Source organism: Leptonotus elevatus, chromosome 14 (assembly GCF_054856555.1).
Source record: "Leptonotus elevatus isolate MCC_2025b chromosome 14, RoL_Lele_1.0, whole genome shotgun sequence".
NCBI classification, from domain to species: Eukaryota; Metazoa; Chordata; class Actinopteri; order Syngnathiformes; family Syngnathidae; genus Leptonotus; species Leptonotus elevatus.
In genome coordinates, this window is record NC_141252.1 from 20,448,229 (window position 1) to 20,592,407 (window position 144,179).

The 144,179-nt window shown below is 38.8% G+C and overlaps 5 protein-coding genes across 15 annotated transcripts; 3 read left to right on the forward strand and 2 right to left on the reverse strand.

Moving 5' to 3' along the window:
• Positions 1–6,262: 6,262 nt before the first annotated feature.
• jkamp (jnk1/mapk8 associated membrane protein) lies at positions 6,263–67,134 on the reverse strand. Of its 4 annotated transcripts, none has more exons than XM_086094488.1 (8): positions 66,996–67,127; positions 66,321–66,403; positions 64,225–64,379; positions 24,184–24,390; positions 21,902–22,083; positions 21,719–21,795; positions 18,234–18,460; positions 6,263–6,279 (listed from the first exon to the last, which is right to left on the reverse strand). In XM_086094488.1, the coding sequence occupies exons 1-7, from the start codon at positions 67,000–67,002 to the stop codon at positions 18,242–18,244; spliced, it is 930 nt and encodes a 309-aa protein (XP_085950614.1). In that variant the 5' UTR covers positions 67,003–67,127; the 3' UTR covers positions 6,263–6,279; positions 18,234–18,241. The 4 variants fall into 4 exon arrangements, with proteins under 4 accessions (XP_085950614.1, XP_085950613.1, XP_085950615.1 ...); XM_086094487.1 differs by lacking the exon at positions 6,263–6,279 and adding an exon at positions 11,677–16,276; XM_086094489.1 differs by lacking the exon at positions 6,263–6,279 and having other exon boundaries at positions 17,895–18,460; positions 66,321–66,400; positions 66,996–67,134.
• fam241a (family with sequence similarity 241 member A) lies at positions 7,937–11,351 on the forward strand. The gene is made up of 2 exons (XM_086094490.1): positions 7,937–8,014; positions 9,316–11,351. The coding sequence occupies exons 1-2, from the start codon at positions 8,006–8,008 to the stop codon at positions 9,607–9,609; spliced, it is 303 nt and encodes a 100-aa protein (XP_085950616.1). The 5' UTR covers positions 7,937–8,005; the 3' UTR covers positions 9,610–11,351.
• A 21,368-nt stretch (positions 67,135–88,502) lies between the features above and the next one.
• Positions 88,503–108,681, reverse strand: rrh (retinal pigment epithelium-derived rhodopsin homolog). 5 transcript variants are annotated; one of them, XM_086093926.1, is made up of 8 exons: positions 108,432–108,681; positions 100,512–100,702; positions 93,318–93,417; positions 93,047–93,200; positions 91,098–91,266; positions 90,663–90,824; positions 90,403–90,549; positions 88,503–88,779 (listed from the first exon to the last, which is right to left on the reverse strand). In XM_086093926.1, exons 1-7 carry the CDS (start codon positions 108,541–108,543, stop codon positions 90,439–90,441), a joined length of 999 nt encoding a protein of 332 aa, XP_085950052.1. In that variant the 5' UTR covers positions 108,544–108,681; the 3' UTR covers positions 88,503–88,779; positions 90,403–90,438. The 5 variants fall into 5 exon arrangements, with proteins under 5 accessions (XP_085950052.1, XP_085950049.1, XP_085950054.1 ...); XM_086093923.1 differs by having other exon boundaries at positions 90,646–90,824; XM_086093928.1 differs by having other exon boundaries at positions 88,503–90,549; positions 90,771–90,824.
• A 3,259-nt stretch (positions 108,682–111,940) lies between these two features.
• cox8a (cytochrome c oxidase subunit 8A) lies at positions 111,941–115,131 on the forward strand. The gene is made up of 2 exons (XM_086095799.1): positions 111,941–112,169; positions 114,590–115,131. The coding sequence occupies exons 1-2, from the start codon at positions 112,053–112,055 to the stop codon at positions 114,683–114,685; spliced, it is 213 nt and encodes a 70-aa protein (XP_085951925.1). The 5' UTR covers positions 111,941–112,052; the 3' UTR covers positions 114,686–115,131.
• Positions 115,132–117,453: 2,322 nt separating this feature from the next.
• Positions 117,454–140,743, forward strand: LOC147163285 (glucosamine-6-phosphate deaminase 2). 4 transcript variants are annotated; one of them, XM_086094598.1, is made up of 6 exons: positions 117,454–117,898; positions 121,682–121,783; positions 125,865–126,047; positions 126,146–126,330; positions 129,800–129,974; positions 131,650–140,743. In XM_086094598.1, the coding sequence occupies exons 2-6, from the start codon at positions 121,768–121,770 to the stop codon at positions 131,706–131,708; spliced, it is 618 nt and encodes a 205-aa protein (XP_085950724.1). In that variant the 5' UTR covers positions 117,454–117,898; positions 121,682–121,767; the 3' UTR covers positions 131,709–140,743. The 4 variants fall into 4 exon arrangements, 3 of the variants coding, with proteins under 3 accessions (XP_085950724.1, XP_085950723.1, XP_085950725.1); XR_015097066.1 differs by lacking the exon at positions 131,650–140,743 and adding an exon at positions 127,722–127,871 and having other exon boundaries at positions 117,454–121,783; positions 129,800–129,945; XM_086094597.1 differs by having other exon boundaries at positions 117,454–121,783.
• The last annotated feature ends 3,436 nt before the right edge of the window (positions 140,744–144,179 follow it).

Sequence of the window (144,179 nt, forward strand, 5' to 3'; positions counted from 1 at the left end):
AGATGGCGCACTTTATCGCCCTGCCCAGATTGCCCACCTCGTTGCAAACGGCGGATATCCTGATAAGGGACATATTCAGGATCCACGGGATCCCATCCGACCTCGTCTCCGATAGGGGGCCTCAGTTTGTGTCCCGGGTGTGGAAGGCTTTCTGCAAGTCTTTGGGAGCTACGGCTAGCCTGTCTTCGGGCTATCACCCCCAATCAAATGGGCAGACGGAGAGAGCTAACCAGGACTTGGAGGCGGCGCTCCGATGTGTGTGCCATCAGCATCCTTCCTCGTGGGCATCCCACCTTCCATGGATCGAATATGCCCACAACACCCTCGTGTGCTCTGCCACAGGTTTGTCCCCGTTCAACGCTGCCTACGGCTATCAACCCCCTGTGTTCCCTTCCCAGGAGGGCGAGGTTGCCATTCCCTCGGTCCATATCCACCTCCGCCGGGCTCGCAGGGTTTGGCGGGACGCCAGGAAGGCCCTGTGCCGCACAAGGGCCCGCAACAGGCGACTCGCGGACAGGCACCGGATCCCAGCACCATCCTACCGACCGGGACAGAAGGTATGGCTCTCCACTTGGGACCTGCAGTTAGCGGGGAGTTCCAAGAAGCTGGGGCCTCGGTTTGTCGGCCCATTTGAAGTCGACTCCGTGATCAACCCGGTGGCAGTTCGGCTCAACCTGCCACCCACACTCAAGGTGCACCCAGTCTTCCACACGTCCTTGCTCAAGCCTGTCTCTGCCAGCCCATTGTGCCCGCCGGCCGCGCCCCCACCGCCTCCCCGGGTCGTCAGCGGGCAGCCTGTCTACACGGTTAGGGCCATACTGGACTCTCGAAAGCGTGGCAGGGGGATGCAGTATCTGGTCGACGGAGGGGTACGGTCCTGAGGACCGCCAGTGGATCCCCCGCTCCTGGATTCTGGACCAGTCACTTGTCCGTGACTTCCATTCGTCGCACCCTTCTCTGCCAGGTGGTCCGCCTGGGGGCGTTCGTTAGTGGGGGGGTACTGTCATGATTGGGGTCAGCTGTTTCTGTTTTCCCTTGCAGTTGCTGGGGAAACAGCTGGAGGGCGGATCCCGCCAAACACACCTGCTGCCCATTAGCTCGTCAGGCCAAGATAAAAGCCTGACAGAAGCAGCAAGGAGTGTCGGGTTATTACTCCGTGATGCTACTCTGTATCCCACACTACTCGCTGTTCTATCCGCCCTCGGGCGTGATTTTGTGTTTCCTTGTTTTTGATTAAAACTAAGTTATCAGCATCACTGCCGTGGCTCTCCTACCTTCCTGCATTTGGGTCCTCCACTCCGTTTTTGACAGCCAACTTCAACCGTGACAGATCGTGACACTAGCCTATACTATAGAGTGACAAGTAGTCACTGTGGTGTTTGGTGACATGGTGTGTAAACACACTAAACATGGACCAGAGGAAGTGAGGGAGAGAGTTGTCTCAGGAGATTAGAAAGAAAATTATAGACAAGCACATTAAAGGTAAAGGTTGCAAGACCACCTCCAAGCAGCTTGATTTTTCTGTGACTGCAGTGCATATATTACACTGGTCAACACACATTTTGGTGCCAAGAATGTTTCAGTGGTTTTTACAGTGCTTTGCAAAAGTATTCATAGCCATTGAGTTGTTGCATTTTTGCACCGTACAACCACAAACATATATTCATTGAAATGTTATGTGAAAGTTAAACACAAAATAACAAATGGATAACTAATTTCAAACTTGTCTTACAACTAAAAAACTGAAAATTAGGTTTTTGCTAATTAATAATTTATTGATATTGACAAGTGTAAGATCCATGGGACAGTAGCCAACCTCCCCAGACATGGCCGCAAGAGGAACATTTATAACAAATTGAAGAGACTGGTAACAAGAGTGCAGAGCAAACTCCAAAAAAAATTAATGGAACTCGAAGGACTTCCGGTTGTGGCGGCCAGTCTAAGGGAGTAACGTATTTAGAATACCAAAAAAAAAACGGTATTCCGTTACAGTACAGGAAAACAACAACAACATGTAATCAAATTACAGGTAAATTTATTAAAAATAGGTATTATTTCGAGGGATTACAATTTCCTCGATGAGAAAGAGAGAGAGTGAGAGAGATCTGTTGATGTCGTGTCCTCCAGACGAGGCCAGTTTCACGCTTCACGGACAAAAGGATGAAGTGGCGACCGGTATTCACTGTTTGGAACATACTTGGCTTGATTTACCGATTTATCTTCAACACAGAAAAAGTTTGAGCGTCCTGCGGCATGCTATGATGAGCTTCTTGCTAGCTGCCGCTATACCATAATTGTGAGTTACACACCATCTGAACACCATAGACACTAACATAAACATAACACACATCAAATTCACACATGAGAAGAGACAAATTGGATCAAATCCTTCTTAGACTTAAACATAAATCACCATTTCTAGGAAGCCCACACGCACCGACCAATACCTCCTCTGGACATCAGAACACCCCACCGCCAGGCCTGGACTGACCATCGGGCATAACCGGGACGATGCCCAGTGGGCCGACGGTCTTGTGGCCGGTCGGCACCGGACCGACCGATTGACTGGCCCAGCCAGCCGTTTGACCGGCCCTGCGCCTGGCAGGCAAAGATGAGGACTATTTTTCCCCTCAACCAAGATACCACCGCCTGTCAGTTTGAGGGGGGAGCCTATTGGTCCATCTCTAAAGCCAATCAGAATGTAGTACGAGAGTGGCGCCACCCCTCCAGGAAACTCGCTAGTTTAAGTGAAAAGAACGAGCTAGACCGGCATGGAAATGGAGAGACCAAAACGTATTGGGGATGGGGGGTCTGAGAAGCTTCGTGCAAAAAAAATGAATAGCCTCAGTGTTGATGCAGCCAAATGTGCTACAATATATGAAATGTTTGTTGCTGGGGCCTCCACTTTGCTCCCACCAAAGCAAGTGGATGCCTGCGAGCAGCAAGAGATGACGGCTCAAGCAGAAGCCGCGGGGCAGGTTTCAGAGGGACAGAATGATCAACAGACTGCTGAAAAAGTACACCCACCTCAACTGCCAGTAAGCAGATTTGGACTATTCATACCAGCGGTGGCGTTTTTCCTGCATCGACCAATCCACTCGACTCGGGGAGTTTCTTCTAACTTGCATGGTGTGAGTCGCACCAGCTTGAAAGTAAAGCGTGCTGAACGCAAAAGCCCCTGCTCAGCCTCAGCGGCCATGGAGGCTTGCTGAGTGAGGTTTTTTATGAACGTGCAAAATAAAAAAATTCAACACAGACATTTATAATATGATGTAGGTACTGTCACATAGCCTACATGTCTTGAGACATGGCGATTGATTTGTGTTACTTAAATTAATTTTATGTCAATAAGCAATCGCCATTGCTCATCATGAGTCATGAATGACATGTTGTAATTGCACCTCCCCAAAAGTGTTTCAGCGTTGTGGTTAAATGTGTAGCTACCCTCTATCAAGTGACAAGTGAAATACATCATAGTCAAATAAATACCTTTTTAATCTAAATATTATTAAAATATGTGTTGGCAGAGTGAACTAGCAGTGCTATAAGGACTGTGTCCAAAACACACAAAAAACTGTATAAAAGGGTTCTTTGCTTTTGCCCTCACTGACTATGAGTAAGTTGTGTGTGTGGGGGTTATCAATTATTACCGGTAATTGAAAATTCATAAGGCGAAGTGGGATTTTTTTTTAATATAATGGTACTATTAAAAATGGAGGGGTGGGGGGGGGGGGTTAACCTTATGATACCTAACCTAAACGACTAAAGATGCAACTAGAACCTAGTGAAATAAGGTGGAACAGCTGCAAGCATTAGTGGGATAGTCTTGTACAGTACAATTAGATTAATATAGTAGACTAATTCTAAAAAATTAAACAACTATAGTACAAGTTGTACTATGACTTAGAATGTTTAACAAATTTTCCATGTACTTCAAAATATTTAGTATTCATTTACTAATTAAGTTGTCAATTTACAATTTATTTTTAAATGGGATTTTTCGCTCTCTTTCTGTCTAGTTAGAAGAGATGGATTACTTTTCCCTTCCTTCATCTGCCACCATGCAAGCATTTTTAAAGTTTCACCCGAAACAAGATGCTACATACCCTATACTACTAAGTGGCTGACATACTGCAACCAAGGCATGCATGTTGATGGCCACCAAAAAGGACATACTCATGGGCTTGGACACAGATACTGTCATTGACAGAGTTGCAGAGAAAAGTGAACTCCTTAAGAGGCTCTTGTAAGGTCAGAGGATATTTTTAGTATTATTACCAGTCATAATATTCAATCAAAAGTATTTAAATTATTTTTTCCCCTCTTAGAAAGCCATTGTTGCTCAGGTTTTGTTGCATATTCATTTTCACAAAGTAAGCAATGTGTGAAAATGTACATCTATTTAGTTGTTTTATTAAAAACTCATTTTTATTACTTATTTTTAATTCCATCAACATTCATTGTATCCTTTTCTTTTCTTTTGTATTCTTAAGGTTGCGCGTTGCCATGAGAAAAGAGGTATTTGATTTTCCGTGTGTTGGATATTTATAAGGTAAGATTTGAATGTTATTCACTTATCAGATATAACAATCACTTCTAACAAGTGATTTATGAATGAATTCTGTTATTAACATATCATACCTCCTCTCTGTCATAGGATTGACAGTCGGGTTCATTTCATTGAGCATTTTTTTTTCCAGTTAAGGGAGCCATCCAACAAGTGAGTAAACCGTATACACCTCACCAAAATAATTAGGATAGGAAAACAGTCAAATAAATTTATTTGGTCAACACATGTTCATAAATTACGAGTCGGTTGTACGACGGTAACAATGCTAGTTATAAGGGCCGGTCTGAGCCAAATGTGCCAGGGCCGATTTTTTTCTCCCAGTCCAGCCCTGCCCACCGCACACAAACTTTCTGTAGTCAGATGCAGAACAATTTACAACCGGTCTAACAACATAAACAATAAGGACAGACAGGACGAGGAAAACCACATACAACATGCGCTCACCCTCTGCCAATATCCCAAATGGGCCATCAATAAAGGAAAGCAACAAGACAGTCAAAATGAACAGAAAAATTAAAGGAAAACAAAGAACAGACTTATACCAAACACAAGGACAATAACACGTCCATACATCAGAGGAATAACAACTTGTGCAAGATACACTTTAACACAGGACAAGAAATACATTATCATTTACAAAATCCCATGCAAATCATGTAATAAAACTAGGGGTGTCAAAATTAGTGCGTTCATTTTGAGTTAATTTAAAGTTCCTTTACTGCCACTACTTTTTTCAACGCACAATTAATGACCGCCTCTTACTTGGAATGCCTTACTGGGGGAATTTCAGTCACAACACAGCAGACAGGTCCACGTCAAAATTTAGCAGTAAAAAATTTAATAATAGTGCATATATTTGTGGAGACTGGGGTCAAGTTGTATTTTACAATTTAAAAAATGTGCAGACATTCACAAAATGTACTTCATGTTAAAGATTAGATAGCTCCTAATGTAGTGCTTAAAAATAAGAAACAACCAGTGCTTAGTAATCTCACTTGATTTCACTACGCCAAAGCACAGGTTTGTTCCAAATATCCAGAACGTGAGGCTCACATAGAAAATACAGGAATCTTTATTACATAAAAAATGTCAAGCAAAGGCAATGGGCAAGAGTGTAAAGCAATGTAGCAGCATCGATAAAAACTCAATAGACCAAGAGCAGTCTTCACGGCAAACAATTCTTAAAAAGATTCACACAGCAAACAATAATAATTCTTCACAGCAACCACTAAACTCTCAGTCAGACTAGATACCGCCCACTACGATATTGCACTTTGTCTGATAAAACCTTTACTAAAAATAAATAAAAGTTATAATTTGCTAAAAAGATTAAATAAATAAAAGGCCCATAAAATAATTCGAGTCAGGGGAAACAACAGTGACACAGAACTCCTGATTGGGCACTCCTTTTGGACAATAATCCCTCACAAATAGGACGTTGCTTCCAAAGTGTTACAAAAGTGCCTATAGGCGTCTTGACGGATTCCCTGCCACTTCGAGTAGCTTACTCAACAAATGTGAAATGCTGCTAAGCCAGTGCACAACAGTCTCGATTCACTTGTGCAAAATATTTGACGTCTTTGTGTCTGTGGCAGTGTGGCCACATGTGCACCTGCAGCAATCAATATGGGATCTCACGAGCACCACTCCTTCCTCACCTTTAATGCCTTTCCCCAGGTCACAGAACCCCTAAAATTTCCCCCCAGGTCCTAAGAAAGAAAGAAAAATGCACTGAGCTGTTACCAATGTCTTACAAATGCAATTATGCCATCTAGTGGCAGAAATATGACCTCAACACAAATCAATATCACACACTACATCTTTTTAATTTTAACTCAATTTTCTGAATTATTATTAAATTACTGTATCAATGACTATAAGATGCAGCCATATTTCTATTAGTTTAACATTTTTTTCCACTTATGTTAACAAGAGTATGAAAACATAGAAAACATATATTGTATTGTACATTTTATTGTACATATAGAGCAGATCTCAAATTTGCGATTAATTGTGAGTTAACTATTGAAGTCATGCGATTGATTACGATTAAACATTTTAATTGCCTGATACTCCTTAACAAAACATACATTGGGGAAACTGGATGTACATTCTTAACCCGTAAAAAAAGACACCCAAACACAGTGTGAAAAGGAAACAACAGGACGATTCACCAGAAACAAAAAGCAGAAGAAAACATGAAATCATCAGCCAAACTAGATCACTGCAGAAAACACAGTGATAACTTCGTCGACAAAAAAATGTCGTCATAATTTTTGTCACATTTTTTTTAAGACGAAAATTTAACAAAAACGAAAATAGAAGCCATTCATTGAGACTATAACAATAACAGAAATTGACTGACAATTTCATCAATGACTAAAACAAAAATGAAAATAACACAGTGACGAAAATTCACACAATCCAATCAGAAAGAATGAAACGTAGGTTGGAGAAAAGAACCACTCAGAAACTGTTCAGTGTTCACTGCACTTTAATTTTCAAACATGTTTACATTCATTGTGCAGCTGTAAAATTAATCTCAAGGAACTTTTTTTTATTAAGGTGAAAACTAAGTTATTTTTTGTCAGTTCAACATGTTTCATTGAAACAATAAAGACACTGTTGTAATAAATGTGTCTTGCGTGTTAAACTACAGTTACAAATAGGTGTGTTAGCCGCCCCTTTGCAGCCCCTTTTCATCAACCGGACTGTGGTATGTATATATATGTATATATATATACATATATATATATATATATATATGTATATATATATACATATATATATATATATATATATATATATACATATATATATATATATATATATATATATATATATACATATATATATATATATATATATATATATACATATATATATATATATATATATATATATATATATACATATATATATATATATATATATATATATATATATACATATATATATATATATATATATATATACATATATATATATATATATATATATATATATACATATATATATATATATATATATATATACATATATATATATATATATATATACATATATATATATATATATATATATATATATATATATACATATATATATATATATATATATATATATATATATATATATACATATATATATATATATATATACATATATATATATATATATATATATATATACATATATATATATATACATATATATATATATATATATATATACATATATATATATATATATATATATATATACACACATATATATATATATACACATATACATACATATATAAATATACATATACATATATACACACACACACACACACACACACAGCTGCAATGACTATTTTGACCTGTAAGTAGCGCAGGCTGACATGATCAGGCTGAGAACGACCGAGTCTGCCTTGGGGATTTCTCAGCCATGGACATGGTAAGCCACGCCAAGCGGTCCCCGGTCGGAACGGAGTTGTAGTCACGTCAGACGAATGTTTTTTGAAGATTACTGCCTGCCTGGGAACATGTCCGCTCCAACGCCACATCGAAATGAGCGTTATTTTGTTCATCGGCGTGACTTTACAGAGACGTCGTTGGAAAACCAAAGAGGGTGGCATTTTCTTCCTCAACCTGTTAATGGCGCAAGGCAGACGGCAGCACAGGAGCAGCCGACCCGGGTAAAGCATTCTGCTAAGAAGCTAGCTTCCGTGTTTACGAGGCGACATGCTATCCTTATAATGCTTTAATAGCCGTTCATTGTGATTATTTTTTTTTAAACCTACGTCACGGCATAAAGTTGGTCTTAGCGCTTTGAAATGCTGGTTTGTGTTAGTTGAACTTACCCGTTTCGGTGGACAGTCCTGTTTTGTTTACCTTCACAAACAGAAAGCCTAACATTTCATTTTCAAATATTTTAATGTGCTGCTACGCTCCAAATGTGATAATAACACGCTCTACAATGTCAAATTCACTTTTCTCACTACCGGTAGTTGGTAAAATGTCGTAAAGTGTCAAGTGTACTCAACGACGACGCAAATTTAATTTAGTTTAATTTTCGTCTTACACGCATTGATGCCATAATAAGCAATAATAATTACTTTAATATGTGTTTCAATTCGGTATTTGTCCTGTGGACAATTAAAAGCTATTTTATTTAGTACATTTTTAATTTCAAATAAACATAAGTGGGCATACCAGGCTGGTGAATGTCAGAAGCCATAAAATCCATTGTCTAGTTTAAATATAAACACAGATACAGACTGTTATGGGGCCATTATTGCTTTCTTTTTTGTCCATGATCTCAACTTGCTCAACATGTATTTCCAGAACCAACTAGCTTGTAGTGGTTGTCATTTCATCTTCTTATAATCTATTTTTTGTTTAATTGTCCTCTACAGCTGGTTAAATTATTTAGGGTTACCAAATTAATACTTAAGTGCAGGGCTGGACTGGCCATCTGTCATGCAGGGCAGATGCCCGGTGGGCCGATGTTTTGGGGCCAAGGCAGTGATTTTTAAGTTATAATTTTCCATTCAATTTTGAATAGACAGCAAACTGAACCAACATCAGTCAATATCAGTGGCAGAACAATGTGTTAGACAGGTATGGTCAGGAGTCAGGCCGGGCCGGTGGACCTAAGTCAAAATGCCAGGTCTGATTTGTTTTTTGTCCCAGTCCAGGACTGCTTAAGTGACATGACATCCAGCACTAATTAATGTATTTGTTTATCATTTTCAGGTTGAGGGCAGCGGGCCCCAACCAGTACCTCTGAGTAATGCCAGAATGAGGTGGCTACCTGAGGACAATCCCACCAGAGAGCCTCCGCTGGATGACTGTGTGCGGATGGGGACACTGTTTGGGATGTTCAATAAGTGTCTGCGAGGGATGGGTTTCAGCCAGATGTATTTCGGGGACAAGATAGTAGAGCCAGTGGTGATTGTCTTCTTCTGGCTACTGCTGTGGTTCCTTGGCATTCAGGCACTGGGGCTTGTGGGGAGTCTGTGCATCATCATCATTTACATCCAGGAGTAATGAGAGTCAGCACTCTCCTGGTAGCTATGGATGCTTCTGGACATTTTGTGTTTGGACGACACTGCACAACTGATAGATGGATGTAAATTATTTTATATGCTGACTATAATGGGGACTTTGTAGGTATTTGGTGGAGGTTCAAATTTTCAGCCCTCAAAAAAAATCACTTTTTGGGGGGTTACACATCAGCATATTGGCAAACACAACTAGGGATGCACCGAAATTAAATTTTTGGCCGAAACCGAAAATGAGAAATGCTTGGCCTAAAACCGAAACGCCGAAAAATATGCCAATTTTTTAATTGGCATTGCATTTATTATAATTAATTACAATTTTAATATTATTATAAAATATTTAGGCCTATTTAGCAGTGCCATTTAAACAAAGCACAATATAAATTGAAATGTGTCCACACCACAGACATCAGAGACATGTTGGCGAATGGTAAACCCCAAACACGGGGTGAGCAACTGAGCATTTTCTGGCGGTGCAATTGCACTTTATAGTCAATGTACAGTACTTCGCACCGGTGGGCACGGATGCCGCATTTATAGACTATTTGGAGTGATACACGGTGCGCCGCACTTAAAATCGGCACATTCACCAACGTTTAAAAATAAATACATTTCTTTGCACCAGCCAATCGGCTTTGGGAACGGACTGCAAAGTCACACACAGTGTCCTGTACAGGTCTGCAGTCACCCGGAGATAGTGATAAGTGTTTACTTGTTTAAAACGATTGATAGCAATAGTGCTAACATTAGCTAAAGTATTTAGCACGGCCACTAGAAGTGGAAGCGCTCGAGGGGCTCTAATCAAAGAAAAAAAAAAGGAAGGCGCTGCAAGAGAAAGAGTGGCTCACCTGTAGTGCAGTGCGACTCGGCAGCGCTCTCATTTTTTACATAGTTTACAAAGCGACCCTCTCCTTCTCCGGTGTACATAAAGCTGCCGGTACTCACAAACGGCAGCTAGCAGCACTCACTCCCGTGTTTGGTGTTTAATTCAAACAGACACTTTCTTGCAGCGTTTTTTTTGTTTGCTTGCGTCACCACAACATCCTCTTTCGGCCATATTCTTTCGGCTTGAATTTTATTTTCGTCCGAATGCCGAAAATTTTTAATTTTTGCCATTTTTGGACAACATTTTCAGTGGCCGAATATTCGGTACATCACTAAACACAACCCATTATAAGATACGTCTACTCTCTGAGTTGATCTATTGTATAATTCAGATATATGGTTGAGAAAAATGTTCCAGTGCTAAAAATTTTTTAGACGGTCTGTGGGATTTGTTTTTGTAATTTCTTACAAAAAGCAAGTGTGAGGTTAAAGTTTCTTGATGTCAAGAAAAGAAGGCTAGGTTATATTTTCTGTTGTAGTTCCTCCAAAATTTAGTTTGATAGGGTTGCAGTCAGGACACACCCTTCCACATCAACGTCTTTTGGACCTTGCTTTGTACACTGGACAGTAAAGTTAACTACTGCTGATTACATTCTCCTGAGAGAAACAATAAACTCCCTCATGGAAAGGTACAGAAAGTTCCCATTGACTTTTGTTGAAATGCAATTTATATGAGATTATTGGTTGGCCCCCATATTTAAGTACTCTGTATTTTTGAAAATTATCAATTTATTGCAAATTACTTCACTTCTATTCCTCCATGTGTGGTTTGCTTCTTTTGTGGAGTACTGTATATATTTTACCTTCCCCGATACATTTCAATTAAAATTATGAAAAAAAAGACACGACAGATTCAAGTGCTATTAAAACATGAATGTTACCTCTAGTGATGGGGAAAAACAAGCTTCATGAACCACTTTTTATATACGTATATTTTTTTACTCCTCTCGACGGGTGCTCTAGGTTTAAATATAAAGGCTAATGCAACCAAATTAATTTACACTGCATCTTTAAACCAAGAGCACCATCTAGAAAAAAACCCCGCAATAAAGTGGTTCATGAAGCTGCATTTTTCCATCACTAGTTACCTCCTATTGAGAATCTCCCAAGGAGTTTACACACTAAAGTATTTCAGTTAGGCTAGAAAAAATCCAAAATGAAAGCACAGTGAGTGTTGTAACATTTTTTTTTAATTATCACAAGACAGTGTAAAATAAACATGCGGGGGGGGGGGGGTAGTGGGGGGTCGGATCTTAGTCAACTTAACAGTACATGTATATAGCACTTTCACAATACTAAAGCAGTACAGAAAACAAAATAATACATTCATATGTACACACAAAATCTCCATTTAAAATACACGATAGCTTCCTTTACATTTGCACTCTGCATACATGAGTTGCAGTTTTATTTCCTCTAGTTGCACATTGTTTGACGCTTTAAATGAAAGAAGTTACCGTCAAGCATTAAGATGTTAAATGAAACGATCCCAAACTTTGTCTTTAGCAAACATTTACAGTCCAATACTTCAGAATTGACATTTCATGATTCTTTGACCTTAAGCCACATGAAGTTTAAACACCTTGGTATATTTCAGACAAAGTTTTCTGATATCTGTGCCAGTGCCCATATAGTCAAGAGCAAGTAAAGACTTTTTACAATATATACACTTAAACTGTACCTCTGGCGCCTGATTTCGAGATATTGATGGGGAAACGGAGCAAGATTGAAAAGTTTGATAAATATATGGTGTTTCCATTTTAGTGATTAGTCTGGTATTTGTCAAAATAATGGTTAATTTTAATGCACGTCGCCATGTTGAGACGGATGTGATGTCACCGCGTTCACTAGGTCATCACTCCCAACCATTAGTTACAATTGAGTGTTACGCCAGATCGCTTCCCTATGAATGTAAATCTGTCATCTATGCTCGGATACTTATTTGTTATTTATTTAAACAGAAAAAATATAACCTGACAGGCTTCTGGCTTGCATGCGTCAACAGATTACGTACATGTGCTGCAGCACCAGTCTCGTCTGTCAGTAAAATGAGTGTCGTCAGAGACGGATTGATGGACCTTTCATCAGTTTAGAATCTGGAGAGTTGTGATAATGACTAAGATTAGCGTTGAATTGGGGAGACGTCTTTCAGCAGGCAAGTACGGCTGCACGTATTAGCTGTCATGCTGCCAAATAGGTTCTGGGAGCTACTCGGGGGGCCCTGAGGTGTTGCGCTTGCTCTGTCCTGGCAGGGGTCGACGGCTCCCCTCTTTGGTGGAGATTTTCATGCATGCCAGATCCACCACACCAGCATCTACCGAAACTCAGACACAATCTGCTTCCTCCTCAGGCCATTGAATCGGTGGAGGCTGGTGTCTGTGGATCTCACTCGGCTTCGTCTGTCCTTCCTTCCTTCCTTCCCTCCCTCAGTCTCTCCTTCGGTCTCCCTGATTTTTTATATTTTTTGGGATTTGTTGGAATTTAGATGTTTCTTGGGTTGGGGAAGAATTCTGGTGGGTGGTGTCTGGTCGGTGCTGGATTTCACCTTCCTTGGTTTTCTTTGGTCCCCTCGGGTCTCCTGACGGCGGTGTTCGGTTTAGGTGAACGGTATGGGATTTTTTTCTAATAGGTTTTTGGTGAGCTAACAAATACACGCACGCACGCACGCACATACACATACAAAAAATGATAATAATAATAATATATATATAAATAATAATAAAAAAATAATAATAATAAAGAGCAATGATGATGACATTTCCGAATGAACACTACTGAGCTCTTTAAGAAAAGAAGAAATAAAAAATAAAAAGGAATACTCTGTCCGTAAGCGCAGCACACGGCCGCCATTACACAACGACACGTCATTTACACAACGACACGTCATTTACACTTTTAGCTTTCTAGTTTCAATAAAAAACAAATTTATGTCACTCACCACGCTAAATAAAGTAGTCGGCTTCCTCTTCGCTCCAAAATTGTGGTTCTTTGCTGCGTCATGTTTGTTTGTGTTTTTAAACCTCTGCTTGAGTATTTCTGGTGGATTGCAAGCCAGATGCAGACTTATATACACCCTATAGACGGTGATTCAAAAAGAATACGCCAAAATCATCAGGTGATATTTCAAAACCAAAAAACAATACAAACTCTAGCTTGAACACATGTGCTCCACATACCTTCAAGTTTTTATTTCATGTTTTGTAAGTGCTCAATGTGACTACCACCGGAGCACGAACAGCATCAAGCCAATGTGAGAATTCAATTGACCTTACTGTGCAGCCATTCCCACACCATGTTAATAATTGGGCAGGCCGCCCAAGAAGTTTTCTAGAAAATTGACTGTGTTTTCAAGACTATAAGGCACACTTAAAAGTCTTAAAATATTCTTATGTGTGCACTGAGTTCTGGAGATGTTTTCCTTCAAGACAACCCTTTGGCAAATTTTGCTGTGCCAACACGCATTTCTGATTGGTGGGCTGGTTCACGCTTTTTGCTAGTTGGCTGCTGGCTTGTATTAAGGTACAGCGGCGAAGGGAGGGGAGAAGGCAGAAGAGAGTTGCAGCTGTATGTACTCGAATGTGGAGATGGAACGAGAAAGTGAATAAAAAGAGAAAATAAAACGCCAAATTGCAGTGTGACCTCCTGTCTGCTTTACTTAATTTAGTCTACCCCATTTGGACCCCACCTTTTTGGCGACATGCAGCCGCCGGGTGCTATCCGCGGAGTCGACCCGAACACCGGCCGAGACAAAGTAGAAACGGATAACAAAATACTGCTGGTTTATGCATTGTGCAAAACAACATTGCTTTGGCTAAGAAACTCCGGAAAATGGCATCCGCTAAGAGACATGCTTATGAGGCACAATTTAAACTGCAAGCTATCAGTTACGCGGTTGTACATGGGAATAGAGCAGTCGCAAGATAATTCCACATCAATGAACTCCAACTGGTCATTGAAATGGGCTTTGAAAGTAGAGTAGAAGGTGAACACACTCCACCAAACCAAACTAGGAGGCAGCGCCTGCTGGACAATGTACACCAGTTATTTTAGAGGCATTCAACTGGTCGTGTGGTCTTCATTTTTCGTAGTTGTTTGAGGGTTTAGGGAAGGGAAAAAACTGGACACTTCCTTCCAGTCGATCGGGATAACGGTTAAAAATGTATCTTACACAAGCCGTGACGATTACAGCGTTTAACCATTTTTATTGATTTTTGGATAACCACGCAATGCACCACCGGGAGCTGGATTGCTTTGTTTGTCTGCAGCAAAACACACGTGCTGTCGCAGACATGACATCTTGCGTCTTGATTGGTTCACTAGGTCATGTGAGTAAGGTAAATTAAACGGTGCCAGAAAGATTACGAAACTGCAGCGGTGAAATTTACACCTAATCAAAAGAACTCCACCCACTATCAAATGGCCAGTGATTCAGTCTATTTAATTATTGATGACATAAAAGATCGAATAATGGCTGCAATCAACACAGTGGACTGCAACATCATGAGGCGCATTTGGGAGGATTTCTCATGTCGGCTTAATGTTTGTCTGTGCTGCCTGTGATAGCCACATTGAGCACTTGTTAAACATGAAATAAAAGCTTGAAAGTATGTACAACACGTGCCAAGCTAGAGTTTTCTATTTTTTAAGTATCACATAATGATTTTGGTGTATTCTTTTTTTAATCAGCCTGTATATAATGTTTTTATAGATACACACTTTGGCATTTTCACTTATAGAGACAGAAAATAGCATGAAAATGCCGCAGAAAAAGAAATGTATTAAAGTGAGGCTCGTTTAGCAAGTAGGACGGTGGCGCACATAAATTGTTTTTGTACTACAAAGAAAGCGGTTAGCTAACAAGTGGGACACAGAGGACTGAAGAAATAAGACCGGAGTGGATGGAAATGCAGCGTAAGGTGAAAGTAGAAGTGGCAAAGGCCAAACAAGGGGCTTACGATGACTTGTATGCTAGGTTGGACAGTAAGAGAGAGAGACTGATCTGTACAGGTTGGCAAGGCAAAGAGACAGAGATGGGAAGGACGTGCAACAGGTTAGGTTGTGAAAATGGAAAGAGTACTTTGAAGAGTTGATGAATGAGGAAAATGAGAGGGAACAAAGAGTAGAAGAGGTGACTTGTGGACCAGGAAGTAGCAAAGATTAGTAAGGATGAAGTGAGAAGGGCATTGAAGAGGATGAAGAGTGGAAAGGCACTCGGTCCTGATGATATACCTGTGGAGGTATGGAACTGTCTAGGAGCGGTAGCAGTAGAATTTCGTCCCGCTGCGTTGGGCCGGGGGCGCGGGCCGTGTTGGGGCGGGGGGCGCTCCTGCTCCTGGGTTTGCTCTCCGGCCGGTGGCCCTGGCGGGGCCCAGGGGTCGTCCTTTGGCGCTGCCGCGGCCTGGGGGGCCCTGAGGTGTTGCGCTTGCTCTGTTCCGGCGGGGGTCGTCGGCTCCCCTCTTTGGTGGAGATTTTCATGCATGCCAGATCCACCACACCAGCATCTACCGAAACTCAGACACAATCTGTTTCCTCCTCAGGTTATTGAATTGGTGGAGGCTGGTGTCTGCGGATCTCACGCGGCTTCGTCTGTCCTTCCTTCCTTCCTTTTCTCTGTCTCTCCTTTGGTCTCTTGAGGCCTCCCTGATTTTATGTTTTTTGGATTTGTTGGGGTCTGGATGTTTCTTGGGCTGGGGAGGAGTTCTGGTGGCGGGTGTCTGGTCGGTGCTGGATTTCGCCTTCCTTGGTTTTCTTCGGTCCCCTCGGGTCTCCTGGTGTTCGGTTTAGGTGAACGGTATGAGATTTTTTCTAATAGGTTTTCTGGTGAGCTAACAAATACACGCACGCACGCACGCACGCACATACACATACTCACCCACACACACACAAAAAAAAAATAAAAAAAAATAAAAAAAAAAAAAATATATATATATATATAAAAAAAAAAAGAGCAATGATGATGACATTTCCGAATGAACAATACTGAGCTCTAAAAAAAAAAAAAACAGTAGAATTTCTGACTGGGTTGTGCAACAGGATCTTAGATAGTGAGAAGATGCCTGATGAGTGGAGAAGTGTGCTGGTGCCCATTTTTAAGAACAATGGAGACGTGCAGAGTTGCGGCAACTACAGAGGAATAAAGCTGATAAGCCACACAATAGCTATTGAAAAGAGTAGTTGAAGCTAGACTGAGGGCAGAGGTGAACATTTGTGAGCAGCAGTATGGTTTCATTAAAAACAAATAAATAAATAAATAAATACCACAGATGCAGTATTTGCTTTGAGGATGTTGATAGAGAAGTACAGAGAAGGTCAGAAGAAGCTGCATTGTGTCTTTGTAGATCTGGAGAAAGTTTATGACAGGGTGCCCAGAGAGGAACTGTGGTTTTGTATGAGGAAGTCTGGAGTGGCAGAGAAGTATGTTCAAGTGGTGCAGGACATGTATGAGGACTGTAAGACAGTGGTGAGGTGTGCTGTAGATGTGAGGAGTTCAAAGTGGAAGTAGAACTACATCAGGGATCAGCTCTGAGCCCCTTCTTGTTCGCTATGGTAAAGGACAGGATGACAGACGACAGTTAGACAGGAATCTGTGAGAGCAGGGAACAGGTGGAGGAGAAGCTAGAGGCATGGAGGTTTGCCCTGGAAAGGAGGGGAATGAAGGTTAGCCGTAGCAAGACGGAGTATCTGTGTGTGAATGGGAGGGAGCCAAGTGGAAGAGTAAGGTTACAGGGAGACGAGATCAAGAAGGTGGAGGAGTTTAAGTATTTAGGGTCAACAGTCCAGAGCAATGGAGAGTGTGAAAGAAGTGAAGAAACGTGTGAAGGCAGGCTGGAACGGGTGGAGAAAAGTGTCAGGTGTGATGTGTGATAGAAGGGTTTCAGCTAAAATGAAAGGAAAGGCTTATAGAACTGTAGTGAGACCAGCGATATTGTTTAGTCTGGAGACAGTGCCACTGAGGAAAATACAGGAGACAGAGCTGGAGGTGGCAGAGATGAAGATGCTGAGGTTCTCTTTGGGAGTGACCAGGATGGATAGAATCAGGAATGAGTACATCAGAGGGACAGCACATGTTAGAGGCTTTGGAGATAAAATCAGAGAGGCCAGACTGAGATGGTTTGGACATGTCCAGAGGAGAGATAGTGAGTATATTGGCAGAAGGATGCCGAGTTTCCAAATGCCAGGCAGGAGGGTCTAGAGGATGACCAAAGAGGAGGTTTATGGATGTAGTTAAAGAGGGCATTAAGGTGGTTGGTGTGAGAGCAGAGAATGCAGAGGACAGGGGTAGATGGAGGCAACTGATTTGCTGTGGCGACCCCGGAAGGGAAAAGAAGAAGACTACAAAGACCGAGATTTCTTGTGACTAGAAATAAATGAAGAAGAAAAATAATAGAGCATGTGCACAAGGCAAACCAATGCCCCGTTTAATTTAGGTACCTCAATATGCATTTTTATGACAAAGAAATCTGGTTAGAAAAAGGGGTACTCAGGTCTTATTCGGGGTTTTGAGCACATTCGGGGTTTTGCGCGTTTATATGGTCTTTCAAAACCCGAATATATTGCCAATATTCAGGTTCTAAAAAAGGTTATTGGCTGCGTGTAAAAGTACACAGTGACTGCTCTGTAAATGACGTTGGCCGAAACATGCGTGACACTGAGAATGGGTTTTGGTCACAGAAATTATCCGTAAAAAAATACTCATGTAGAACAATAATTAGCTATAAATATTACTTGGAGGTTCAGTGTCCATTCCCACCCTCCGACAGAATGCGGCTTGGCTCTGTGAACTTGGCTGTAGCCATGTAGAACAAAGCAGGACCGGGCACCAGGGCCAGCAGTGGCAGGTCCTGCTCCAGCTTGTCCAGGCGTGAGATGGAGATGATGCCGTATGCATGGAGCAACCAGTGACTGAACAGGACCACCAAGCGCTTCTTCTTAGCAGCCAGGTTCTTAAAGGACTGTTTGGAGAGAGGCACAATACAAAGGGAGAAAGGAAACCGGCTGGCATTAGCAACCCTTCCTGTTGTTTGACTTTTGGCTTAGAAAGGCTAAATTATTATGAAAAGCTCACTGATAAATCTCTGGTGCCATGGTATATTTTTATTTTTATTTTTTGTTGCTAATCTGTACCCACAGTTTAGTAATCTGTACCCACTCGAATATATAGATACAAATTTGATTTATTTGAAAACTGGAGTAGTGTTGAGTGTGAAACAGGCGAGAAACTCCATGCCATTTTGATTGTGTGGAAATGAGAGCAGGTTAAAAATAAGTGTTTTTTAAGACTAGGTAACGAGGAAACCAGCGGTTTCACCAACGCAAAACTTTGAAAACACTACTATCTTCAGGCCAGAAAATGCAATTGCGGTTTAGGTTTCATAATACAGGCTGATAGAAGGGAGCGCAACGGTAGAGCCAACTTCAGCGTCGCTGCTCATTTAAGTAATCTATCGTTTGTAGAATACATAACTAATACATCAAATTTACCATTTTACCAGGTTAACTGAATACTGCGTATAGGTTTGCCGATATTTGAGGATCTATGGAGAGAGCCAAAGTGCATCACGGCTTGTGTACACTACACATTACATGGATAAAATAGCTCTGTGCTAAAATTGCCATAAAGTGAATAAAATAAGAAACACAAGTTGATTGTTTGAGTGTACCACACCGATCAAAACCGATTGGTCGGGACAGGAAATCCTGCGGCAGCCAGCACACAGTCAAATTGTATCATTTGTTTTAGCTCACGCAACAAGCTACTAATGCTAACATGTAATGTGTAGTGCACACAACCCTAGAAGCACTTTGGCTCTTGCCATATAGATCCTCCAATGTCGGCAAACCTATACAGTATTCAGTTTAGCTTCCACAAGCGCTTTGTCTGATGGGAAAAATGGGTAAATTTGATGTGAGGATTAGTTATGTATTCTACAAACAATGAATAACTCAAATGAGCAGCAACGTTGAACTTGGCTATACTGTTGCACTCCTATTAGCCTATATTATCAAACCTAAACCGCAATTGCATTTTCTTGCCTAGAGTCTTAAAAAACACTTATTTTAACGTGCTCTCATTTCCACAAAATCAAAATGGCATGGAGTTTCTCGCCTGTTTAACACTCAACACTACTCCAGTTTTCAAATAAATCAAACTTGTATCTATATATTCGAGTGTTCTTCTTTGTTTGTTATTGACGTGCTAAACTGTGGGTACAGATTACTAAACTGTGGGTACAGAATGCTAAACTGTGGGTACAGATTGCTAAACTGTGGGTATAGTAGGGCTGGGTATTGCCAACCACCTCACGATACAATACATACCACGATACAGGGGTCACTATATGATACGTATCGCGATACATATGTATCCCAATACACAATCTTCAAGGCGATACATATCCCAATATTTTACATTAATTTACTTGCATTTTTAGTGTAACAGCCATATGTACAGTATATCTAAATGATATGTACATTATGCTGGATGGCAAAAATGTTTTTGTTAGCAGCTCTTCTGGTTTACCACCAAGCGGCATGCCTGGTCTAAATGTGCACGCACTGCAGAGCTTTCACAGACACACCGGGAAAATTTATGAATAGGCTTGAGCCGATATGAGTAAAAATATCAAAGTATTAAAATGACGGCTCTAAAATGTGTTTATTTGAAATATTTGGGGAAATAATAGCATTTTTTTCCATGTAATACATTCTAGTTTGTTTTTAAACAAAATACAGAAAAATTGGTACATTTAATTTTTAAGTAAATAAATGCATGCTCGCGGCTACCAAAAGAGGAACCAATCCGTAGCCAATGTTGCACTTTGTACATGATGGCCAAATCAGTAGATGCTAACTGTTGATGAAAATGGGGGGGAAATAATCTGTTTCGTTCATTTGTGCTGCTACGGTTTAATAGATATTACAGTTAAATTATTAACTGAGCAACAACATAAAGAAGACTTTTTACAGTATAAATGACGAGGTTGCGGACGAATTAGCAGCTGCTAAGTTGCTAACGTACATAAATGAAGACAACGGCGTATTAGGGCCACGTATAAATGTTTTTTTTAGAGGGTGGGAGCAGAGTTCAGAAAAAAACTCGCAAATTTGCCACTTTAAAAAGTCAAAGATTTGCCACATAAAGTGGCAGATTTACAAGAAAAAAACTCAGAAACTATAGCGGAGCTATAGTCTAATGTGAGGATTCGTTGGTGGTTAATGGGACACTGTTTATAAAATGAAAAGGCAGGATGGAGACTGATTCATTCTTAATTTAAACTTTACTCGTCATACATGGCAGCTAGAGCGACACCTCCTGATCCCCTATCAGCTAACACTAACCAATCAGAAGCTACTATACTTTAGGTAAATACAAGTGAATGACAGAGCAGCAAATTTGACGCATCAACTTAGCTACTTGTACAAAAAAAATACCAAAATGTATGAATGTGTAAATAATAATTCTGGAAACAAATGTACAAGTAAATATTTATTTTAACAAATTAACTTAAATGCTTGATCCTCAGGGTGTGGACTTTTGCAAAGCGAGGCGTCTTTGTCGTACCCAATGCTTCAAAGAGCGAATGCTTAACATTATATGGTTAATCTCTGCTAAAGCAATTACTGTCTCCTTTTTTGAAAACCTGACATAAAAGTATTGGCACAAACATCCGAGTAGTACGCTATGTGTATTTCTCGTAAGTTTCTGAGTTTTTCTCTCACAAATTTGCCACTTTAAAAACTTGCAAATTTGCCACTTTATAAACTTGCAAAATTGCCACTTTATAAACTCACAAAATTGCCACTTTATAAAGTTTATAAAGTCGCAAATCTGCCACTTTATAGTCGCAAATCTGCCACTTTATAGTCGCAAATCTGCCACTTTATAAAGTCGCAAATCTGCCACTTTATAGTCGCAAATCTGCCACTTTATAAAGTCGCAAATTTGAGTTTTTTCTCGCAAATTTGCCACTTCATTAAGTCACAAATCTGCCACAAGTGGCAAATTTCTGAGTTTTTCTCTCACAAATTTGTCACTTTATAAAGTACAAATTTGCAAGTTTTTTTCTTGGAATATTGCTCGCACCCTCTAAAAAAATATTTATACATGGCCATAATACGCCGTCTGAAATGTTTGGAAATGTCTTGAAGTGTGAAAAAAATAATTATACAGTATATCTTCCTTAAATAATACTTAGTAAAATAGTCTTTACCTGTATTTCGGAGGCAGACATGTACACAGCCAGAGTGACGAGAGACAGAACTAGTATTATATAGGGAAAGGCATAATCTGAAACAAAAAAAAAAACGTTCATGTAATATAACTTTAAGTGAAGATGATTTGAGTGATGGTGAAAATGACTAGAGGAAAAGCAGAAGCAGAAAATGATACTCACAGAGCAGTCCTCCCCCAACAGCCTGAAGCACAGTCAGGATGGGGAAGAAGTACAGAGCAGCGTAGATGCTCTTAAATCGATCCGATTTGCCTAAACCGCATGCTATCTTTTTAACCAACAGAGGGCGCAGCAGCATCATCAGCACCAAGCAGAAGGCATAATAGATTAACACAATGGTATAGCTGAGGAAGAGAAGAAACCAAATTAGATCAACGATATTTTCACTCATTTCTGACATGTTTTTGTACATTTGTCTTTTGCCAATTGATGAAGTTCTATCCACTGACACATTTTTGTCTACTACCTCCACAAGAGTATCGAGTTCTTTCTATCACTGCTTACAGCAAGCAGCTGTGCAATTAAAAGTAATTCAATTACAATTTCAATTATTACACTCCACAATGACAAAATCGGCGTAGTCACACCTAGGGACAATTAAGAGTGCCCAATCAACCTGCCATGCATGTCTTTGCCCGGAGAAAACCCACGCAGGCACGGAGAGAACATGCAAACTCCACCCACGAAGGCCGGAGCCTGGAATCGATCCCACTCTGCACTGGGAGGCGGACATGCTAACCAGTTAGCCACAGTGAGTGTATATAGTGTAAAGCTTTTTAAAATATGCACAGATACATGCACAATAAATTATGACAAATACCACAATTTCTTTGCTAAACACTAGGGCTGGGTATTGATTCTAATTTCCTCAATCGATTCAATTTTGATTCACACTTGTTCAGTTCGATCGATTAAGATTTTTTTCGATTCGATTAAACTTCAGTTTGATCCAATATTAAATATGTAATATCAATTCTTCTTAACTATCAAGGACATGATAAAAACTCCACAAACATTAAATTGCAAATAAAAATTTGCGGAGGCAGTTACTGGTTAAAGGATTTAGTTTATTAATGAAAGTAACACGAGTTATAATCACTTACATGTTAGACATACATTGACATCAGCAAGGATGAGATGAAAATATTTGCATAATTCAAATTCACCAAATGTAAATATAAATTAAAAAGATTCTGGATTGTATTTAAGTACAATAAGTCAGGTCTTTTATAAATGTAAGAAAATACTTTTAAATTCATGTGAACAGTAAATTTCAAGAAGACAGTAAGATAAAAAAAAAATCTGCCTTTAAAATTCAATTTTCTTATGAATTTATGAAGAGATAAAAAGATTGAAAAAATAGATGTTAAAATAATCAATTCATGGTTTTATGAATCGAAAAAGGAAAATCAATTCAATATCAAATATTCCATTAAAAAAACAAAACAGCCCTACAAAACACTGTGGTGGATAAAGATACTTTGATTTTAGAAACAAAAGTAGGATCTTTGTGCAGTTTGTCACTTTTTTACTCGCAACTGCTACCGCTGGCCAAAAGCGTAACTGCAGCATCTGTGTCAGGCTCGTTCATGGTGCACGTGTGAGTATGTGCACGATCTCAAAGCGACAGCCACAGTTGACAAACGAAGACATGACTTCAAATGAAGTAAGAAAAACTCCACCTCTCCCCTCCCCAAAGAAACTGTGGAGTGTACGGGTACGCACACTCTACTAAAAAGGGAAGATAAAAGCTGATAGGTGCAGAGTAAACCAGTCCGGGCTCTTCGTACTCATCTGGGCATTGGTGGAGCATGCATGATGTAGAAAAAGCTTTAATATTACATTTTTAAACTGCACAATGCACCTTTAACTTGTTCCTGTTTGTATAATAAAAGTGTTGGGCAAAGTTCTGGATATGAGTGACTTTTATTTGATGAAACCATGACTGTGGATAGTATGTTAAACAATGACTTCTCAGCCATGTTGTTTGCCTCCTCTGCTGTGACAGTAATGGTTTTGATTGACATTAACTGTAAAAATCAAAGGTTCATCACTAAAAACAGGTTCCTTTACAGTTTACATTGAGATCAATTGTAAATTTGTTCTTTAACGTGACATTGTGTAATCATCTAGTGGTGAACTAATAATTCATAAAAAAATTAAAAAACTGATTTCAAAAATATGCAAAAAAAATATGTTCTATCACGTTAACGTACATTTAAAAAATATATATAATTGTAGGTCTAGTAATCACTAATTATATTACATGGCTGGAGGCTCACCTTGGCTGACGTGTTTTGTTGTCAACTTCGTGCTACGGATGCCCAAAGGACAACTTTGTGAAATAATAAAATTTGCTGGGAGTATGCAAGTATTAAAAATCAGGTTTTTCTGATTTAAAAAAAGTGGTGGTGTGAGAAAAAAGATTTGCGGTCTCGACTTACAGTGGATACACGGCCTCCTGGGTGCAGTGTAAAGTGTTGATGTAGTCTGGACTGGGATTATACAGCATGGTGTACCAGTCTGACAGCATCTGGACTCGACAGGACTTGATGCTAAGCATCCCTATTGGCTCTGTGACCAACAGCGTGACCACAGCAGACACACTGCACTCCAACAAGGCTGTGATGTGCTGCAGCAACGCACTGGAACTGATGTCAGAAATGGAACAAGTTAGTAATAATTTGGCATCCCCAATTAAAATACAGTGGAACCTCTAAGATTCAACACAATACAGTATATTTCATGACATTGATCGTTGTGCAATTTATTTAGTATTTCAATGTAATTATTCCCAAAGGAAAGAGAAGCAACTAGCCTGTCAAACAGAGATCGAGCAAAATTGGAATATCAATATGGAGGACCAAAACTGCCACAAAAGAAAAAAAAAAAGAAAAAAGAATGACAAAAGGTGAATATAAAAATAAAAAAAAGATATATATAAAGGGAAATAAAAACTACAAAATATATATATCCATAAATAAATAAAAGTAAAAATAAAGATTCAAAAAATAGAAATAGATAAATGTATAAATAATAATACAATTTATATTAATAATAATAATATAACAATAATAACTAAAAAAATTCCCGCGGAAATTTTGAATGGGCCTGCTAATTCTTTTCAATGAGCTGAACAGTTTAAACTTTCAACCATTGAAATCGGTCAAGAAATGTGCAAGTTAACCATAATCAAGATCAAATAAAGTATGTTTCTGCCCCTTTAACATGCACATTCACGCACACACATTTAATTTTAAGTAACATTTCAATGAGCTGAACAGTTTAAAATTTAAACCATTGAAATCGGTCAAGAAATGTGGAAGTTCACCATAATCAACAGTATGTTACTGCCCCTTTAAGAAACATGCACATTCACGCACACACATTTGATTTTAAGTAACATTTCAATGAGCTGAACAGTTTAAAATTTAAACCATTGAAATCGGTCAAGAAATGTGGAAGTTCACCATAATCAACAGTATGTTACTGCCCCTTTAAGAAACATGCACATTCACGCACACACATTTGATTTTAAGTAACATTTCAATGAGCTGAACAGTTTAAAATTTAAACCATTGAAATCGGTCAAGAAATGTGGAAGTTAACCATAATCAACAGTATGTTACTGCCCCTTTAAGAAACATGCACATTCACGCACACACATTTGATTTTAAGTAACATTTCAATGAGCTGAACAGTTTAAAATTTAAACCATTGAAATCGGTCAAGAAATGTGGAAGTTAACCATAATCAAGATCAAATAAAGTATGTTTCTGCCCCTTTAAGAAACATGCACATTCACGCACACACATTTGATTTTAAGTAACATTTCAATGAGCTGAACAGTTTAAAATTTAAACCATTGAAATCGGTCAAGAAATGTGGAAGTTCACCATAATCAACATCAACTAAAACATGCACATTCACGCACACACATTTGATTTTAAGTTGTGAGGAGACGTCACGCACCAACACTCCATTGATTTGTATAGGATTACGCTCACCTCAAACAAAAGCCTCTCGCGACTTAACGGTTGAAGATGCAGATTCCAGAAATGGCTCGTTAGAACGGCAAGGGTTTGGGGAACGCGAGCATGTTCTCAGTTTTTTAATCGGATGAAAAATGACCAAATGAGAGCAGGTTGAAAACTTATGATTGATCGAAAATGAAGAGGGAAAAACGGCAAAAATTACATTGAAAAGAGATCAAAATAGTGCGACTTCTCCTCGTTTAAAGTGAAAATAAAGGTACTAAATGACACCGTAGCCAAATAAAACTTAGTTCTTCAGAAAGCAGAGGCTTGTGGCTACAAAATGTGCGAATTTGATGTCTAGTGAGCAAAGATTGTGGCCATGGTGACGAGTTGAAGTGAAACTTTTGGAAATATATTTTTTGGTTCCCAGCACTCAGACCTTAATTAGTCACACTCTAACTGATGCAAGAAAGGCGACTTTCACCCCTTTGCTCACTGTCTTTGAACCCGCACAGGGGGGAGAGCTTTCATTCCTTAATTTTTTTTTTGACACTGAGCTAAAGATGACAAAAATTCCAACAAAATGAGCTAATTTTCATATCGGTCGGTTAACGTATGCGCGCGCAGCGTGTCTTTGAAAAAGGTGCTTGATTGGAGTTGATCTCTTTCGGATTCCCATTCATTCCTATGGGACTTTATTTGGGAGTTTTTTGGGAATAGCGTCGCCATGGTAACTGGGAATTCTTATAAAAATAATAGCGCAGCGAGTCAGATCGAGCCGCATCGTTTGATACCTCTTTTGTCCCGGTGCGATCTACGGTTCGGGCCCTATTTTTGCGGAAAAGTCGCTGGAAGATAATATAAAAACTAGAAAAATTCCCGCGGAAATTTTGAATGGGCCTGCTAACTCTTTTCAATGAGCTGAACAGTTTAAACTTTCAACCATTGAAATCGGTCAAGAAATGTGCAAGTTAACCATAATCAAGATCAAATAAAGTATCTTACTGTCCCTTTAAGAAATATGCACATTCACGCACACACATTTGATTTTAACCAACATTTCAATGAGCTGAACAGTTTAAAATTCAAACCATTGAAATCGGTCAAGAAATGTGGAATCTACCATAATTAACAGTATCTCACTGCCCCTTTACAAAACATGCACATTCACGCACACACATTTGATTTTAAGTTGTGAGGAGACGTCACGCACCAACACTCCATTGATTTGTATAGGATTACGCTCACCTCAAACAAAAGCCTCTCGCGACTTAACGGTTGAAGATGCAGATTCCAGAAATGGCTCGTTAGAACGGCAAGGGTTTGGGGAACGCGAGCATGTTCTCAGTTTTTTAATCGGATGAAAAATGACCAAATGAGAGCAGGTTGAAAACTTATGATTGATCGAAAATGAAGAGGCAAACACGGCGAAAATTACATTGAAAAGAGATCAAAAATGTGCGACTTCTCCTCGCTTAAAGTGAAAATAAAGGTACTAAATGACACCTTAGCCAAATAAAACTTAGTTCTTCAGAAAGCAGAGGCTTGTGGCTACAAAATGTGCGAATTTGATGTCTAGTGAGCAAAGATTGTGGCCATGGTGACGAGTTGAAGTGAAACTTGAAATCAATTTTTTTCTCTGTCTTCACTCTGTTTCTTAATTGGTCCGCTCTAGCTCATGCAATACACACACATGGGATAAAGGATATTTCACTCACTGTCTTTGAACCCGCACAGGGGGGAGAGCTTTCATTCCTTAATTTTTTTTTTGACACTGAGCTAAAGATGACAAAAATTCCAACAAAATGAGCTAAAATTCATATCGGTCGGTTAACGTATGCGCGCGCAGCGTGTCTTTGAAAAAGGTGCTTGATTGGAGTTGATCTCTTTCGGATTCCCATTCATTCCTATGGGACTTTATTTGGGAGTTTTTTGGGAATAGCGTCGCCATGGTAACTGGGAATTCTTATAAAAATAATAGCGCAGCGAGTCAGAGCGAGCCGCATCGTTTGATACCTCTTTTGTCCCGGTGCGATCTACGGTTCGGGCCGCATTTTTGCGGAAAAGTCGGTGGAAGAATAAAAAAGAAAAAAAATAATAAACCCTTTTCTAGGGTGGATAGTAATATGTGCCTGCTTGCTCCGCAAGCAGCAGCTTCGCTGCTGCTTGCTCCGCTTAGCAGGCCCATAACTAGAAAAATTCCCGCGGAAATTTTGAATGGGCCTGCTAACTCTTTTCAATGAGCTGAACAGTTTAAACTTTCAACCATTGAAATCGGTCAAGAAATGTGGAAGTTAACCAAAATCAACAGTATGTTACTGCCCCTTTAAGAAACATGCACATTCACGCACACACATTTGATTTTAAGTAACATTTCAATGAGCTGAACAGTTTAAAATTCAAACCATTGAAATCGGTCAAGAAATGTGGAATCTACCATAATTAACAGTATCTCACTGCCCCTTTACAAAACATGCACATTCACGCACACACATTTGATTTTAAGTTGTGAGGAGACGTCACGCACCAACACTCCATTGATTTGTATAGGATTACGCTCACCTCAAACAAAAGCCTCTCGCGACTTAACGGTTGAAGATGCAGATTCCAGAAATGGCTCGTTAGAACGGCAAGGGTTTGGGGAACGCGAGCATGTTCTCAGTTTTTTAATCGGATGAAAAATGACCAAATGAGAGCAGGTTGAAAACTTATGATTGATCGAAAATGAAGAGGGAAAAACGGCGAAATTAACATGGAGGAGATAGGCGTCAAAGTCCGACTTCTCCTCGCTTAATGTGAAAATAAAGGTACTAAATGACACCGTAGCCAAATAAAACTTAGTTTTTCTGAAAGCAGAGGCTTGTGGCTATAAAATGTGCGAATTTGATGTCTAGTGAGCAAAGATTGTGGCCATGGTGACGAGTTGAAGTGAAACTTTTGGAAATAGATTTTTTGGTTCCCGTCACTGAAACCTTAATTGTGAATCAGAGTGGCGATTACACTCACTGTCTTTGAACCCGCACAGGGGGAAGAGCTTTCATTCCTTAATATTTTTTTTGACACTGAGCTAAAGATGGGAAAAATTCCAACAAAATGAGCTAAAATTCATATCAATCGGCTAACGTATGCGCGCGCAGCGTGTCTTGGAAAAAGGTGCTTGTTATGGGCCTGCTAAGCGGAGCAAGCAGCAGCGAAGCTGCTGCTTGCGGAGCAAGCAGGCACATATTACTATCCACCCTAGAAAAGGGTTTATTATTTTTCTTTTTCTTTTTTATTCTTCCACCGACTTTTCCGCAAAAATGCGGCCCGAACCGTAGATCGCACCGGGACAAATGAGGTATCAAACGATGCGGCTCGCTCTGACTCGCTGCGCTATTATTTTTATAAGAATTCCCAGTTACCATGGCGACGCTATTCCCAAAAAACCACCCAAAATTCAAGGAAGGAAAAACCCATAGGAATGAATGGGATATCAACTCCAAACGAGCACCTTTTTCCAAGACACGCTGCGCGCGCATACGTTCACCGATTGATATGAATTTTAGCTCATTTTGTTGGAATTTTTCCCATCTTTAGCTCAGTGTCAAAAAAAATATTAAGGAATGAAAGCTCTTCCCCCTGTGCGGGTTCAAAGACAGTGAGTGTAATCGCCACTCTGATATGCAATTAAGGCTTCAGTGACGGGAACCAAAAAATCTATTTCCAAAAGTTTCACTTCAACTCGTCACCATGGCCACAATCTTTGCTCACTAGACATCAAATTCACACATTTTGTAGCCACAAGCCTCTGCTTTCTGAAAAACTAAGTTTTATTTGGCTAAGGTGTCATTTAGTACCTTTATTTTCACTTTAAGCGAGGAGAAGTCGGACTTTCTCGCCTATCTCCTCCATGTTAATTTCGCCGTTTTTTCCCTCTTCATTTTCGATCAATCATAAGTTTTCAACCTGCTCTCATTTGGTCATTTTTCATCCGATTAAAAATCTGAGAACATGCTCGCGTTCCCCAAACCCTTGCCGTTCTAACAAGCCATTTCTGGAATCTGCATCTTCAACCGTTAAGTCGCGAGAGGCTTTTGTTTGAGGTGAGCGTAATCCTATACAAATCAATGGAGTGTTGGTGCGTGACGTCTCCTCACAACTTAAAATCAAATGTGTGTGCGTGAATGTGCATGTTTTGTAAAGGGGCAGTGAGATACTGTTAATTATGGTAGATTCCACATTTCTTGACCGATTTCAATGGTTTGAATTTTAAACTGTTCAGCTCATTGAAATGTTACTTAAAATCAAATGTGTGTGCGTGAATGTGCATGTTTCTTAAAGGGGCAGTAACATACTGTTGATTTTGGTTAACTTCCACATTTCTTGAGCGATTTCAATGGTTGAAAGTTTAAACTGTTCAGCTCATTGAAATGTTACTTAAAATCAAATGTGTGTGCGTGAATGTGCATGTTTCTTAAAGGGGCAGTAACATACTGTTGATTATGGTTAACTTTTACATTTCTTGAGCGATTTCAATGGTTTAAATTTTAAACTGTTCAGCTCATTGAAATGTTACTTAAAATCAAATGTGTGTGCGTGAATGTGCATGTTTCTTAAAGGGGCAGTAACATACTGTTGATTTTGGTTAACTTCCACATTTCTTGAGCGATTTCAATGGTTGAAAGTTTAAACTGTTCAGCTCATTGAAAAGAGTTAGCAGGCCCATTCAAAATTTCCGCGGGAATTTTTCTAGTTTGGAGTTGATATCCCATTCATTCCTATGGGTTTTTCCTTCCTTGAATTTTGGGTGGTTTTTTGGGAATAGCGTCGCCATGGTAACTGGGAATTCTTATAAAAATAATAGCGCAGCGAGTCAGAGCGAGCCGCATCGTTTGATACCTCATTTGTCCCGGTGCGATCTACGGTTCGGGCCGCATTTTTGCGGAAAAGTCGGTGGAAGAATAAAAAAGAAAAAGAAAAACTAGAAAAATTCCCGCGGAAATTTTGAATGGGCCTGCTAACTCTTTTCAATGAGCTGAACAGTTTAAACTTTCAACCATTGAAATCGCTCAAGAAATGTGGAAGTTAACCATAATCTACTAAAAGTATTACTGCCCCTTTAAGAAACATGCACATTCACGCACACACATTTGATTTTAACTAACATTTCAATGAGCTGAACAGTTTAAAATTTAAACCATTGAAATCAGTCAAGAAATGTGGAAGTTCACCATAATCAACATCAACTAAAAGTATCTTACTGCCCCTTTACAAAACATGCACATTCACGCACACACATTTGATTTTAAGTAACATTTCAATGAGCTGAACAGTTTAAAATTTAAACCATTGAAATCGGTCAAGAAATGTGGAATCTACCATAATCAACAGAATGTTACTGCCCCTTTAAGAAACATGCACATTCACGCACACACATTTGATTTTAAGTAACATTTCAATGAGCTGAACAGTTTAAACTTTCAACCATTGAAATCGGTCAAGAAATGTGCAAGTTAACCAAAATCAACAGTATGTTACTGCCCCTTTAACTCTTTGACTGCCAGACGTTTTCAGAAAAGGGATGCCGCCAGTGCCAGCCGATTTAAGCATTTTGACTGATTTTCAAGGTCCACAGAAAATGTTCTGTTTGGACTATGGAAACACACGTACTACCAAATGAAAGATTGGACTTTCATCTTTCATCAGAAAAAAAGAGTTTGTTTCTACCTTATTCCGTTCTTTAGTAATCAACAATAGAAAATGGTTAGTTTCATCCGATTTCGCTTGTTTTGAACTCAAATACGGAGAAATCAAGCTTTTAGTGAAACGATATTATTTCATGCATTCTAGTGAATTTGACACTTCTTTTTGTCCATGAATGATGCCACAAACACCTAAATAGTGCTTTACTTCTATAAAACACTACCACCAAGAATGAAAAAGTGTTTTTTGATAGCAAAATACGTTTATTTACATTCAACAGTGTAACAATTTGACAACAATTTGGCAAACTATTTACAAATGTGTGCAACTGTGGTGCTATTTACAAATATGTGGATGTTTCAACGACAGTTTTTCTTTTTGTAACACTCTCCTGCGTGCAAAGAGACGTAACAGCATTTGCACAACAGATTGCCTCTTCGCGTGTGCCACTTTCTTGCAGGCCGTTTTTTTCCGGGGAATAGCAAGTATATACTGCAGTGTGTGTCAAGTCTAATATCAGGATCATGCTACGGTTACGTTACGGTGGTGTTACGTCTCGCTTCCCCGTGTCCTTCAGTTGCTATACCGGGTGGTAGGAGATCCATTTTATCCACTCCATTCATGGTGGCATCGTAGTCCAGAAACAGTGTCTTCTCCGTGATCAGACTGTACCCGCTCCTCCGATGAATATGCATTGGACTCGGGGTACTCTTCATTGTCCGATCGAATGTCCGCTTGTGCAGCTCCGCGTTTTCCGGCCTTAGCAGCGCTAGCCGCGCTAGCCGCGCTTTGCCGATGAGGCTTACTACTTGTTCATAACAGTCACGCCAAAGCTTCCAACTTTGGCGTAGAGCTCGTTGTCATCTTCATCATCATTATCAATCTGCATTGGTCGATGCCAACTCTCCATCGCCCGATCGAATGTCCGATTGTGTAGAAGTACCCGGCCGGCTATTGTGCGCGTTTTCCGGCCTTAGCAGCGCTAGCCGCGCTAGCCGCGCTTAGCCGTGAGGCTTACTACGTGTTCATAACGCCAAAGCTTCCAACTTTGGCGTAGAGCTCGTTGTCATCATCATCGTTGACATCAATGCGCTTTTTAGTATTGATTGATGCTTTCCGTCTTTGAAAAAAATGCTCAAGCTGAGCTGCTTGTAACCGGTTGCTTGGTCAAGCCATTGTGGCTTGGATCAGCCATTGTCTCCTCAACACTCTAGCTCCGCCTCACGTCTTCTACTGACGCCCACGGTGGGCGGCCCATCCAACCTTGTGCAAAGAGAGTCATCGCTGCCCTCTAGGGGCCAAAACGAGTCTTTGACTAATCAGATCAGCCTGATTCTTTCAGCACAGCTGCCCAAGGCTTTCCTGCACCCGTTTTTGAAAAAAAAAAAAAAAAACATAGGGGACGTCTTTTAACGTCCTCGGCGCCCTTCCCTAGGTTTATGCTAAACGTTTTATAACGTTTATGGCAGTCAAAGAGTTAAGAAACATGCACATTCACGCACACACATTTGATTTTAAGTAACATTTCAATGAGCTGAACAGTTTAAAATTCAAACCATTGAAATCGGTCAAGAAATGTGGAATCTACCATAATTAACAGTATCTCACTGCCCCTTTACAAAACATGCACATTCACGCACACACATTTGATTTTAAGTTGTGAGGAGACGTCACGCACCAACACTCCATTGATTTGTATAGGATTACGCTCACCTCAAACAAAAGCCTCTCGCGACTTAACGGTTGAAGATGCAGATTCCAGAAATGGCTCGTTAGAACGGCAAGGGTTTGGGGAACGCGAGCATGTTCTCAGTTTTTTAATCGGATGAAAAATGACCAAATGAGAGCAGGTTGAAAACTTATGATTGATCGAAAATGAAGAGGGAAAAAACGGCGAAATTAACATGGAGGAGATAGGCGCCAAAGTCCGACTTCTCCTCGCTTAAAGTGAAAATAAAGGTACTAAATGACACCTTAGCCAAATAAAACTTAGTTTTTCAGAAAGCAGAGGCTTGTGGCTACAAAATGTGCGAATTTGATGTCTAGTGAGCAAAGATTGTGGCCATGGTGACGAGTTGAAGTGAAACTTTTGGAAATAGATTTTTTGGTTCCCGTCACTGAAGCCTTAATTAGTCACACTCTAAATAGGCGACTTTTCCCCTTTGATCACTGTCTTTGAACCCGCACAGGGGGGAGAGCTTTCATTCCTTAATTTTTTTTTTGACACTGAGCTAAAGATGACAAAAATTCCAACAAAATGAGCTAATTTTCATATCGGTCGGTTAACGTATGCGCGCGCAGCGTGTCTTTGAAAAAGGTGCTTGATTGGAGTTGATCTCTTTCGGATTCCCATTCATTCCTATGGGACTTTATTTGGGAGTTTTTTGGGAATAGCGTCGCCATGGTAACTGGGAATTCTTATAAAAATAATAGCGCAGCGAGTCAGATCGAGCCGCATCGTTTGATACCTCTTTTGTCCCGGTGCGATCTACGGTTCGGGCCCTATTTTTGCGGAAAAGTCGCTGGAAGATGATATAACTAGAAAAAATCCCGCGGAAATTTTGAATGGGCCTGCTAACTCTTTTCAATGAGCTGAACAGTTTAAACTTTCAACCATTGAAATCGGTCAAGAAATGTGCAAGTTAACCATAATCAAGATCAAATAAAGTATCTTACTGTCCCTTTAAGAAATATGCACATTCACGCACACACATTTGATTTTAACCAACATTTCAATGAGCTGAACAGTTTAAAATTTAAACCATTGAAATCGCTCAAGAAATGTAAAAGTTAACCATAATCCACAGTATGTTACTGCCCCTTTAAGAAACATGCACATTCACGCACACACATTTGATTTTAAGTAACATTTCAATGAGCTGAACAGTTTAAAATTCAAACCATTGAAATCGGTCAAGAAATGTGGAATCTACCATAATTAACAGTATCTCACTGCCCCTTTACAAAACATGCACATTCACGCACACACATTAGATTTTAAGTTGTGAGGAGACGTCACGCACCAACACTCCATTGATTTGTATAGGATTACGCTCACCTCAAACAAAAGCCTCTCGCGACTTAACGGTTGAAGATGCAGATTCCAGAAAAGGCTCGTTAGAACGGCAAGGGTTTGGGGAACGCGAGCATGTTCTCAGTTTTTTAATCGGATGAAAAATGACCAAATGAGAGCAGGTTGAAAACTTATGATTGATCGAAAATGAAGAGGCAAAAACGGCGAAAATTACATTGAAAAGAGATCAAAAATGTGCGACTTCTCCTCGCTTAAAGTGAAAATAAAGGTACTAAATGACACCTTAGCCAAATAAAACTTAGTTCTTCAGAAAGCAGAGGCTTGTGGCTACAAAATGTGCGAATTTGATGTCTAGTGAGCAAAGATTGTGGCCATGGTGACGAGTTGAAGTGAAACTTTTGGAAATATATTTTTTGGTTCCCAGCACTCAGACCTTAATTGGGTATCAGAGTGGCGATTACACTCACTGTCTTTGAACCCGCACAGGGGGAAGAGCTTTCATTCCTTAATTTTTTTTTTGACACTGAGCTAAAGACGGGAAAAATTCCAACAAAATGAGCTAAAATTCATATCAATCGGTTAACGTATGCGCGCGCAGCGTCTCTTTGAAAAAGGTGCTTGATGTGTGATTTTGTCTTTCCTTTTCCCATTCATTCCTATGGGACTTTTATTTGGGAGTTTTTTGGGAATAGCGTCGCCATGGTAACTGGGAATTCTTATAAAAATAATAGCGCACCGAGTCAGATCGAGCCGCATCGTTTGATACCTCATTTGTCCCGGTGCGATCTACGGTACGGGCCGCATTTTAGCAGAAAAAACGCGGAAGATTAAAAAATAAGAAAAAAAACTAGAAAAATTCCCGCGGAAATTTTGAATGGGCCTGCTAACTCTTGCAACTCTTTTCAATGAGCAGTTTAAAATTTCAACCGTTGAAATCGCTCAAGAAATGTGGAAGTTATAATCAACTAAAAGTATTACTGGCCCTTTAAGAAACATGCACATTCACGCACATACATTTGATTTTAACTAACATTTCAATGAGCTGAACAGTTTAAAATTTCAACCATTGAAATCGCTCAAGAAATGTAAAAGTTAACCATAATCAAGATCAAATAAAGTATCTTACTGTCCCTTTAAGAAATATGCACATTCACGCACACACATTAGATTTTAACTAACATTTCAATGAGCTGAACAGTTTAAAATTTAAACCGTTGAAATCGCTCAAGAAATGTGCAAGTTAACCATAATCAAGATCAAATAAAGTATCTTACTGCCCCTTTAAGAAACATGCACATTCACGCACACACATTTGATTTTAAGTAACATTTCAATGAGCTGAACAGTTTAAAATTCAAACCATTGAAATCGGTCAAGAAATGTGGAATCTACCATAATTAACAGTATCTCACTGCCCCTTTACAAAACATGCACATTCACGCACACACATTTGATTTTAAGTTGTGAGGAGACGTCACGCACCAACACTCCATTGATTTGTATAGGATTACGCTCACCTCAAACAAAAGCCTCTCGCGACTTAACGGTTGAAGATGCAGATTCCAGAAATGGCTCGTTAGAACGGCAAGGGTTTGGGGAACGCGAGCATGTTCTCAGTTTTTTAATCGGATGAAAAATGACCAAATGAGAGCAGGTTGAAAACTTATGATTGATCGAAAATGAAGAGGCAAAAAGGGCGAAAATTACATTGAAAAGAGATCAAAAATGTGCGACTTCTCCTCGCTTAAAGTGAAAATAAAGGTACTAAATGACACCTTAGCCAAATAAAACTTAGTTCTTCAGAAAGCAGAGGCTTGTGGCTACAAAATGTGCGAATTTGATGTCTAGTGAGCAAAGATTGTGGCCATGGTGACGAGTTGAAGTGAAACTTGAAATCTATTTTTTCTCTGTCTACACTCTGATTCTTAATTGGTCCGCTCTAGCTCATGCAATACACACACATGGGATAAAGGATATTTCACTCACTGTCTTTGAACCCGCACAGGGGGGAGAGCTTTCATTCCTTAATTTTTTTTTTGACACAGAGCTAAAGATGACAAAAATTCCAACAAAATGAGCTAAAATTCATATCGGTCGGTTAACGTATGCGCGCGCAGCGTGTCTTGGAAAAAGGTGCTTGATTGGAGTTGATGTCTTCCGGTTTCCCATTCATTCCTATGGGATTTTTTGGGGGAGTTTTTTGGGAATAGCGTCGCCATGGTAACTGGGAATTCTTATAAAAATAATAGCGCAGCGAGTCAGAGCGAGCCGCATCGTTTGATACCTCATTTGTCCCGGTGCGATCTACGGTTCGGGCCGCATTTTTGCGGAAAAGTCGTGGAATAATAAAAAATAACTAGAAAAATTCCCGCGGAAATTTTGAATGGGCCTGCTAACTCTTTTCAATGAGCTGAACAGTTTAAACTTTCAACCATTGAAATCGCTCAAGAAATGTGGAAGTTAACCAAAATCAACAATATGTTACTGCCCCTTTAAGAAACATGCACATTCACGCACACACATTTGATTTTAAGTAACATTTCAATGAGCTGAACAGTTTAAAATTTCAACCATTGAAATCGCTCAAGAAATGTAAAAGTTAACCATAATCAACAGTATGTTACTGCCCCTTTAAGAAACATGCACATTCACGCACACACATTTGATTTGAACCAACATTTCAATGAGCTGAAAAGTTTAAAATTTAAACCATTGAAATCGCTCAAGAAATGTAAAAGTTAACCATAATCAAGATCAAATAAAGTATCTTACTGTCCCTTTAAGAAATATGCACATTCACGCACACACATTTGATTTTAACCAACATTTCAATGAGCTGAACAGTTTAAAATTCAAACCATTGAAATCGGTCAAGAAATGTGGAATCTACCATAATTAACAGTATCTCACTGCCCCTTTACAAAACATGCACATTCACGCACACACATTTGATTTTAAGTTGTGAGGAGACGTCACGCACCAACACTCCATTGATTTGTATAGGATTACGCTCACCTCAAACAAAAGCCTCTCGCGACTTAACGGTTGAAGATGCAGATTCCAGAAATGGCTCGTTAGAACGGCAAGGGTTTGGGGAACGCGAGCATGTTCTCAGTTTTTTAATCGGATGAAAAATGACCAAATGAGAGCAGGTTGAAAACTTATGATTGATCGAAAATGAAGAGGCAAAAACGGCGAAAATTACATTGAAAAGAGATCAAAAATGTGCGACTTCTCCTCGCTTAAAGTGAAAATAAAGGTACTAAATGACACCTTAGCCAAATAAAACTTAGTTCTTCAGAAAGCAGAGGCTTGTGGCTACAAAATGTGCGAATTTGATGTCTAGTGAGCAAAGATTGTGGCCATGGTGACGAGTTGAAGTGAAACTTTTGGAAATATATTTTTTGGTTCCCAGCACTGAAAGCTTAATTGGGTATCAGAGTGGCGATTACACTCACTGTCTTTGAACCCGCACAGGGGGAAGAGCTTTCATTCCTTAATTTGTTTTTTGACACTGAGCTAAAGATGGGAAAAATTCCAACAAAATGAGCTAAAATTCATATCAATCGGTTAACGTATGCGCGCGCAGCGTGTCTTTGAAAAAGGTGCTTGATGTGTGATTTTGTCTTTCCTTTTCCCATTCATTCCTATGGGACTTTTATTTGGGAGTTTTTTGGGAATAGCATCGCCATGGTAAGTGGGAATTCTTAGAAAAATAATGCCGCATCGAGTCAGATCGAGCCGCATCGTTTGATACTTCATTTGTCCCGGTGCGATGTACGGTACGGGCTGCATTCTTGCGGAAAAAACTGTGGAAGATTAAAAAATAAGAAGAATAAGAATAAAAAAAATAAACCCTTTTTCTAGGATAGTAATATGTGCCTGCTTGCTCCGCAAGCAGCAGCTTCGCTGCTGCTTGCTCCGCTTAGCAGGAGCTTCGCTGCTGCTTGCTCCGCTTAGCAGGCCCATAACTAGAAAAATTCCCGCGGAAATTTTGAATGGGCCTGCTAACTCTTTTCAATGAGCTGAACAGTTTAAACTTTCAACCATTGAAATCGCTCAAGAAATGTGCAAGTTAACCATAATCAAGATCAAATAAAGTATCTTACTGTCCCTTTAAGAAATATGCACATTCACGCACACACATTTGATTTTAACCAACATTTCAATGAGCTGAACAGTTTAAAATTTAAACCATTGAAATCGGTCAAGAAATGTGCAAGTTAACCAAAATCAACAGTATGTTACTGCCCCTTTAAGAAACATGCACATTCACGCACACACATTTGATTTTAAGTAACATTTCAATGAGCTGAACAGTTTAAAATTTCAACCATTGAAATCGCTCAAGAAATGTAAAAGTTAACCATAATCAAGATCAAATGAAGTATCTTACTGTCCCTTTAAGAAACATGCACATTCACGCACACACATTTGATTTTAAGTAACATTTCAATGAGCTGAACAGTTTAAAATTCAAACCATTGAAATCGGTCAAGAAATGTGGAATCTACCATAATTAACAGTATCTCACTGCCCCTTTACAAAACATGCACATTCACGCACACACATTTGATTTTAAGTTGTGAGGAGACGTCACGCACCAACACTCCATTGATTTGTATAGGATTACGCTCACCTCAAACAAAAGCCTCTCGCGACTTAACGGTTGAAGATGCAGATTCCAGAAATGGCTCGTTAGAACGGCAAGGGTTTGGGGAACGCGAGCATGTTCTCAGTTTTTTAATCGGATGAAAAATGACCAAATGAGAGCAGGTTGAAAACTTATGATTGATCGAAAATGAAGAGGGAAAAAACGGCGAAATTTACATGGAGGAGATAGGCGCGAAAGTCCGACTTCTCCTCGCTTAAAGTGAAAATAAAGGTACTAAATGACACCTTAGCCAAATAAAACTTAGTTTTTCAGAAAGCAGAGGCTTGTGGCTACAAAATGTGCGAATTTGATGTCTAGTGAGCAAAGATTGTGGCCATGGTGACGAGTTGAAGTGAAACTTTTGGAAATAGATTTTTTGGTTCCCGTCACTGAAGCCTTAATTAGTCACACTCTAAATAGGCGACTTTTCCCCTTTGCTCACTGTCTTTGAACCCTCACAGGGGGGAGAGCTTTCATTCCTTAAATTTTTTTTTGACACTGAGCTAAAGATGACAAAAATTCCAACAAAATGAGCTAAAATTCATATCGGTCGGTCAACGTATGCGCGCGCAGCGTGTCTTTGAAAAAGGTGCTTGATTGGAGTTGATCTCTTTCGGATTCCCATTCATTCCTATGGGACTTTATTTGGGAGTTTTTTGGGAATAGCGTCGCCATGGTAACTGGGAATTCTTATAAAAATAATAGCGCAGCGAGTCAGATCGAGCCGCATCGTTTGATACCTCTTTTGTCCCGGTGCGATCTACGGTTCGGGCCCTATTTTTGCGGAAAAGTCGCTGGAAGATAATATAAAAACTAGAAAAATTCCCGCGGAAATTTTGAATGGGCCTGCTAACTCTTTTCAATGAGCTGAACAGTTTAAACTTTCAACCATTGAAATCGGTCAAGAAATGTGCAAGTTAACCATAATCTACTAAAAGTATTACTGCCCCTTTAAGAAACATGCACATTCACGCACACACATTTGATTTTAACCAACATTTCAATGAGCTGAACAGTTTAAAATTTAAACCATTGAAATCGCTCAAGAAATGTAAAAGTTAACCATAATCAACAATATGTTACTGCCCCTTTAAGAAACATGCACATTCACGCACACACATTTGATTTTAAGTAACATTTCAATGAGCTGAACAGTTTAAAATTCAAACCATTGAAATCGGTCAAGAAATGTGGAATCTACCATAATTAACAGTATCTCACTGCCCCTTTACAAAACATGCACATTCACGCACACACATTTGATTTTAAGTTGTGAGGAGACGTCACGCACCAACACTCCATTGATTTGTATAGGATTACGCTCACCTCAAACAAAAGCCTCTCGCGACTTAACGGTTGAAGATGCAGATTCCAGAAATGGCTCGTTAGAACGGCAAGGGTTTGGGGAACGCGAGCATGTTCTCAGTTTTTTAATCGGATGAAAAATGACCAAATGAGAGCAGGTTCAAAACTTATGATTGATCGAAAATGAAGAGGCAAAAACGGCGAAAATTACATTGAAAAGAGATCAAAAATGTGCGACTTCTCCTCGCTTAAAGTGAAAATAAAGGTACTAAATGACACCGTAGCCAAATAAAACTTAGTTCTTCAGAAAGCAGAGGCTTGTGGCTACAAAATGTGCGAATTTGACGTCTAGTGAGCAAAGATTGTGGCCATGGTGACGAGTTGAAGTGAAACTTTTGGAAATATATTTTTTGGTTCCCACCACTCAGACCTTAATTAGTCACGCTCTAACTGATGCAAGAAAGGCGACTTTCACCCCTTTGCTCACTGTCTTTGAAGCCGCACAGGGGGGAGAGCTTTCATTCCTTAATTTTTTTTTTGACACTGAGCTAAAGATGACAAAAATTCCAACAAAATGAGCTAAAATTCATATCGGTCGGACAACGTATGCGCGCGCAGCGTGTCTTGGAAAAAGGTGCTTGATTGGAGTTGATCTCTTTCGGATTCCCATTCATTCCTATGGGACTTTATTTGGGAGTTTTTTGGGAATAGCGTCGCCATGGTAACTGGGAATTCTTAGAAAAATAATGCCGCACCGAGTCAGATCGAGCCGCATCGTTTGATACCTCTTTTGTCCCGGTGCGATCTACGGTACGGGCCGCATTTTAGCAGAAAAAACGCGGAAGATTAAAGAATAATAAGAAGAAAAAAAATAAACCCCTTTTCTAGGATAGTAATATGTGCCTGCTTGCTCCGCAAGCAGCAGCTTCGCTGCTGCTTGCTCCGCTTAGCAGGCCCATAACTAGAAAAATTCCCGCGGAAATTTTGAATGGGCCTGCTAACTCTTTTCAATGAGCTGAACAGTTTAAACTTTCAACCATTGAAATCGCTCAAGAAATGTGCAAGTTAACAATAATCAACAGTATGTTACTGCCCCTTTAAGAAACATGCACATTCACGCACACACATTTGATTTTAAGTAACATTTCAATGAGCTGAACAGTTTAAAATTCAAACCATTGAAATCGGTCAAGAAATGTGGAATCTACCATAATTAACAGTATCTCACTGCCCCTTTACAAAACATGCACATTCACGCACACACATTTGATTTTAAGTTGTGAGGAGACGTCACGCACCAACACTCCATTGATTTGTATAGGATTACGCTCACCTCAAACAAAAGCCTCTCGCGACTTAACGGTTGAAGATGCAGATTCCAGAAATGGCTTGTTAGAACGGCAAGGGTTTGGGGAACGCGAGCATGTTCTCAGATTTTTAATCGGATGAAAAATGACCAAATGAGAGCAGGTTGAAAACTTATGATTGATCGAAAATGAAGAGGGAAAAAACGGCGAAATTAACATGGAGGAGATAGGCGAGAAAGTCCGACTTCTCCTCGCTTAAAGTGAAAATAAAGGTACTAAATGACACCTTAGCCAAATAAAACTTAGTTTTTCAGAAAGCAGAGGCTTGTGGCTACAAAATGTGCGAATTTGATGTCTAGTGAGCAAAGATTGTGGCCATGGTGACGAGTTGAAGTGAAACTTTTGGAAATATATTTTTTGGTTCCCAGCACTCAGACCTTAATTGGGTATCAGAGTGGCGATTACACTCACTGTCTTTGAACCCGCACAGGGGGAAGAGCTTTCATTCCTTAATTTTTTTTTTGACACTGAGCTAAAGATGGGAAAAATTCCAACAAAATGAGCTAAAATTCATATCAATCGGTTAACGTATGCGCGCGCAGCGTCTCTTTGAAAAAGGTGCTTGATGTGTGATTTTGTCTTTCCTTTTCCCATTCATTCCTATGGGACTTTTATTTGGGAGTTTTTTGGGAATAGCGTCGCCATGGTAACTGGGAATTCTTATAAAAATAATAGCGCAGCGAGTCAGATCGAGCCGCATCGTTTAATACCTTATTTGTCGCGGTGCGATCTACGGTACGGCCCCTATTCTTGCGGAAAAGTCGCTGGAAGATAATATAAAAATAATAACTAGAAAAATTCCCGCGGAAATTTTGAATGGGCCTGCTAACTCTTTTCAATGAGCTGAACAGTTTAAACTTTCAACCATTGAAATCGGTCAAGAAATGTGCAAGTTAACCATAATCTACTAAAAGTATTACTGCCCCTTTAAGAAACATGCACATTCACGCACACACATTTGATTTTAAGTAACATTTCAATGAGCTGAACAGTTTAAAATTCAAACCATTGAAATCGGTCAAGAAATGTGGAATCTACCATAATTAACAGTATCTCACTGCCCCTTTATAAAACATGCACATTCACGCACACACATTTGATTTTAACCAACATTTCAAAGAGCTGAACAGTTTAAAATTTAAACCATTGAAATCGCTCAAGAAATGTAAAAGTTAACCATAATCAACAGTATGTTACTGCCCCTTTAAGAAACATGCACATTCACGCACACACATTTGATTTTAAGTAACATTTCAATGAGCTGAACAGTTTAACATTTAAACCATTGAAATCGCTCAAGAAATGTAAAAGTTAACCATAATCTACTAAAAGTATTACTGCCCCTTTAAGAAACATGCACATTCACGCACACACATTTGATTTTAACTAACATTTCAATGAGCTGAACAGTTTAAAATTTCAACCATTGAAATCGCTCAAGAAATGTAAAAGTTAACCATAATCAAGATCAAATAAAGTATCTTACTGTCCCTTTAAGAAATATGCACATTCACGCACACACATTTGATTTTAACCAACATTTCAATGAGCTGAACAGTTTAAAATTCAAACCATTGAAATCGCTTAAGAAATGTAAAAGTTAACCATAATCAACAGTATGTTACTGCCCCTTTAAGAAACATGCACATTCACGCACACACATTTGATTTTAAGTAACATTTCAATGAGCTGAACAGTTTAAAATTTAAACCATTGAAATCGCTCAAGAAATGTGGAATCTACCATAATCAACAGCATCTTACTGCCCCTTTACAAAACATGCACATTCACGCACACACATTTGATTTTAAGTTGTTAGGAGACGTCACGCACCAACGTTCCATTGATTTGTATAGGATTACGCTCACCTCAAACAAAAGCCACTCGCGACTTAACGGTTGAAGATGCAGATTCCAGAAATGGCTCGTTAGAACGGCAAGGGTTTGGGGAACGCGAGCATGTTCTCAGTTTTTTAATCGGATGAAAAATGACCAAATGAGAGCAGGTTGAAAACTTATGATTGATGGAAAATGAAGAGGGGAAAACGGCGAAAATAACATTGAAAAGAGATCAAAATTGTGCGACTTCTCCTCGCTTAAAGTGAAAATAAAGGTACTAAATGACACCTTAGCCAAATAAAACTTAGTTCTTCAGAAAGCAGAGGCTTGTGGCTACAAAATGTGCGAATTTGATGTCTAGTGAGCAGAGATTGTGGCCATGGTGACGAGTTGAAGTGAAACTTGAAATCAATTTTTTCCCTGTCTACACTCTGTTTCTTAATTGGTCCGCTCTAGCTCATGCAATACACACACATGGGATAAAGGATATTTCACTCACTGTCTTTGAACCCGCACAGGGGGGAGAGCTTTCATTCCTTAAATTTTTTTTTGACACTGAGCTAAAGATGACAAAAATTCCAACAAAATGAGCTAAAATTCATATCGGTCGGTTAACGTATGCGCGCGCAGCGTGTCTTGGAAAAAGGTGCTTGATTGGAGTTGATCTCTTTCGGTTTCCCATTCATTCCTATGGGACTTTTTTTTGGGAGTTTTTTGGGAATAGCGTCGCCATGGTAACTGGGAATTCTTATAAAAATAATAGCGCAGCGAGTCAGATCGAGCCGCATCGTTTGATACCTCATTTGTGCCGGTGCGATCTACGGTACGGGCCGCATTTTTGCGGAAAATAATAAACCCTTTTTCCCTTTTTCTAGGATAGTAATATGTGCCTTCTGCTTCGCAGCAGGCCCATAATAATATTAAACACTTTTCTAGGGTGGATAGTAATATGTGCCTGCTTGCTCCGCAAGCAGCAGCTTCGCTGCTGCTTGCTCCGCTTAGCAGGCCCATAACTAGAAAAATTCCCGCGGAAATTTTGAATGGGCCTGCTAACTCTTTTCAATGAGCTGAACAGTTTAAACTTTCAACCATTGAAATCGGTCAAGAAATGTGCAAGTTAACCATAATCAAGATCAAATAAAGTATCTTACTGTCCCTTTAAGAAATATGCACATTCACGCACACACATTTGATTTTAACCAACATTTCAATGAGCTGAACAGTTTAAAATTCAAACCATTGAAATCGGTCAAGAAATGTGGAATCTACCATAATTAACAGTATCTCACTGCCCCTTTACAAAACATGCACATTCACGCACACACATTTGATTTTAAGTTGTGAGGAGACGTCACGCACCAACACTCCATTGATTTGTATAGGATTACGCTCACCTCAAACAAAAGCCTCTCGCGACTTAACGGTTGAAGATGCAGATTCCAGAAATGGCTCGTTAGAACGGCAAGGGTTTGGGGAACGCGAGCATGTTCTCAGTTTTTTAATCGGATGAAAAATGACCAAATGAGAGCAGGTTGAAAACTTATGATTGATCGAAAATGAAGAGGCAAACACGGCGAAAATTACATTGAAAAGAGATCAAAAATGTGCGACTTCTCCTCGCTTAAAGTGAAAATAAAGGTACTAAATGACACCTTAGCCAAATAAAACTTAGTTCTTCAGAAAGCAGAGGCTTGTGGCTACAAAATGTGCGAATTTGATGTCTAGTGAGCAAAGATTGTGGCCATGGTGACGAGTTGAAGTGAAACTTGAAATCAATTTTTTTCTCTGTCTTCACTCTGTTTCTTAATTGGTCCGCTCTAGCTCATGCAATACACACACATGGGATAAAGGATATTTCACTCACTGTCTTTGAACCCGCACAGGGGGGAGAGCTTTCATTCCTTAATTTTTTTTTTGACACTGAGCTAAAGATGACAAAAATTCCAACAAAATGAGCTAAAATTCATATCGGTCGGTTAACGTATGCGCGCGCAGCGTGTCTTTGAAAAAGGTGCTTGATTGGAGTTGATCTCTTTCGGATTCCCATTCATTCCTATGGGACTTTATTTGGGAGTTTTTTGGGAATAGCGTCGCCATGGTAACTGGGAATTCTTATAAAAATAATAGCGCAGCGAGTCAGAGCGAGCCGCATCGTTTGATACCTCTTTTGTCCCGGTGCGATCTACGGTTCGGGCCGCATTTTTGCGGAAAAGTCGGTGGAAGAATAAAAAAGAAAAAAAATAATAAACCCTTTTCTAGGGTGGATAGTAATATGTGCCTGCTTGCTCCGCAAGCAGCAGCTTCGCTGCTGCTTGCTCCGCTTAGCAGGCCCATAACTAGAAAAATTCCCGCGGAAATTTTGAATGGGCCTGCTAACTCTTTTCAATGAGCTGAACAGTTTAAACTTTCAACCATTGAAATCGGTCAAGAAATGTGCAAGTTAACCAAAATCAACAGTATGTTACTGCCCCTTTAAGAAACATGCACATTCACGCACACACATTTGATTTTAAGTAACATTTCAATGAGCTGAACAGTTTAAAATTTCAACCGTTGAAATCGCTCAAGAAATGTGGAAGTTATAATCAACTAAAAGTATTACTGCCCCTTTAAGAAACATGCACATTCACGCACACACATTTGATTTTAACTAACATTTCAATGAGTTGAACAGTTTAAATTTTAAACCATTGAAATCGCTCAAGAAATGTGCAAGTTAACCATAATCAAGATCAAATAAAGTATCTTACTGTCCCTTTAAGAAATATGCACATTCACGCACACACATTTGATTTTAACTAACATTTCAATGAGCTGAACAGTTTAAAATTTCAACCATTGAAATCGCTCAAGAAATGTAAAAGTTAACCATAATCAACAGTATGTTACTGCCCCTTTAAGAAACATGCACATTCACGCAGACACATTTGATTTTAACCAACATTTCAATGAGCTGAAAAGTTTAAAATTTAAACCATTGAAATCGCTCAAGAAATGTAAAAGTTAACCATAATCAAGATCAAATAAAGTATCTTACTGTCCCTTTAAGAAATATGCACATTCACGCACACACATTTGATTTTAAGTAACATTTCAATGAGCTGAACAGTTTAAAATTCAAACCATTGAAATCGGTCAAGAAATGTGGAATCTACCATAATTAACAGTATCTCACTGCCCCTTTACAAAACATGCACATTCACGCACACACATTTGATTTTAAGTTGTGAGGAGACGTCACGCACCAACACTCCATTGATTTGTATAGGATTACGCTCACCTCAAACAAAAGCCTCTCGCGACTTAACTGTTGAAGATGCAGATTCCAGACATGGCTCGTTAGAACGGCAAGGGTTTGGGGAACGCGAGCATGTTCTCAGTTTTTTAATCGGATGAAAAATGACCAAATGAGAGCAGGTTGAAAACTTATGATTGATCGAAAATGAAGAGGGAAAAAACGGCGAAATTAACATGGAGGAGATAGGCGCCAAAGTCCGACTTCTCCTCGCTTAAAGTGAAAATAAAGGTACTAAATGACACCTTAGCCAAATAAAACTTAGTTTTTCAGAAAGCAGAGGCTTGTGGCTACAAAATGTGCGAATTTGAGGTCTAGTGAGCAAAGATTGTGGCCATGGTGACGAGTTGAAGTGAAACTTTTGGAAATAAGATTTTTTGGTTCCCGTCACTGAAGCCTTAATTGCATATCAGAGTGGCGATTACACTCACTGTCTTTGAACCCGCACAGGGGGAAGAGCTTTCATTCCTTAATATTTTTTTTGACACTGAGCTAAAGATGGGAAAAATTCCAACAAAATGAGCTAAAATTCATATCAATCGGTTAACGTATGCACGCGCAGCGTCTCTTTGAAAAAGGTGCTTGATGTGTGATTTTGTCTTTCCTTTTCCCATTCATTCCTATGGGACTTTTATTTGGGAGTTTTTTGGGAATAGCGTCGCCATGGTAACTGGGAATTCTTATAAAAATAATAGCGCACCGAGTCAGATCGAGCCGCATCGTTTGATACCTCATTTGTCCCGGTGCGATCTACGGTACGGGCCGCATTTTAGCAGAAAAAAACGCGGAAGATTAAAAAATAAGAAAAAAAACTAGAAAAATTCCCGCGGAAATTTTGAATGGGCCTGCTAACTCTTGCAACTCTTTTCAATGAGCTGAACAGTTTAAAATTTCAACCGTTGAAATCGCTCAAGAAATGTGCAAGTTAACCATAATCAAGATCAAATAAAGTATCTTACTGTCCCTTTAAGAAATATGCACATTCACGCACACACATTTGATTTTAACCAACATTTCAATGAGCTGAACAGTTTAAAATTTAAACCATTGAAATCGCTCAAGAAATGTAAAAGTTAACCATAATCTACTAAAAGTATTACTGCCCCTTTAAGAAACATGCACATTCACGCACACACATTTGATTTTAACTAACATTTCAATGAGCTGAACAGTTTAAAATTTAAACCATTGAAATCGCTCAAGAAATGTAAAAGTTAACCATAATCAAGATCAAATAAAGTATCTTACTGCCCCTTTAAGAAACATGCACATTCACGCACACACATTTGATTTTAAGTAACATTTCAATGAGCTGAACAGTTTAAAATTCAAACCATTGAAATCGGTCAAGAAATGTGGAATCTACCATAATTAACAGTATCTCACTGCCCCTTTACAAAACATGCACATTCACGCACACACATTTGATTTTAAGTTGTGAGGAGACGTCACGCACCAACACTCCATTGATTTGTATAGGATTACGCTCACCTCAAACAAAAGCCTCTCGCGACTTAACGGTTGAAGATGCAGATTCCAGACATGGCTCGTTAGAACGGCAAGGGTTTGGGGAACGCGAGCATGTTCTCAGTTTTTTAATCGGATGAAAAATGACCAAATGAGAGCAGGTTGAAAACTTATGATTGATCGAAAATGAAGAGGGAAAAACGGCGAAAATTACATTGAAAAGAGATCAAAAATGTGCGACTTCTCCTCGCTTAAAGTGAAAATAAAGGTACTAAATGACACCTTAGCCAAATAAAACTTAGTTCTTCAGAAAGCAGAGGCTTGTGGCTACAAAATGTGCGAATTTGATGTCTAGTGAGCAAAGATTGTGGCCATGGTGACGAGTTGAAGTGAAACTTGAAATCTATTTTTTCTCTGTCTACACTCTGATTCTTAATTGGTCCGCTCTAGCTCATGCAATACACACACATGGGATAAAGGATATTTCACTCACTGTCTTTGAACCCGCACAGGGGGGAGAGCTTTCATTCCTTAATTTTTTTTTTGACACAGAGCTAAAGATGACAAAAATTCCAACAAAATGAGCTAAAATTCATATCGGTCGGTTAACGTATGCGCGCGCAGCGTGTCTTGGAAAAAGGTGCTTGATTGGAGTTGATGTCTTCCGGTTTCCCATTCATTCCTATGGGATTTTTTGGGGGAGTTTTTTGGGAATAGCGTCGCCATGGTAACTGGGAATTCTTATAAAAATAATAGCGCAGCGAGTCAGAGCGAGCCGCATCGTTTGATACCTCATTTGTCCCGGTGCGATCTACGGTTCAGGCCGCATTTTTGCGGAAAAGTCGTGGAATAATAAAAAATAACTAGAAAAATTCCCGCGGAAATTTTGAATGGGCCTGCTAACTCTTGCAACTCTTTTCAATGAGCTGAACAGTTTAAAATTTCAACCGTTGAAATCGCTCAAGAAATGTGCAAGTTAACCATAATCAAGATCAAATAAAGTATCTTACTGTCCCTTTAAGAAATATGCACATTCACGCACACACATTTGATTTTAAGTAACATTTCAATGAGCTGAACAGTTTAAAATTCAAACCATTGAAATCGGTCAAGAAATGTGGAATCTACCATAATTAACAGTATCTCACTGCCCCTTTAGAAAACATGCACATTCACGCACACACATTTGATTTTATGTTGTGAGGAGACGTCACGCACCAACATTCCATTGATTTGTATAGGATTACGCTCACCTCAAACAAAAGCCTCTCGCGACTTAACGGTTGAAGATGCAGATTCCAGAAATGGCTCGTTAGAACGGCAAGGGTTTGGGGAACGCGAGCATGTTCTCAGTTTTTTAATCGGATGAAAAATGACCAAATGAGAGCAGGTTGAAAACTTATGATTGATCGAAAATGAAGAGGGAAAAACGGCGAAAATTACATTGAAAAGAGATCAAAATAGTGCGACTTCTCCTCGTTTAAAGTGAAAATAAAGGTACTAAATGACACCGTAGCCAAATAAAACTTAGTTCTTCAGAAAGCAGAGGCTTGTGGCTACAAAATGTGCGAATTTGATGTCTAGTGAGCAAAGATTGTGGCTATGGTGACGAGTTGAAGTGAAACTTTTGGAAATATATTTTTTGGTTCCCAGCACTCAGACCTTAATTAGTCACACTCTAACTGATGCAAGAAAGGCGACTTTTACCCCTTTGCTCACTGTCTTTGAACCCGCACAGGGGGGAGAGCTTTCATTCCTTAATTTTTTTTCTGACACTGAGCTAAAGATGACAAAAATTCCAACAAAATGAGCTAATTTTCATATCGGTCGGTTAACGTATGCGCGCGCAGCGTGTCTTTGAAAAAGGTGCTTGATTGGAGTTGATCTCTTTCGGATTCCCATTCATTCCTATGGGACTTTATTTGGGAGTTTTTTGGGAATAGCGTCGCCATGGTAACTGGGAATTCTTAGAAAAATAATGCCGCACCGAGTCAGATCGAGCCGCATCGTTTGGTACCTCATTTGTCCCGGTGCGATCTACGGTTCGGGCCGCATTTTTGCGGAAAAGTCGGTGGAATAAAATATAAAAAAAATAAAAATAAACCCTTTTCTAGGGTGGATAGTAATATGTGCCTGCTTGCTCCGCAAGCAGCAGCTTCGCTGCTGCTTGCTCCGCTTAGCAGGCCCATAATAAACCCTTTTTTCTAGGATAGTAATATGTGCCTGCTTGCTCCGCAAGCAGCAGCTTCGCTGCTGCTTGCTCCGCTTAGCAGGCCCATAATAAACCCTTTTTCTAGGATAGTAATATGTGCCTGCTTGCTCCGCAAGCAGCAGCTTCGCTGCTGCTTGCTCCGCTTAGCAGGCCCATAACTAGAAAAATTCCCGCGGAAATTTTGAATGGGCCTGCTAACTCTTTTCAATGAGCTGAACAGTTTAAACTTTCAACCATTGAAATCGGTCAAGAAATGTGCAAGTTAACCATAATCAAAATCAAATAAAGTATCTTACTGTCCCTTTAAGAAATATGCACATTCACACACACACACATTTGATTTTAACCAACATTTCAATGAGCTGAACAGTTTAAAATTTAAACCATTGAAATCGCTCAAGAAATGTAAAAGTTAACCATAATCAAGATCAAATAAAGTATCTTACTGTCCCTTTAAGAAATATGCACATTCACGCACACACATTTGATTTTAACCAACATTTCAATGAGCTGAACAGTTTAAAATTCAAACCATTGAAATCGCTCAAGAAATGTAAAAGTTAACCATAATCAAGATCAAATAAAGTATCTTACTGTCCCTTTAAGAAATATGCACATTCACGCACACACATTTGATTTTAACCAACATTTCAATGAGCTGAACAGTTTAAAATTCAAACCATTGAAATCGGTCAAGAAATGTGGAATCTACCATAATTAACAGTATCTCACTGCCCCTTTACAAAACATGCACATTCACGCACACACATTTGATTTTAAGTTGTGAGGAGACGTCACGCACCAACACTCCATTGATTTGTATAGGATTACGCTCACCTCAAACAAAAGCCTCTCGCGACTTAACGGTTGAAGATGCAGATTCCAGAAATGGCTCGTTAGAACGGCAAGGGTTTGGGGAACGCGAGCATGTTCTCAGTTTTTTAATCGGATGAAAAATGACCAAATGAGAGCAGGTTGAAAACTTATGATTGATCGAAAATGAAGAGGCAAAAAGGGCGAAAATTACATTGAAAAGAGATCAAAAATGTGCGACTTCTCCTCGCTTAAAGTGAAAATAAAGGTACTAAATGACACCTTAGCCAAATAAAACTTAGTTCTTCAGAAAGCAGAGGCTTGTGGCTACAAAATGTGCGAATTTGATGTCTAGTGAGCAAAGATTGTGGCCATGGTGACGAGTTGAAGTGAAACTTGAAATCTATTTTTTCTCTGTCTACACTCTGATTCTTAATTGGTCCGCTCTAGCTCATGCAATACACACACATGGGATAAAGGATATTTCACTCACTGTCTTTGAACCCGCACAGGGGGGAGAGCTTTCATTCCTTAATTTTTTTTTTGACACAGAGCTAAAGATGACAAAAATTCCAACAAAATGAGCTAAAATTCATATCGGTCGGTTAACGTATGCGCGCGCAGCGTGTCTTGGAAAAAGGTGCTTGATTGGAGTTGATGTCTTCCGGTTTCCCATTCATTCCTATGGGATTTTTTGGGGGAGTTTTTTGGGAATAGCGTCGCCATGGTAACTGGGAATTCTTATAAAAATAATAGCGCAGCGAGTCAGAGCGAGCCGCATCGTTTGATACCTCATTTGTCCCGGTGCGATCTACGGTTCGGGCCGCATTTTTGCGGAAAAGTCGTGGAATAATAAAAAATAATAAACCCTTTTTTCTAGGATAGTAATATGTGCCTGCTTGCTCCGCTTAGCAGGCCCATAACTAGAAAAATTCCCGCGGAAATTTTGAATGGGCCTGCTAACTCTTTTCAATGAGCTGAACAGTTTAAACTTTCAACCGTTGAAATGGCTCAAGAAATGTGAAAGTTATAATCAACTAAAAGTATTACTGCCCCTTTAAGAAACATGCACATTCACGCACTCACATTTGATTTTAACCAACATTTCAATGAGCTGAACAGTTTAAAATTTAAACCATTGAAATCGCTCAAGAAATGTAAAAGTTAACCATAATCAACAATATGTTACTGCCCCTTTAAGAAACATGCACATTCACGCACACACATTTGATTTTAAGTAACATTTCAATGAGCTGAACAGTTTAAAATTCAAACCATTGAAATCGGTCAAGAAATGTGGAATCTACCATAATTAACAGTATCTCACTGCCCCTTTACAAAACATGCACATTCACGCACACACATTTGATTTTAACCAACATTTCAATGAGCTGAACAGTTTAAAATTGAAACCATTGAAATCGCTCAAGAAATGTAAAAGTTAACCATAATCAACAATATGTTACTGCCCCTTTAAGAAACATGCACATTCACGCACACACATTTGATTTTAAGTAATATTTCAATGAGCTGAACAGTTTAAAATTCAAACCATTGAAATCGGTCAAGAAATGTGGAATCCACCATAATTAACAGTATCTCACTGCCCCTTTACAAAACATGCACATTCACGCACACACATTTGATTTTAAGTTGTGAGGAGACGTCACGCACCAACACTCCATTGATTTGTATAGGATTACGCTCACCTCAAACAAAAGCCTCTCGCGACTTAACGGTTGAAGATGCAGATTCCAGAAATGGCTCGTTAGAACGGCAAGGGTTTGGGGAACGCGAGCATGTTCTCAGTTTTTTAATCGGATGAAAAATGACCAAATGAGAGCAGGTTGAAAACTTATGATTGATCGAAAATGAAGAGGCAAAAACGGCGAAAATTACATTGAAAAGAGATCAAAAATGTGCGACTTCTCCTCGCTTAAAGTGAAAATAAAGGTACTAAATGACACCTTAGCCAAATAAAACTTAGTTCTTCAGAAAGCAGAGGCTTGTGGCTACAAAATGTGCGAATTTGATGTCTAGTGAGCAAAGATTGTGGCCATGGTGACGAGTTGAAGTGAAACTTTTGGAAATATATTTTTTGGTTCCCGTCACTGAAGCCTTAATTGCATATCAGAGTGGCGATTACACTCACTGTCTTTGAACCCGCACAGGGGGAAGAGCTTTCATTCCTTAATATTTTTTTTGACACTGAGCTAAAGATGGGAAAAATTCCAACAAAATGAGCTAAAATTCATATCAATCGGTTAACGTATGCACGCGCAGCGTCTCTTTGAAAAAGGTGCTTGATGTGTGATTTTGTCTTTCCTTTTCCCATTCATTCCTATGGGACTTTTATTTGGGAGTTTTTTGGGAATAGCGTCGCCATGGTAACTGGGAATTCTTATAAAAATAATAGCGCAGCGAGTCAGAGCGAGCCGCATCGTTTGATACCTCATTTGTCCCGGTGCGATCTACGGTTCGGGCCGCATTTTAGCGGAAAAGTCGTGGAATAATAAAAAATAACTAGAAAAATTCCCGCGGAAATTTTGAATGGGCCTGCTAACTCTTGCAACTCTTTTCAATGAGCTGAACAGTTTAAAATTTCAACCGTTGAAATCGCTCAAGAAATGTGGAAGTTATAATCAACTAAAAGTATTACTGCCCCTTTAAGAAACATGCACATTCACGCACACACATTTGATTTTAACTAACATTTCAATGAGTTGAACAGTTTAAATTTTAAACCATTGAAATCGCTCAAGAAATGTGCAAGTTAACCATAATCAAGATCAAATAAAGTATCTTACTGTCCCTTTAAGAAATATGCACATTCACGCACACACATTTGATTTTAACCAACATTTCAATGAGCTTAACAGTTTAAAATTTAAACCATTGAAATCGCTCAAGAAATGTAAAAGTTAACCATAATCAAGATCAAATAAAGTATCTTACTGTCCCTTTAAGAAATATGCACATTCACGCACACACATTTGATTTTAACCAACATTTCAATGAGCTGAACAGTTTAAAATTCAAACCATTGAAATCGGTCAAGAAATGTGGAATCTACCATAATTAACAGTATCTCACTGCCCCTTTACAAAACATGCACATTCACGCACACACATTTGATTTTAAGTTGTTAGGAGACGTCACGCACCAACACTCCATTGATTTGTATAGGATTACGCTCACCTCAAACAAAAGCCTCTCGCGACTTAACGGTTGAAGATGCAGATTCCAGAAATGGCTTGTTAGAACGGCAAGGGTTTGGGGAACGCGAGCATGTTCTCAGTTTTTTAATCGGATGAAAAATGACCAAATGAGAGCAGGTTGAAAACTTATGATTGATCGAAAATGAAGAGGCAAAAACGGCGAAAATTACATTGAAAAGAGATCAAAAATGTGCGACTTCTCCTCGCTTAAAGTGAAAATAAAGGTACTAAATGACACCTTAGCCAAATAAAACTTAGTTCTTCAGAAAGCAGAGGCTTGTGGCTACAAAATGTGCGAATTTGATGTCTAGTGAGCAAAGATTGTGGCCATGGTGACGAGTTGAAGTGAAACTTTTGGAAATATATTTTTTGGTTCCCACCACTCAGACCTTAATTGGGTATCAGAGTGGCGATTACACTCACTGTCTTTGAACCCGCACAGGGGGAAGAGCTTTCATTCCTTAATTTTTTTTTTGACACTGAGCTAAAGATGGGAAAAATTCCAACAAAATGAGCTAAAATTCATATCAATCGGTTAACGTATGCGCGCGCAGCGTGTCTTTGAAAAAGGTGCTTGATGTGTGATTTTGTCTTTCCTTTTCCCATTCATTCCTATGGGACTTTTATTTGGGAGTTTTTTGGGAATAGCATCGCCATGGTAAGTGGGAATTCTTAGAAAAATAATGCCGCATCGAGTCAGATCGAGCCGCATCGTTTGATACTTCATTTGTCCCGGTGCGATGTACGGTACGGGCTGCATTCTTGCGGAAAAAACTGTGGAAGATTAAAAAATAAGATTAAGAAGAAAAAAAATAAACCCTTTTTCTAGGATAGTAATATGTGCCTGCTTGCTCCGCAAGCAGCAGCTTCGCTGCTGCTTGCTCCGCTTAGCAGGCCCATAACTAGAAAAATTCCCGCGGAAATTTTGAATGGGCCTGCTAACTCGCGTGGAAACACGCAATAAAAATAACATTTAAACCATTGAAATCGCTCAAGAAATGTGCAAGTTAACCATAATCTACTAAAAGTATTACTGCCCCTTTAAGAAACATGCACATTCACGCACACACATTTGATTTTAACTAACATTTCAATGAGCTGAACAGTTTAAAATTTAAACCATTGAAATCGGTCAAGAAATATTGGAAGTTACCCATAATCAAGATCAAATAAAGTATCTTACTGTCCCTTTAAGAAACATGCACATTCACGCACACACATTTGATTTTAACCAACATTTCAATGAGCTGAACAGTTTAAACTTTCAACCATTGAAATCGCTCAAGAAATGTGCAAGTTAACCATAATGTACAGTATGTTACTGCCCCTTTAAGAAACATGCACATTCACGCACACACATTTGATTTTAAGTAACATTTCAATGAGCTGAACAGTTTAAAATTCAAACCATTGAAATCGGTCAAGAAATGTGGAATCTACCATAATTAACAGCATCTCACTGCCCCTTTACAAAACATGCACATTCACGCACACACATTTGATTTTAAGTTGTGAGGAGACGTCACGCACCAACACTCCATTGATTTGTATAGGATTACGCTCACCTCAAACAAAAGCCTCTCGCGACTTAACGGTTAAAGATGCAGATTCCAGAAATGGCTCGTTAGAACGGCAAGGGTTTGGGGAACGCGAGCATGTTCTCAGTTTTTTAATCGGATGAAAAATGACCAAATGAGAGCAGGTTGAAAACTTATGATTGATCGAAAATGAAGAGGCAAAAACGGCGAAAATTACATTGAAAAGAGATCAAAAATGTGCGACTTCTCCTCGCTTAAAGTGAAAATAAAGGTACTAAATGACACCTTAGCCAAATAAAACTTAGTTCTTCAGAAAGCAGAGGCTTGTGGCTACAAAATGTGCGAATTTGATGTCTAGTGAGCAAAGATTGTGGCCATGGTGACGAGTTGAAGTGAAACTTTTGGAAATATATTTTTTGGTTCCCAGCACTCAGACCTTAATTAGTCACACTCTAAATAGGCGACTTTCACCCTTTGCTCACTGTCTTTGAACCCGCACAGGGGGGAGAGCTTTCATTCCTTAATTTTTTTTTTGACACTGAGCTAAAGATGACAAAAATTCCAACAAAATGAGCTAATTTTCATATCGGTCGGTTAATGTATGCGCGCGCAGCGTGTCTTTGAAAAAGGTGCTTGATTGGAGTTGATCTCTTTCGGATTCCCATTCATTCCTATGGGACTTTATTTGGGAGTTTTTTGGGAATAGCGTCGCCATGGTAACTGGGAATTCTTATAAAAATAATAGCGCAGCGAGTCAGATCGAGCCGCATCGTTTGATACCTCTTTTGTCCCGGTGCGATCTACGGTTCGGGCCCTATTTTTGCGGAAAAGTCGCTGGAAGATGATATAAAAACTAGAAAAATTCCCGCGGAAATTTTGAATGGGCCTGCTAACTCTTGCAACTCTTTTCAATGAGCTGAACAGTTTAAAATTTCAACCGTTGAAATCGCTCAAGAAATGTGCAAGTTAACCATAATCTACTAAAAGTATTACTGCCCCTTTAAGAAACATGCACATTCACGCGCATACATTTGATTTTAACTAACATTTCAATGAGCTGAACAGTTTAAAAATTCAACCATTGAAATCGCTCAAGAAATGTGCAAGTTAACCATAATCAAGATCAAATAAAGTATCTTACTGTCCCTTTAAGAAATATGCACATTCACGCACACACATTTTATTTTAACCAACATTTCAATGAGCTGAACAGTTTAAAATTTAAACCATTGAAATCGCTCAAGAAATGTAAAAGTTAACCATAATCAACAATATGTTACTGCCCCTTTAAGAAACATGCACATTCACGCACACACATTTGATTTTAAGTAACATTTCAATGAGCTGAACAGTTTAAAATTCAAACCATTGAAATCGGTCAAGAAATGTGGAAGTTAACCATAATCTACTAAAAGTATTACTGCCCCTTTAAGAAACATGCACATTCACGCACACACATTTGATTTTAACTAACATTTCAATGAGATGAACAGTTTAAAATTTCAACCATTGAAATCGCTCAAGAAATGTAAAAGTTAACCATAATCAAGATCAAATAAAGTATCTTACTGTCCCTTTAAGAAACATGCACATTCACGCACACACATTTGATTTTAACCAACATTTCAATGAGCTGAACAGTTTAAAATTTAAACCATTGAAATCGGTCAAGAAATGTGGAATCTACCATAATTAACAGTATCTCACTGCCCCTTTACAAAACATGCACATTCACGCACACACATTTGATTTTAAGTTGTGAGGAGACGTCACGCACCAACACTCCATTGATTTGTATAGGATTACGCTCACCTCAAACAAAAGCCTCTCGCGACTTAACGGTTGAAGATGCAGATTCCAGACATGGCTCGTTAGAACGGCAAGGGTTTGGGGAACGCGAGCATGTTCTCAGTTTTTTAATCGGATGAAAAATGACCAAATGAGAGCAGGTTGAAAACTTATGATTGATCGAAAATGAAGAGGGAAAAACGGCGAAAATTACATTGAAAAGAGATCAAAAATGTGCGACTTCTCCTCGCTTAAAGTGAAAATAAAGGTACTAAATGACACCTTAGCCAAATAAAACTTAGTTCTTCAGAAAGCAGAGGCTTGTGGCTACAAAATGTGCGAATTTGATGTCTAGTGAGCAAAGATTGTGGCCATGGTGACGAGTTGAAGTGAAACTTTTGGAAATATATTTTTTGGTTCCCAGCACTCAGACCTTAATTAGTCACGCTCTAACTGATGCAAGAAAGGCGACTTTCACCCCTTTGCTCACTGTCTTTGAACCCGCACAGGGGGGAGAGCTTTCATTCCTTAATTTTTTTTTTGACACTGAGCTAAAGATGACAAAAATTCCAACAAAATGAGCTAATTTTCATATCGGTCGGTTAACGTATGCGCGCGCAGCGTGTCTTTGAAAAAGGTGCTTGATTGGAGTTGATCTCTTTTGGATTCCCATTCATTCCTATGGGACTTTATTTGGGAGTTTTTTGGGAATAGCGTCGCCATGGTAACTGGGAATTCTTAGAAAAATAATGCCGCACCGAGTCAGATCGAGCCGCATCGTTTGATACCTCTTTTGTCCCGGTGCGATCTACGGTACGGGCCGCATTTTAGCAGAAAAAACGCGGAAGATTAAAGAATAATAAGAAGAAAAAAAATAAACCCCTTTTCTAGGATAGTAATATGTGCCTGCTTGCTCCGCAAGCAGCAGCTTCGCTGCTGCTTGCTCCGCTTAGCAGGCCCATAACTAGAAAAATTCCCGCGGAAATTTTGAATGGGCCTGCTAACTCTTTTCAATGAGCTGAACAGTTTAAACTTTCAACCATTGAAATCGGTCAAGAAATGTGGAAGTTATAATCAACTAAAAGTATTACTGGCCCTTTAAGAAACATGCACATTCACGCACATACATTTGATTTTAACTAACATTTCAATGAGCTGAACAGTTTAAAATTTCAACCATTGAAATCGCTCAAGAAATGTAAAAGTTAACCATAATCAAGATCAAATAAAGTATCTTACTGTCTCTTTAAGAAATATGCACATTCACGCACACACATTAGATTTTAACTAACATTTCAATGAGCTGAACAGTTTAAAATTTAAACCGTTGAAATCGCTCAAGAAATGTGCAAGTTAACCATAATCAAGATCAAATAAAGTATCTTACTGCCCCTTTAAGAAACATGCACATTCACGCACACACATTTGATTTTAAGTAACATTTCAATGAGCTGAACAGTTTAAAATTCAAACCATTGAAATCGGTCAAGAAATGTGGAATCTACCATAATTAACAGTATCTCACTGCCCCTTTACAAAACATGCACATTCACGCACACACATTTGATTTTAAGTTGTGAGGAGACGTCACGCACCAACACTCCATTGATTTGTATAGGATTACGCTCACCTCAAACAAAAGCCTCTCGCGACTTAACGGTTGAAGATGCAGATTCCAGAAATGGCTCGTTAGAACGGCAAGGGTTTGGGGAACGCGAGCATGTTCTCAGTTTTTTAATCGGATGAAAAATGACCAAATGAGAGCAGGTTGAAAACTTATGATTGATCGAAAATGAAGAGGCAAAAACGGCGAAAATTACATTGAAAAGAGATCAAAAATGTGCGACTTCTCCTCGCTTAAAGTGAAAATAAAGGTACTAAATGACACCTTAGCCAAATAAAACTTAGTTCTTCAGAAAGCAGAGGCTTGTGGCTACAAAATGTGCGAATTTGATGTCTAGTGAGCAAAGATTGTGGCCATGGTGACGAGTTGAAGTGAAACTTTTGGAAATATATTTTTTGGTTCCCAGCACTCAGACCTTAATTAGTCACGCTCTAACTGATGCAAGAAAGGCGACTTTCACCCCTTTGCTCACTGTCTTTGAACCCGCACAGGGGGGAGAGCTTTCATTCCTTAATTTTTTTTTTGACACTGAGCTAAAGATGACAAAAATTCCAACAAAATGAGCTAATTTTCATATCGGTCGGTTAACGTATGCGCGCGCAGCGTGTCTTTGAAAAAGGTGCTTGATTGGAGTTGATCTCTTTCGGATTCCCATTCATTCCTATGGGACTTTATTTGGGAGTTTTTTGGGAATAGCGTCGCCATGGTAACTGGGAATTCTTATAAAAATAATGCCGCACCGAGTCAGATCGAGCCGCATCGTTTGATACCTCATTTGTCCCGGTGCGATCTACGGTTCGGGCCGCATTTTTGCGGAAAAGTCGGTGGAATAAAATATAAAAAAAATAAAAATAAACCCTTTTCTAGGGTGGATAGTAATATGTGCCTGCTTGCTCCGCAAGCAGCAGCTTCGCTGCTGCTTGCTCCGCTTAGCAGGCCCATAATAATATACACTTTTCTAGGGTGGATAGTAATATGTGCCTGCTTGCTCCGCAAGCAGCAGCTTCGCTGCTGCTTGCTCCGCTTAGCAGGCCCATAACTAGAAAAATTCCCGCGGAAATTTTGAATGGGCCTGCTAACTCTTGCAACTCTTTTCAATGAGCTGAACAGTTTAAAATTTCAACCGTTGAAATCGCTCAAGAAATGTGCAAGTTAACCATAATCTACTAAAAGTATTACTGCCCCTTTAAGAAACATGCACATTCACGCGCATACATTTGATTTTAACTAACATTTCAATGAGCTGAACAGTTTAAAAATTCAACCATTGAAATCGCTCAAGAAATGTGCAAGTTAACCATAATCAAGATCAAATAAAGTATCTTACTGTCCCTTTAAGAAATATGCACATTCACGCACACACATTTTTTTAATCAAATATATATATATAAATATATATATATATATAAATATATATATATATATAAATATATATATATATATATATATAAATATATATATATATATATATATATATATATAAATATATATATATAAATATATATATATATATATATATATATATAAATATATATATATATATAAATATATATATATAAATATATATATATAAATATATATATATATAAATATATATATATATATATAAGTTGCTTCTGCTACTACTTAAATAAGCATTGCGCGAGGCTGATTCATATTTGTGACAATTAACTTTAAAATCGCAGATTTTCTTCAAATCTAAATCTGAATACCTAGATATTTTTGTGCTAAGTGTTAGATTAGATTTCTTTAAGTTGCTGTTCCTATGTTCCCTGAAGCCACTGTCACTGGGGGAGGTTCCAAGCATTTTTGTTCAGCTGTCACTTATGATTCCACACCCTGCTCACTTCATAACCCCCCACCCCCACGTAACATTCGGGTCAAAAAATCTAAAACTCAAAAAACTGATTTGAAACAGAAAAACAAAGATCTGAAAGTGAAAAAAAAAAAGCTCTGAATCTAAAAAGTGTAATGAAGTTCAAATGTATTTAACTATTTATCATTCATTCCTCATATATTTTTGAATTTGAATGATCATTTGGTGGTTTATTTTGTATATTTGTGAATTTAATCTCAATGAGACATGTTTATTTGTCAGTGTTTTGTCACTTTTTGTGTGATCTGCGCACTCTGCTTCTATTCTGCTTTTTAGGCTTTCGTGGCCATTTCCATTTCCCCTCACATTGTTAAGCTGCTTGCTGAGGGTGAGTTGTATGTGAAGGGAACTACTTTGTTTCATTGTTTCTTTTTTTTAAAGGAATTGAGCCATTTGTGTTGTGTTACTGGTGAATGTTGTGCATGGTGACATATTGCTGCGATGTCGAAATTGAATTACAATTTCAATTATTACACTCCACAATTACAAAATCTGCATAATCGTAAAAAAATTAAGAAATAACAATACAAAATTTTTAATTGTTTAAATTATACAATTGCACCTTTTATATATATATATATATATATATATATATATATATATATATATATATATATATTTTTTTTTTTTTAATGACTTATTAAATTTTTAAAAAATAATCAAAAAGAACTTGCGTATTTATAGTGTTTCAAAGAATTTGATCTGTCTTACTATTTTTTATTTGTTTTTTTACATTTCTTTGTTTCTTGTTTTGTACCCAAAAAATTAATGATCGTTCTTTGATTTCAATTATTACCAAAATAATCGTGATAAATATTTTTATTATTATATCCAAAAGGAACTTACATAATTATAGTGTTTCTATTTTTTTTTTTAAATTGGTCTTAATATTTTATAATGTTTAAACTTCTTGTTTTGTACCAAAAAATAAATAATTGTTTGAATAATCGTGATTTCAATTATTACCAAAATAATCGTGATTATTATTTTTTCCATAATTGAGCAGCCCCACGGTTAAGTTTTTGTAGCTGATTTACAGCGTCCCGTTTCAGGCGCAAATTTTAATTTCTTTAACGTGACCAACAGAGGTGGCAAATTCAGGTCCAGAAAGTAAAAATCCTGCCATAGTTTAGCTTTAGCCCCCGATGCTAAAAGGTAAACAAGCACCATGGCAGCTAGCTAGGGAGCTAGCTAAAAAGGTAATCAACCACTATGAGAGCTAACTAAAAGGTAAACAAGCATCATGGGAGCTAGCTAGCTAGCGCTTGGGGCTAAAGCCAAACTGTGGCAAAGTTTTTACTTTCTGGACTTGGATATGCCACCTCTAGTGACCAATGCTGAGCAGGTGTTTGTTTCACTCTGTAAATACGGATGTTTGTATGTTTAGAAAGCAGTTGTGCATATGACAACTGCAAAGACAAACCGTGTCCTGTTTTGACAGGTATGTTTTTTATTTGATTGTCATTAATATTATATTGCTGTTACTTATTGTATACTTCACCCCGTCTCACTTTAGCCAATAGGTGGCACTGTTTCCCCATTTATGGGTTCTTGTTCTTTAGTTTAATAATATAACTTCGTTTTCATCGAGAAAAAAAAAAAAAGTACATACTTTCTTGAGATTAATTTTACAGCTGCACAAAGAATGTAAACATGTTTGAACATTAAATAAAGTGCAGTGAACACTGAACAGTTTCTGAGTGGTTCTTTTCCCTCACCTGTGTTTCATTCCTTCTGATTAGATTGTGTGAATTTTCATCACTGTGTTATTTTCATTTTCATTTTAGTCATTGACGAAATTGTCAGTCAATTTTAGTTATCGTTATAGTCTCAATGAACGGCTTCTATTTTAGTTTTCAATTGATTTTCTTCTGAAAAATAATTTTTGTGATGAGAAATATGACGAATTTTTTTCTGTGACAAAATTATCACTGATCCAACCAAATTTAAAGTACCAAAAACCTTAACTGTTTTCAACTGAACTTTTAATTATTTAAGCTTTTAACTTTTTTTTCTGCTAAACTAAAATGAAACAACACTGAATCACTCCAAAACACAACATATAAATGAAAATATGTCAAATAAAAATGGGAAAAACAGCATCCAGTTAACTTTTGTATAATGAAGTGCCTCTGCTTTGAGGGCATGCACCTGGTTTCTTCTGTTTGAAAATATCTGCCCCGTTCTGGAGAAGATTCTCTCAGGAGAGACTGGCATTGCTACAATGCACAGTCTCCATCCAGCATTAAGCAGCAACACTTGCATTACTGGCACCTTCATTATTATCATAGATTATGGTTTCTGTGGGGTTTTTTTCCTTGTAGACTTTACATCTCCTAGAACTCCTTTTTGTGGTGTTCCTCATGTTGCCTTTCATTGCTTGTTTCTTTCCCTTTTTCTTCTCGGTGCGGCAACTGCCGGGCAGCAATACAGCTCCGTGCAGTCAAGAGTCTAATTGACAATTAGTAATTGACAATACTGTGTGCAGGCTTTCATTCGGTACCGACAGACACATCACTACTTTTTGTCTCAGTGTTTGATTCTTAGTTTTGCAAGTCAATGTGTATTAAGGTGTGAATTACACATTTTGACACGCAAAGTGCAATGTAAACACGCTTATTTCAAGCTTTGCGATGAATAGTGAAATGTCAGTTGCCACGATTTAAGTTTAGCTGATTACCATGACCTGAATGACTGAGAATCTACATAGACATATGACATTCCTGCTGTTAATTTGCTCGTAGTTTGTAGCAACTTTTGCATTTCCGCAATTATGTATTTTAAAAATAATTCTCACCTCTTCTTACCAGAATACCACTCAATGAAGAACCAGTGAAGCACGAGAGGTAGCATGGCCATAAAGCCGAGATAGAGCCAATCATAAAGTTGAGGGCACTCAGTGCACCGTTCACACACTTTCTGGACGTTGGCCCGCTCTCCACGAGGGCAAACCTGCAGTTGATCAAAATAATACATATATGTATAAAAGAAACTCTACAAAAATATTGGGATGAAACTAAATGCAGATATTCCAAAAACGCAACAACAACAAAAAGAACGGACATAAAGTGTTTTTCACAGGACAGCGACGATATATTGAATCCTTGTTGTACACATGGTACGAATGCCTAACAGGTTTGAAATTGCTACCTAAATACAGCTTGTTTCACTATTAATTAGGGCTGAACGATTAATTGCATTTGCGTAAATTTGACAAAACGCGTGATAAACTGCGATTTAAATGCTCATTGAAACGGAGCTGAAGGAGTGAAAGCGGGGGGGAGCAGGATCGTCACCGCTGTAACTAAATCCTGACGGCGCCATAAGTGCACGTAATTTTGGTGAGTTTTTTTGTCTCGTGAGACCTTGACACGAGTGTCTAACATGTTAAATCAGTTTGATCTTGGTTTTAAAACAACACTTCACTGTTGTGAGTCATAACTTTCCGGCTGCCGTAGTGTCACGCGTTTTGTAAAGAGTGTGCGGCAGCGGCTGATAAATTTGAGTTGTCCTATATTTTGAGGCTAAATAGGTCTGTATGTGGCCATATGTTGTGTCGTCCGATTTCATGAATGAAAATTAGGATGGATGAAAAGATTATTGCTCGTCATTACTCACCGTCATTTAGGTGCTGCCGCTGCAGCCTTTTTTAAAAGGAACCCCGACTGTAATGACAAGTTTGCTCTATATTAATTATTTGGTTGTTACTAACATAACGATGAGATTAATTTTTCAAAAATCATTTCCAGTTTAATACATTTTGTAGAAACTTTATTTGAACGTACGCCGCCATTGTTATTTACGTCGCAACGCATTCAGTACGTAGTGATGTAGAATGGTGGCTGGCTCTCTGCCGAGCAATGTGAAACGCCTATAAAGAAAGCAAGGTAAGCCTCATAGCGTTCCTAAAGGGACGATCAAAACTCTTGAATGCGTCTGATGAATGACGAGAGCACAGCGTGAGGGAGGGTGACTCTCTTGTTTCTTTAGGAATGCTACGAGGCTTACCTTGCTTTCTTTATAAGCGTTTCACATTGCTCGGCAGAAGCCAGCCACCATTCTACGTCACTACGCACTAAATCAATTGTCACATAAATAACAATGGCGGCAAATAAAGTTTTTACAAAATGTATTAAACTGAAAATGACAACCAAATAAATAATATAGAGCTTATATAAGGGGTTCCTTTTAATGTACATGTATTGTAGCATTGGTGAACTAATCAGGCCAAGCGGCGAACAAACAACAACTCTTTAATGACAATTTGCAAGTAACTGTCGGCCGTAACCACGCCAGAACACAACAGCTCCGAACGTGTTTAGCTTACCAAAACCAAAGTTTGTTGACTTCATGGCCCGTCCAGACCATGGGAAACTACGCAACCTGTGACACACCCACAAGGATTGCTACAGAATGCTAGTGGTTTTTGAAATCAAATCGGAAAATGTTACGTCATATAAGCAGGTATAATTTTACTTTGCCTACAATTTAGCATATGTGAGTTTACTGACTGGAGATAGCGAAGTTTTTTTTTTTTTTTAAATACACTATGTATAGTGCATTTAATTATTGATAAATGTAGTGTTTAAAAAGTGCAGTGTTGACATGTCATGTTTCATGCAACATGAAAAGTGATGTTGAAGTGGTAAATTGTAACTGTAATTGTGGTAGAAAAAACGGTGATATGAAGGCTTCGTTTGCCTTTATCTTAAAATCATGTAATCTATAAGAGCTGATATTGTAATTAACTTTTTGTTGGGTAAACAAATCATTGAAAAGGACCTTGAAAAAAATCGCATATGATATCGCAATTGCAATTAGATTTTCCATAATCGTTCAGCCCTACTATTAATTACACTTAAAAAGTGTGCTTTCTAGTAGGTTTATACTTACACCACATTCTCTTTCCACTGATCCATTGAACATTATTCTGCCACAGTACAAGCCCGGGCATGTTGCGCTCATGGCCACAGCTTCTTGGGATGGATGGACAGATGGAGATATTTTACTGATTACTAATTCAGAATTCAACAAATTAATCCACAGTTCACACAAAGTACATGGAGTTGAATGTATACTTCATAGACATAAACGTGTTGCAGCATCAAATAAACAAATCGTCCAAATTACAGCAGGGTCTGCTGAGCTAAATAAATACCGTACAGATACTTATGAATACCTACATTATAACTGAAAAATGAAGTATGTCTGCGAAAGACAAAAGCAATATTTTCTATTTAAATTTAAATCCAAATGTTTCATTACGACTACCAATATAACCCGGTGGTGAGGCCAACTGCCAAAGGGATATAAATCAACACTTTGACAAAACCAAGAGCACATATACATCTGGTGTAGTATAGAAGTGCAGTACTTCAACAATAAAGAACATGACATTACCGTAGACTACACTAATTAAATATATCAGGTAGTAGGTACGTAGGCAGTTGTCTTTCAGAGACATCTTAAACAGAATTTCATACGATTTAGCGATCCAGCATAGCGATCAGAATAATTTGATAAACGGCATAAATAAGATCTTGACTGTTGTTGAGAAACAGCACTAACCTATCATTGCAAACAATTCAACGCCTCCGTTGTTGAGGTAGATGTTTTGAGACAGCCACAGCGGAAACTGTTCTTCCTTCGTCTTCTTCTTTTGTTAATTGGCATCTCACGAACAAGGTACGTTACCGCTGCCTATTGCGCTGGAGTGGTTATACATAAGACTGAAATCCGTTGAAGCCATAGATATCATATAAGTCTAGATGTCTCGTCCGTGCTGCTGGCCAATGGAATAGAACGTCCGCACCAGCAGCCATCTTGCCAGAGTCACCTCGCTCCGCCTCTCTTTTATTACTATGTGTTTTTATCGTACATGTTCTTTTAAAGAACTCAAAATAGCGGCTTACCAAAAATCAACTAATTATCGAGCAGTTTAGTTTATAAGCGTAGTTATTATACTACATACTTGTTAATAATTAATAATACATCTTCCCATTTTTAAAACAAGTTTTGGGAAACCTTAAAATGTGTAAAAAAATAAAATACAGTTGAATTATTGTCAACATTTGTCAACAAGGACACACCTAAAAAAAAAAGACGAGGATAGATTAAACTGGACGAGACAAGATTAGAAGAGAATACAATAGAAAATAATAATTATTATTATTATTGTTATTAATATTATTATTATTATTATTATGAAGAAGAACAACAACAATAATAATAATCTTTAATAATACAAACATATTGCTAAATGCACTATATACACAACAGTAGCCCCTTCAAACCCGCATTTTTTCTGCTGGGCGAAATGTATTTATTTTTGCTGATTTTGACTCTTTTCCCACATAAGAACAACATGGAAATGTTTTTTTGGAAGTTATCTCGTGTTCTTAGTTGTTATAGTGGACGCCAGGATAATATGGCCGTAACGTTTTTTAAATCTATAATCTTATATGCAAAAATTTTAACATTAACCTGCAAATCAACTTGTGATTGTGATTGGTTATGTAAGATCCCAGGCGAGAGCAAGGGCGAGGGTCAGAGAGAGAGAGAGAGAGAGAGAGAGAGAGAGAGAGAGAGAGAGAGGGTGTGAGAGAGAGTGTGAGAGAGAGAGAGAGAGAGAGAGAGAGAGAGAGAGAGAGAGAGAGAGGGCGGGAGAGAGCGAGAGAGAGAGAGAGAGAGAGAGAGTGAGTGAGAGAGCGCAAGGGGGACCGTTGCTACTGGAGCTGTACATGGGGAGGTGGGGACGAATTGACTAGTAGGGATGGCAGAAATGGAACATTGAAACGATCAAATAATTTGAAACAATTGATTCACAAAATGAATCGATCTTTTCACAGCGACATCTGGTGGCCATTTGTAAAATATTACAATCAAACAGTAGAGCAGTGTTGCCAGCTCCCCAGTAAGGAAACTATTTGCTCTCTGTCATCACCTAATTTACACAACTGGCAATCGGCCTATACTGTTATTGTAATGGACGCCATTAGAGAGAGAAATAATATCATGGGAAACAAAAACTGAATAATCCCCAAAATAAGTATAGAAGTACAAATTAGCTTTTTGTTGCTGATACAGTGGTACCTCAGAGTTTGAACACAATTGGTTCCTGTGAAGTGTTCAAAGTCCGATTTGTTCAACCTCCGAAACGTTTTTTTCCCATAGGAAATAATGTAAATGCAATTAATTTGTTCCAAAGCTCCTAATTTATTTATTTTAAATCCTATTTTACAGTAATTCCTATTTTTGTAAAAACATGTACACCTTGTGCATTTAAACAATAAATAATAATACGAAAAATAATCAACAAAAAATATGTACCTTACCTTTTTTGTTGCGATGTGATGGTATCAGTGGATGGATGTGGAAGGGAAGTCGCCCTCCATGGTTTGACATGGTAATTTTCCTTCAGGGCTTTTTTTTCTTCTCAGTCTCTTCACTTCCCCCGGATCGCTCTCTAAAGTTGTAGTTTTCCTTCCCTCTTTGAGAAAAACTTGTCCAGCATTGCCTGTTTCTGCCTTCGTTGCAGATTTTTTTCTAAAGTGAACCACGATGTTGTCATTAAAAATGTTCACTGCTCTATTCACCAACACTTTATCTGGGTGGAATTTTTCTACGAATTGTTGAACTTCACCCCACTTAGCGTACACTTCTCTTATGGCAGAACTCTGAACTTCCTCCCTTGGCTCATCCTCTTCAGACGACATTTTCTCCATCAATATCTTTTGCTGCTCATTTTACAAGTGCAGCAGCTCTTCAGCCGTTAAGTCGGCTAAATGGCCCTCCAGCAGCTCCTCGATGTCTCCATTGTCCACCTCGAGTCCAATGGTTTTCCCCAAGGACACAATGTCATCAACTCGATCAGTTGCTCTCTGACTGAAAGACCTGTGGCCAACGTTTTTTCCATGCTGAAATCAAAGTCCGGTGAGTCACTTGAGTCCATGCATTGTCAATGACGCAATTCAAAATGGAAAAGTGATCTTTCCAAAATTCCTTAAGTGTTAACTGTGTGTCATTGGTCACTTCAAAACACTTCTGGAAGAGGGCTTTTGTGTACAGTTTCTTGAAGTTGGAAATGACTTGTTGGTCTATAGGCTGAAATAGCTCGGTGGTATTGGGGAGTAAAAATTTCACTTTGATGAAGCTGAACTCATCCACTAAATCGTTCTCTAAACTAGGAGGGTGAGCAGGAGTGTTGTCCATCAGTAAGAGGCACTTCACTGGGAGGTATTTTTCCTTTACATTACTTTAATATTATGGTCCTTGGATTACGTTACTAACTACTTTTTTTAGCAGGTAACTGTAACGGAATACATTTCAAAAGTAACCCTCCCAACCCTGCGAATATGTCATGTCCACTGGGACCATCTATGTGTCTGAAGGGGTTAAACCAGAGCTGGGCAATCTTGGTCCTCAAGGGCCGGAGTCCTGCAGGTTTTGGAGGTTTCTCACTTCCAACACAAGCTGATTTCAATCAACAGGATCCTTATTAGGCTTATGCAGAGCTTACTGATGAGCTAATCATATATCAGCTGTGTTGGAGAAGGGCAACATGCAAAACCTGCAGGACTCCAGCCCTCGATGCCCACCTCTGGGTTAAACAAACATTTCCAATAATATCTTACAGATGAAATGTCACCCCACAAGCTCTTGTTTGCAAAGAGCGACGTTTGCTGCATCCATGTGCAGCACAAAAGTCTGGCATTTTAACAGCAAACACCTGTAGAAATAAAAAAATTGAGAAATCAGTAAGCAATTCTGCCTCTCAGTATGTAAAATTACTTGTGTAACTTAATATTGTGTCTGCTTCATCGTTTTGTTTTGTTTTTCTTACACGTATACATTGCAAGTACATCTGCTCAAACTCCAGTATTTAAACAAAAAAAGAGTCAAGTTTTAATTTTGGTGGCAGTTGCACAAGTTAATTGGTCGATACTCTTTTTTTTTTTACCACACATTTCTGTTTTTCTCTTTTCAAAGTTTGGAAGATATATTGTGCATCCTACAAAATCAAGTTGACACCACAACTGAGTTCAAATTGTGCATAGATAGAAATGGAGCTTCTTGACGGGTATCATTCAATGGAAAAGAGAGAAAAAAAATCTGCATATCTGTCAGTGCTCTCAAGGTGGTGTATATTCGAGAGTCAGGCGTTGATACAGGAGCACTGAGAAAATAGTTTTTGACAGGTATGTTGGTTCAGGTATTAAAATGTTCTATTTTGATGTGAAAGTCCCAAGTGATTTTACCTAAATGTGTTATCTGCTTTAATGTGTTAGATATGATTTCAGGAATTGAAAACACATTTTTTGAAGGAGATGACAAATGTGGAAAAAGCCCTCTTGGACAGACCTTGATCACAGGTTGGTATCACTCATGGTTTTTAATTCATACTGGGCTATATGATTTAAAAAAAAATTTTTTTTTAAGACTTCAAGACTTTACTTATCTTCCACACAGAACTGTTGGCGATTTAATGGCACACAAGGTGGTCCACCACCTGCTTTCATGAAAGAGTGGTGCTACTACTTTATCTGCACCGGTGAGGTAGACTTCAGTAATCTGTCCACAGTGGATGTGCAGATCTTGTTTCTTGTTTACTTAGCAGCAAGGTGAACAGAATTTGAACCCAACTAAGTATGAATAAAACTTATCTGAATTTGAAGATGTAGGCTTTACTCGTTTTCAGGTCGAAAATGCTGCAGATTCCCAGTCTCTGATGTTGTTATTAGATGATATTGTAGCCTGTGGATACACAAGCCATATCAAACTAGACAACAAAGACAAAATTAATTCTGAAAGAGTTTTTTTTTTTTTTAACAAATGCTTCCTTAATTTATGGAAAAGCCCTTTATTAGAGACCAAATTAATTACTGAATTTTTGATTTGCCTGATTAGAGTAATTTTATGCACACAATTTCATTGTGATTTATTGAATTTTATAGAGTTTAAGAGGCCTAGAACACTCATTTTAAAACTCTAACCTTCCTCTGTCTGATGCAAAAAAACAACGACTTGCATGTCTAGCTCATTTCATTCCGGAGATACTGTCATGTGGGACATTATTGGTTGAGGGAAGGTGGACTCAAATGCAGGGAAGCAAGGCAGTGAGACTGGAATGAAGTGCAATATGTGGAACTTTAATGATACATAAGCCGCGTTTCCACCGCAGGACGTTCGGGTTGTGGCTGTGTCTCCACTGCGGAGTACGACCCATTTCGCCACGTCACGAGTTTTTATGGAGGTAAATATGGTACAAAACTAACTTGTAAAAAATTTTTGTACCTGTAGAAAAAAGTCTAAATTAGTATCTGTAAAAGTCGTGATTTGTACCTGTAAAAAAAATGTGTACCTGTAAAAATAAAATTTGTATCTGTAAAAAAATGTTGTACCTGTAAAAAACAAATTTGTATGTGTAAAAAAAAATTGTATCTGTAAAAACAAATTTGTATCTGTAAAAGTCATGATTTGTACCTGTACAAAATTTTTTTTGTACCTGTACAAAAAGTGTAAATTTGTATCTGTAAAAGTTGTGATTTGTACCTGTAGAAATGACAACTTGTAGTCAAAGAAGTCGCCACTAGGAGTCACAAGTGGTTTTTCTGCTGCTGTCCAGTCACGTGAGTTTTGCACCATATATCTCGCTACAAAAGGTGCAAAACTGATTTGTACTCGTAGAAGAAGAGGGCGGGCTCTGGAGGATTTGGGCGGGCTAAAGCTCAACCTCATTGGTTGAGCGAATGACAGTGGGTTGAACTCAAATGACGCCCATGCACAAGTCCGCAATTCCAAACAAACAGAGTAGCCACACCAGTTCACGCGTCATTTTGGAAGAAGAGGATGTCCCAGGCGTGAAAATTTCAACATGGTTCAATATACAAACACTGTGTGGAACAGCTTAAACGTTGGTTGACATGCAGAGCACTCCAAGTGGGCAGAAAGAAAGAAGTTTTAGTATGAAGGTAAGATTTAATGTACGAACATAGCTCGTAATCCGGTGCTAGCTAGCTAGCTCATCTCATGTTGTTGTTGTCACAAAACTGAACACATTGAAGTCACGATTTTTATTTCAAGATTTGAAGCCTACCAGTGTAAACATACGATCAATAGCTTGTACCTGTAAAAAAAACAAAAAAATCTAAAAAACAAAAACTCATAAACTGCTGCTTAGTGCTTAGATGTGAAAATGACTATAGCGCTACAGAACCCTATTGAATGTTTTACAAGATAACCTAAACCTATAACCAAAAGTGGACAGTACTCAGCTACTTGTATTTGACTAACATTATATTCAAGCATCTGTACTCTTACTATCATAATAAAATGAAAACAAAACGTTTTTACTGCGAGTTGATCTTTAAGCCGCTACAGGTATTTTAACTTCAAACGTTTATCCTCTGTATTTAATCATTTTATTTAAAAAATTACAATTTCTTGATAAATGTCAGTATTTTTGCAATGTATGCTTTGTAAACAGTTAAAATAGAAAAGGCTCTTACACTCTTAGTTTACTCATCACTCACAGTACTCAAATATTTGTGCAAGTATTTTTTCTGCGCTTTTAATTTCTACTTGAGTTAAATTTTCCAATGTAACATTACTCTTATTTAAATATTGGCTATTCTGCTTTTGAAATGCTAGTCAATCTGTATCACTAAGATGTGAGCAGTGTCACTGTCACCTAGCTACTTTAACAAAACTAACTAGGTCAAATGTTAGTTTATTTATTTTTAATTAAATGAGAATCTCATAAGTTTCAAAATTTTGCTCAAAAGGTGGAGACAACTGCTGGAGACACTGCTGAAGCATCAGTGAAAAGGATGACCCACTCCATCGCAAGCAGCCAAGAGACAGGAGATGACACCTGGGGGTATTCCATCAAGCCAGATTATGGAAAATTATTTTGCAGATCTTCTGCTGATGTGAATGTAGCAGGCGGTGGTCCCCTCCCCCACCTGTGGCAGTGGTCTTAGTCTTTTTTTCTGGTGGCTACAATAATGGGCAACATATATTTACAGCTCAACACCTATTTAGTCTTATTTTTTATATATATTGTTATAGGCTACTTGCCGACTTGTTGCCATGGTCGCTTTTGGCTACTGTTGAGATGTAACAGTGAAGAATGAATATGTAGGTCAATTCGAAGTGCTTTACATTAAATCAATAATTAATAACACGATTAATGTGAAATACACATTGAAAACAATCTTCTGTTTAAATTTAATTATAACTGTTTAGATTTAGTCATAACGGTGTGAGCTCAGTAGAGATTGATGAGTGAGGATTCGTCCTTCGACTTATCTGGGAAAAAGGAATGTGTAGGGAGGTTTCCTGTGTATGTTTGAGTGCTGTCAAAGTCGTATTTGCTTTCTCCCGTCTCCCTTCACATTATTCACAGAATTGGGAGAGCAAATGTGTTTTATAGCCGGTTGGGAGGATGAGGGGTTTGGAGCCAGCTCGTCTGAGAGGAGAGGAGGGAGGGACAGCAGAGGAAGCGGAAGGGGAGGGTTTTTTGGCATGAATGAAGTATATTAACGTTTGCAGGGGGAGGAGCGTTACACACGAGGAAGAACAATGGCGGCGTTTGGCCCCTCTCTGTGTCATCAAAAGCTTTTGATAATAAAAACCTTCGAAGAAAACTGTTCACAGATCTCAACTCTGATTCTGAAAACAATTTTACGAACACGCAGAAAACATAAAAGGATCGTTTTCTAACAAAATGGTGACTCCCGACGTGCCGGTTAAAAGGGTTTGTTCGACGGACAGGACTTCTGGCGCCAAAATTAATTGTACGGTAAGAAGACATTTATCTTCGTAGTAGTGAATTCCTGTCTGTTGTGAACTCTGCGACTGGTTTTCGTCGACTGCATTTTGGCTAAATTGTACATGAGATCTGAGTGAACAGGTATTAGTAGTGTTTAAAATACGAGTTTGTTTTGTTCCGTTACGGTAGCTCAGGGACACGGAGTCCTTGATTTTGATTTTTACTACGACATCGAACTATACACGATGGTTTTGGGCCGTGGTGACCTAGGTCTTTGTTTAAGGTGGTGACGTCACGTTGGATCGCGCGCGCAGCTAAGTGAAGTGACTATGTGCAGCTGAGTGAAGAAACAATGAGAGATATTTGTGAGTACAGGTTGAAGCAGTGCTCTTATTAAATTACGGAAAGCACATGGTCGTCTCGTTCTGTTTTGGAATCTTAGAGATCGTAAGTCTGTGCATTTCTGAGGCAATTTCTAGCGTTTTTGAGATAAGAAGTTTAAGCTGCGGCCACTGTGAAGGAATCGAGAGATCCGGATATATTTATTCGTCGAAAACACATGCTTTTCTCGTTCTGTTTTGGAATCTGTAGAGATTGTAAATCCGTGCATTTCGTCGTATTCGTGTTTGTTTGTTATTATTATTATTTTATTATTAATATTTTATTTTTTGAAGGGATAATGAGTGACGTTGTTGACTTAATATAACCTATTGGACTGTGGTACCACGAGTGAGACGTCTCTGAATTAATAATAATAGTTGTTACGAATTGAATATAATAATAAATGAGGGAGTAAGTAAGTAATATAGAGATGGAGGGTGAGTTTGACTGCAGTGCTGTGTGGTTTGACCTACGTATTCTTCCGGACCAACGGTCAGCAGTGTGTGTGTGCGTGCGTGTGTCTGAATTTCTGGTCCCCAAGGGGGAGTGGGAGAGAGAGTGGGAGAGAAGTGTTGCGGAAATGAATATTTTAATTTTATTTTTTCTCCTCATTGTCTTCGACTGTATGTTTGGTGATGTTTATGAGAGAATGGAAAAGGCTTGTGCTCTCGTGTCGTCTGTTAAAATATAAAAAAAAAAAAGGAAAGGAAAATAGTTGAGTTGTCTCTGAGCGGTGAGTGAATGTTGATAGGGAGATGGAAATGTTTTCTTTGTCTTCGAATGAGGGGGAGGGGGAGAGATAAGAATGTTGTGATAGTGGCGCTGAGAACTCGCCTTTCGAATAGGACAGTGGAAAAAAAAAAAAAAAAAGGGAAAAATAGCTGACAGCTCTGCCCTACTATTGAAATGAGTGTGTATACAGAAACTTTTCTCCCATGCAATTGGCTTTAAGCAGTGCAGAAAGCTGTTACAGGACAAATGTTAATAGCAGGTGATATCCGTGTTCTTTTTAAACAATTATGTCTGCTTTTATAGTTTGATATTTTATTATAAAGTTTTGTTTTTGACTATGATTATTATTTTAATTTTTTCTCCCTGATAATTAGGTTCACAGGCGAGAAAATTATTTAACATTTGTTTTTTTTTCTCTGAGTGTATCATTCCAGATCTGATGCTAACTTCCAAAGCAGACGGGGAGCCCGCTGCTTTCTGGCCCTCACTGATTACAATCTGAAAACGGGATACGCCCCTACGGCTTCCACTTTGCATTCGCAAGTATTTCCAGCGGCCATTTTGAAAACTTGCTATGGTACAGTTGAAAATTTTTGAAAAAGCAGGAAGTAAACTCTCTTGCTATGATCTCATCTCCCTCTATTGTTTCCGAGTGCATAATGTATCAAGCAGGTACATTCATTAGTCAAGGTGCTCCCGCTGGGTGGCCAACATGTGTCATCGGGGCCACGACTGCAGACAGCAACCTCCAGCGTCTGGGTAGAGAGGCAGAGGTCAAAGAACTTCACGCCGCAGCAAGGACATTCCCCTGTGCCAAACCGACAGTATCTGCCTCTATCTGATTCACAGTTTCCACAATGATGGTGCCCTGACTCCACATGCTCAGTGACTGTTCACAGCGATTTTGTATTATTTTGTGTTTTGCATTATTTTGGTTGCACATAACTGTCCAGTCAATCTTTTGGGCAGATATCTCCTCTTGTCTAATGCAGCCCTGATGAACTTATCCTGGAATTTCCAGATGATAACACCTACTGCTGATATGCATCCAGTGACACCTTCCATTGCCCACTTTGAACATTGCCCTGTGACATGCGCCACTGCTGACATCTACTGGGCAGGAATGGGTATTGACTCCCTTGGTTGGCTCAAAACTGAGCACTTCTCTCTGGTCACCTAGGATTCGTCACCTCAGGTCTTGTGATATGGTAGCTGATTGTATGCATTGCACTCTGTACTATGTCAGATCGGGAATGAGGTCTATAGCAAGGCATTTCAGGAAATTGAAACCAACATATGGGAATTTGAAATAGGATAATTGGTAAAATTTATTTCAATCTTAATTGCTCTATTTTCCGTCATTTGATGCTTATTGGATTCAGTCTACTAAATGTATTACCCACTTTCGTTTTAGAGCATCAGCTTCTGGATTGGCACCATGGAAGTGAGACAACTAACAGCGATTTTTCCGGTTACTTTTTGATTTTTTCCCCACATTACTGTGATCCATGAATCCCACTGATGTTGATCTTTGTAACGTCTCACCTATATGTTCCCCACTACTCTGTAGAAGAGGTGGGGATGATTAGCATTTCAGGAACAATTGATGGTTTGTTCAAAGCAGGACGTTTGTGAAATTTTCGGCTCTGATTATAACACGCCTATTTTACCCGTTGAGAAGAAAGATATTTGAAAGTTTTGTGTAATTTATGACCTGAAAAAGATGAATGTGGCCGTTTTAACTCCTATTTTTTTTTCTGACCCAAAATCCTCACTGCATGGTCTCAAGTTGCAAAAGATCACACTCATTTCAATTGCTGTAGCTGGCTCTGCCGGAACTGCCCTCCTGCGGTGTCTGGTGTTTGCTAAATTGCCCCAATCTGATACTCCTTATCTATAGGCCACAAGGTCTCTGTTTTTCCTCTTTTTGAAGCTGCATCTGTTCACTGCTACGGCTTTGGTGATTCTATCTTTACGTGTCTGACAAAGGTCAAGCGGATCTTTGTCAGACAGAGGGAAGTCCACTGGAGGGTGTGCACACATGACAGTTCATGTTGAATTAAATGAATGTAAACGAATTAGCAGATCAAACAGCAAAAAAGATTGTGGGGTATCGGCCTACACTTCAACTGACTGTAAGTGATTCTGATTGTGATAATCCACAGACTGAATGTGATAAGTCCACAGGAGGTCATCAAGCTGTGACAGAAACAAAGTAAGTCCAAGAGGAGACAATAATGAAGCATATCGCCAAATAAAGGTAAATATATTATATATTCCATCTCAGAAACAATTGAAAAATGTAATTTCTGGAGCCCAGTGTTTGCAAAAGGTATAATAGTATGCATATATATATGTATATAAACCTCTCCCCAGAGTGTTCACGGTCCGGCCGGACGTGACAGCTCTGGGGTCTGGTGTTCTTTGATGAGTTCACTGACATGATAAAAACCAGTGTCAGAATACAGATGTTTGCTGGTAAAATGATTCCTTTCAGGGTGGCCAAAGGCACATTCATGCAAATCTAAAACAGTAAATATCGTGGTAAAACATTTGATTAATCATTACATACCATCATATGGGTTTCCTAGAAATTTTTGATCAGACAATGGAACCCATTTGAAAAATAAATATTTACAATCTGTAGAAAAGGCATTGGGATTAAAACACATTTGGTTCAGTGTATTATCCCCAATCCCAAGGATAGATTAAAAAAATTGGAAATATTAAAGAAAATTGGCTACAAGCTCTTTCTGTTGTATTAATGAATGTGTGAATGTAATTAAACTCAGTCAAAGGCTGGGTTCTGTTTCAATGTCACACAAACAGACCTTTTCCTGATCCAACAGCACGTTCCAGGACCTACAGAACTTTAACGACTAACATTTACTAACTCCCAACTAACAAAAACAGCTAGATGCTCCTTCAAAAATAAATAATTGTGAATATGTAAAAGTGATTAAATGAAAATGTTCTGCACCCAGGTGAACTGGACCCAACGGAGTGACGGAGAGGACATCTTGTGCAGTTTGCTGCACAGAGAGGAGGGGGACACGCCGTTCCACATCGTTACACATCTTGTCTACGCGGCCCGCCGGATCCGTCCCAGGCTCAGCAATCTCACCACCTGATGGATCACCTGATGACAACCCGACCGGGAAAACAACGTCTACTGATCCAGTGTCCAGCTGCCCCTATTGGGGACATCATTCCATAACGATTGAGTCACATTTGCAGGCAATCTACCCTGGGGTTCTGCAAGAAGCTGACAACGTCATTTTCTCATTCAACAAAGAACAAACCAGAGATGGCTTCAAAGTGGGAACGCATCTCCATCTGCTGCTGCATCGCGACACTCTTTCTTGAACATAACCACAACACATCGTGTTAAGCCTCACATATGCTTATTCCACTGAAATATCTTTTAATGAATCAAATTGTTTTTTAATGCCACATCACTGCTAAACAACCTCCTCTCATTGCTAAAGGGATGTTTCATTAATGCGTGATTCTGCTTCTTATTCTAATGATAATGTCCAATTTCCCCACACAACCCTTGCTTAATGTTGCGCCAGCTGTTTGCGACGATGAAGATCCGGCTGGAATTTTTCTCTGAAATGTTTTTTAATGTTTTTTCTGTGTTTTTTGGACTCTTTTGAGTCCAAGTTAGGGATTGAAAACAATATTCTGTCTCAATTTAATTATAACTGTTTAGATTTAGTCATAACGGTGTGAGCTCATTAGAGATTGATGAGTGAGGATTCGTCCTTCGACTTATCTGGGAAAAAGGAATTTGTAGGGAGGTTTCCTGTGTATGTTTGAGTGCTGTCAAAGTCGTATTTGCTTTCTCCTGTCTCCCTTCACATTATTCACAGAATTGGGGGAGCAAATGTGTTTTATAGCCGGTTGGGAGGATGAGGGGTTTGGAGCCAGCTCGTCTGGCTCTGTTGCACATCAATGATTATCTGATCTCCTGTTTTCTATCTTGTGACTGCTTGGGGGCAGCAGAGAGGAGGGAGGGACAGCAGAGGAAGCAGAAGGGGAGGGTTTTTTGGCATGAATGAAGTATATTATATATACGTTTGCAGGGGGAGGAGCGTTACACACGAGGAAGAACAATGGCGGCGTTTGGCCCCTCTCTGTGTCATCAAAAGCTTTTAATAATAAAAACCGTTCCGTTCCGTTCCGTTCCGTCTTCAATTCCGCTTATCCGGGGTCGGGTCGCGGGGGCAGCAGCTTTAGCAGGGAAGCCCAGACTTCCCTCTCCCTAGCCACTTCAGCCAGCTCCTCCGATGGGATCCCAAGGCGTTCCCAAGCCAGCCGTGAGACGTAGTCTCTCCAGCGTGTCCTGGGTCGTCCCCGGGGCCTCCTGCCGGTAGGACATGCCCGGAACACCTCCCCAGGGAGGCGCCCAGGAGGCATCCGAACCAGATGCCCCAGCCACCTCAACTGGTTCCTCTCAACGTGGAGGAGTAGCGGCTCGACGCTGAGTCCCTCCCGAATGACCGAGCTTCTCACCCTATCTCTAAGGGAGAGCCCGGCTACCCTGCAGAGGAAACTCATTTCGGCCGCTTGTATCCGGGATCTTGTTCTTTCGGTCACGACCCACAGCTCGTGACCATAGGTGAGGGCAGGAACGTAGATCGACCGGTAAATCGAGAGCTTTGCCTTTCGGCTCAGCTCCTTCTTCACCACAACGGACCGATACAGCGTCCGCATCACTGCAGACGCTGCACCGATCCGTCTGTCGATCTCCCACTCTAACCTACCCTCACTCGTGAACAAGACCCCAAGATACTTGAACTCCTCCACTTGGGGCAGGACCTCATCCCCGACCCGCAGAGGGCACTCCACCCTTTTCCGACTGAGGACCATGGTCTCGGATTTGGAGGTGCTGATCCTATTTCCCAACCGCAAACCGCTCCAGCGAGAGCTGGAGATCACGGCTTGAAGAAGCCAACAGCACCACATCATCTGCAAAAAGCAGAGATGCAATGTTGAGGCCACCAAACCGGACCCCCTCGACACTCCGGCTGCACCTAGAAATTCTGTTCATAAAAATTACGAACAGAATCGGTGACAAAGGGCAACCTTGGCGGAGTCCGACCCTCAAAGGAAACGAATTTGACTTACTGCCGGCAATGCGGACCAAACTCTGACATCGGTCGTACAGGGACCGAATAGCCCGTATCAGGGGGCCCGGTACCCCATACTCCCGAAGCACCCCCCACAGGACTCCCCGAGGGACACGGTCAAATGCCTTCTCCAAGTCCACAAAGCACATGTGGACTGGTTGGGCGAACTCCCACGCACCCTCAAGGATCCTGCTGAGGGTGTAGAGCTGGTCCACTGTTCCACGGCCGGGACGAAAACCCCACTGCTCCTCCTGAATCCGAGATTCAACTTCCCGACGGATCCTCCTCTGCAGCACCCCCGAATAGACCTTACCTGGGAGGCTGAGGAGTGTGATCCCTCTAAAGTTGGAACACACCCTCCGGTCCCCCTTCTTAAAAAGAGGAACCACCACACCGGTCTGCCAATCCAGAGGCACTGTCCCTGTTGTCCACGCGATGTTGTAGAGACGTGTCAACCACGACAGCCCCACTACATCCAGAGCCTTTAGGAACTCCGGGCGAACCTCATCCACCCCGAGGCCCTGCCACCGAGAAGCTTTCCAACCACTTCAGTGACTTCGACCCCAGAGATAGGGGGGCCCACCTCAGAGTCCCCAGACCCTGCTTCCTCAAAGGAAGGCGTGTTGGTGGAATTGAGGAGGTCTTCGAAGTATTCTCCCCACCGATTCACGACGTCCCAAGTCGAGGTCAACAGCACCCCATCTCCACTATACACAGTGTTAATAATAAAAACCTTCGAAGGAAACTGTTCACAGATCTCAACTCTGATTCTGAAAACAATTTTACGAACACGCAGAAAACATAAAAGGATCGTTTTCTAACAACATCTAACATGAAACAATTATAACTTATATATTTAGTCTGTTTTTTTTTGTTTTTTTTTGCCAATGATATTTCCCTCGTCTTAGTGATAGCAGCAGTATTGCCTTTTTTGGTGAGTCTTGAATTCCTCATACAGCTCAATCAATAACTTTTGTTCTGTTTGTGAGAAGAATACTGTTCTCGTCTTGGATGGATGCAGAAACGGCTCTTCTGGACATCAAATAAAACATTTCAAATGATGCACAATCTTGTTTATTGAATGATACATGTTGTTATTTGATCTGACCATTTCAAATAACTCTCAATATGGATTAAATTGTACTCCTGCAACATTTCAAACTCAAAATTGGAAGACATTTAGAAAGCATAATTTCTTCACTTTCCCAAAGGTGTTTGCAGTGAAATTCTCTCAGAACAGTAACCAGTGTATCAAGGATTCTCATTTGTTGGACTTCACAGTCACTTTGAAGCAGGTTTGATGTCACACCATGTGCCACCGTCTAGAGATGGATCAAGAAGTAGCTTTGATTGACTGCATGCTGGCATCTGTGCGAACAGAATGGTTGGGTCAGCATATTCAAACAATAAAAAATAATCATAGCTTCCTAGCTAGGTCATTATCAAAACACAGCCACTGACATTATACGTAATCAGTTAAATGTTTAGCTTTATCTTGTTAGCCAGAAAAAAAACGAAGATTTTGTCACATCTTAATATCAGAAATAGCGGTAATACTGATAGACACAGACATTGTTTATAAACATTCCCATTTGCATTATTTTTATTTGGCTTCAGTGTTGAAAACAAATGTGTATGTTTAAAAGTGTAAGAGCCTTTTATTTTAACCTTTATTTTAATCCTCCAGAGCCCGCCCTCTTCTTCTATGAGTACAAATCACGACGCTCTACAAGTACGAATCAGTTTTGCACCTTTTGTAGCGAGATAAATGGTGCAAAACTCACGTCACTGGACAGCAGCAGAAAAACCACTTGTGACTCCTAGTGGCGACTTCTTTGACTACAAGTTGTCATTTCTACAGGTACAAATTACAACTTTTACAGATACAAATTTACACTTTTTGTACAGATACAAAAAAAAATTGTACAGGTACAAATCATGACTTTTACAGGTACAAATTTGTTTTTACAGATACAAATTTGTTTTACACATACAATTTTTTTTTTACAGGTACAATTTTTTTTACAGGTACGAATCACGACTTTTACAGATACAAATGTAGACTTTTTTCTACAGGTACAATTTTTTTTTACAAGTTAGTTTTGCACCATATTTACCTCCATAGTTTTGATCGACACATAAACGCCGTGCGACGGTTTCTTCCATGACGTCACCCAAGCACCGCACGACGAAAATCGCAACCACGGGGAAAGAGAAAAACTTCAGGTGGTTGCGGTTTTTCTCTGCTTTTTATTTGATGTACTTGGCGTGGATGGATGTTTTGAGTGAGAGGCAGCGTTCAGATGACGAATTTGAAAAAGCAAGTCACGAGTTTCGATTGACACGCCTTGCGACAGTTTCTGTGACGTCACCAAAGCACGGCGCCATAGAAATCAGAACAACAACGAGGAAAGAGAAAAACTTGTGACGGTTGCCGTTTTTTTTCTGCTTTGATGTACTTGGCGTGGATGTATGGTTTGAGTGAGAGGAGACGGAGTCTAGATGAAGATTTTGAAAAGGCTAACACTAGAGTGGAACGAAAATAGGCAAAGGATTATTCAGAGAATTGTTTTGGTGGATGAGACTAAAGCCGAGAATGCAACAACATATGAAGGTAAGATAATTTTTTATACTAAAGAATTTTTAGCCAATCAGCACCAAAGCCCGATCGGGAGTTTATCGGGCCAGCGGAGTACCTACCCTCGAGTAGGATCACCGCTCATCCCCATAAGCAGGGCCGGCCCTAGGTGATTTGGTGCCCTAGGCAAAAGTGTAGATTTTAGCCCCCCACCCAGACAACGACAAGTAATACAAATAAATAGCACAAGTACAGTGCAGTACAATTTGTGCTGACATTATTAACTACAAAATGTTTTTAAACTATGTACAATATATTTGTGTAAGATATATATAAAAAGTAATAAAAATAATAAGTTCAATGACGGACACCCATTTTGTTAACAATTGACGGGAAACGTAAAAAAAATTACGAAAATTAATGCTATTTTGATGTTTATTTTTAATAGACAATTCTGATTGACTGACATACATGCCTCTACCCTGGGTCCGTTTTTCCTCCTCCTCTTTTCGCCGCTTTCTTTTTTTTTTTTTTGCTTTTTTTTTTTTAAAGAGCTCAGTATTGTTCATTCGGAAATGTCATCATCATTGCTCTTTATTTTTTTTTATTATTATTTTTTTTTTATATATATATTTTGTATATATAAATGTGTATATATATGTATGTATATATATATATATATATATACATACATATATATACACATTTGTTTTTTTGTATGTGGGTGAGTATGTGTATGTGCGTGCGTGCGTGTGTGCGTGCGTGCGTGTATTTGTTAGCTCACCAAAAACCTATTAGAAAAAATCCCATACCGTTCACCTAAACCGAACACCGCCGTCAGGAGACCCGAGGGGACCAAAGAAAACCAAGGAAGGTGAAATCCAGCACCGACCAGACACCACCCACCGGGCCACCCACCAGAATTCTTCCCCAACCCAAGAAACATCTAAATTCCAACAAATCCAAAAAAAAATTAAAAATCAGGGAGACCTCAAGAGACCGAAGGAGAGACTGAGGGAAGGAAGGAAGGACAGACGAAGCTGAGTGAGATCCACAGAAACCAGCCTCCACCGATTCAATGACCTGAGGAAGAAGCAGATTGTGTCTGAGTTTCGGTAGATGCTGGTGTGGTGGATCTGGCATGCATGAAAATCTCCACCAAAGAGGGGAGCCGTCGACCCCTGCCAGGACAGAGCAAGCGCAACACCTCAGGGCCCCCCAGGCCGCGGCAGCGCCAAAGGACGACCCCCGGGCCCCGGAGAGCAAACCCAGGAGCAGGAGCGCCCCCCCCCCCCACCCCAACACGGCCCGCGCCCCCGACCCAACGCAGCAGGACGGGGCACTGCAGGCCCGCCAGGCACCCCACCGGCCCCCAACCCCACACCAGGCTTTCTGAAATGAAAGAAATAATTTGAATTTTTTTTTTTTTAAGCCAAACGGTTTCACTTTTAATTTCAGCCTGGGGCAGGCTGTGCCTACCTTGCCTGATTTGTTTGAGGAACAAAGCTGGCTTTGCTTCCATCTGGATGGGGCCTGAGTCTGTTGTGTTTGTCCAGGTGGTGTGGGTGCATTGCCTATGCTATGTGTGGAAGTTCATGCGTCAATTCCTTCTTTTTTTTTTACTTGGAGATGAATTTTATTTTATTTTTCACACCACTTTATTATCTCTGTATAGGTGTCAAACTGCCCAGAGAATCACCAGAGAAGCTGCCGTCTGTTCAAGATACCAACAAGTGTGATAGTGTTAGTGGGTGCTAATGACAACTAAGGAAACATGGCTGGTGCACACACTGTAGAATAGTTACAAGCTATTTCTTGTGCTACAGCTTCTGAAGAGGAACACATAACTGTTCAAGCGGAGAGTACAGCCAGATCTCAGGGCAGTGAGATGGTCACTCCTTGTGTTTAGTAAGTTTTCTTAACCAGTCCACTGCACAAAGTTTAGGTTCATTCAGGTTGAGCTGTCCTTGACCAAAGAAATCTTTGGTCGACCAAAACAATGCTCTGAACAGCGATTAGTCGCCTAAAAGGGAGCGTGGTTGGCGATCACAAAACGTCAGAAAATTACAACTTTCACAAAACGTACAATTCTCAAACCTTTTTTCTTGTCACAGTAAAATTTTGAACATAGAAGAATACCTGAGAGTTTTAAAAAGGTATGCGAGTGCCTGTCAAGTGTCTGTAACGTTTTGCAACATTGAACGAAGCCTGGCAAACAAGCAACACTCGCTACGGGCGCATGCCCTCGCAATCCTGCGCCACTCAGTGACTACGGGTTAAGGTCAGAATGCCGGTTTGTGAAACAATCGAGGTAACACGTTTACATGCGTGGCGGACCGAGTTACTCTTGTTTACATGGTAATTTGTGCTCAACTGGGCAGTTTAAACTTATGCCCAAACTACTATTTTTAGAACAGAGCATGGGCGTAGCCAGTTGATTTTCGGACAAGAAACACAGGCAGGCGACTGAGGGAGTGTATTCGTATGAGGCAGAACTGACTCACTATTTCACCATAAATATACACCAAACCTCTGCTGTTGGTGTCTGCCGCGATGTGAACAGGCGATGTTGTGACCGGGATCAAATGAAGGGAGTTCCCAGACGAATGTCTCCGCTGGGGGTCAAGCATGTACAATCAAACGGCACGGATTTACGCGAAAAATGTCACCAAAGACACCTTTATGTGCTCTCTACATTTCATCGGTGGAAATGGGCCAGCAGCTGAAAATCCAGAACCAATCAATTGCAGGTATGTTTATCGTTTGCTTTCTCAGCGTCAGCGTTAGCTACTATACATCATCGTGTAAACCAGGCGTGTCAAACTCAAATACAGAGTAGGCCAAAATTTTAAACTGAACAAAGCCGCGGGCCAAGGTTGAACAAATTAACCTTTTAATAGGGACCCAGACAAGTTTTGCATTGAATATTGAACACGCAAGGCTTATATAGCTTTATACTGACATGCAAAATCGAGTTTCAAATAATAATAATAATAATAATAATAGTAAACATATCAATGACATATTAAATAAAACTTAAATAAAAATTGAATGTCTTTTTTCTATTTGCAGCCTTCTTTGGTAAATATCAAAATAAAGTTTTTCCACAGGCTAATAATATATTTGAAAATAAAATAACAATAATGAATGAATCAAACATTCAAGCCTTGAAGTAGCAATAGAAAGTGCATGAATAAAACGTTAATAATTGCTCAGTTTGCTACACTGATTTGCTTTACCACTGAATAAGGAACAAGCAACGCTTCTATAACATAAACAACAACAAAATCAACTTTCAAAAAACAAATAAAAAAACATCAATGATCAATTCTAATCCAAAAATCCCTCATAGTCCTCATGATCTTCTGTATCTGAAACAAACATGGCAAGTTCTCCATCAAACACGACAAGCTCCATCTCATTGTCATGGTTAGTCTTGTTGTGTGTCCTCGGAAATGATGCCGGCTTTTGCGTTTGCCCAGATAGACAGATTGTGGTGTAACTCCCACTGTGCTGCCTCCCAGTCTTGGTAAAGCTGTGTTCGCCAGCCTCCCGGAATGATAGCAAGCTCCGCGTTCATTTGCCAAACTTTATTTTTCACAGCGGCTGAGAGATGTGCGCGCATTGAGTCACAGAGATAAGGAAGGAAAGGTGATGCATGGGAGAGGAGGGGCTGGAGAACTTGCCACCAAGTTGACTCTTCTGTGCTCTCATGTCTGTCCTCAGTCAGGTCCGCTTTCTTGTATATAAACAATGTGTCGCAGGAAGTCTCTCCCACACAGTCAGTCAGATTTTGGACCTTGTTCCACACACAAGGCGCACCTCACTATTAGGTGCACCGTTGATTTTTGAGAAAATTTAAGACTTTAAAGTATGCCTTATAGTCGTGAAAATACAGTAGATTGTAATATCGTATATTTTATAGAGAGACTGAATCTAGCGCAAAACACTACCGGTAATCTGTAATGTATCATTTAAATATCTTGTTTGGCCTTCTTGCAAAAGTGTTTCTTCCAGTTAAAACTTGTGTGCATTGAATGCTAGGTGAATTCATCATTTGGAGTAGTGTTTTGTATCAGAATTTTTTTAATTCAGTTTTAGTCCAGTTTCAATTATGCTTGTTAGTTTTTAGCATAGTTAGTTAACTTTTAGTCTTTATTTTAGTCCAAGAAAACATAATTTGATTCGACTAGTTTTAGTCAACAAAAACTGTCAACGTTTTAGTCTAGTTTTAGTCAGGACAATCATTTTACCCCTGTAATTTTTTTTGTCAGCGGATAAGGTTGAACATGTTGAATCTAAAACTATTTCACATAAAATTTTCTCTCATCTCTTTGATGAAAAACAACTTCACACATAATTACAGTATATCAACAAGTAGCTACTATGGCTCCATGCTACGAGCTAGTGAATTAGCCAGCATTAGTTAGCGGTCGGATTAACATTATTGTTGTAACCTATTGACAGTTAGATGAATGTTATGTTATAACTAATTTACTTCTTTTTTTTTTAACCTTTCATCGTGAATCCACCTCCTACATGTCATGTTTCACTCGCTAGCTGCAGATTTGAAAGGGGGGTGTCACTGTGTATCCCATGACAGTGTCCCAACGAAATTAGCAGAGACAAGATTTTACAAAATCATATAACCTTAGTCTTGTTTTTGTTCATGAGTTCAAATTCAAATAGCTTTATTGTCATTGTACACAAGTTGCAATGACATTTGTTTAGGATGCCTTTACCCCGTGCGAAAGTGCAACATAAATAGTGCAAATAAAAACATTGAATGCCTAAAATAAATACATAAAATCGCAAGTTTAAAAGGTCACTGTGTAAAATGATCAAGATTCAAAATATAACACATTAAAAGAAAAATGCAGCAGCTTCCATCCTTCACTCACATCCTTCAATGTTGCAGTTTGTTATTATTGAAAAGCCTGATGGCCCAGGGATAAAAAGTGTTCCTGAGTCTGTTAGTCCATAGTCTGGAAGCTCTCACTCCCTCATTCGGCACATGTGGCTGTATACTGTATACTTGCCATGTGTTTTGTAGATGTGCAACATTTATAGCAAATCTTATGTTCTTTGAGGAATGCTTTCCTTTCCTCTATGGGTTTCTCCCGGAAAGCTCGACATTTACGTAGTAGGTGAGGTTTTTTGTGGATGGGGCACTGACGATCAGTGTTCTCAGCTCCAGTGTCGTGTTGTGTAGTAGAGACATCTGTTTTGTGGACTGAGATTTCCTTTTGTCTATGTGTGTTGGAAGTCTTGACCACCTTAGTAGTGGCTGCTTGTCTAGCAAAGTTAAAGCGAGGAGCATTCCTGATTTGAGCCTGGTGAAAAATTATGATAAGCTGACATTCATAATAAAAAAAAACACAACACAATGAAGGAGAGAAGACACCTTGTAGCTTTTCACAAGCTAGCGAGGAGAACGGGTAGAGGGTGTGCCTCAGTTACAACCTCCTACCGGTCTGAAGCACACTCTGTCGAGCCCTCTCTTTTTATTTCTTTAGGGCGGTCCCTGGTTACATGGGTGTTTCAACTATACAGGGAGGTGGGGGCACAAGCATAGTTGGAACACAGTGTACTTGTTTGTCAATGTGTGTGTGCATGTACGTGCTGAGTACATGTGTGGTCAAGTTTGCAATCATTTCTTAACAGACAACAGGCGTGTCTTTAGCGGACTGGCTCCTTTCATTCCGCTGGGTTGGATGTTCTTGTAGTCATCATGAGCCATCTCCTGTTAATCACCTGTTAGATACGACTACCTTAATATGCTATGTAGAAGCAGACCAAAGCATTCTTTATTGCAAGCAGAAGCAATTCTTCATTGCATGAGTCATTTTAGATAGGCTGTCCTAATCTGACTATGTGTGCGGAAGCAGAGCAAGCATTCTTCATTGCAAGCAGAAGCAATTCTTCATTGCAGCAAATAGTGAAGTGCTTATTCATGTGATAAATAATTGTACAGTTTTCCCAATAGCTACCTTTAATGTAACCATCCGCTGTCAAGCTAAAGGATCATCTGTTGTCAACATAAATAGTGTGATTAATCTGTATTAATACATGATTAACGTGATAATTGTTTGTGATTAACTAATTAGTTATCGCTTTAACTTTGACAGCTCTCCACTAAATGTAATGAATGTTAAATAATTAGACAATGATTATTGCACTTGGACTAAAGTCTGGTCCAACTGGGATTTGTACCACGTTCTAGGTCAGTGGTGGGCAAACTCGGTCCTTGAGGACCGGAGTCCTGCAAGTTGTGGATGTTTCCCTTCTCCAACACAGCTGGTATATGATCAGCTCATCAGCAAGCTCTGCATAAGCCTGATAATGATCCTGTTGATTGGAATCAGCTTGTGTTGGAAGAGGGAAACCTCAAAAACCTGCAGGACTCCTTGAGGACCAAGTTTGCCCACTGTTGTAGGTGGTGAAAGACATGTTCCTAACCATTGAGCTAAGTGACTTGTTCAAGCTCATGGCACTTTGCGTATTTAGGCTCTATTGAATAATGCAGTACAATGGTGAACTATTGATGAAGCTGAATGGGGATAGTATGCATTTATTAATTTGAATTTGGTGGGTGAGGCTTATATTCAGATGCGCTCAATAGTCTAGAATTTACAGTAGCCTGTTCTTGTCAATAGCCAGCAATGCCAGCCTTTTCAGAATACCTGTGAAGCTTATTCCGAGTCAAAAAGAAAATTCAATCTTTCTACTCTATTGCTGTCCATTGCCTTTTGCCCTGAACTCTACCACTATTGCACCTTTCTACCCCGACCAGCCTCAATGGAAAATCCCATGTCCGGCCTGTCTAAGTCAAGACCAAGACTTTTGGTAGTCCAGTTCAGGACAATACCAAAACCTTCAAACTGTGGTTATGAGACCGGTTTCAAGGTTTTACAATGCTATTTTTACATTTCTTTGGTGGTGTGTGGACTTTGGTGTTGATATCCCACTATGAGTTGTTTCAAAATCTGTGGCCTTACTTAATTTCTGACATTTACTAATGACAACATTAACTTCAAAACACTGAATGTCAGTTAGAGAATGCTAATCTTTCACAATTGTTAAAGAATGGATTAAATGTGCTCTCTAATTTAAACCGCAAACATGTTTATGTTTTTTTTTATTGAACATATAAACATGAATAAAACACAAAACACATTACAAGTATCAAATATAAGTTGAAGTAAAAAGAAAAACAAGAATAGGAAGAAAGAAAAGAGTTTATATGTTCAAAAGGCGAAGAAGGAAGTTAAAAACGTATCTAGTCCTACCCCTTAGACCCTTGTTAAAGAATGGATTAAATGCTAAGAAACACTGATAGTGATTTATTCTATGCCATTTATGTTAATGTGTACATGCCCTGAATTGTAGCTCTATGTTGTGAAACTGAAGCAGTCATCTCACTGGGCCAGATGTTGTTGAGAACTTGTCATGGGAACCTGAGTGTTGATGGTGATTCTTTGTCTGGTTTGACACCGGATCATCCCTATAATGGCTCTTCGGAATCTGCATGAAAAATGTCACGTTAACCCCCATGTAGTACATTATTGAAAACAAAAAATAAGGCAGATAGAGGGGGGGGGGGGGGGAAGAAACACTGACTTTTTGTTAGCAATTACATAAATGCAGGGGTTATAAAAGGTGGAGGACTTGGCAAAGAGAGGGGCGATGATAGCCATGGGTGCAGGAATTGTTCTGGGGTCACCAAAAGATGCCCAGAGACACACCATGGAGTATGGAGACCAGGCCACAAGGAACATTGCGATCATCACAATGGACATCTGCAAGCCAAAAGCAAAATAAGATAACTTAAACGTTTGCAAGTATTGACTTTATTTGTAGTGGTATTTAAACGCTGAATTGGCAGTAAAAAAAAAAAATTATGTTGTGGAGTCATAACTGACAAATATGAATATTTAAAATTTATATAATTCAGCTACTGAGAATTGTACAATAAAATTAAGTCCACAAAAGTTGCATGCTAACATAAATGTCATTACAATCATTACACACAGCAGATTTGGATGAAAGCAAGAAGTGAAGTCCTTTTCTACCTTTGTTACATCCATCTGATCCGACCAGTCAATATTAATGTTATCTAGGCAGTTGCTTGCTTTGTATCTGTTTACTGTGACCGACACATTGCAGTAGCAGTAAAACATGATGGACAGAGGGACAACAAAGTTGACGGCAATCACCGTCATAGTGTAAGAAATGAAGGATCTGTGAAAAAAAAAAAAAGAGAGTTAGTTTCTGCTTTTATTTTACTAAAGTAAATTGTTTCCAAGTGTATCCTTGTATAAAATCATCAGAGTACAGTGCATAAAATTGATAAACCAGAAATCTGCGATTTTGGGTTTGAATGACGACAGGACAGGCCTGTCACTCTGACATGAAGTCCTTTGAATGTTGAAATCTTACTTGCAAAATAGAGATGACTTTGTCTCAATTGGTAGTCATGGGTCTCAACGAACAAAGATCTCATGTGGGGTTCCGCAAGGATCCATACTTGGACCACTTATATTTATCTAAAAGCTGCCCCTTGCTCAGATATTGGAGCACTACAGTCGTGGTTCTCAACCTTATTTCAATTATGCACCCCAAGTGAAATATTGTTTTACCCACTAAGTGCAAAGCCTTTATGGATGGGAAATATATGTATCGATCATCTTTTAGTTGCTATTTAATAATTAAAAAGAAGACTGAACATTACCAACAGAGTGTTTTTGCATTTTGGATTTTTGTCGTTGTTGGTTCCAGGAAGAAAACTGCTGTGTCAAGCTTTTTTTTTTTTGCATGAACACTACATAATTAAAATATTTTAAAATCTCACTTACCCCCATTTGAGAACCCCTGCGAACATCTCTTATCATACACATACACAGTAAATTCTGTAGAGTAAATTTGTCTCTATTTTGGAGTAGGAGCAAATCGACTCAGTTTTAGAGTAATATTTACACTTGGAAGAGAGTAAAATAAAGAGTTGGGAATAAAATAAAAGTCACTCAAGGGTTGAGGAACGAACTCATGACCTTCAGCTGGGGAGACAGCCGATGTACTCCCTGAGCCACGCTAATATATACAGCTTTTATGGACATCAGTCAGCCTTTGTTCGTATCTGCGAATGTTCGTAACTCGGATGTTCGTAACTAGAGGACTACCTGTATATGGAAAAAGTTTTTAAATAGGCCATTCATTGGAGGTGCGCCTTATAATCCGATGCGCCTTATAGTGCGAAAAATACGGTGTGTGTGTGTGTGTGTATCTATCTATATATATATATATATATCTATATATATATATATATAGATATATATATATATATAGATAGATACACACACATATATATATATATCCATCCATTTTCTTAACTACTTGTCCTCACAAAGGTCGCGGGGGGTGCTGGAGCCTGTCCCAGCTGGCTTCGGGCAGTACACCCTGAACAGGTCAAAAGTTTAAAGTGAGAACATTTTTCATTTTAAGGGAAAACTATGTTGATTTTAAATTCCATGGTGTCAACAAATCAAAAAAAAGTTGGGACAAGGCCATTTTCACAACTGTGAAGCATCCCCGCTTCTTCTTACAACAGTCTTTATTTATTTATTTATTTATTTATTCATCAATTCTTCATGTTTTTTTTTTATTGTATTTTACTATTTTATTGACTGTTTTTTTTTTTTTATATATATATATAGATTTGATGTGTATGGTAGTGTGCGGATCTCAATGTGCACCACTTCGGAAACACTTGTTTATAAAATGTGCTATAGATATAAAGTGGATTGGATTGTATAAATTGTAGGCAAATCTCTTGGGGTAAAATTGAGGAAAATAATAATTATAAAGCACTGCATTGGCCCCAAAAGAGACCGGCTCAACGGGCATCTGCCCTGTATGCCAGATGGTCAGTCCAGCCCTGTCTGCACATGTTTGGCCGTATTAACCCGTTGTACTTTTGGGAGGGAGTAATAATATTTTTTAGTTCAAGCAGTCCTCAACTCACGCGTCATTCTGCCGCCAGTTAATGGTGCATGTAGCTCCAGTTGGGTCTGGGGCATAGCCAGCCCAGCCCACTATAGGCATGGTGGACCAGAACAAAGCATTAAGCCATGCTGCCAGAATAAGGAGATTGTATGAACGTGCCGTCATTTTCTGCCCTGAAGAGACAAAAGACAAACACATGCGCAAGGATTTCAAAGATTCTTGTGTCTTTGTAGAAAAGATTGTTGTTCACTGTACATACTGGAAATGTATAGTACAATATGATTGGATACCTATGTCAGGCCTGCAAATTGTGAGATGACGGTCTATGGCCACCACAGTCAACAGGCCGATGCTCGCCATGCCAAAGAAGATGTTGAGAGCTGCATAAATCTAGAAACAAAAACAATTTTATCAGTCTAAGATTATGTCCTTATAGCTGAGTTTCACTTTAAACTAGTATCAATTAGCTAATCACGGTGGAACAAGGAGAGTGGAAATAAAAGTAATAAATAAATAAATAAAATGCCCTCAGGCAATTCATAAGTCGTAAAGCTGCTCAATGTGGAAATTTGCCCAAAAATATATTTACAATGGCCTTTTTATTTGGCCATTTATGACTCAAACATCTTCTCGTTTGCAGATTAAACACCTTAGCTGTTGACAAAGAGTACTCCTGCAAGCCTCTGGCCAATAGTTTTAAGGCTGGATTCGGCTTTGAATTTCTCACGCTCTGTCTGCGGATGTGACGTCATGCGCGCATTGTTTACATGAAAAAGGGAGTGTGTAATTTCAGTTTTCAGCCACACAAGGCAGTAGTGATTCGAAATTTAATTTCTTGTATTGAGCAGCCTTAAGAAAATTACGAGACAACAGAGGTGGAAAATCCTGGTCCAGAAAGTCAAAACCCTGTCACAGTTTGGCTTAAGCCCCAAGTGCTAGCTAGCTAGCTCCCTAGCTAGCTCCCATGATGTTCTGTCAAGTTGCTGACCTGTGACTCCTGCATGATCTGTGACACACATGCACGGAAGATCGGCCATCTTGGATCGCTAACTACGGCAACCACACTAAAACAAAATACCTTTATATGCCTGCGCGATCGTAAAATAATGATACATGAAAAAAAAATCTAAATTGAATGAATTTAAAGTAACTAACAAAGTAGCTTTTAATCCTATACGTCTTAAAGATGAACATTTTACTTTTGACCCCATTACATTTCCAATGAGTCTGCTTTACAGTAAGTCTGCAGTGTGTGTGTTTTAAATGAACCCCCTCCTCAACCCACAATTTTATTTATTTATTTATTTATTCATTCATTCATTCATTCATGCTATTTTTCCCTCCGATTTTTATCATTGGAAGTCTTTCATGGGACGGGAGTGAAAATTCACTCCCCTGCCAACCTCTACCTCGAATCACTTCACATCAAGCACACACACACGCACACACGCACCCCCACACGCACGCACACACAAGATCGGGAATGGAACCTTGGTCAGGTGCTGTATTAAAAATATTTATAGGATGATCCGTTCAATGGATTGATTTCTACAATGATTCAGATTGATGTCCCACGCTGTTGTCAAATTTGGAATGAGCTATATAACCTCACTCGTCTGCCCGCGGCGCCCGATCTGTTTGCCTGCGCCTCCATCAAATGCACAAACATTGCAAGATGTGCGCTTCAAAAAGGACTTCCTTTTGGGCGATCTAAAATTAGTCTACTTTTTGTCAGCAAATTGGCGATGCACTGATTGGCCTGGCAGGTGCACTTTTTACGACCAGCGAAAAAGGCGCAGCGTTCACAAACACGCTGGGCTCACTTAGCAAGAAAAATTTGGCTTGCCGTTCAATGTTTGATATCCACTCCTACGGTCTAACTTAGGGACCGTCTACAAATGACATTCTCCAGGGTGACGTATCATCAAATCACCATAATTTTTTTTTATTCTGACTGCTGTAGTAACTGGCAATGATAAGCAACTACCTACGACAGCTCCAATATTTATCATATCTCTAATTTTGGACAATTTGGGGACATTTAAGGAACAAAATATATTCACCAAAAATCAACAAAAACACATTTTCTCATTCTGATTGCTGTAGTAGCTTGCCATGGCAAGCAACGAACTACTACAGCTCCAATATTTATCATATCTCTCATTATGGATAAGTTGGGGACATTCAGGGGACTGAAAAGACCATAAATTATCAAAAATATTCACCAAAAATCAACAAAAACACATTTTGTCATTTTGATTGCTGTAGTCAATAGCATTGGTATGCAACCAACTACTACAGCTCCAATATTTATCATATCTTTCATTATGGACAATTTGAGGAAATTTAAGGGACAAAAATGTTCCAAAATATTCACAAAAAATCAACAAAAACACACTTTCTTGTTCTGATTGCTGTAGTAGATAGCAATGGTATGCAACTAACTACTACATTTATATATTTCATTATGGACAAGTTTGGGACATTTAAGGGATTGAAAGGACCTTAAATTATAAAAAAAAATGAAAAAAAATATTCATCAAAAATCAACAAAAAACATATTTTGTCATTCTTATTGCTACTACATCACCAATAGTTATCATTTTTTTCATTATGAACAGGTTGGGGACATTTAAGGGACTAAAAGGACCATAAATGAAAAAAATATATATATATACACCAAAAATCAACAAAAACACAACTAACTACTACAGCTCCAATATTTATCATATCTTTCATTATGGACAATTTGAGAACATTTAAGGGACAAAAATGTTCCAAAATATTGACCAAAAATCAACAAAAACACATGTTGTCATTCTGTTTGCTGTAGTAGATAGCAATGGTATGCAACTAAGTACTACAGCTCCAAGGATACTATTAGTGGTATGGACCCAAGTGACAAGACGGCAAGACCAGGGAATTTCAGATGTCAATCTCAGAAATATTAACAATTGCTGAACATCATTTATACAAATATACATACAGTAAATACACGTATCTATATGCAAATGTCACATAGCCTTATTGTGCATTTTGATGGAACAGTGTCATCTGTCATTCCCAGACAACATGCATGGTACCATCATCTGCATTTCTCAATTCAATTTAAATTCTACATTTCCCATGCACTCGAGTGTGTCATGTTTTGGGTTCCGTATTCCTTGTGTGTCTCCCTTGGTCTTGTTTAAGTGTGATCCTGCCCTTCCTCGTGTGATCCGCTTGTGTCTTGCCCCAGGTGTGTCTTGTTGTGTCGTTAGTGTCTGTGTATTTAGTCTGCTGTCTCCCTTCTGTCTGTGTCGGTTCATTGTTTTTCCCCATGTGATGCTGCCTGTTTTTGCCTTGCCCCCCCCCCCCTTTTTTTTTTTCATGCTGCCCATTTTACCTTGTTGTTTTCCCCATGTTTTGGTTTCCCTGGAAATTTGGAAGCTCACTTTTGTTTTATAGAAATTAAAATCTTTTTTTTTGCTCCATCAACTGCATCCTTGCCTGGCTATTTTTCCTCCCTGCGACTGGGTCCTCCACCAAACCACTCCCTTCTTGACAGAGTGTAACTCATAGTTGATACTCACTCGAAGAATATGTGTATTTTGGCCTTGGGAGCCAAGAGGAACTTTCAGTCCACAGTAAGAGCAGATGTCTCGAAAAAAAAAAGTGTTAATAACATACAGATACTGACTTTTGAGAATAGATTTTACATGTAATTGATAAAGTGACTGATTTAAGTAAAACTATTTTCTTTTGTTAACATCAATTAGAATGTGCAACCGTATGTGTGGACATTACCTGTTGCATTTAGCATCTCCTCTGCCAACTGTTTTCTCAGACATGCTATGCTTTTTTGTTTTTTGTTTCAAAAAAACGTCGTTACTTTGTCTGTTACCTCCATGACACAGACTCCACAGCTGGTTCCATCTGATTGGTGTGAGGAATGGTAACAGTTTACATGCCAAGTTCAACTAATCCTTTCGCCCAAGTACATTGAACCTTGTCTTGAAATATTTCCTTTTTAAAATTATAACTGTTATCTGTAATTACAGTTAATGACTGATTTCTTTGAATACTTTCCGTATTCTTCCTTCAAATGGGAAGTCAAGTCAAATTTTGGTTTTATGCAGCTCCACTAGCTGAAAGACAGCAATCAGTTTAACATTGTGCTTATGCAATATGAGTTAAGCAACATAATCTACCAGTTTTTATTCATCTCAGGGGGTGGCCATTTTGCCACTTGCTGTCGACTGAAAATGCATCACAGTGCCTAAAAGCTCAGCTTGCAAACATCAAATGACCAAAACCAGAAAACAGGTGACCATTTCTAGCTACTACAGTAACCAGAAGGAGAAAATGTGTTTATGTAGATTTTTGGTGAATTTAAAAAACATTTTTTTGGTCCTTTTGTCCTTTAAATGTCCTCAAATTGTCCGTAATTAAAGATATGATAAATATTGGAGCTGTAGTAGTTATTTGCATCCCATTGTTATCCCCTACAGCAGTCAAAATGACAAAATTAGTTTTTGTTGATTTTTGGTGAATATTTTGGAACATTTTTGTCCCTTAAATGTCCTCAAATTGTCCATAATGAAATATATGATAAATATTGTAGCTGTAGTAGTTAGTTGCATACAAATGCTATTTACTACAGCAATCAAAATGAGAAAATTGTTTTTTGTTGATTTTTGGTGAATATTTTTGATCATTTGTGGTCCTTTTAGTCCCTTGAATGTCCCCGACTTGTCCATAATGAGATATGATAAATATTGGAGCTGTAGTAGTTCATTGATTGCCATGGCAAGCTACTACAGCAATCAGAATGAGCAAATGTGTTTTTATTTATTTGTTGTGAATATTTTGGAACGTTGGTCATTTTTGTCCCTTAAATGCCCCCAAATTGTCCAAAATAAATATTGGAGCTTTAGTAGATAGTTGCTTATCATTGCCAGTTACTACAGCAGTCAGAATAAAAATTTTTTTATATATATATATATATATATATATATATATATATATATATATATATATATTATATACATATATAACCTTTATGGTGATTTGATGATGTCACCCTGGATAATGCAATTTGTAGATAGTAGGCAGTAGTAGTGAATATCAAACATGGAACGTCGAGCCAACTTTTTCATGCTGACTCACTTGCCCCAGCACGAAAATTGAGATGCGCCTGCTAAGGCTGAGGGCAATCTGCTTTCTTTTTGCCAGATGCGGTAGAGGTGCAGCAGCTGTGTTCGCCGGAAATCCCAGAAAGGCACACCGTCCCCTAACAGTTTTGTGTTGCGTTAACAGAACAATTTACTTAAATTATATTTTCAGAAGTTTCAATTTTTAAGTGTTTTAATGTTTGTATAATGTTCTTTAAAAATATATGTTCATCTTTAGTTTTTATTTAGTATTTTTGACAATTTTTTGGAAAAGTTATAAAATTATTTATTTGTTATTTATAGTAATGTTGACAATAAATGTACTTTTTTTTTAATGTCTAATTCTTGATTGAAAATCCAGTCATGACTGTGATTAAATATTTTATTAGATTTAATATTTTATTTGATTGTAATAATTACAATTAATTAATAATTTAGGGATGTCCTGGCAACCAAATTTAGACTTTTTGGTTCCCTTTTCAACTAAATTTAGACTGTAAACTAAACTAAAAAGTTTTAATTGGGACCAAATTATGGCACTTGAAGATGTGGAGGGGTGCTGCAAAGCAATGCATGCAGTAATCACACCACTAGCGGACAAATTTACAATTCAAATAAAGAGTAAAGGAAAAGAACATACTTTGCCTTAGCTTAATAAAGATATAAGAAAACTTATGAAGAAGCGAGATTTGGCTCTGATCAAGTCTCTTCAGTCAAATCTAATTAATGATCATCAATCATTCAAAAGTCTAAGAAACAAAGTAATACAGGAACACAGGAAAGCTGAAGCTTTGTATTATACTAACCTCATAAGTAATGCAAAAGGCAACAGTAATTCCTTATAGAAACACTTTAATAATTGGACTAATAAATCAACAAAGTCAAAAACAATTAGGGAACTTACCATAAATGGCAAAAGTGTTAATGGTTCTGCCACCATGGCAAATAAATGTAACACTTACATTATACAGTCTGTGAAAGAAATAACAAAACATTTTGAGGAAATTGAAACAGGAGGCAGATCACCACATCTGCCTTCTACTGATTTCTTAAATTTCGTAAATGAGTTAGAAGTCACTCCGATCATAAAAAACGGACTAATTCCAAATCAAATGATATCTATAACACGAATTGTTGTTTGCTTAATCGTTGCTGTATAGTGTTAGTAAAACCATTGCCTTACCTTGTCAATTTATCTATAAGAAAATGCAAGTTTCCTAATGACTGGAAGAAAGCAGTAATCATACAAATTCTTAAATCAGGAGGCCAGGAATACATGTGCAACTACCAGCCGATAACAATTTTACCTGTACTATCTAAAATAATTGAAAAGGCAGTATAGCTGCACAACTCGTTAATTATTTGGAAAACAAACATCTCCTCCACCCTCAGCAGTTGGATTTAGAACTGGATACTCAACTGAAATGGCAAACTGCTATTTTGTTGAAAACATAAAAAAATCATTGGACAAGGGTGAGGTAGTGGGGGCTGCATTCCTTGATCTTAAAAAAACAGCAGTTAACCACTGCTTGCCTTTAGCCAAAATGCCGTCTTTAACATCTCCGAAAGCAGTAGAATGGCTTGCGTGAAAGTTGCTCAGGAGAAATCTTACCTCAGGGCTCTGTTCTGGGGCCTTACAAAAGTAATAATTCACAAAACAAATATGTCAATTGCAAGTAAATAAAAAAATAAACATTTGCAAACAACGTGTTACACTATGATAATGGCCAAACATTTTTCTAAAGACAATAAAAACAAACTCTCACAGTAAACTATAAATACAGTAGGCTATGTGGCAAAATATTTTCTATTCGTTCAAGATATGCTTGGGTACAGAACTGTTTTGATTAAAATGTAAAAAATTAACATAAACAAACATGCACCTGTCCTGTACCTTTTGCAATGTATTTTTCATTTGACGTGTGAACGTGTTTTGACCTATGTGGTTGCCATAGTTAACGATTCAAGATGGCCGATCTTCTGCGCATGTGCGTCACAGATCGTGCCTTGACATGCTCGTTTACCTGCTAGGGAGCTAGCTAGCTAGCTAGCTAGCTAGCATCAATGGCTAAAGCCAAACTGTGGCAGGGTTTTTACTTTCTGGACCTGGATTTGCCACCTCTGCTAGACAACTTGTAAAATAACACAATAATAATTATACAATGCTTGCTAAAACTTTCTCAATAATATTCATCTCACGAGGTTTGAGAAATGACTAAATGGTTCAGTGGACACCATTAAACAAATAATGGATTGGATGGAAGATGTCACAGAACTCACACGTTCAGCATCTACAATATGTCCTCTTGAAAGTTCATATATGTCACCCACCTGACAACCAATGTAGCCAAATTTCCAACTCCCGTGGATGTCGGAAGCAGCAGACATTGGGTAACCAATGCCTGCCACCCCAATGTCAGTAAAGGCTAAGTTGATGATAATAAAATTGGTAGCAGTGCGGAGCTCCTTAAACTTTACAAACATTAGAAGAACGACAATGTTGCTCAATAGACTGATGATACCTGCAGAGGAAAGGGTGAGAAACAAAAAACACACAGTTAGGAATGAAGAAATGTCAAATGCATTTCTTGAATAGATACAGTTTCGAACATTATCAGAGGAAAACAAAAGGAGACTTAACAGTCCACTCACAATCAACAAAATATCAGAAGCTATAGATAGTATGAATAGTGGCAAGTCACCAGGAATTAACGGAATTTCAGTCGAGTTCTATTAAAAGTTTAAACAAAAATTGATACAACCATTGTTGGATATGTTTAATGAATCGTTTGAGATGGGGATCCTCGCTAAGACATTAAGATTAGCTGCAATTACTCTTATTCTGAAGCCCAATAAACCACCAACAGAGTGCTCTTCGTACAGGGGTATTAGTCTTTTGGGATGTGACATAAAAATATTATGTAAGGCCCTTGCGAAAAGGCTAAAAAATATATATGCCGAGTTTGTTAGGTGATGACCAGCAAGGCTTTATTAAATGAAGACAAGGTTATCACAATATCAGACGAGTCTTAAACATATTATATGAGAGACAACACAAAAAATACGGCAATGCTGGCAGTGGATGCATGTCAAGCCTTTGACAGAATAGAATGGAATTATCTTTTAAAACTCCTTCTAAAGTATGGATTTGGAGAAAATATTGTTCAGTGGATTACATTGTTGTACACGAATCCTACTGCACAAATTCTCACCAATAATAATATTTCGGAACCCTTTGTCTAACAACGTTCAACTAGGCAGGGATGTCCCCTGTCACCATTGCTGTTTACACTAGCTTTGGAACCATTGGCAGTGATGGTTAGAACCCAATAAGGAATTTCTGGTGTCAATATTGGAGCAGAAAAACATCTTATTTCACTGTTTGCAGACGATATAATTTTGTTTTTGACTGATCTTAACAACACCCTTCCTAATTTGATGAATCTTATTGAGGAATTTGGCGAATTATCAGGTTTTAAAATGAATAATACAAAATCAGTGCGTATGTTTGTGAATTAACAAGACAGACAGAATTTAACTTTGAACACTAATTTCAATTTATATATTTATTTATTATTATTATTTTATATATATATAATATTTAAGAGTTAAAATTACTCCTGATATAAACAAAATAGTTCCTGCAAACTATAACCCCTGGTAGAAGAGGTCACAGAATTGCTGAACCGATGTTCTAACTTACCTATTTCCATGACGGAGAGTGAATAATTTTACCAAAATGTCTGTATTATTTTCAGACACTTCTTTTACCTTCATCATCTTCCTTTTTTGATAACTTAAATAAGGTATTTAGACAGTTCATCTGCAAAAATAGAAAAGCAAGATTACGTCTTAAATAATTATACATACCTTATGAAAGAGGCGGTCTCTGTCACACTGCGGTGAGGTTGTCTCGTCTGGGCTTTTACTGTCTTGTCATTTCCTGTTTTATCTTGAAAATTCTGACTCTCCTTTTTTTTCAGGTCACTTGCCCTTCCTCATGTGGTGTCAGTGTCAAGCCTGATTCCTGATTGTGTCCACCTGTTTCCCATTTCTCTCATGTGTTAAATGGTCGGCGTCTTGTCTTGTGCCAAAGTGTTTTTGTCAGAGTCACTCTAGCCAGTCACAGTTATAGTCCTCAGCCTTGTTGTCCTGTCTTCTGTGTGAACTTTTGTTTGTAACTTTGTATAGCCACAGTATAGTTTTAGTTTAGGAGTGATTTTGTTGTGTTTTTAGATTAGACATCCTCCATTTTGGAGCGCCTTTAGTTTAACATTTTATAGCCTTTGTTTTTCCCTCTAAACGAGGAGTTTTATGTTTAATAAATATCTGCCTTGGCGGCAAAATCCTATCTCTGCGCCTGAGTCCTAAATCTGCCACGCCTTGTCAGTCTCTAAATCCCAAATTTAAAGTGGTAGTACATGGCAGCACAGCTGGTATCTACTTCTCATTACTTTGACAGGAAAAAAACACCACCATCTTGGGTTAATATTAAACAGTCTATTTCAGAATTGCCAATATGCAATTATCTTTATTCTATGCGTTTGCAGAAATTGAAGAAACAAACTAAAAATCCCTTCCTGAGGAATACTATTATTATATGGCACACAACACATGCACATGTGTGTACTGCCTTGAATGAGTCTCAGTTTATTTACTCCTTATGGCTTAATGATCGGTTTATACCTGGCACAGAGGATGGAGGATTTAAATTGTGGAAAACGAAAGGTATCCATGCAATTAAAGATCTGTACAATAATGGAGAATTGCTCTCATTCAATGATTTATCTGAAAAATATCAAATTCCTCAAAAATATTTTCATAACTATCTGCAAGTTAGGAATTTTTTATCATCAATGTTTAAGTGAATTAATCATTTACTGACATTAACATCAATTGAGAAGTGGGAGCACAGGAAGTGAAAGGCCCAAATTTTATAATCTGATTATGACAAACTCCAAGGACTCTGCCATAGATAAACTTGATGCATGGAGAAGAGATTTGCATGATGACATAGAGGAATCGGATTTGAATAGGGCTTGCTTGAAAGCGCAAACGCAAACATCGAAGACAAGATTAAAATTATTGCAATACAAGTGGTTAACAAGAGTTTATATGACCCCTGAAAAACTTAATATTATGTCAGGCAATATCCCTGATACATGTATTAAGTGCCAAGAATATAAATTAACTCTTGTTCACTGTATGTGGGACTGTTTAAAGATAAAACAATTCTGGAATAATGTAATTAATGCTATGTCAGAAATATTTAAAACCAAAATACCATTGTGCCCTAAGCTTTGTATGCTAGGGATTTATCCTAAGCACTTTATATGTGCTAAGAAGGAGGTGAAAGTGTTGGATTTTGGACTGTTGCATGCAGGAAGAACTATTGCCTTTAACTGGAAGAATATAGAAGCGCCTTCTTTGAAACAATGGAGAAAGGAACTGTCGGAGTGTTGGACTGGAAAGACTGATGACGTATATTGGCAATGGTAATTAAAGAGACTTTGAACAATTTTGAGAACCATATATTACTATCATTTCATCTGAAAAATAGGGACAAGATGTTATGTTTTGGTTTTGAAGGGGTTGGATTTTGTTTATTATGGGTGTGTTTGTTGTTTTTAGTGTCTGTGGTTGGTGTTTATCATGTGTTCCTGCTTTCTCCCCTTGTCTCATTATGTCTGATCACGTCCACCTGTGTGTTTCTTCCCTTCACAGTGTGTCTGGCCAATCGGTGTTCCCCAAGTGTGTATCATTAGTGTTGGTGTATTTAGTCTGTTGTGTTTGTCCAGTCTGTGTTGGTCCATTGTCGTTTCCAAGTTTCTACCATGTCTTGCCAGTTCCTCGTCATGCTACTTGAGTTTGCTTCGATTTAGGACTTTATTGTTTTTGTTGTTTCCTGTCGGCACGTTGTGCACCACATTGTTTTTGTTCAATTAATAAAACTATTTTGTTTTGGAGGGTATTTTATGTTTCGGTTTTGTAGGGGTTGGATTTAGTTTATTATGGGTGTGTTTGTTGTTGTTGTTTTTTTTGTCTGTGGTTGTTTTTTGTCATGTGTTCCTGATTTCTCCCCTTATCTCATTATGTCTGATCACGTCCTCCTGTGTTTCTTCCCTTCAGTGTTTATGACCAATCGGTGCCATCAGCCTATTGTGTTCCCCATGTGTGTCTCATTAGTGTTGGTGTATTTAGTCGGTTGTGTTTGTCCAGTCTGTGTCGGTCCATTGTCGTTTCTCCCATGTCTTGCGACTTGAGTTTGCATCGTTTTAGGACTTTTTTTGTTTCCTATTGGCACGTTGTGCATCACATTGTTTTTGTTTAATTAATAAAACCATTTTGTTTTGGACTTTACCTCACGACACTTGAATCACTTTTATTTATGGTCCTATTTTTGTTGTTGTAAATGTGTATGCGAAGATGTAGCTATTGTTTGTGGAAATGTTGAAAATCGTTCCAGAGGAGAACTGAATAAGCATTTTGAATTTATTATGGGAACTAATTGTTCCCAAAGTCTCAATGGAAATTAATGGGGAATGTTCGGTTTAAAAACCTAGAATTGTGTGAATTGTGGAATTTTTTTGTGCAAGTGTAATATATCACATTGACTCGCGTGTGTGTGTTAATGACATGTTGAAACTGGAATGGTGAGAATTACTCGAGAAAAGGAGAAGCGAATAATGTTGAAGGAACACAGGTTGGTAATTTTATTGGAGAAAAATGAGCAATATGTTGGTGAATGTGGGATTTTTGCTGTGCGGCAATTGTGGGAATGTTGAAAATGTATTCCAAAGTGAAGTGAACTAGCTGAACATTTTGAATTTTGAATGGGAGCAGATTGTTGAATGTCACATTGGGTTACATTTTTTTATATTATGGGAACACTGGTAATGTTTGGAATTGGAAGAACAGTCAAGGCGTGAATTTTTGGAATATGTAAATGTTGGAATGACTTGTGGTAGGGATAAGATGAACAGTTTAAATGGATACTTGACTCATTGAGCCATTTTTAAGAGTAAGAAGATAATATTTTGTCTGTAATTAATGTGATAACTCCATTATTTTTTATGAACAATTAATACCTTTAAAAACTAAGTTTGCCGCTTGCTGTCGACTGTAGATGTGTGCTGAGGAAAAAGGTAACAACCAATAATGGCTTCATGATTGCCTCCCTGACAGAGTTGTAAATTTGTTTGAATTGTAAATTGACTGCTTGGTTTTGTTTGTGCATTGTTTGATGTATGTTGTTTGTTGAATAAAAATAAAAAGTATTAAAGGTGCATTGTGCAGTTTAAAAAGGTAATATTAAAGCTTTTTCTACATCATGCATGCTCTACCAATGCCCAGATGAGTACGTAGAGCCCTGACTATTTTACAGTTTTTATCTTCCCTTTAAAGTAGAGTGTGGACCCGCACACATCGCAGTTTCTTTGGGGAGGGGCAGAGTTTTTCTTACCTCATTTGAAGTCATGTCTTCGTTTGTCAACTGTGACTGTCGCTTTAAGATCGTGCACATACTTGCATGCACACCATGAACGAGCCTGACACTGCAGTTACGCTTTGGGCCAGAGGTGGCAGTCGCGAGTAAAAAAGTGACAAACTGCACAAAGATCCTTTAAAAAAAAAAAAGTTAAAATAACATTTTTTTTTAAGTATCCCCCCTCCCCAAAAAAACCTAAAACTAAAACAAAAAACAATAATAATAAAAAAACAACGACCAATCATAGCTCAGTTTGCTGACCAAACCCAGAAAACAGGTGAGCCGTGACTGGTTGTTACCTATTTCCTAAGCACAGGTGATGTCATCTTCTGTTGACAGGAAGTGGAAAAATGTGTTTTTAAAGGTATTATTGTACATGAAAAAGAATGAAGTTATCACATTAATTCTGGACAAAATATTAACTTTTTACTGCTGAAAATGGTTCAACAAGTCAAATATCCCGGAACAGTTTGAATCAGTCCAAAAAAAGAATTAGAAATTAGAAGAGCAAAAACTAATAATTTTGGTGTTTTATTTAGAAATTTTGAAAAATAAATGCAGTAGGAAAAAGCTCAACAGTTGACGTTGGAATGGTATGAATCAGCACAAAAAATGTAGAAATTAGAGGAGAAAAAAATCTTAATCTTTTGCTTTTATTTAAAAATAATAATAATAATTGAGGGTGGGGGGGGTTGCAAGAGGGATGAGCTGAATAGTTTTAAGTTGGATTGGGTTGTTTATTTTGAAATTTTGAAAAATAATTGCGGTATGTATAAACTCCATAGATTAAGTTGGAATAGTTTGAATCGGCACCCCAAAAATGAGAAAAAATATAGGATTTTTCGTTTTTTGCATTTATTAGGAAATTTTGAAGAAAATAATTGCGGTAGTGATAAGGTGAACAGTTTAAAATTGGAATGGTTTAATCAGTTTAAAAAAAAAATTGACATTAGAGGAGAAAAAATAATGATTGGAATTTATTTTGAAAAAAATTGATGAGCTGAATAGTTTAAAGTTGGAACTGTTTGATTTGGTCAAAAAATGTAAAAGCTAGAGAAAAAACAAAATAGACATTTTGAACAATAATTAAGGGTGTCATAATTTTTCAATCAATTATTTATATTATTAGTAGACTTTACACCAATCTATTCGCCTGGATCATGATCGGCCGATATTTTGCACTGTTATGCAAAATAGGTGATTGGCTGTAATGTCCTAATTTGCCTGATCAATCAATGATGTCATTGATCAGCTCAGCGAAATAAGACATTGCATGGTATTCAATGTTTATCAGTGTGGGTTTTTTAAAAATATTTTTTAGTTTATTTATTTAAAAAAAAAAAAATCGTTAACCGAGGTGTACCGCCAATTTTGTGTATTCCATTATTTTTAAGCGAACATAAACAGGTAACATTCACTTACACGTTGCTGTATCAGAAAATGGTGTCAGTGGAATTCTGTTATGGGAATTCAGGAGACAAATTACCATGGAATTATCATTTTAAATGTATATTTAAGTATATATTCAACAAACTGTAGTACTGTAGTATTATTGAACAGATTTTCCTTTACTTGGCGAATGGTACTTCATTTACTGAATATAGCACTTCTCCATCTACAAGGCCCTCAAAGTACTTTACATTTTGACTACTCATTCACCTACTGATGACGCAGCATCAGGAGCAAGTGGGGGTTGAGTATCTTGCTCAAGGATACTTTGACACAGTCACAATGGCCTGAGAATGAAACCGACAACCTCAGTGTTGTAAAGCAAAAATCTCAAACACGAGTGAAAAAAGAAAGCTGAATTGACAAGTTTTTGCTCAAATCTAATTATTATTCAAAAATGAATCACATTATTATCACTGAACAAAAAAAAATTAAAATATTAAAAAAATATTAAAATGTATTATTATTATTATTATTATTATTATTATTGTTATTATTATATTATTATTATTATTATTTACATTTATAAAAAATGTACTAACAGTATGAAGAACATACCCAAATTACACAAAAAGTACGGAAGCGTAATGCAATAACTTAAAACTTAAAACTATTTTTCTGGGGAGTATTGATTTTGTCGTTGTGTATTTTTTGTATTTAATTTTCTGTTTCTCTGAACATATTTTTTTCTGTTTTTCTACCAATTGTTTTCTGTTATAAAAATATTCATAAAAACGGAGGAAATCACTTAGTAAAAAAAATATTCCGAAAAACAGGGGGAAAGAATATTTTTTTAAAACTGAAAAAATTCTTCTGAAAAACAGAGCACCAGTTTCTGTTTTTCTGGGTATTTGATTGATTGATTTATTTTTAACCTCTGAGCTCCAAGTGATATAGTTGAGGGTACGTTAGAGGTATGCTGGAAAGTCTTAACGTTTCTGCAGCAAGTCACTTGGAGTTCAAAGGTAAAAAAAATATTTAAAAAATACTCAGAAAAACACAGCACCAGCTTTTGTTTTTCTGAGCAATATTTTTCAGTTTTTTGAATAAATTTCCCCCCGTTTTTCGGAGTAATGTTTTCTCCTGTTTTTTTGAATACTTTCCCCTGTTTTTCTGATTTCAAATTTTTTTTTAACTGAAAAAAGTAACGTTAACCAGAACTTTTTTTTTAATACACAAAAAAAACACAGCTCCCCCACCCACCACCCCCAAAAAAGAGTCAGAAAAAGTAGTTTTTTTCCTCCAAGTTAATGCAATACGCTTCCTTACAAAAGTACTCAGCCAATTTCTAAAGTAAACAGTTTGTTCTTGCTTACCTGCTGTTATAAGATATGCAGCCACTATGTTGTGTTCAAGTTGAGAAAATGAACTTTTTCCTCCATAAGGTATATCGTCACTTGAAACGTTGAGTTCAGTGTCAATTCCCATTCTAGCAAATGCCACTCAAAAAGTAAAGGCAAGTAACAACAAAATAATTTTTAAATAAAATTCTGAAGAGTTCCCTAAATTTCACAATGTTGGTCTTCTTGTCTGCTTGTTGTATTGCAATAGGTGGGAGGTCCATGTACAAGGATGAGGCAGAGAGGATTATTACATACCACTGTTCCTTTTGTTGCCAAGTAACGGGAAGCAGTCTGTGCGTAACATGGGCAGCAGGGTTCTGCTTGAGACGATTACAGCTCACGTGGAATTTTCTTGCAAACGAGGCCTTAGCCATGAACTTTGCCATTACGAAATAAATGCAAAACACTCTTTTTAAAGTATACATACTACAACACGACGATATACAATTGATTCAGATACACCCAACTTTTATCATATAGATAAGGATGTTCTAATGGACAGACCACAGCAGGTGTTTTTAAACGTTTTTAGAACCAGTAAACAGGGATTCCACGAGGTTACGTTTTTCTTTTCCCCCCTTCTTTTGAGAGCTCAGTATTATTCATTTGGCAGCCTTCCCGAGACAACATATCATCATCGTTTGTGCGAGTATGTGTGTGTGCTTTTGTCTTTGCTACATTGTGGGGGCCCATACATGCGTGTTTTTCTAGGTTTAACTACTATTGTGGGGACCGACTTGAAATTGTGGGGACATTTTGGTGGTCCCCACAAGTTCAGACCTCTTTTTGAGGGTAAAGCCTTGGTTTTAGGTTTGAATTGGGTGTGTGCGTGTGTGTGAGTTTGTTCTCTTTAATTCTGCCAAACTACACTTAACTCTGTTGCACTAGTGTCAGTGTTAAAAATGTAAGTCGAAATATACTGTACTGTGGTAAATGGTACTTCACTTATATAGCATTTTTCCTCCTTACAAGGCCTTCAAAGCACTTTACATTTTGACTACTGATGAAACAGCATCAGGTGCAACTCGGGGTTCAGTATCTTGCTCAAGGACTTTAAAATTAGTCACACTAGGTGGGTTTCCATCAACCCATTTTTATTCAAATTTTCAAGAAATGAAAAAATAAAAACTGAATAGAAACGCTAGAAATTTGAAAAAGGGCCCCAAGTTTGCAAAAAAATGTTTGCGCTTGGATGGGGTGAATTTTGAAGCGTATCAAACAAAGGAAAATGCGAATTGTGGCTGTGGAAACAGGTTTTGTGAATAAATGCTGACGAGACCGGATACATGTCGCACATTTTGACCGGATATTACGTCACACGTACGTTTGTAGTCCCAAAGCAATGTCGGACGATAAAGTAGGGTATGTTTGGGGGGACGACGAAACAGAATATTTTTTTAATTAATTAGAGAAGCAAATATTAATGCAATTTTAGATGGAAAACAGCAAAGAAAAGCTACGGTTTATCAAGAATTACAAAAGCAAACTCATACGACGTCATCGCACGGCGCAGTCGTTTCCTGGTCTTCTTCTTTTAAATTACAGGTGGACCCCATCTCTATGGTGTATACCACCACCTACAGCAGTGGAGTCCCCTCTCAATATTCGCAAAAGAAGAACAGATGGAAACAGGCATAAGTCGCATGTCCGTTTTGCGCATTTTTAGTAAATTCGCTTAAGAAATTCTAAACAATTGGATGGAAACCTGACTAACGGCAACGTACGTACAAATAAAGTTACTACAAAATGTTTTAAACTGGAAATTATTTTAGAAAAATGAATCTCATGGATGTGTTAGTAATAACCAAATAAATCATATGGAGCAAACTTGTCATTACAGTCACATTAAAACATGAACTAAAGTGGGCTAGTCTGAGTCCTGAAACTCCAGGGCTTAAAAAATGTGTCCCAGTCTGGCACTGATTATGGCTCACCTGTTTTCTGAATTTGGTCACGTGATGTTCGCAAGCTGACCTCTGATTGGTTGTTACCTGAACCCAGAGCAACTGTGATGTCATTTTCAGTTACCAGCAAGTGACAAAGTGGCCGCCCCCTTTAGATGGATAAAGACGGCTGGATTTTGCTGCTTTATTCATATTCCACCAATGCAATATTAATATCAATGCTGTCAATGCTGTGTTTATACTACATATTATTGTTAAGATAATTGTCTTACCCATAAAGCATGAATGCAGAACATTTAATTTTAAATCCTTATTGCCCCTCGTGGCCGAAAAATGAAACTGAAACTCCCTTTTTCATGTGCACAATGTACACATGACGTCACATCTGCAGAGAGAGGGTGGGAAATGTGGACTCAAATCCAGTCTGAAAACCATTAGCCAGAGGCTTGCAGGAGCACCCATTGTGAACAGCTATAGTGTTAATCTACCAACTACCAGTAAAATATGTTTCAGTTATATATTGTCAAATAAAAAGCCTATTGTAAAGATATTTTGGGGCAAATTGATTAATTAAAGCTACCCTATGTAAAACAATTTTTTTTTTAAATATTGATTTAATTTATGACAATTAAGACAAGAACGCAGATTGATAAACGGCTATTTGTATCCCTTAGATATGCTCCCCCTGAAGAAGCACTATAAACGGAAAACACAACTACAGACCTTGAAGCTGATGCTGCATTCGAGGATGGTCGGAAGTCAGATTTTTCCGAGTTCAAACCAGGAAGTGTGTATGGGAACGCCACGCCGCCTTAAACTCGGAAATCCCACTTGCGTCGCTCTACAATGAAGACCCCTTTGGAAACACAGATCGTGAATGGTAAAACACAATTTATTCGATTATAAAACTAGATAGCTTTCTTTATTCACGAATATTCAACATAGCACATAACACAACGTACGTGACAGTATGTCGCTATCTCCATGCATGAAATTATACGATGAACTACTGAACTGCATGGAATGCTTATGAAATAAGATAAAAACAATTAATGAAGCAAAATTGCGAGAAGGCAAGTTTGCTGGAGGTCAAAATGAGTTTTGAGGACCAAAATAAACAATTTAGCACTATCCGCCATTTTTGTTGTTTACTTTCGCCACGAACGCTTTCAGGACGGAATTGGGAAAAACCAACTCGGATATATACGAATTCTAACCATCCTCGAATGCAGCACGAGTCCCTGTGCTAAGTGCAAGGGTCAGCCGACTTTAAATATTAAAGTAATAAAAGTTATGAATGCCCGATTATACAATTCACGTGTCTGGTATCATAACTACATGTCTCGTGTTTCTAGCAAACTAATCCGTGTCAAAATCGGTAAATAATTGGACGAGTTATGATTTATTAGAGTCAAACAATTCGAAGAGATGGCTGGGGACTCCGGGTTCAAGATGGCGGCTACGTCTGCACGTTTTCAACCAGCCGAGGGTTTGCTCTAGTAGTTATATATCTGGACGTGTTCCGATCGTCCTCCCGGACTGTAGGTGGCGGCGCGACACTGAATAAGTCATTTGGAGTTTCGGTGCGGTAAAGAAGGGAAGTGACCTCAGTATTTAGTGAAAACCACAACCAACAGCTACATTGCGGATCAGAGAGGTCGTGTTCGTCATTACTGAAGACAAAAAAAATATGTCTGGGCTTCTGCGAACCATCGCTTGCCGTGCTGCACCCGCATTGCGGGGACACACCATTTGTCAAAGAGCAAATGTCTACAGTCGACCTGCCAAGGAAAAGATCGGCGTAATGGTAAATTAACTACTAGTGTGACATCCTTGCTAGCATGCTGCCAGTTGTGACCTCGTCAGTCAAGGGCGTTTTATGAACTGCTACGAAAGTATCGCTGTTATTTTCCGTATGGCAAAGGTTTGATTTGCCCACGTTGTTCGGAATTTGGATGCCATACTGGCATTTTCTAAATTAAGTTTAAATAATTGTAGGGGTTATTTTGCCGTGACCGACAACTCTCCTGCTAGGCTATTTTGCTCTGAAGGATTAATCGCTGGAGCAATATACAGTATACGCGATATACGCTGTCTTCCTGGCGCGAACGGATATATATATATATATTTAGAAAAAAAAACATTATTTTTTTACCGTGATTCCCGGAGGTTGGCCGGGAATAGGCTATTAAGCGTCTGTTGTAGCCTGCTGGGAATCGGTTATTTTGCCGTGAGTCATGCACTTTGAGCGGTTTCTGTTTCTTGACCATATTTTCATTTTGTTCTCCACCGAAAATAACACTCAGAATTAGGGCTGTGCAATTAATCGAAATTAAATTACAATTTCAATTATTACACGCCACAATTACATAATCAACATTATTGTAGACAAATCAAATATTAATACTAATTTTGAGTTTTATATATTTGCACTTTTTTTTTTAATGACAAATTTTAATAAATCTTGCTTGGAACTTGCATAATTGTAGTGTTTCAAAGAAATGTATTTGTCAATTTTTTTTTACATGTTTTAACATTTTCTTGTTTTGTACCATAAACAAATGGTAGTCCTAATCGTGATTTCAATTATTACCAAATTAATCGTGATTGATATTTTCTTCATAATTGAGCAGCCCTACTCAGAATAACTGTTAATTTCTTCAATAAACAAATAACATTTTACATATTACAACTCCCAACTGGCTGCAAGAAATTGTAAACATATTGAAAAACAAATAATATAAAAATGTACAGAGTGGTATTTGGACCTATGAACTTTTAAGGTGTGCGTTCTACTTACTACTTCATAAGGCAGTATTGATAGTTCTGAACATCCGAGCCTTTCTTATATTTCAACAATGCAGTACTTCATTTCCATGGCATACTGTATTGTTTTTGTCTGTGGCTAGCATACAAACCAATAGGGGAGATCTCACGAAATTGGAAGGCCACGAGATTTTTCATCCCCCCCACAGAACGAGATCGGCAAGATTTTTTTTTGGGGTTTTTGTTCTGTTTTTTGGCTTGAATAGGGATGGAATCAAAAAGTGGTTATTGTTGAAAAACGGTTCCCAGTGTTTTAATTCTTGTTTGTTTGCCAAATGCCCTTATTGATTACACTCGGGACGATGACCTTACCACGTATGATGCGTAACACAACATGCGTGGCGATGTTTACGAGCCTCGCTAAAAACATGGCGCCTAACGTTAAAAACTCAAAAGTTTATAAATACAAAAATAAATATATAAATAGAATTAAATATCAATCAATAAATAAAAACGCTCTGCTCACACATTGATTTATTTCAATGAAATGAAACGAAATGTTATTCAAATGAGGGGGCGGTCCTAAGCGTGTCTTGGGTTGGGTTCCGTCGTTGCAAACTGCCTTTCAATGGTCGAGTGAGCGCCTCGGCAAACAAGGAAGTCTCGCCGGCTTGCATGGAGAGTTCCAGCAATGGACGACTATCTAATCCACTGTTACCTCGACTTGTTGTCAAGCAACTCAAGTCACCTGCGTTACGTCAGGTGTTGTAATCCAACATTGCGAAGTGCCCACACCCTCACTGGCGAATGGCACCCTACGCACAGTGCGTGATCTGCATGCATAGGGGGGGACGGGCAGCTTTGGATTGATGTTGTACTATGTTAACCGGTTTGGTTATTGTTCAGCAAAGTTAAAAACAGATGTTTGCAAATGTATTGTTTTGTTTAAACAAAGAAGTCTTCTTTCATGAAAGAAATCAGTGAACAATTACTGTAAATATGCTGTAATCAGAGGATTTGGACAATTTCATAATTAAAAAATGGCTCCAAACGATTACACGCTTATTAAAATAGTTGTCGCTTAATCTGATCATCGATTACTTGTCGATTAATCGATCACTTTTGACAGCTCTAATTGTATTGTTTAATAACAATATATTAAAATGCGTCCCAGATACTTTAACTTACACTAGTAGACTACAACCATCTTTGCATCCAAAGTGATGTGTAATGGAGCAAAAATCAGACATAGAATGACAGTTACAACACTTGTTTTATTGTGTTCAGCATATCCTTGGTAGTTCTATACTCCTGTACGTCCAAGCAGTGAAATTACTTAGTCACTTGAACCACACACTTCGTAATTCAAGTAATGTCTGCATTATATGGTGACGTAAGTCAGAGTGCGGCTTATGTTTGACAGTGGCGTATGTTTGACAGTGGCGTCTTTTTGACATCCAGGAAACTATGCTTGGATTGAGTTTGTTCTCCTTGGTCATCTTGGGACCATCTGGATGGATCCTGGCCCACCTGGAGGACTACAAGAAGAGAGAGTGAATTGGACATTTTGGCAACCTGCCTGGCGCTCCTAGTCTGCTGTCTCCAGGTGGAACCTTCACCATCTTCCTCGTCAGCAGCCAGATGTTACTCTTTTGTCTGGCCAAGTTAAAGACTAAATAAAAAATGGCTCCATTAAAATAACAATTATACTTGTAGTTCTGTGCATATGTTATTGTATGTACAGCATTAAAATTTAAAGCCAATTATTTTTGCTTGGTTGAATAAGTTGTCATGGGTTGATACTAAAATGTTTTCATTTGGTACACAGCATGTACTGTACACAAGAGATAGGCCGATATTAATTTTTCAGGGCCAATATTGATGCTGATTGTTGGTAGTCAAGGAGGCCGATAACCAGTATTTGAAGCCGATATTCATTTTCAGTGTAAAGGGGGTGAAAATACTGGCATCAAAATTTATTAAAATACAAATGCCAATCTTAACTCTTGTAATGTCTTAAAGCATGTTTATTGAACATTTTTTCAGACTTCTGAAAATTTACAAGTTTTTTTATTTATTTTTATATTTACACAATTGACATCCTTTTAAATTTCTAACAAAATGTTCAGCGAGTTCCCAAGGTTATCAGTTAAATGGAAACTTAAGCAAGTAAAGCCATGGCTCATACAAAAAAAAAATCCCCAAAATTTAAAAATACCTGAACTCTTAAACCTTCACATTTCTTTGTTTTCATGTCAAACAAAAACAAAAGGTGTAGACGTTTCCCAGAGTCAATAGTATCTCTTATAAAGTTAACTGAAAATTTCAATAAATAGTTCCCTGCGATTAACTCATTGAATCTTAGCCATTTTCACTGAAGCAACCTTCTTCGCCCCCGGCTGTTTTACTAGATTTTGACTGATTTTGCAAGGCCCACAGAATATTGTGTTCTATTGCGATGAAAACATGGATTCTACCAAAAGAAAGATTAGCGCCTCTTATTTCATGAGGTAATAAGTATATATGTATCTGTTTCTGTTTCACAGCAGTTGGCATTAGAATATAGCTATGTTTCTTCATTCACAAATCTGTTTAAAACCATGGGAAAAAGAGCTTGTTGTGACATGGCCCTGGCTGATCTCTTATACTCGGCTCCCACCTGCTGGCTGTTTTTTGTAATAACTACCATTGCTTGAATGACCTTTTCTGGTCAGCGGATGCATCAAAGCCTGCTGTATGCTCTAGCATAAAAAAAAAACGTACATCCATGGCAATATTTAAAATAGACATTTTGTATAAGTTTTTGGAAGCAATTGAGGTCAAATGGGTTTCGGTTTACCTTATTTCGGCCGGCAGATAAAAAAAAAAAAAAAGGCAAATACCGATATTTGTCGAAATGCCCAATATCGGCGCCCTGGCCAATTGTTGGTCTATCTCTACTGTATACTCAGAACCTAATTGACCTTTTGCAAAACATACCCCCTAAAAGCCAAGGTCCGTCAAGCTCGTGTCCGCTCCATTGAAGTCCATTGTCAAATTGATCCACAAAACCTTTGTCAGCTTCAATAAAACCGTATCAAACGAACTTCCAACAAGCAAAATAGTGAAATGTCCACAGATTGTGGAAATTGGACATGAGTATTCCCAAAAGTTGGTCAGGCCATTACCAAGGCCAAAAACTAAAGTGGAGCGATGTCTTCAATGGATTACACAAAGTGCACGGCTCACCCCCAGCCCCCACTGCCAGAAGGGATAGGCTCCAGCATGCCTGTGACCCTCGTGAGGAAACATACATTTTGGTGACCAGGATTATTCATCAAAACAAATACCCGACTGAAAAGCAAATATGTTTTTTTCCAACCTTTATTGGGCCAAGGTGAATATTTAATTCACGTCGTGATATATCTTGCACTGTGTCGCAAAAGGATACACAGGTTGTACCTTCTGTATTCTAGTGGAAGAGCGTTTGATTGTTCTGCCTGTTATACTAGGCATCAAGAAAGAACAAAAGTTTTTTTTTAAGACAATAGTTTTTCGCCCAAATAATTGACATTGGGATCATTTCCCGATTTCCCTGATTTGTCATGGCACATTGGTTGTATAGATTAATGCTGATAAATTAAACTAACAAAACACCCACACACACACACACCCACACACACAGTTGAAGAGCTCAGACAAAAAACAAGGTGCCCATGTTTGAGCGAATGTTTCCAACAGCACAGCAGCCACACAGTACTTGTAAGATGGCAGTAGTTTGGGTGACAAGTTTTTTGTTTCAGTGGGTCTGATAGTCATTCTGTCTGAGCTCGAGAGATCCTGTGTAGAGATTTACAAACATTTCCAAAAGAACAACATTTACATGGCCTTGCACAAACGGAATATTACTAATATTTCGGTTTTAAAGTGGTTACATTGACTGCATTGTATACGTACAGTCACCTCAGTTTGTTACACTCCTACCATCTACTGGATAGATGGATAAACTGCAATGCAAACAGTTACAGGTGAAAAGCAGCTGACAGTAACATGCAGGTTGATATAAAAGTAAAAAAGAAAATAGTTTTCATTATTCATACATTTTTATTTGCTTAAGAAGTTACCCTTACATTGAAACGGACTCTCCAAATGTAATAAACTATAATCAATATGATTACATTTTTCACGGATGGTGCCTGTGCATTTTCTTCGACGTTAAGCGTACATCAAGATATTTTAAATTATTGCCATGTGTAGCTCCGAAGTCACGTGGTCTACCGTCGATCACGTGACATCTTGGGGTCACCGGATTAATGCGGGGGGGGGGGGGGGGTAGACTTCGTTGATCGGGAAGGATAAAGCATCCAATAAAAGCTGTGTGTGACATGATTAACTCATTCTGCCAGATGAGTTTTGGGGAAGTCATTGAGTCATTGTTGCAAATTGTTAACTGTTAATAACTTGATAATTTATCGACCGTGTTCTACTGTTTTCCGCATTGTTTGCTAATTTGAGCAACGCTACGATGCTAAAATATGCCGTAGAAAAAAGCTTTTATTTTGGATAATCCATAATGAGTTCATAATTCATCCATAATTGAATGGTTGTAGTAGTTCAACAATCCCTGTATCAAACGCCGTGTCTTTCTTTAGTACAGTGAACATAATGAGGTTGGTGATTCTGGACGATTATGACCTGGCCAGTGAGTCGGCAGCCAAATATATATCCGTAATCGAATAATCCAATTTAAACCCTCCGCCAACAATTTCTTCACCCTGGGTCTCCCTACAGGTGGGTGTTTTTGCGATTGATGTATTGTGTTCATGCTACATTTGACTGCATGAGTGAACAGTAAAGTCTTTAGAACCCAGGTCGTGAAGTGAAGTCTCCTATGTGAACATGAAAATACCAGCATCTCTTCTGCAACTTGCTGGAGAGATGGTAGTCTGCTTCGAGACTACTGTCAAGGTGCTCCTGAGCCAGGCACAACTGAGTCTCATCTCTCCATGCATGCCTCCATGTGTGGTGTGGTGTACTGTACAACAGGAATACTGTATACAGTGCTGTGAAAAAGTAGTTGCCCTCTTACACTTAAGTGTAATGAAAATTAAATAAAACTATTTTCGGCAACACACATTTTTCACCCGACGAAAACTAGACTAGAGTATAACCTCCATTAATAAACAATAATTGGGATTAAATCAGTATGCATTTTCATCGACTAATAAAGACGAGACAAAAATGTATCTCACATAAAGACTGGACTAAAATCTATGGACATTTTAGTTCATGAACAAAGGCAATATGAAAATTCTAATTTTGTAAAATCCTGTCACCAACACACAGTGACACACCCCTTTCAAATCTGCAGCTAGCGAGTGCAACATACTATTAATGCAACAGTTATAGGCTAACGTTCAAGGAATGTTAATCCCACCGCTAACTAATGCTAGCTAATTTACTAGCTTGTAGCATGGAGTCATAATAGCCTTTTGTTGATATACTGTAAATGTTTATGTGAAGTAGTTAGATTAGGGGCAATTTTCAATATTATCTGCTGACAAAAAATGCAAAAGGGTAAAATGAATGTCCTTACTAAAACTAGACTAAAATGTTGACAGTTTCTATTGACTAAAAATAGACAAATAAAATTATGTTTTCTTGCACAAAAATAAAGACAAAAATGCTCGACTTACAGTCGACTAAAAGGTGACTAAATAAAAATGGGATGAGGTTGACTAACTATGATTAAAACTAACAAGTGTGATTTAAATTGGATTAAAACTGAGACCAAATTTAAAAATGGCTGATAAAATTAACACTAACCCACTGTAATGTCTTAGATCACCGAAATAGGCGTGTTTGGATCAGAGTATGATGCTACCAATCTTCCATGACTGAGATGGTCACCTTGATTGGCTGCACATTTTTCAATTTTAGAGCTGCTCAGTAATGATTTTTTGGGTAATCTGTTTTTGATTGATGAATCTGATTTAAAGAAAAACATTGTATCAGAGTGATCATCCCTGCATGAACATATCACTGGTAATCCTCATATCTCCAAAATCATCACTTCTCAGGAGACCCCAAAAATAGCATTTTTGTTCACTCATTAATATTGCATCATCAAAGAGAGCAAGCCATTTTCAACACTTTAGATTTGTCAAAATGATAAGAATAAATAAAATAACACCCACACGTGTAGACTGCAGATTGACCAATAGTTTAGATTTGTGGGAAAAAAATCCGACATTCACCTGGTCCGTATCGTGCAGTATTAAAGGGATACTTGACTCATTTAGCACTTTTCAGCAGTAAGACGATAATATTTTGTCTATACTTAATTTGATAACTTAATTATTTTTCATGTACAGTTAATACCTTAAAAACACATTTTGCTACTTGCTGTCGACTGGAATTGACATCATGCATGCTCAGGGCTCACAAAACAACGGCTCACAAAACAACCAATCATGGCTCAATTTGCTAACGTCACATGACCAAACCCACAAAACAGGTGACTCGTGATTGGTTGTTACCTGTTTTCCGAGCACCTGTGATATAATTTTCAGTCAACAGCAAGTAGCAAAATGTGTTTTTAAATGTATTAATTGTACATGAAAAATAATGAATAGGGAGAGACCGATTATCGGTGCTGATATTTAGTATTTTGAGGAATATCGGTATCGTCCGATAAAGCTGTTATCTCTCTGAGTGGCGAATGTTTGCGATCTTAGTGAATTTTGTGTTTTCTTCAGGGTTCGTAAAATGTTTCAAAAGTTTGCAAAGATTGGTCACAGACCATTTTTACTTGTCACAAACTAGTTTTCTTGTCACAAAGACATTTTTAACATGTTCTGACAAATTTTCACTGTTTGTGAACATCTTTTGAAACATTTCACTGACGTGAACCCAAAATTTGCTAGGTTCGCAAGCACAGAGATTTGGAGCAATTGTAAAATTGGGTTATTTTCATGAAAATTTTGATGTATATATATTTACCGGTAAAATTTCACCTAACTTTATAAGAGATGCTGCTTATTGCTTTTGTTAAAATTAAAGCAAACATAAGTGAAAGTTTAACATTTCAGTTATGTTTAAATTTTGGAAAACTATTTACTAAAGAAAAGTATTTACTTTTTTGTTAGAATTTTAAAACAAAGTGTCAATTTGCTGTATTTTAAATTTGTAAAAAAATGTTGAAAATTTGAAAGTTGTTTTAACAAACATGCTAATATTTTCTTTATTTTTAATGCTAATATTTTTTATTTTACTGCAAAAGAATATTGGCTCCAAATATCGGTTAGTGGCCTCCTTGCCTACTAATAATCGGTAATGGTATTGGCCCTAAAAATAAATAAATCAGTCTATCACTAATAATGAAATTATCAAATTTATTCTAGACAAAATATTTACTTTTTATTGTTGAAAATGGCTCAATGAGTTAAGTATGCCTTTAAAGGAAAGGAGGAGGGGGCGCTACACTGCACACTGTCACTGACTGGTCTCTAGTTGGCTGCAGGCAGCAAAGTGCGAGTTATAGGTGATCAGTTCTTGTGATTGGCAATGACACGCATATGCCGATCACATATTTTTCCATGGAAATTGTTCGATCGGTGACCGATTGAGCGGAGCACCACCACATCAACCAAATGCAAGCATATTTGATTTTAAAAGACATTCAAAAGGTTTTACTTTTATGTGGCCACTATTTTGTTCAACTCATAGGAGCCAGCTCTTATAGTATGAGGAGAGATTTGTCTCAAAATTAGTCAAAATATATCCGTGAATTTCACGTGTTCAGAGATGGGAAAAGTACTGACATTCTCTACTTGAGTAAAAGTACAATTACTTATGTAAAAGTACTCACTGAAATAATTACTCAAGTAAAAGTAAAATAGGCTCTGAAATGTACTTGATGAGTAAAATTATGTATCTGCTTCAGGAGCTGAGATATCAGTTATTGTTGAATTTCCAGAAAGACTTCACGTTTTCGGGGGTAATTCTAAAGTCACCAATAGGTTTGAGAGGCATGTTTTGGCAAGCGCTTTATGCCAATGGTGAACTTTTTATGTACCTCACTTGCTGAGCGCTCAAATTAGGTACTGAGCTGTGTCGGTAGCCCGAAATTCGACCTCACTGGTAGCGCTTTGTGGTACCAAACTAGAGACGTGGTCATGGCGCGGGTTCGAAGGCACAATTCAGATCCTCTGTCAGGAGTCGTTTTCGTACATACATTTTGTTGACGACTGAGTGCAGTTTTAGCATATCATAAACGTTATATAAATCAGTCAGTTTGGGGGTTTAACAAATGGGCAGGCACTTTTTCCAGAAAACGCCCAGTAGCTTTGAATAGTTTGTTTTTCCCTAATTCAGATCACCACATTTTATGTTTATTTAGGTTGTTTTTATTTATGTGATCATTGTAAACATTAAAATGGGGAAGTTGAGAAGAGAGCAAATACCTTTTCATGGCACTGTACATCAGGGTGTGAGTTTAATTTCTCCTTGAGGGATTTTAATTAATTAAAGACAATACATGCCACACCTACTTGATGCCTATTTTTCTTGCAGGGAGCACTCCATATGGCTGTTACCAGAAGTTAATTGAATATTACAGATGTGGAGAGCTATCCTTCAAATTTGTGAAAACATTCAACATGGATGAGTATGTTGGTGAGTGTCAAGCTGTTGTTTATGGAGCCTCTAGAGGACATGGATGAAAAAAAGAGCTTGATTTGTGTTGTTATTTTGAGATTTGTTTTTCAGATCTCACCAAACTTTCATTCTCGTTAATGCAATTCCAAACTTGAGTTCAAGTTTTAGGCTATCTCATCTCACAAGTTTTGCAAGACTTTGCAGCACTTTTTTTCTTTTTTCTTTTGATTTCTACTTTCTTTTCTTCCATGATCCTTTGGGGCTCAGTAAATCAGTGTACAAATGGTGTGTATGTTTTTGTGTTTATGTACGCAAAGCTGCCAACCTAAACATTTACTTCCAGATCAGTTACCGGTATCTGAATTTACATATTTTTGAATTAAAGTTTAACCTACAAACATTACAAACATTTCCCTTTTGCTGTTATTATAAGCTTTAGCTGCTGTACAAAGCCCCATACTCAAAACTTGAGAACATACAAGAGGCTGTCTTGGTTTTTATTTGTAAAATGTAATTCTCTGTCAAAAAAAAAAAAAAAGCAGGACAGCCACAGCAAATGGATGTAAATTATCGTTCATCTGACCCACTCATACCCATTTGAGTTCTCTCTCTCTGTTCCTCATTGGAGAAAGGGATGCGTGCATTCAAAAGGAGCGGAGAGAAAAAGCAATCTATAATGTATGCACCGGACTGGAGATAAAGATTTTAGATGGCAGAATTGTTTTGTTTTGTTTTGTATTGTTTTTGAGTAACGGAACGTAAATAAATATATATTATTATAAATATATAATACATTTTGTTTGGTCTAAAAAGAACATTCATAATTATAGTGTTTCTATTTTTTTTAATTGCTCTTAATATTTTTAAATGCTTAAATATTTTCTTGTTTTGTACCATAATCGTTTGAATAATCATGATATCAACAATTGCCAAAATAATCGTGATTATAAATGTTTCCATAATCGAGCAGCCCAATTATGAAGACTAAACAACACACCCGGTTGGTCATATTGCTGGACAGATTTAAAGCAGGAGAAGGAAACAAAAACATTTCAAAAGCTTTGAACATCACCGAGTACTGTTCAATCAATCATCCGTAAGTGGAAGGAGTATCAAACAACCGCAAATCTTCCAATACTTTTACAGACCCTACTTATCAGTTTTTTAGTTGTAAAAATGTTTAAAATAAGATAGACACTCTGTTTCACTTAATGACTTTGTGCTAACACCAAGTAGCACAAAGTCATGAAGTGAAAGTTAAACAACTTTTACACAAAATTTCAATGAAATATATTTTTGTTTGTAGTACTCATACCATGCCAAAATGTTTAAAAACTCATGGGGTATGAAAACGTTTTCAAGCCTTGTTGTCGTCATCGTATTGGTAATTGAGATATGAATAGGGGTGTGAATTGCCTAGTACCTGGCGATTCGATTCGTATCACGATTCATAGGTCACTATTTGATTCAATACCGATAAATCCCGATACAAATCTATAAATTGATTATTGCGATTATTATTATTTTTTTTTACTCAAATTTAGAAATGATTAATCAGTAAACTTGTACATGTACACTGTAAGATTTGTATGTAAATTTATTTATTTATCTGAAAATTCTGGCTTATAACTGAGCCACTGCATTTAACAAACAGGTTCTAGTCTGTTTCATGTCTGAACCGCACTGAAATAAAATATTAAGGCTTAATGTTCCATTAATATAAAATTCTTCCATGCTTAATGTGTGAATCCTAACCCTAAGTAAGACGTTTTGTTGAATATTCTCATAAAAAAATTGATGTTTAAAAATCGATTCGGCCGCATATCGAATTGATTCAAGAATTGCGCGCTGTAATATCGCGATATATTGCCGAATCGATTTTTTCTAACACCCCTAGATATGAACATCCAATAAATCGAAATTAGGATGATATCATTCACGTGAACTTGGCGCCGCTTGTATTGCAAGTAAAGCCAACCACATACATCCTTACAAGTTTGGCGGTGATCAACACCTAAAGCTAGCCAATGATAATTATTTTGTGGAGGGAGGGACACGCACACACACCCCCACACACGGACACGCACACACACACACGCACGCACACCCACACACAGACGCGCTTGGCTGAACTTGCACAGTGCGCACACAAGAGATTTACTTCCGGGTCAGCGAGAGACTGACATGTGCTGACGTCAAGCGTAGAATACAGTATATAAAGTACACAAATATTGTGTTTTACAACATTACTGGACTACATTTATAATTCCAAATCTACCGGTGGATAGCTTATAGCGAAGCTGTTGGTAAAAATGTCCATTGATGTGAATAGGAGTGTCTTCCAATACTGTAACCCATAGGTGTCAAACTCCGGTCCTCGAGGGCCACTATCCTGCATGTTTTAGATTTTCCCGTCCTTTAACACACCTGATTCAAATGATCAGCAAGCTCTGCAGGTACTTTATAAAGATCCTGATGATGTAACAAAAGAAAAGATGTGATTAAATAATAAAGACGAAGATTCAAATGATCAGTTTGTCAACAAGCTCTGCAGGTGCCTGACAATGATTCTGATCACTTGAATCAAGTGTGATGGAGGAGGGAACACACAGTGTTATGCTGGAAATATTGTGAAAGAAACAGACACATTCGGGAATTTTAGGAATTTCATGTCCGGCCATTTGGGGCCGGCGGCCGGTCCGCCACACATCTTCAAATTTGACCTTTTTCATCAAACATATGCAAATTAATATTATTCCCATTCTCCAAGGTCTAAAATAACTAAATACACCAGTTATTTTGATCTTGGACCTTGGCTATATCTGCCTCAAGAGCCATGTAGTTTACTTTTGACGTTTTTCAATTTCATTTGCACTTAAATCGCAATTTGACAAAACGCGATTACGTAATCGTGCGAAAATGCGATTTAAATGCATTAAAACAGAGCGGAAGGAGGGAAAGTGGTGTTGGGAGCAGGAACATCACCGCGGTAACTAAAGCCTGGCGCCATAAATGCATGTAATCTTGGTGAGTTTTTTTGTCTCATGAGACGTTGAGATGAGTGTCTAACATGTTTTATCTGTCTGATCGTTGTTTTAAAACAACACTTCAGCGGTGTGAGTTTTGAGATTATGTCGATTCATAAATCATTTCCGGTTTAATACATTTTGTAGAAACTATTTGGGCGTACGCCGCCATTGTTATTTACGTCGCAACGCATTCAGTGCGTAGTGACGTAGAATGGCGGCTGGCTCTCTGCCGAGCAATGTGAAACGCCTATAAAGAAAGCAAGGTAAGCCTCGTAGCGTTCCTAAAGAAACAACACGCGATCAGGAGATGACCCCCCCCCCCACCCCCAATTGAATGTGTTGCAAAGTAAATAACAATACCGGCGTACGTTCAAATAAAGTTTCTATAAAATGTATTAAACTGGAAATGATTTATGAAAAATGAATCTCATAGTTATGTTAGTAACAACCAAAAAAATTATATAGAACAAACTTGTCATTACAGTCGGGGTTCTTTTTAAGACCAAGGACATGTATATGAATGGACTAGCAATGCCGCTTGCTCGCCATCGCAAGCAGTGAACCCATTGGTGGCCATTTCACGTTGCCACTCGCTAAGGCATCTAACTTAAAAACTTAAAAAAATTAATTAAAAAAATTACGCGGCGTTTCACATTATTTTCTGCCTCTATGGCGAACATGCCACTGTGTATGGGTTAGGGTATAGGGTTGTACTAAGACTAAGAAATGTGATACATGCCCATTTAATCGGTAAGTATGCAATTGCAAGATCTGTGCAGAACGTTGGCCATATTTGTTTGCCAACTACGGCAACTACACTAAGTCAAAATATGTAGAAAGCGCCCACAAGTCGCTTTTTATTATGTCACGCCTGCTCTTTGCTGATTGTTTCTTTCAACTGTCTGTTTAGTCAGGTTTGCCCCGTCTCTGAAAAGTGCTTTGTTACGACTGTGACAAGACTCATTCACTGGTATAGGAGTCTGGTTTCCAGGCTAATTCTACCCACTTCTGCTGTATGTATAGAAACCCATGTTTTTTTCCATTGTAACACTGTCAGTGTTGTTGTCCAGGTCTACCCCGTGCCCACCCTGAGAGCTACCATTCCTATATGTGGAACAATTTTTTCAAGTACATTGACATTGATCCCGCCAATGCTCATATCCTGGATGGTAACGCTGAGGACCTGGAAGCAGAGTGCCGGGCCTACGAGCAAAAAATTGCTGAGGCTGGAGGAATCCACTTGTTTGTTGGAGGTTAGACAAATTGTTTATCATTTCTCTTTTTTTTTGTCTCTGCTGAAACATGAGCCTTCTTCCGCTCAGTGTTTCTCCTTGTTCTTCCTATGTTGCAGGTATTGGCCCTGATGGCCACATAGCATTTAATGAGCCAAGCTCAAGCCTTGTCTCTCGAACCAGAGTGAAGACGCTGGCCAAGGACACCATTGTGGCAAATGCTCGGTTCTTTGGCAATAACCTCTCCAAAGTTCCTACCATGGTTCTGACCGTCGGAGTAGGCACTGTCATGGACGCCAAGGAGGTCAGATATTGTTGTTTAACTTTTAGTTTGACTGTTTTTAACTGCTTTAGACTGTTGTTGTTCGATTCAGTCAGGGTAACTCGCATGGTATGTTTGGCCCAGTTTTTGGAATTTACTTAAATCATGTGCATAGATTTAGAACAGTTCTACAAAGCATATTAACATGTTCTAATACACATGTGTCAAGATCCGGTCCTCGAGGGACTGAGTCCTGCATGTTTTTGAGGTTTTTCTACCCCAACAAACATTATTCAATGATCAGGATAATTATCAGGCTCCTGCAGAGCTTGCTGATGAGTTTGAATATGAATCAGCTCGAGGACTGGACTTTGACAACACTGTTCTAATACAATCCTCGACAGGTTTTGTTTTATACTACTACTACTACTACTAATCATTATAATAATAATGCATCAGACGTTTGTAGCGCTTTTCTGGACACTCAAATGACACTTCACAATAGATACTTTATTCATGCACTCACTCATTCACACTCTGCTGGCTATATCTATATCCAGGCCTCTAAATTAACACCTGCCAAATGCGGGTTGAAATTCATTTTGGAGGGTCATCATAAATATTTACTAGACAATTTAGTTGGTAATACAAATTTCAAGGCTCGAAGTAAGCTTACAAGACGTTGTGCAGTCGTGTGCACTTTTTCTGACGTAAATCAATCATTAAACATGTCTTTAAATGTGTATAATTATAAACTGAAACTGAACCATACTCTCATTTAAAAGTGTACAAAAGTATCCTATGTTGAGTTGGCGAAGATGTTTTGAAATGCTCAAGCCATCGGAAAAAAACAGCAGGCCTTTCACAGACTGCATGGATGTGGGAGTAAATAACTAGGACGTAACCATATGTTTCAGAATCAAGTGTATTTAATACGACTTAACATGCTGCCATAGAACTACTGTCTGTTGTTACTTTATGTTTAGGGGTTTCAAAAAGAAAACAAATCTGGGAAACTTTTCACTGGGAAAATTGTGTTTGGCTAGTAACTTTAGAGAGTCACCAGCCATGTTGGCTGGTCATCAAAAAAGTTAATTTAGAGCCCTGTCTATATCTAGCCATTTTCCATCGTTTTCTTGATAATAACCTAAATCAGTGGTCCCTAACCACCGGGTGGTTGAGGACAAAATCACCACCACAACAGAAGCCCAGAGGTGTAGATTGAGAAGGAGTTCATGTTTAAACATCCTGTATTTAAGAAGTGTTTATTTCTGAGTCAAAACTGAGTTAAAAAATATTTTATTTTGAAAAGTGACTCTCTCTGTTTACGACGGACTCTTGACGCATGTCAAGATGCTAATAATGTCTGTCACGCAGCGCTGATGCTAATTGACAAGTTAGCAAAATGAGTAAAAACAGACATATTTGGAAAGTTTCTTTGCAACAGAGAAAAAGGCCCAGTAATGAGACAGCACAGGAGCCTATGACCAAGAAGAAAAAAAAGGTGGATGGACTTACAGCTACAGGTGATTCCCACGCATGATGGCCTTCTCTGTGGTGAGCGGCTCTTAATTTAGCTTTAGGTGAGTGAGCTACTCATGGACTTTAGATTTGTTCTGTGGTGCCTTGTTATGTTGGCACATTTAAGGAGGGCGCTGCTAATATAGTTACAAAAAAATGTGGCTTCACATTTATTGTTATATCTACAAAATACCCCAGTTTTTGTGTTGCTCGTATCATTCATAAGCATTACCATAGTGACCTCACCATATTAAAGTGTTGTTGTTACCCTTGTTATGGTGTTTGTGCTGCTAGTACAGGTACATAAATAAATAATTAGCGGTGTCAGGCGATAGAAATTTGTAATCGTAATTAATCGCATGACTTCAATAGTTAACTCAAGATTAATCGCAAATTTTATTATATCTGTTCTAAATGTACAATAAAATGTACACTAAGTTTTCATACTCTTGTTTACATAAGTGGAAAAAATGTTAAATAGAAATATGGCTGCATCTTTTAGTCATTATACAGTATACAGATACAGTAATTTCATAATAAATCGTAAAATGTTGTTGAAAATAAAATGATGTACTCCACTAAAAAAAACGAGTGTGATATTGATTTGCGTTGGTCATTTTTCTGCCACTGTATGGCATAGTTGCATTTGTAAGACGTCGGTGACAGCTCAGTGCATTTTTTTTCATATTAAGAGCTATCTAATCTTTAACAGTAACATTTTTAAAATCGTAAACCACAACTTGACCCTAGTCTCCACAAATATATGCATTATTATTAAATTTATTACTGCTAAATTTTTGATGTGGACGTGTTCCGACTGGAATTCCCCCATTAATCGCGGACTAAGAAAAAATGTGTGCCGTTAAATGAACTTAATTTTGACCCCCCTAATAAAAATACATAGTGGATTTTCATTTGTTGTTGTAGCCTTTTATTAATCAGCCGCCTAACAGCCAAGCATCCCCCCGCCACCCCAACCCACTGGTTTGCCGGTCTGCAAAAGTTGTGGACTTGTATGAACCATTCTGTGGTGGAAAAAGTTGGGGACCACTGACCTAAATCACATAAGTTCTTACATCAATAGGTATGACATCGTACTGCTAAAAACAAAGCTAGGTATTCTATGTTTTCTTTTCTGTTAGTGGTGTCACTGTTCTGTTTAACGAAAATGTTTATATATACACTGTATGTATTTTTTTTATTTTGATTGCAGAGTCTTCATGTATATTTTTTTATTATTATTAAATTTTAACTTGGATACCTATATTCCCCATGATAAAAGACAAGTATGATTTCACTTCATTTCCTCTTTGCTTAAAGCTCTGTCCCGGCACGACATACCCTATCTCTTCATTATTTCCTCTTTGCTTAAAGCTCTGTCCCGGCACGACATACCCCATCTCTTCATCCTCAGCTCACAGGGCGATGTTTGGTCACATTCCGGGAGCTGTTAGCACTCTTTGACGGCTGATTCTGAACCGTTACTAATTGTCCGTGCCCATTTTTAGAAAGTAGAAGAAAGAAACACACTGAGGTTCAGAAATGCAAACAAAGTAAAAAAAAAAAAAAAAGGGTGCCATGTCGAGCCGTACACCCATTCCATACACACAAGTCAATCACTGGTTTCATACAGCTTTGGACAGAAGGGTAAAGCTGCATGATTAGCACAGTGTGGAGAGCCTCGACTTTGTGTCAGAGCCCTGGAATTCCCCCAAATTAACTCCTCCAAAACGATGATCAAGACATGCAAAGAACAACAACAATTAGAAGAATCACGTGTCTTCAGCTCAAAGCCATTGTGCAACTAAATCTAGCACTGTACTAGAAGATAGTACTTGCCATTGGACAAGTGTCAATCGCAAGTAGAGCTGTTGGTACCTTGTGGGAAAAAAGCCACTGTTCAAGCTTTTCTGAGTTCTTATCTTTCTCCTCTGACAGATGACTTCAGCTGTATGAGATGAATTAATCTCGACCCTCTGCCTCTTCCCAGGTAATGATTCTGATCACTGGTGCTCACAAAGCCTTTGCACTGTATGAAGCTATAGAAGAAGGAGTGAACCATATGTGGACAGTATCTGCATTCCAGCAGCATCCGCACACCATCTTTGTATGTGACGAGGACGCCACGCTGGAGCTACGAGTCAAAACAGTGAAATACTTTAAAGGTACAAATGCAGCAATGTGGCTAACCGTCAAGCCTCACCTAATACTTTATACAGTCTTAAAAATAGTTTATAATGCTCTTATTATTATTAGGGGTGTCAAAATTTGCGTGTTAATATTGAGTTAATTTAAAGTTACTTTAACGGCACAATTTTTTTTAAGGCTTGATTAACAACTGCTCCTTATTTGGAAAGCCTCAACTAGATGAATTCCAGTCGCGACGCAGCAGAAACGTCCACGTCAAAATTACCCAATGCACTGGAGCTGAAATACACAATGTTTAACTCATTTGCTCCCAAAAACGTGTGTTCTATTTTAAATGTCTTAAATGTCCCAAATACGTATTTATACGTTTTTATGGTTTTTTTGTTTTTGTTTTATGCTAGAGCATACAGAAGGCTTTGATGCAGCCTCTGAATTGCAGCGAACAGGTGAAGCAATGGTAGTAATTAGAAAAACGGCCAGAAGGTGGCAACAGAGGTCAACCTAGGCCATGTTGCAAACAAGCTAATTTACCCACAGTTCTAAACAGATTTGTGAATAATGATGAAACTTAGCTATATTCTTATACTAATTGCTGCAAAACGGAAAGAGATAGAAAGAAGAGACTAATCTTTCTTTTGGTAGGTTCCATGTTTTTATCACAATAGAACACAATATTCTGTGGGCCTTGCAAAATTAGTCAAAATCTAGTAAAACAGCCGGGAGCGAAGGGGGTTGCTTCAGTGAAAATGGTTGGGAGTGAATGAGTTAAGGAGCAGAAAGTGAGAGTGGAGGAGCCATTTGGACTGTGTAGCACCACCACCGCTTTCTTTCTTTGAAAGAACACGCTCGGTAGTGCCGGTTAGCACCGAGCTTAGTTGCTACAGCTCTCCAAGAGGGTGTTCATTGGCACTCTCAAACCCTGTGAGAGCCAAGAGCCGAGTGGACGCCATCTTGTCATTTGGAGTGACTCCAAGCCACTTGATCTTTAGATGTGAGGCGTATTTTTTTCAGCAACTCCAGAAAATAGCTTGCAAGTGTAACACACCGATGTTTTCTGGTTCACTTGCAGTAAAGCTGCGTCACTTTACAATGTGCATCCAAGAACATAAAATAAAAGCATTCAACGTGGTGCAAAGGAGTCACTATAACACAATTTAGCAGTCATACATTTATTAACATTGCATACATTTGTGGGGACTGGGGTCAAGTTGTATTTTACAATTTAAAAAATGTGCAGAATTTCACAAATTACTTCATGTTAAAAATTAGACAGCTCTTAATGTGAAAAGAAAAATGCACTTAACTGTCACCATTGTGTTTCAAACGCAATTATGCCATCTAATGACAGAAAAATTACCTCAACACAAATCAATGCCACACTCATGAAATTACTGTATCAATGACTAAAAGATGCAACCATATTTCTATTAGGTTAACATTTTTTCCCACTTTGTTAACAAGAGTATGAAAATTTTGAAAAAAATATTTTATTTTACATTTTATTGTAAAGTTCAATATAAACTTACATATAAAATGTGCAATACATTTGCGATTAATTACAAGTTAATTATTGAATCCATACAATTAATTGATTAAAAATGTTAATCGCCTGACACCCCTAATTATTATATATTATTATATAAGTGTTTGTGCGTGTGTAATTGATTTTTGCATATGTGATTGCCCTTATAGGTTTGATGCATGTCCACAATAAACTTGTGGATCCTGTGCTCAGCGTTAAGGACCACTAATGCTGAAGAAGACTACCAAAGAAGACACTCTCTTTCAACTGTTAAGATTGGGCACAGCTCAATTTTCAAACCAATCATATAGTTAACATTAGAAGGGATGATAACAGCATTGTCCTAAAAATGGCTGTGAGTTGTTAATGAATATGCACGTGTTTCTATTGCAACTGTTGCTGATCCTTCAACAGTACACAACATTGTTATACCTTTTTGATGGTCTTTTGTGCAGAGATGCCAATTGTTAAAATTTGGGTTTATAGTGTTACAGGCATTGCCATGTTTCCGCTATTAAAGGGAAGTCAAAAATGTTCCAGAGAGGGCGAGACAATGTGCAGTAGTTAAGTGTGAGTGAGTGAGTGGCTATCACAAGCTTGGTCTGTAATATCACAACTTTTGATTAGCTGGCGTAAGATTTAACAACCAGTAATGATAGCGATAACTTTTGTTGAAGCTGATCCCTCAATACTAGCTTCAAGCACGTTTCAAGCATAAACATCAGTCACTCATCATCACCCCATTGCCAGCAAAAGGGCTACAAGTGCAGTACCCTCCAACAGTATTGGAGCAGCAAAGTTCAATTCCTTAATTTTGTTCTATACTAAAGACATTTTTAGTTTCAGATCAAAAGATTAAATCATTCAAACCCAAAAACGTGTCAATATTTTTTTTAATGATTTGTCCTTCACTCCCTAAAACGTATTTATAGGTTTAAAAAATAAAAATACAATAATGCTAGAGAATATAGATACAGCTTCTGACATGAAGAAGTTGCTTAAAGCAATGGTAGTTATTACAAAAAAAATGGTCAGCAAGTGGCAGCAGAGTATAAGAGAGTAGCCAGGGCCATGTTGCAACAAGCCCTTTTTCCCAGTGTTTTCAACACATTTGTGAATAATGATTAAACTTAGCTATATTCTATTGCTAATTGCTGCAAAACAGATACAATTAAATACATGTTTTTCCTGATAAAAGACTATAATCTTTCTTTTGGTAGGTTCTATGTTTTTACAGCAATAGAACACTTTTCTGTGGGCCTTGCAAAATCAGTCAAAATCCAGTAAAACAGCTGGAAGCGAAGGGGGTTATTCAGTAAAAATGGCTGGGAGTGAATGAGTTAATATGAGATAAAACTTAAGAATTCATGTGTTTATTTCATAGTATTTATATCAAGATGTGTTGAACAACTCAGTATAAAGCACCTTTTGTTTGATCGTATTCGGTTTAGGTGAACGGTATGGGATTTTTAATAGGTTCTAGGTGAATTAATGAGTGCACATGCACATACTCACGCACATACAAGAAAAAGAAAAAAAAAGAAGAAGAAAAAGAGCAATGATGATGACATGTCGAATTGAAGATTACCGAATGAACAATACTGAGCTCCCTCAAAAAAAAAAAAAATGCAGATGACTCATCAGCAAAGGAAAGGCTCCGTTTGTGATGTAAAACATGTAGTCATCTGTGAAGCATGATGGAGGTACTGTAAATGTCATTGCTTCATGGGCTTGCGTGGCTGCTTCTGGAATGGGCTCACTAGTCTTCATTGATGATGTAACTCCTGATGGTAGCAGCAGAATAAATTCTGAAGTTTACTAAACCATTTTGTCTTGCAATTTACAGAAAAATTTATCCAAACTAATTAAGACAATGACCCAAAATACACTGCCAACAAGAAACATGACTTCATTAGTGGGAATAAGTGGAAGGTCTTAGACTGGCCAAGTCCATTCCTGAACCTTAACCCAATAGAACATGCATTTAGCCTTCTCAAGAGGAGACTGAATGGCAAAACCTCCAGAAACAAAAGAAGAACTGAAAGGGGGGGGGGGGGGATAACTTTGCGTTCTCACGTTATTTGCATGCCCTCACCAAAAAAAAAAAGCATTCCCTTGCAAAGATTGCGCTTCCTCGCAATATTTGCGTCCTCTTGCAAAAAAAAACTTGGAAAGATTGCGTTCTCTTGCAAGATTGCGTTCCCTTGCAATGATTGCGAGAAAATAGTTATTTTTTTGTGATGCACCGAATATTCCGCCAGCAAAAATTTCGGCCGGAAATGGCTATTTTTTGCCATTTTCGGCATTCGGCCGAAATAAAATAAAAAAGCGAAAAAATATGGCCGAAATAGGTTGTGGTGACGCAACGCAAAAAAACGCTAAAAGCAAGTGTCTGTTTGAATTAAACAGCGAACGCGGGGTGAGTTTCTTTTCTTCTCGCTGGCTTTTTCCTGTGTGAGTTTGCACCGGTCGGTCGCAGCAGATGCCGGAGGGGCGTCGATTGGTGTACAACATTTAAGTGGGTCGAAAAAAGACAGAACTGCCGCTACTGCAGTACAGGTGAGCCACTCTTTCTCCCAGAGCACCTTCCCCCTTTTTTTTTTATAAGACCCCCTCGAACGCTTACGCTTTTTCACCGGCATCGCCGTGGCCGTGCCAAATACTTTAGCTAATGCTAGCACTATTGCTATCAACAGTTTTAAACACGGAAACACTTACCGCTATCTCCGGGTGTGTGTGACTTTGCAGTTCGTTCCCGAAGCCGATTAGCTGGTGCGAACAAATTTATTTATTTATTTTTAAACATTGGTGAATATGTGAATGTGCCGATTTTAAGTGCGCCGCACCTTGTCGCGCCACACGCATCCGTCCCCGCCTATGCAAACTACATTGACTATAAGATGCAATTGCACCGCTAGAAAATGCTCAACCCTCGTTTGGTGTTTGATGTACCATTAGCCAACATGTCTGCGGTGTGGGCACATTTCAATTTATATTGTGCTTGGTTAAAATGCCAGTGCTAAATAATTATTTAATAATAATATAATTATATAATAATAACAAAAATGCAATGATAGTAAAAATTGGCGCTTTGTTTTTTCCGATTTTCGGTTTTGGCCAACCATTTTCATTTTGGTGAATCCCTAGTTTTTATTAATTTTTTTATTTAATTTTTTTGCAAGGGGACACAATTTTTTTATAAACGAGTTGATGCACTTCCGGGTCAACTTCAGTGTGACCTAAAGCAACGAGGTCGGAGCATCTAGAGCAGTGGGAAAGCTTAATTGAATTTTATTTTCAAAAGGTTCTGCCGTAGATATCTATGCTATGGTGTGCCGCCTCCTCTCACCCGCGCATTCGAGGCAACAGTATCCATACTAACCTGGAAGTACAAACCCAATTCCCAAAAAGTTGGGACACTATACAAATTGTTAATAAAAACTGAATGCAATTATGTGGAAGTGCCAAATTTCAATATTTTGTTCAGAATAGAACACAGATGACAGGTCAAAAGTTTAAACTGAGAAAATGCATAATTTTAAGGGAAAAATATGTTGATTGTAAATTTCATGTTGCCAACAAATCTAAAAAAAAGTTAGGACAGGTAGCAAAAAGAGGCTGGAAAAATCAATTGCACAAAAAAAAAACAGCTGGAAGATCAGTTACCACTAATGAGGTCCATTGGCAACTTGATTTGAGTATAAAAAAAGTTTCTCGGAGTGGCAGTGTCTCTCAGAAGCGAAGATGGGTAGACAATCACCAATTATTCCAATGTTGCGCAGAAAGATAGTGGAGAACTATCAGAAAGGTGTTTACCAGCGAGAAATTGCAAAAAGTTTCACACATTTTGGAGACCACAGCTGTGGGTACCAGATATGATTGGCCTGCGAGATCGTATCGGGTCCTTTGGCGGCCTGTGCGCCTGCCGATGATGTGTTCAGCTTTTTTGTTTGTTTTTGCTTTTTTAAACCGTGCTCATTTGTTGCCATATAAAGTACTAAGAATTACAAATAAAGAAAAGTCTTAGTCTTAATACAGTAATTTTACATTATTTGTCCCATCTCAGTAAATTAATTTGATTATGTGAATTCAGCTTTAAATTTATATTCATTTCTTTTACTTTTATTAACTTATTTTCACTGTACTGTTATTCTGTCTTCATTATGTTATTATGTATTGTGTCTTAACTTATCCTACTTTTATATTCTTAGGTTTGTTATATTTATTCTAACGAACTAAGTGTGTTGTGTGTGTTCTGGGCTGTTTTTGAAATTTGTAACCTGCATGTGTCTATCCTGTATCCTTGATTTTTGAAGGAACAAAAATTTATTGAATCGTTGATCAGCTTTCAGTATTAGGTAAAACGACAGTGAGCAATTAAATGAATAAGAAAGTAAAATAAGAATACTGTACTAAAATAGCAATTGAAAACTAATACTGGGTGTTCCTTTGCATTTTGGCCTTTTGAGGGTGGTGTCGTGCCTTCATCGTATACACACCTACAATAAGAACAGAAGAAAGTTGTGATTGAATTCTATTAAAACCAGTGGCGTCTCTGGCATGAAAACTTGAGTGGGGCACAAAAGTGGGCACTTTACATCCACAAGCAGCAAAGCCTACACAATAAATTCTAATTCAATTCAAGATCACAATCCGGTGGAAAAGCGCTATATAAATGAAGTAGTCTACAATTTATTCATATTCGAATGCTTCAAAATAGGGTTTTGCAATTAATCGAAATCCAATTAGAATTTCAATTATTACACTCCACAACTACAAAATTGGTATAATCGTAAACAAAATATTATTAACTCATTTTGAGTTGTCTAAATTTATATATTTGCACCTTTTTTATTTTAAAATGGCTAATTTAATAAATCCTGTTTGCTCCTAAATGAACTTGCATAATTGTAGTGTTTCCCAAAATTGTCTTAATATTTTCAAATGTTAAAACATTTTCTTGTTTTGTATAAAAAAAAAAATATTTGTTAGAATAATTGTGATTTCAATTACCAAAATAATTTGGATTATTATTTTTTCCATAATCGAGCAGCCCTAGTTCAAAATAAAAATGCTACTCACCAGTGATGTTCATTCATGTTCTAGTTTAACTTTATTTCCAATTGGCCAGATTTTATTTGCTGCTTCAAATTCAGCACATGAATTAGTTTTGCTGAAATTACTGAAAAGTGTACTGTCTACAAGCTATGCTGGTTTAACGGTCCCATGGTATGAAAATGCACTTTACTGGGGTTTTCTATCAATAATATGCATCCCCGGCCTGTCTACAATCCAACCAGGTATAAAAAAAAAAGTCCATCTGTGACTTATTTAGCTTTCTTCTCCTTTCTAAAACTTGGGCTTCAAATGGGCAGATTAAACTTCCGTGACTTAGTGACGTCAAAAAGACACGGAAGTGCACTCGACCCAGCCCCCTCGGGTTAGTGGCACCACCTCTGGTAAAGGTTTGTCACGCCCACTGAAATTAGAGAAGCTGGCTGCTCCTTTTCCTTTTCCTCCCTCTGCTCGCAAATGCTCCGTGGAGAGGGGAAACAATGATCAAGTCTTTGAGAAGACAGTGGATTAATTTTATTTTTGAAAATACGTGTACCGACATGATTTCTCAAAGGGCTGTTTTGTTAGTGAAAGCCTGTTCAGAGCTGGATTTGCAACACGTTTAAACATAATGGATCGGTCCCAACAGTGTGACCCGACTACAAATGGGAAAGATGTAAGTTTAACATTTTTGATTTAGCCTTCCTATCCTTTCTAATAAGAGATGTGGACCATCTCTACCATATTACTGGTGTATTTTTAGTGCCTAAAGTGGGAGCTACATTTGTCGTGTGGAGGTTGTTGGGTTACAAGAGGTCAGATATAATAAAGCAGACGGTGGTTGGATAATATGAAGCGGTTGAAGCAGGTGTGAATTGTTTTGTCACAATACCAACATTTTGACTTCGATACTATACCTGCATAAAATACCTTAGTACCGGTACTGAAACGGTACCTCGACAAAACTCAAAATTAAAAACCTCAGCAAAAGCAGCAAAATTAAAACTGACAAAATAACTTATTAATTCAAAATATTGGGATGCATACATGTTAATTTATGTATATACTGTATATATTTATCTTTATACTGTAAGTGCTTTCACCATATTTTTGAAGTATTGTATTTGACTGCATTTGATGTCATCCGTTAAAACCGTTAAATATTGGCAATACAGTGGCACTCCAATGACTCAATGTAACGTTGCTTGTATGCTCTTCTCCATTTCGCTCCCAATTAGTCGAATGCGTAATCAAAGACTACAAACTGGGAACAAAATAATTCACACTCCACTTATTTTTAAGGGAAGTGTCAAAAATGTGTCACAACCTGTGTCTGTTGCTCTGTCAGTCGTCTGAGCTTTTTCTATGCATAACTGTGATTTCCTACTGTGTGCCTGTTCATTGAACGCACCTTGAGTCCACTGCAGGAATGATTGCTGCTTTTTCTTCTGCTTCTCCGCGAAAAACATTTGCTCTCGTTACAAAACGTTTCTAAAACTGAAAATTGAAAACCACACGTGTTCTTCATGTGTTTATTGAAAACATGCGTAGGCAATGCCAATGCTGTCGCGTGGCTTCCATTCTGCTTGCGCGCTCGAGTGGAGCCTTAATTAGCGCGTCATACTTCTCAACAAGGAGTGGACGGCCAGCGAGTGCTACACTTAATAAGCTTAATTAGCGCTTCATGCTTCTCAATGAGGAGTGCACGTCCACGGCCATGCATGTATGTGTACCGGCCTTTAAAACAGAGTTTTTCTTCTTTTTTTTTCAAGTACTGTTAGAAAACGATCCTTAAGTTTTCCGCGTGTTCGTAATGTTGATTTTCTGAATACAGACTGGAGATCGGTGAACAGGTCCTTCAAAGGATTTATTTTACAGAAATTTCTGGACACAGACAAGTTACAGTCAAAACGCTGCAGTTCCCCTTGCCAGTGTGTCCCCCCTCCCACTTGTAGTCGTTCTTATACTTTCAGGATAGCGGCCCCCAAAAAACCCTCCCCTCTCCCCTTCCTCCTTCGCTGCCCTTAAGCCCTGCCCCTCTCGCAAGACAGAAAGTACTCAATACACATTGACAGATGGCCGATTGATGTGGAAATACAGTAGGTCCCAGACAACCCAGCACACCGACAGATGGCCGACCGATGCGGAAACACAGTAGGCCCCAGACAACCCGGCACCCCCGCAGCAAACACAACTTTACAAAGGAATCCTTTTTAACACATTTTCTCCCCCAAAACAGATGGCTAATTACGTGGGAAAAGGAAGGAAGAATCTTCAAACGTTCCGTCACATTATTACACTCATCAAGCTTTACTGAGGAGGTTAAAGCAGTTATGGCTAAATCTAAACAGTTATAACTAAAATCAAAACAGTTATAATTAAATCAGAGCAGAAGACTGTCAACAGTACCTGTACTAATAAAAAATGATACCAAGCCGTTTTTGACGCCAAAACATCAAGGTACGGTACTGGTACCTGTATCCCGTGCAACACTAATTTGCTGTGACTGGCAACTTGCCACCTAGTTGACATGACTTAGTGATGCTAACCGGCCGCTAAGTGGTCTCGACGAGACGGCTTGCACGTTGCGACCGCGCAGTGGCCTAAATGTGCACATTTGTGTTATTCATAACCGCTTGTAAATGTCTACAAGCATTCACGGCAAATCGGAGACATTCACGGCAAAATAACGTTCGCAGGAGATTTGCCGGTTACAACAAAATAACCATTGCCTAAACAATCACAATCTAACGCTGCAACATAGTCTCTGTAGCATCGTAATGCTACTTTTTCTTATGGTAAAACGTTATGCTACTTTTTCTTATGGTAAAACGTTATGCCACTTTTCCACATATTAAAATAGTTCTCAAATGTGCAAAAGACATGTCTGTATTTTTCTTTTCTTCTGCTCTTATGGCCAGTCGTTTCCATTCACAACATTAGCATATTGCTACCATGACCGAAATCACTGCCCCTTTCAGAGAGAAGGGTATGGCCTAGGCGTGGCCTGGTGCAGCTATTTACATAAAAATGACACACCCCTAAAACAGGCTGTTTTGAACGGAGCGTTTTTTGGCTGATTTAGGGACAGCAAAAATATTAGATCCAAAGTCAATTTTGCCGAATGCATGTCATAGACATGTCTTTTACACATTTGAGAACTATTTTAGTACGTTGAAAAGTTTAATAATATGAGACCTTTAAGGTGGCCACTCTTGCAAAATTTCACCTCCACTTAAGCCACAAGCTTCAATCATAACTGCTGCAGTGTTTTGCCTCCTTCATTCAGCGCTGCCTCTCTCTCTCTCTTGAGCGATGACGTCATCAACAAATCTACTTCATTCACACTGTTGGTTTGCTCCCGATAAAAAACAATCTAATTTACTGCTGTATAGCTGCCGTCCGTCAAAACTGAGCATGTGTTGATTGGGTCTTGACGTCACGTGACATCAGTGCTGTATTTTAATTGGATGATGGGCCCAGTTAATGTGGCCCCATGGCTGTCTCTTGAGAGCACCTTTGGACATGCGCACTATGATTTGAGTGACTCATCCACTTAAAAAGACGCTCATGGGCCGGCCCTATCAGTCCTGTTTAGAAAGTTTTCACATTTCATGTTGTGGACCCTGACAATTTAACGACTGCCAGCTATTGTCTTTTTTGTCTTTATTTTTGAGAGAGCTCAGTATTGTTCATTCGGTAATCTTACCGATTCGACATGTCATCATCATTGCTCTCTGTCTTTTTTTTCTTCTCTTTTTCTTTTTTTTTTGTATGTGCATGAGTATATGCTGTTAGATTATCAACATTGTTTTTCTGTTTCAATTTATATTTTAACCGTTTTTTATATTAGTTAGAGCTGTGTAATAATAGGACAACAGTTGATTCATATGTTAGTCAATCTATAGTCCTTTGTTCTCTTCTCTGGAAAGAAATGTCTAGTAAGGTTTCTGAGTTATCTAAATGGGGGATGTTTGAAAGTGCAAGCAGAGGTCTGTCCATAAATTTCCTGGTGCAAGGAGGTGCCGGGGGACCAATTGTTTACCCACATCTGGAGTGAACTAAGATAGGATCTGGAGTAGGATTATCAAGTTGTGTATTTCACTGTGCTGACAGGACAGGATGACAGGGGGGGAGTATTTTTTCTAAACACTGTTTTTGTATAAGTGTGGAAGAGCGGAGAGCGAGATTCACACTTCGAGATCACTTCTGTTTGGGCAAAAAGTGACTTTGGAAATTTCTGAATAATAAAAGCTTGCAAGAAACTTCTTCACGAGATCTCAACTTTGAGTTTTATTTGACCACGCAGGAAATCAAAGATTTGATTTCTAACAATGCGTATGCGGGTGTGTGTGTGCATATGTGCGTGCGTGTGAGTGTGTGCTCATTCATTCACCTAAAACCTATTAAGAATCCCATAGCGTTCACCTAAACCGAATACTTCAGAATCCCGCTAGAGTCGTGAAGTTCTCAGGAGACCCGAGGAAGAATAAAAAGAAAAGAAAAGTGAAATCCATCACCTACTACCCACCGGGTTACCAACCAGAATCTTTCACCAACCCCAGAAACATCTAAATGACAACGACTGCCTGCTATTTTCAATTCAACTGAGTTAAAAATGGCATCAAAAGTCCCCTCTCCCTCGTCACCCATCCTCCTCCTCTCCCCCTCTCCTTGCGTCCCTGCCGCTGCCCCCTGCCCTTCTTGTCGTCCCCTTCCCCCCTCCCTTCCCCCTCCCCGGTACGCCTTCCTTCCCCTCCCCTGGGCCGGGGGCTCCATCCATGGCCCGGGTCTCGGTGCTACGGGGGCCGGCGGGGGTGGCTGGGGTTTGGTGTCGTGCCCGCCCCGCTCCAGTGGGCGTCCTGGCACCTCGGGCGGGACCCAGTATCCGGGGGGCGAGCCCTATCGCCCCGCCGGACGGGTCCCATATGCCCGCCGGGGTCCTGGTGGGGTGGGTGGGGGTTTGGTGGGCCGGTGCGCCTCCTGCCCCCGCCCGGTTGGGGAGGGCCCCGCTGGTCACTCCTCTTAACTCACTACACTAGGTTTGCACAATACACTTTTATAGACATATAGGGCACATAACACACGTTGGGGGGGTGGGGTAGGGTGGAAACACCGTCTTCACCCTACAACTCCCCTCCAATTTTAATACACCACACAACTTGGGGGGGGGGGGCTTGTGGGGGTGCCATCGGTTGGGGGCCGCAGTATAGAGCAGTGCTGCGGTCCCCTGTCCGTGTCCCCGCCACCCCCCCCCCCCCCGCCCTATCTATTTTTTTTAATGCACCACATACACTCAGTAACATGCTTGGGTGGCGGGTGGATCGGAGCGTGGGAATATCATTTCCATCGGCTCCGGTTCACCTGCTCCTAATTTTAATGCACCACACACACACACTTGTATATACACTGGGTGGGGTCACATTCACGGTTTAGGGGTAGAGTTCGCCAGTCGGCGAGCTGGCGGACTCAGTAACAGGGGTTAATTTTCACAAAGAACGCTGGGGTGACGACCCCGCTGGGCCTGGGGTTCGGGGGTGTCGGCCGCCCTCCGGTGCCCCCATCTCCCCCTACTGCCCCCGGTGTTCCGTCCTTCCACACGGCGGGGGGTGGGGTGGGCGCGGCTGCCCTCTCCGCTCCGCTGTCCGGCCCCTCTTCGGCGCCGGTGCCTGGGTGCGGGTTGTCCCCGGGGGCTGGGGGTCGGGGGGCTGCCGGTTGGTCGGGGTGGGGTCGGGGGGGGCGGCTTTGTTGGGGGGGGGGGGGCGGTGGTGGGGGTTGCGGGGTGGGGGGGTGCTGGGGGTGGGGGGTGTCTGGGGGATTGGGGACGTGGGGGCGGCTGGGGCTGGGTTGGGGTGGGTGGCGGGGGTGGATGGGGGGCGGGGGGTCGTGGGGGTGCAGGGGTTGGGGGCCGGTGGGGTGCCTGGTGGGCCTGCAGTGCCCCGTCCTGCTGCGTTGGGCCGGGGGCGCGGGCCGTGTTGGGGCGGGGGGCGCTCCTGCTCCTGGGTTTGCTCTCCGGCCGGTGGCCCTGGCGGGGCCCGGGGGTCGTCCTTTGGCGCTGCCGCGGCCTGGGGGGCCCTGAGGTGTTGCGCTTGCTCTGTTCCGGCGGGGGTCGACGGCTCCCCTCTTTGGTGGAGATTTTCATGCATGCCAGATCCACCACACCAGCATCTACCGAAACTCAGACACAATCTGTTTCCTCCTCAGGTTATTGAATCGGTGGAGGCTGGTGGTGTCTGCGGATCTCACGCGGCTTCGTCTGTCCTTCCTTCCTTTTCTCGGTCTCTCCTTTGGTCTCTTGAGGCCTCCCTGATTTTATGTTTTTTGGATTTGTTGGGGTCTGGATGTTTCTTGGGCTGGGGAGGAGTTCTGGTGGGGGGTGTCTGGTCGGTGCTGGATTTCACCTTCCTTGGTTTTCTTTGGTCCCCTCGGGTCTCCTGGTGTTCGGTTTAGGTGAACGGTATGAGATTTTTTCTAATAGGTTTTCTGGTGAGCTAACAAATACACGCACGCACGCACATACACATACTCACCCACACACACACACACACACACACAAAAAAAAAAAATTATATATATATATATATAAAAAAAAAAATAATAAAAAAAAAATAATAATAAAAGAGCAATGATGATGACATTTCCGAATGAACAATACTGAGTGAGCTCTTAAAAAAAAAAAAAAAAATGGCATCAAAAGCAACGAAAAAGAAGTGCGATACACCAGCTCCGTTTCCAGCCGTATCCAAGGACAACATGGCGGCCCTCATGAAGTTATTCGAGGAGCACAAAACGGCGCTTTCTGCGGAGTTCAAATCGGCCATAGCACCGTTGGAGGCTAAACTGGGTATTGTTCTAATCACAATTACAGACCACGGACACCGTATCTCATCAGTCAAGGTGAATGCTAACAAACTCAATGATAGAATGGAGATACTGAAAGCCAAGTGTGCGGCTATGGAAGCTAGCTAAGACAAGCTAAAGGCTAAAACCATCGATCTTGAGTCGCATAGCCGCCGCAACAACATACGATTAGTTGGTCTCCCTGAATCGATTGAAGGCACGCAGCCCACCCACAGTGTTTTTCGCTGAACTGTTGCAAGAGATTATCGGTGACAAGATTCTCCTCAAGGCTCCAGAGCTCGACCGTGCCCACCGAACACTGGCAGCTAAGCCAGGCCCGGGATCCAGACCCAGAGCGGTAATAGCTTGCGTTCACCACTTTCAAACAAAGACGGCAATCATACTGGAAGCCTGAAAAAGGAGAGGAAAGCTGTTTTGAAAAGGATCGCCTGTTGCTATTGTTAAGTTATTAACATTGTTTTTCAGTTTCAATTTATATTTTAGCCGTTTTGGATTTAGTTATAGCTGTGGAGCTCAATGAATGGGATTGCCTATTGTATTTGTCTCACACTCCTGAGAAAATAAGGGAGTATGTGTCTGGTGCCTGTCTCTGTCGGAAGAGACAGGCTGATGTATGATTGTTTTTCTCTAATCTGATTTATAGCTATGGGAACTTGCAGAAGGGAGGAGAGAGGAATTCTCTTGTTTTTACTGAGTTATAAACAAATGTACTGTGGGCTGAAGGGCGGAGATTTCTATTCTCCCACTTTTGAATAAGTATTGATGCCCGACGTTGGACGAGACA

Bases quoted from the DNA above. Each gene is read 5' to 3' on its own strand.
- cox8a (XM_086095799.1), top strand. From the start codon at position 112,053: ATGTCTGGGCTTCTGCGAACCATCGCTTGCCGTGCTGCACCCGCATTG. The intron at 112,170-114,589 runs GTAAATTAACTA...TTTGACATCCAG, and splicing joins AGGAAAAGATCGGCGTAATG to GAAACTATGCTTGGATTGAG.
- LOC147163285 (XM_086094597.1), top strand. From the start codon at position 121,663: ATGCCTATTTTTCTTGCAGGGAGCACTCCATATGGCTGTTACCAGAAG. The intron at 121,784-125,864 runs GTGAGTGTCAAG...GTTGTTGTCCAG, and splicing joins CAACATGGATGAGTATGTTG to GTCTACCCCGTGCCCACCCT. The intron at 129,975-131,649 runs GTACAAATGCAG...TTGCCCTTATAG, and splicing joins AACAGTGAAATACTTTAAAG to GTTTGATGCATGTCCACAAT.
- rrh (XM_086093923.1), bottom strand. From the start codon at position 108,543: ATGGGAATTGACACTGAACTCAACGTTTCAAGTGACGATATACCTTAT. The intron at 100,703-108,431 runs GTAAGCAAGAAC...TTTCCTCTGCAG, and splicing joins TGCATATCTTATAACAGCAG to GTATCATCAGTCTATTGAGC. The intron at 93,418-100,511 runs GTGGGTGACATA...TTTTGTTTCTAG, and splicing joins TTGGCTACATTGGTTGTCAG to ATTTATGCAGCTCTCAACAT.
- jkamp (XM_086094488.1), bottom strand. The intron at 24,391-64,224 runs GTGAGAATTATT...TTCTGACATCAG, and splicing joins TGGTATTCTGGTAAGAAGAG to TTCCAGTGCGTTGCTGCAGC. The intron at 22,084-24,183 runs GTAAGTCGAGAC...TCTCTTCCTCAG, and splicing joins CAGGAGGCCGTGTATCCACT to CTATACCATTGTGTTAATCT.